General features: G+C 36.7%; 6 protein-coding genes and 1 long non-coding RNA gene across 18 annotated transcripts; 5 read left to right on the top strand and 2 right to left on the bottom strand.

Annotated features, from left to right (window-relative positions):
* The first annotated feature begins 2569 nt into the window (after nucleotides 1–2569).
* Nucleotides 2570–16412, top strand: LOC126918204 (ataxin-7-like protein 1). Of its 3 annotated transcripts, XM_050725886.1 has the most exons (8): nucleotides 2570–2675; nucleotides 2919–5547; nucleotides 5687–5745; nucleotides 10850–10906; nucleotides 10982–11086; nucleotides 11401–12125; nucleotides 13589–13639; nucleotides 13733–16412. In XM_050725886.1, the coding sequence occupies exons 5-8, from the start codon at nucleotides 11083–11085 to the stop codon at nucleotides 14453–14455; spliced, it is 1503 nt and encodes a 500-aa protein (XP_050581843.1). In that variant the 5' UTR covers nucleotides 2570–2675; nucleotides 2919–5547; nucleotides 5687–5745; nucleotides 10850–10906; nucleotides 10982–11082; the 3' UTR covers nucleotides 14456–16412. The 3 variants fall into 3 exon arrangements, with proteins under 3 accessions (XP_050581843.1, XP_050581841.1, XP_050581842.1); XM_050725884.1 differs by lacking the exons at nucleotides 2570–2675; nucleotides 2919–5547; nucleotides 5687–5745 and adding an exon at nucleotides 9828–9957; XM_050725885.1 differs by lacking the exons at nucleotides 2570–2675; nucleotides 2919–5547; nucleotides 5687–5745; nucleotides 13589–13639 and adding an exon at nucleotides 9828–9957.
* Nucleotides 8330–10489, top strand: LOC126918221 (uncharacterized). 2 transcript variants are annotated; one of them, XM_050725915.1, is made up of 2 exons: nucleotides 8330–8489; nucleotides 8607–10489. In XM_050725915.1, the coding sequence occupies exons 1-2, from the start codon at nucleotides 8487–8489 to the stop codon at nucleotides 9033–9035; spliced, it is 432 nt and encodes a 143-aa protein (XP_050581872.1). In that variant the 5' UTR covers nucleotides 8330–8486; the 3' UTR covers nucleotides 9036–10489. The 2 variants fall into 2 exon arrangements, with proteins under 2 accessions (XP_050581872.1, XP_050581873.1); XM_050725916.1 differs by having other exon boundaries at nucleotides 8370–8489; nucleotides 8658–10489.
* Nucleotides 16413–28839: 12427 nt separating the features above from the next.
* Nucleotides 28840–88952, top strand: LOC126918193 (KN motif and ankyrin repeat domain-containing protein 2). 7 transcript variants are annotated; one of them, XM_050725839.1, is made up of 10 exons: nucleotides 28840–29038; nucleotides 64057–64164; nucleotides 66449–66648; nucleotides 67302–67530; nucleotides 81612–81730; nucleotides 81828–81908; nucleotides 82894–83121; nucleotides 84278–85521; nucleotides 86329–86926; nucleotides 87010–88952. In XM_050725839.1, exons 2-10 carry the CDS (start codon nucleotides 64119–64121, stop codon nucleotides 87454–87456), a joined length of 3192 nt encoding a protein of 1063 aa, XP_050581796.1. In that variant the 5' UTR covers nucleotides 28840–29038; nucleotides 64057–64118; the 3' UTR covers nucleotides 87457–88952. The 7 variants fall into 7 exon arrangements, with proteins under 7 accessions (XP_050581796.1, XP_050581795.1, XP_050581800.1 ...); XM_050725838.1 differs by having other exon boundaries at nucleotides 28840–29034; XM_050725843.1 differs by lacking the exon at nucleotides 28840–29038 and adding an exon at nucleotides 48513–48535.
* Nucleotides 88953–89336: 384 nt separating this feature from the next.
* Nucleotides 89337–91224, top strand: LOC126918226 (BET1 homolog). 3 transcript variants are annotated; one of them, XM_050725920.1, is made up of 4 exons: nucleotides 89337–89503; nucleotides 89861–89939; nucleotides 90016–90179; nucleotides 90263–91224. In XM_050725920.1, exons 2-4 carry the CDS (start codon nucleotides 89921–89923, stop codon nucleotides 90416–90418), a joined length of 339 nt encoding a protein of 112 aa, XP_050581877.1. In that variant the 5' UTR covers nucleotides 89337–89503; nucleotides 89861–89920; the 3' UTR covers nucleotides 90419–91224. The 3 variants fall into 3 exon arrangements, with proteins under 3 accessions (XP_050581877.1, XP_050581879.1, XP_050581878.1); XM_050725922.1 differs by having other exon boundaries at nucleotides 89362–89513; nucleotides 89870–89939; XM_050725921.1 differs by lacking the exon at nucleotides 89337–89503 and adding an exon at nucleotides 89754–89777.
* Nucleotides 91214–92507, top strand: LOC126918211 (probable ribosome production factor 1). Its single transcript, XM_050725897.1, has 3 exons — nucleotides 91214–91790; nucleotides 91879–92143; nucleotides 92213–92507. Exons 1-3 carry the CDS (start codon nucleotides 91214–91216, stop codon nucleotides 92388–92390), a joined length of 1020 nt encoding a protein of 339 aa, XP_050581854.1. The 3' UTR covers nucleotides 92391–92507.
* LOC126918208 (tRNA (guanine(6)-N2)-methyltransferase THUMP3-like) lies at nucleotides 92423–94452 on the bottom strand. The gene is made up of 7 exons (XM_050725894.1): nucleotides 94277–94452; nucleotides 94087–94199; nucleotides 93499–93961; nucleotides 93251–93429; nucleotides 92979–93158; nucleotides 92763–92900; nucleotides 92423–92694 (listed from the first exon to the last, which is right to left on the bottom strand). The coding sequence occupies exons 1-7, from the start codon at nucleotides 94368–94370 to the stop codon at nucleotides 92536–92538; spliced, it is 1326 nt and encodes a 441-aa protein (XP_050581851.1). The 5' UTR covers nucleotides 94371–94452; the 3' UTR covers nucleotides 92423–92535.
* Nucleotides 94453–100446: 5994 nt separating this feature from the next.
* On the bottom strand, nucleotides 100447–105848 carry LOC126918233 (uncharacterized). The gene is made up of 2 exons (XR_007711278.1): nucleotides 102299–105848; nucleotides 100447–101341 (listed from the first exon to the last, which is right to left on the bottom strand). It is a non-coding gene; the product is annotated as an uncharacterized LOC126918233 (long non-coding RNA).
* Between the last annotated feature and the right edge of the window lie 38331 nt (nucleotides 105849–144179).

A 144179-nucleotide genomic window follows, 5' to 3' on the forward strand; every position in this document is an offset into this window, starting at 1 on the left:
TAGAAATTGATCTTCTATTAAAACGTGATCATAGTCTCATCGTATTTTTCTCGTGTGGTCTTGAAATATATTTGATTTGTCCGCGAATAAAAATATACAAACTTGTTGGTTTAACAATTTGATGTACGTAGAATCAATAGAGAAAGATATAATTAAACAGAATTAGACTAATATTTAGTGAAGCATGTTAATTGATGGACAAACGTATACAGGGACAAATATTTAACAAGCGTATTAATTGCGTGATTGAAGTTTGATAGTCCCTAGGGTTTCAACAGTTTGTCAAAGTTCCATGATTTATACATCGGATGACGATTTGTATGATTTCACAATACGTGGTAGGAAGACGGGAGAAATTCACGCGTAGGGAATTCTTGAAATAACGAATTTAATAAAAATGAAATTAATATAATAATACATAGTAATTAATCGTTAGATATTCTAATATTAAATAACAAATAATATTGTAATAATTAAATACATTTTCTTAATTTAAATGCATTGAACAAGTTTGTTATTTGAATTTTGAATTACACATCATTATATAATCTTTTTAAGTAATCAGGAAGAAGAGCGTGTAGAAAGGAAAAGTTATAGGGTAGTAAGAAAAATGAGAAAAAAGGTAAGTTGAGAAAAATTGTGGGATATCGTTGGCAAAGACCTTGAAAGTGACATTTATCTTGTAGAACAAAGAGAGTAATTTTGTCATTAGCGCGTTGATCAGCAGCAATGATCTCGTTTGCAACACTAAATTAGATGACGTCGACAACTAGCCCAATAATAGACGAAACAATGATGGCTTTCTGTAAATATCAAGAAAACTGGCCCATGCTTAAATGGCTCAATTTTCTAAGCTCGTTTAAGTCATTGCAGCATATTTCAAGTTAATTTGCTTATTAAACAGTTTGAATCGAACGTTTTAAATTCTTTCTATTAAAAATAAAATGCGCCATTGATTTTACTCCTGATGTTACTTGAAGATTATTTTGTCTTAAAATACATATAAAATAAAAAATACAAGAGTGAGTGGAAAAATAAATAAAAAGAAATAGGACTAACTTTTTTTTATAAGACTTGTGAAATGTTACATAAAATATAATAAAACTTCCGTTTCTATCCATTTTCTATTTGGAAGAATAGAATTTTTTAATATAGTTTTTCTATCAGCAAGATCTTTCGAGCAATTATGGAAAATTCTGTAATACTTTATAGAAAATACTACGAGCTGCGAGAGATAGCGACACTATGCAACGAACAGAATTGCAATATGCAAGGCAAAAATTAAAAAGATAATGAACATTTTAAATTTACACTTTTCTACTATTCAATTTAGAAGAAATATTATAATATACAGAAAAGTTGTATATATTCTTTACTTTAATAAATTATTATAGCTTCCAATAGTAAATATAGAAATTATAAATTACAAATGGAAATTATTTTGAGGACTACAATCATTTAGACAAAATATAGTATTTAGTTTTTATTAGCAAAAAGTCTCAAACGTTTTCCCTTGAATTTGATATTCTACAATTTTGAAAATCAATAAGTTCCTAATAATGTTATAAGTTCCCTAATTATGTATATAAAAATATAATCGCGATTGCAGGCAATTAACTCTCATTATTTGCTATATAATTCATAATTGTGTCATGAGTATTTACTATAATCAAAAATGATATAATATGTCATAAAATGATATAATAGTAATAAACCCGTATTTTGTGATATGAACGTGACGGTTTGAATCGCAAAGCTGAGAGTTTAAAATGTTCACGATTTTAATTTTATGCGAGTCCTTCTCTTCTTGACTGCCGGGGTTTATTCATTTTTTCAAATTCATATGTACATTTTCCCATCCAGAAACGGAACGGTGCATGCGCATTGTCCGAAAGCGGTCGATCAGCAGAGTCGTATAAAAATTTTTCAGGCCTGGGGCTATTGATTCAGTGGTGAATCTTTTCATAGATAAATGGAGGAGCGGGTTAAGATGAAATAAATTTATCTAAATATGGAATAAAATATATTTTGTAATAAATTATCCTTAAAATTTCGTATTATGCATTTTTAAAATACAATTGTTTTCTTTTTTATTTTCCTTAAAATAATTTACCCGTTATACTCGTAAAATAAAACGTACTTTTCTCGAATAGCAAAGCCTAGAATATAAATCTTATACATTTACTGAAGTCTGCTTTAGTTTGTAATAATATAGGATTATATTAAATATTACTTTGATTAATTTATTATTTTAATTACTTATACTATTTCATTTAATAAAAGAGGAATGTTATATCCACCGTAATAAATTAATTATAACAATAATGATAAAGAAAGATTAGCGATAAATTAAATTCGATTAATATTATCGGTGTAAATATGAAGGAGATAGCAAATTTTGGAAACTTCTTCTAAGCATCTACGCTGTAACTGCTATACATCGTTCGTCGACTAAATCAAATTTCGCGGTATACGATATTTCAATTTTGTGCGCGGCTTTAAACCAATGAGAAGTCGTTCCGCACTAGCCAATCAGAAGTCAGTTAGGCGATGTTTTGGCGCGAAATGTCATTGTACTATGGAAAAGCGTGATGTTAAGATATATCGTCTTTGCGTGACTTTAACTTCAACGACGTAGTAGTATTTATCTATTGTCTTCTATCGACTATAATCAGGTTTGTTTAACTAATACGTTCTTATTTAATACTTTATTATAGGGTATATTTATAGCGAGATTCAATAGTTCTGCGTACTTTCTCTATTTGTCTGTCGTCGATCGAGCCTATTTCAATGTTAGTATCATTTATAGTTTGTATTATAAGCTTTTAATTAAATTTGAATTTGATTATTTATTCGTTTTAACACAATTGCTTCAGCTTTATACATTAGTCCTAAATCTTTGGTTACATTCTGTGCAGATCATTGGTTAAGTACGAAGATAACTTCGAAAGAATAGACGCGAGAATGTAACGAATGTGACAATTAACGGTGACAATGCAGAACGTTTGGTAATATCTAACTTTTTTTAACGGAGATGGAGGTACGTATACACTTATATTGTCTTTTGATCGATTCACGTGTAACAGGTATCCAATTAGTATGTAACATGATTAAGTTATAGACAATTATGTTTGGAATTATTGGAATTCCATTGTATTTCAGTAGATAAAGTAAGGTAAAGTAGATAAATATTTAGTTTTTATCATAGTGAATGTATATTATTGGCTGTATGTTGTACATAGTTGAGTAATAAAATTTAATTTTAATTCCTATTTCCGCCGTAGCAAATCATAGAGGGCGTAAGAAATATGATTTCTTCCAGGTCGGTATTTCAGAACGTGAAAGATAAAGATCCATATAATAATATCATGTCTATACTTTAGTCAATGATGATGTAGTTAATGATGTTGCATCATTAACATTGACTAAAAACAGAATAAAAATGATCCACGTCAAAATATTGCAATATAATGAATTTCCTTTTCTTTACTAATCGTATTTTCTTTAATTCTCTTTCCTTTTACTAATCATATTTCAAATTAATACTGGTATAGATATTAATTCATAAATAAGTTTATAAAGAATAGAATAGAAAAGTCAAGAATTATTCTTCTATGAAGGAATCATCCTGAACAATAGTTACTATAGCCATCTCGTGATTCAAAAATAAAATTGAGAAGTGTCGGTCAAGATACTCATCGGTCGATGAACAAGTAGCTGCAGGAAGTTGAGGCTAGTTTATATAACAAATTGCAGTTGTGAATTTTAAATTATACTCTGTTTATGACGTAGACATGATAAAATACGTGGTTCAAAAGCTATTACGCGTATGTTACAAAACAATTTATTGTAACCTATATCAAAATGTGGGAATATATTACGTCATGATGATGCTAATTAGAATTGGATACCAATAATATTATCCTAATGAATTATTAATCTTGAATTATAAAATATTATCTTGGAAATTATATATAAAACATTTTTGCAAAAACTTTAAATCGCACGACACTTTTTCCATCGACATATATTGTGTATCTATATATGTATATTTTTAAATGTATTACAATTTCGATAAACCCAAGAGATTTTGCGAATTAATTAAATCGCGTATATTTTCACGAACACGTACTATTTGCTCATTGCAACAAATGTGTGAAAATTCAAACGCTTTTAGAATAAAGCATTATATTATTCCATTTATCGTTGGAGGAAAATTTGTCGTCCTCTAAGACTTCTTTGAAACGTCAAACTGGTATTGATGAATAATAGAATTTTATCATTCTTACATTTCGGTGGTCGTACAAATGATCGATATAAGAACACGTACTCTCCTTATAAATGAAACAAACACTATTTTTCTGAACTCAGAGAGCAGATTTTCAACGACACATACAAAACACCAGTCTAATTATAAGATTGCGAATTTTTATGCATTTATGAAAATTTCTAAAGTACATAAATGTACACGGAACGCGTATAATACGCAAAAATATATAAAATACCGAAGAATCAGTACTTATTCTAATGCATATTTAGTAGATGAAACACATTTGTTTTAGTCGTTTTATAAAAATATAAGTTTGCGTAAATATCCGCAATCTACCAATTATCAATAGATAAAAGCAGCATTTTATTTTGGCTAGTAACAACTCATATTTCTTAACGAATGCAATGCATATAATATCGGACGATTATTCGTAATGAATGCTGTAAATTAGATAGTAATCTGTTTATACGCTCAATAACATTGCTCACTCTTTGCCTTATTTATGGATTGTCGATTGGAATCGGCTTTATTGTAAGCGTAATTGTAAATGTCAAAGTTCATAGGAAAACCCATTTACACCAATAGAACGTGTAATACCCATGATGTTGAGTTTTGCATCAAATTAAGAGAAAATTCTTCATTATTGCGTAGTCCAGCCATTTCGCATGAAATTTGTAACCTTTGTTGTAATTTTATTATCGTTAATTATAGTATCGATCGAAGAAATCTTATTACGTGTACATATGAATCAGAAACATTGTGCTTCGTCATCTTAAGAAACAAACGATCGTAGCGAATTATAGATACATTCTGTAATCAGTGAAGAACCAATTCTCTTAAGCTTTGTTATTCAAGGCTGATGAGTAAACTGCGAGTGATTATTTATGGGGAATTTAAATGTGTGCAAAAATGCAGAGTACAGTAGAACGCCTTATATGAACCTGTTAGGGAACAAGTTGGTTCGTATAATCAGGTCGCTCATATAACAGAAACCCGTCTACTTTTACCCGATCGTGACTTTTTCGTTCAGTTAATAGCAATTTATATTTATACAAGATTCCACGAAATATTTGCGCTTAAATATATAATAATGCTGCAAACTTGTATCGATTGCGAGGCAAGAGATTGTGTCAAATAACACGTGTCTCTACTGTTTATTGCTTACATCTCACAGTAAGACATTCAGATAAGTGGATTGTGCTCGGCAGTAGTTCAGATGAATAGGAGCTCAGCTGAAGTTCAGACGACCAGACACTACTAAAATTTCCTTCGTATATGTAAGCGGAGTTCATATAAACGGAGTTCCACTGTATTCATATAACGCGTACAAATATAAAAAATATGCAAAATATTCTTCTTCCCTTCCGAGTCAAAATATCTTATGTAACGTTTCCTTTTCTTTTTTCATTTTTCCAGATACAGGATGTACCAAGAATTATGCTAAAAATCGAAAGGGAATGATTGCGCATGCGAAAGTAAGTGGAAAACGTAGAATGAAAATTTTTAATATAAGCCTTCGTATTAAAGAAAATCGACTGTGAATTTCCATCAAGTATGTATTCTGTACTCAACTGATTGGCAGAAGAAATTCGTTCAACCGACTCTCGTTATCTCCTTACGCATATTTGACGAAACCACATAGTTGATTTCTTCGAAAAAACCAAGTCTTATATAAAAATTCGTCACTCCACACTGTCGATTTCCTTTACATGGGGAATCACCCCCTTTCTGCGTATACTATCGAACAGTACATAAATGCAAAGAAAACCAGTCCAACCGACTCTCGTTATCTCTCAAACGTATACATACTTGACGAAACATCATAGTTAATTTTGTCGAAGACGGAGTCTTATATCAAAGATTATCACGCTATATATCTCTTGTGAATCCCCACAGTGAATCCCCATCCTTCCATCACGATTTTTGGCACACATTTTTGTATATTGTAATATTTGAAATTCTCTTGAAATTCTTTTAAATAGAGTTATATTATACAAGCTGCTATATATTTTTATAAAGGCTAAATATTTTTTAAATTATATGTTTCCGTAGATCCCATCTTTCACAGACATGCATGAACGTCTTTGGTATAATGATGGGGAAAATCCAAAGCACCTTCACCGTTACAAGATCTTAGTGATCCTTGTTCGTTTCTTCTCCACAAGATGAGTAAGAGGTAGATGTTGACTTTGTAGCCATTCTAGACCTTGACAATAAAAATCATTACCCCTTCCATACGTTTTCACTACACGCGCCAGCAATGTACCATCACAGAAACAAAAAAACAAGAGAAGAAATTCAACGAAATATGTACAGATACATTGTTTTTATAATTCAATGGAAACTTATTGATAGTTTATTTATAGTAGTCATAAATGATTGTTGCAATTAAAAAATTCAATCTTCATTAACTGTATATAATATAAGTAGATTACGGATTTTTGGGTATTATAAATTTTTATCATAAATTCAAAATGCTTAGAATGCGAATAATATGCAAAACTATAACAAGATATTCGAAGTAGAATATTTACTAAATGAAATGATCTAAATTATTTCTTATTTATCCTCAGAGACAAAACAAATTGCATAAAAATATGTAGCCTGATTATAAGGAAAACTAAATTATACTATATTTTGGAAATTTTGTCAAAGATTTTATCGTATTTGATTGAAACCTGTGTTTACATTTACGCAACGGTCCATCGCTATGGATAGCGTGGAATAACTGAATTAAGTATTATAATATTTTGCGTTTTTGGTATTCCCATGGCTATCGTGGACATTTTATTATACCCGGACGATAACTCTGACTTTATTGATTGGAGGAGTTTATACACACGCGAACAAAAATCTTCGGTCCAATGCACTACGAGATTTATATCATAGATTCTTTTTAACCTCTGACGTATTCATGCGCAATTCCATCTTTTCGGATTATCGTCGAACGAAGAACTATTTCTTTCGAGATAATTTCTTTATCAAGGCAGACATTACAAATTAATACAATTTTATCGGCGCACGCTGTGTGGTGGGAATCACTGAAAATATTGTTCGCTTTTACAGAGATATGAATAAAATATGAGTACAAAAATAGAAATATCGTTTTGCACTTAATTTAACGTATTAATCTCTTCATACTTATTATGAACGTTTAAATCTCAGATTTTTTCTGTAGTTTTGCTTTTTTACGTATCAAATATTGAAAGGCGAAAAATTGTGTATATAATTGTGTATGATGTCACCACGAAACCGCAACATTACCACGTTTCATACAGACAAATATTAACATTCCGTCATATATACACATATATATAGATGGATGTGTAGATGGAAGATGGCAATTGTTCGGATACAACAAAAGCCTTGTAATTTTAAGTGTCGTGTGAATCAGAAGTCGATTGTGTTACCGATCCTGTAACATTCCGCAGTTTTAACATCGTCTAACTTTCCATATTGTACAAGAATCCTCGCTGTATCTTCTTATATATTCAAATAATCTTTTTATTTCAAACATTATATAAATAAATTGGAAAATATGCTCGAAACAACAATTAATTTATATCAAATTCTTTTAAGCCTAGCTAAACAATTTTAAAGTTGAGAAATTACTAATAGTCTTAACTCGTTATGAAAATATTTTAGAAGCAATGTTGTTTACGTGGAGAATAACAGAAAACGATTAATTATGTAAAATTATGTTAAACCTAAGTAGAAAATTTTGAAACGTAAAAAAAGCTTCTCATGTTTCCTTCGAAATCTTTACTTATCAAAGGAAGTCGACAATTTCATCTACTCATACTTTGAGGTCAAGATATTTTCGACAAATTCGCTTGTCGGTTCCGTATGCGTGTCGAGGAAGATTTCACGAGAATCCAGTTCATCGTCGAAAGTAGAAATTAGTGCTGGTAGGAAAGGCAGGCATTGACGGTGATATTGTGCGAAATTTCCCGGACGTCGATTTCGTATCTTATAGGATGCGTACACGCATCAGAGGGAATGGGCCCGGGAAGTTACGGCGGTTTCTCATCGATGCGTATGACTCGACCGGTTCCGTGGTGGGGAATCCGGTATCTGCGGATTTATATACAAGAGACTCCATCGCGTTGAATAGATTAGTTTCAACGGAGAAATCGAACGGTTAGTTTGCCGATCTCAGAGAAATATCTATACGTACTTACAAGAGTGACTTATTAAGATATTTACTTAAAACATCATGGTAAGTAAAATATACTTTACAAAATTGGACTAATAAAAATAACAACATTAATAGAAGCATCGACTCAAATATCTTTTTTTTGTTTTTTTAATATCTTTTCGAAAATTATCGTTACAGATAAAATACGCAGTAATCTTGTTCACCACCTTTATTTTGGTCCAATCGCAGAGGCCAACTTATGCTGGAAGTAGCAAGCCATATCCTGGCGTCCTTCCACAGTATCTGGATGAACAAGCAGCAGTAGCTAGTGCCACTACTGAAACCGTCGGAAGTCGAATCGATGTAAACAATATCAATGGGCTACCAGTAGCAGTAGGAGCTGCAGCACCTAATACTCCTATCACAACATCAACGATTCCTCCAGATTTGCCAGTAGACGCTATGGGAGATGTTGCCTTAGTAAATCGAATCAAAACTTGGCCGAGAGAAAAACAACCGTTTTGGTTTATAAATTGGCAACAAATTCAAGAACACCGCGGTGACTCAAAAAATAGAGCTCAACCAGTTGAAACGCAACCGAATCAGAGACCGTTTTTCGCGGGTTAAATATTTCGAATTTCGTTGCTTCGTATTTAATTTCAGACGACGTACATTGCCGTCGTTATTTTGCTAGTCAAATTAAATCTTTTGTACGACTTAATTTCGATACAGTTACTTTACCGACACAGGATTAAATATCCAATGATTTTCAATAGTCGAAGTAAAAATACGCTTCGAATCATTATCAATGTCTTTGTATATCATTATTTTATATAAGGAGAGAAAAGGGAGCGTTTGTAATATCGTTTTTAAACTTTGTGTCTTTTACGAAGGAATAAAAAGATAGTAATTAAACGTGGTAAATTCTACTGTACTTGAAAAACTTTAAATTTGCAATCCACCTGCTGAGCAAGCCAGAATCGCCAATAAGGTATCGCGACGAGACGAGATAGGACAGAAATCTAGAGATCTGATTGGTCCAAACGAGTTGCGCACGAGTAGCTGACTATTCGTCGGTGACGTCACGTTAGTCCGTCCAATGCAAGTGCTCGGATCTCACAGTAATAACCTTACGTGCGTGCGGTACGCTGAAGCGTGTTACTCGTATTCGGGCGTACAAACGCGAGAGAAGTGATAGAATATATCGCTCCGTGAAAGATGTTAGCCGACAGGGTCTTGCCAGACAAAATTTCGAAAGTTCAGTAGGTTATTTTTCTCGTATATGAGAACGCGTATACTCTATGAGCAAATGTATTTAAAGTTTTATCGCGTTAAGAAAGAGACAGACCGTACGCGACCCGCGGCACCTGACAGTCCACGCGGCCCGGCCCCAAAACACTTTCGCCTCGCTATATACACGAGAAATCGCATCGTGTTTCATTCACAACGCGAGCGCCACTGGCAATGTCGGGAAGTGACAGCCCAACATTCTTTCACGGCCAGCCCTGGTCCAGCTGGATCGAAAAAATCGGACGAGACAAGCCGTTGAGTAAGTGCGCTGAATCTCATCGAAAATGTTCGTTCGTTTGCTCTCGTTTGGTTTAAAACCGTGACGACGGCGAGCGTCTAGCTCGTGTACCTAACCTCAACTTCGATGCTCCTTTGTCTGTCGACTTGACGCAGGGCATCGTTAGGGCCCGCATTGACACGCATTTATTTAAAACGGTTGTCAACAATTGTCCAGCGCTAATCACGGTTGACATTTTCGTAGATGATCGCGCGTATTTTATTGGCTCTTTCCACTGACAATTATGTAATTCGTGGTAAAACCCGTTTGTGAAAATGATGGAGCGTCGAAACGTTAGATTAGAGCATATAGAAATAATACATTAGCATGGATCACTGAATTTCGTGAAACGATCTCGACCGAACTCGCGCTGTTTGATGGACTTTTCTCGAACGAATATATGTACACTTGTATTTTTATTATATTTGTGCTCTGTTCTCTCTTATAAGACTTTTTTGTTACAAGAATTATGCATGTAAGAAATATAAACATAATAAAAGTTGTTTACCCAGAAGTTTGTGTTTTTATTTCACATTACTGCTTGGAAACTGATGGGAATGAATGAAAAATGATCTTTTAAGGATAAAATTCAGTAGATATGAAGCTAACAATATCTTATGATTTTTTAAATCTTTTTTAACAGGGTAAATACAATTATAATATAATGAACGTGAACTTTATGTTTAAGCATAATATTAATCATGGTATATAATCCTTTTAATAGTTTCTTCGTCAAATATTTAATTTGAAGATATACGTTTATAATACATTTTGTGTGTTGCATATAAGTTAACGATGTTGTTATTGAAATGTCTTTATATTATGCATTGTTTACTTTGTCATATTATCCATAAGAAAATTTGACTTGTTTCAGGCGATGAAGAACCAGATGCTCAACTTACTAGTTCAGTTACGAGGCTTTCAGCTGAGGGTAAGTTTAACATAGTAGAGATTATTTAGAGACTGAAATTGTAACTGTTTTCTAACAAGACAATTGTTGTTTCAGACATTGATTTATATGGATTTTGTCCTGAAAGAGATGCTTTTTACACGGTAGTATGTGAAACCTGTCATGCAATAGTCAAACCACAGGCTCTCATTCAACATATGGGTATGTCGTTTTATACTTTTCTTCTTTCTGCTCAAATATTAGTATTACGTTTAATTCTATATCAAGTAAAATCCATTCTACTTATTTTGAGGGAGCAATTGTAATTTTAAACATACAAGAAACATAAGTATTTCATAGATAACTTACTCTTTTCATACATAATATCTTGCTCATAAGTCATTTAAGCGAAACAGAAAAAAATACAAGTAACTAGACTCATTAAAACGTTCTTTTAAAAAATATCGCTTATCTAAGAACTTTTTATCTACCTTGCATAAACTATACTACATAATACTGTTGATATTCTGTCACAGAAAGTCGCCATCCTTCTGGTACGGTCAATTTTCCACCTCCCTCCACTCCAGTCGTAAAAACTCCACTGAAGACGCCCTATTGCAAGGTGTCGAAACTGAAAAAGACGCAGTCATCGCCTCAGATCTCAAATAGCGGGAGCAATAAGATCAATCACACGAACGTGAAACGGAACACGGAACAGCCGAGCATCTCAACGAATTTGTCATCTTCATCAATACCGATCTCATCGTCACCTCGATCGCCTCTTGAGTCGTTACCATCGTCTGTTCAAACATCGAACTCTGGATCAGGAACTGTAATTAGCTCGAGTCCTGTGAAAAGCCCTGGCACAGCGACCAGTCAACCTCGTCGAAAGAGACTCAAAACCGATCGATCGTTGCTCAAAGATCGAGAGTACGATCCAGATCGACATTGTGGAGTGTGGAACGAGGAAACAGGCAAGCCTTGCACCAGGTCGCTTACGTGCAAAGCGCATACGGTCTCGTTGCGGCGGACAGTCATCGGTCGGAGTAAAACCTTTGACAAACTCCTCGCGGAGCATCGTGCCTCGAAGGAAGTCCCGAACAGGCCGGCAAAAGTGACTGTGACCGGTACAGTGACCGTGTCCTCTGGAACCTCGAACTTGAACCCCTTAACGCCCACCAACCCCGCCCTGACCATCGAAGCGGAAACCCCCAGCTCACCACCCGTTTTATCGCTGCCAGACACATATCCACTGCCAAAGGTAAGGGCCAACGTATCGCTATATTGTTTCTCTTTGTATTTTTTTTTTTTTTTATTCTCCGATTTCCCTTCTGTGGTATGTCCTTAGTAAGAGTGTACAGTGTGATGATCCTTCGCGAGGCGAAATCCTATTGTTTTATTTTATCATTATATTATTTTTTTTTTTTCTTTATATATATTATATGAGTTAGTAATGCTGTATTGTCAATTCCATACTGTAGATGTTTCTGGTGTTTCTGGGAATAGGTTGTAATAGTTATTAGAAACATTTGAAGTAATTTTTGTTCTCCTAGTTTGGTTGACTGGAAATGAAAGTTGTGTCTCGTTGGATTGAAAGAAAATTCGCTCTTTGTTGTATGTTGAAAGATTGTTATTTTTGGATATACGTATTTTAGACGTCTGTACTTTGTCGCGCAATCGTGCAATGTAATTTTGTTAGGTATATTGTGTATCATGTATTGTTTCGAGGGGAAATTCGCTTCGACGAGTATTCTAATTAGTTTTCTTTCTTTTTTTTTCTTTTTGAAAATATATGTTGGTAATATATTGGTAGCTTACTGTTTTTATATCTTGTTTTTGTGAAGCAATAGTTATGCATGATCTGGTAATATCGATATGTAACGTGTAGTCTGTACATCGAAACTTTCATTTCTCGATATTTTATGATGAAAATATTGGAAAGTTATGCAAACAGTGAAGTAATTTACCTCTTTTTTATTCTATTCAGATTCATTTCTGAATCCCTTTTATTCCAAATACTTCTTTCATTTACGGAGTAAAATTAATCACGAAATAAAGTTCATTCACCTTAACTTTGGGGTAATTATCGGTGTGAGCATTAGCTGACGTTCAGAATTTTTAGAATAGTCGCAAATTTTTGATTTTCAATGCTTCAAGTAAAAGAAAAATCTGTAAGTCGCAGTCTATGAACTTCAAACTTTCTTCGTTAAAAAGTCCGTAGCGTCTTTAAGAAATGTACGAATCTTCCTAGGGCCGTAACTATCGATCAATTATGGCCATCTGTTACGTTAGTTCAATTAAAAAACATCGTCGTGAGATATATCGAATCAATCGCTTAGAAGTAGAGAACGAATAGAATTAATAGAAATTAGATTGGAATAAATAACAGGTGAAACGATACTACAGATTCATATTTGTAGATTCCCGTCGAAATTTAATCTTTCGAGCTTTAGAAGGCGTTAGGTGTCAGGTATCAGTCGATACCCAAAGATCGTTCGCTTTCGTAGATCTCTTAAGACGCATTAGACGGAACATAGCGAGCCTAGAAAAGATAAAAAAGAAAAAAGAAAAGAAGGATTTAGAAAAAGAAAAGAACTGAAGAAAGAGAAGTAATAATATGGCTGACAAACATGGATCGATCGACGAGCCAGACGAGTCAGCTGCGAACAGTTGCCCGCCAGTAGGGTGTCGGTTGATACCTGTTTTCTGTTTTTGTTATTGCAGGCTGTTGATTTGCTTTATCGGTGTCTGGCCCCGCATGGCTCCACTAAACCTGTAAGGCATGGTTTCTTTTGGGCACTTAAACGCCAACACCTCGTATGGGCCCTACGATTCTTATTGCGAGTCGCCAACGCTTCTCTTTTTTAGACCAAGCTCGAAGAGGACTTCGTCAACGAGGAGCTGAGGAGTCTGGAATCGTCGCTAGTGAACTCGACCGGTTCGACACAATCGAGCTCGATGATGGCGCCGATATCCGTGGTGTTGCCATCGCTGTCACCGTTACCGGCTAATAACGAGGAATCGACGTCGTCGGTCGCCACGCTGATACCGAGCACAGCATCCCCAGCTATACCGGTGCCAGCATCACTGCCAGCCACGTGTACGCAACCGCCGTTGGTCACGACGGTTCTCGAGGCTGAAACACCCATGGACATCGATCCAGAAGCGGCGATGACCATCTATTCCCCTGTATACCAGGATAAATCCAAATTGCTGGTCGAAATACCACGTTCAAACAATATCGCCCACTCTCCTATATCATCCATGCCCAGTCTGCTATTCGAATCTATGGATCAACTCGAACAGCTGGAACAGCTGGAACAGCAACACGCGACTCAGATAAATGGAAAGAGACTGAATCACGCGACTCATTCGAGTCCTGTTACGCAACTACAGTCGAAGAGGACCAAACACGAGTACCATCAACAGGACCTGTCCACGGCGATACAGGTTGAGGCTACGACCACGTCCTCGCCTTATCCTCATTTCGGGGATATATCTTGGTCGAACTGTCACCCGGAGCCACTGGCTGTAAGTCGGTGGCTTCGTATTTCGTCCAGCCGTAAGCAGTACAACTTTAATATTCACTGACATAAGACCCCACCCACTCCAGGCTGAGGACCGTACGCCATGGGCGTTTGTCTACCTCCTCTTTTTTTCGAGATCCTTTTTTTCATGGTCGTCCTCGTCGCCGTCGTCGTTGATGGTCTAGGTCTGAAGCCTGTCGAGAAGGGGACAAGTCTTGATGCGCGGTGAACTTCGATGTGATGAGCATGCGCACGACGGAAAAAAAGACACGTGAGCAATTAATTGGTTATACGTGGAATTGACATGATAACGATATATGTGTTTTTGCATGCTTCGTTCTCCCTGCCGAAATGAAATATCTCGAGCAGGAACATACGATAGTTACAAATCTACGGTCCTCTCATTTTGTACAACAATGTCGGTCTCTATTCTGCCAGGCGACGATCGTTTCCTTCGAAACAACAAATTACCATCATCGCAGGTTCATAGACAGGTTAATCGCATTATCACTTTAGGGGATATACGCGTACAACTGGAACAAACGGGGTTCCGCAAATGAAAACAGAAGCACGTACCAAATTTTCTTGTTTGTCTCTCGATACTTACTTTGCAACCATTTCTACCATACTATAGAGACTGATTAAGGAAGAACCATATTACGGACGTGATTCGTCGGATTTACGAAATCGCTGTCTAACGTTCCTGGAACATTATCATTATCTTCTTTGAACTGTTGCTTCAAGAGGGCAGATGGAAAACGAAATAACATCTCGTATCTCGCAACGATGCTTCTGTTTGTACTTTTCACAGAAGAACGTACGAATCACCGAGTGATGCGACAATAGCAACGCCAGCCTCATCGTCAAGTATTAAATTGGCAATAGGTCGATATTAGAGAACTTTGACTGAAATACATATATGAGTATGATGGTTTTTTTTCACAAAATTAATTTTTTTGCGCCGAAGATCGTTGCAACATCTCTCGCGGAGCAGGCCGATATATAAATTCGATTCTGATCGCTGTGCCTCGTCCCGACGGCGCGGCAGTCCGTTCGAAACAAAAAAGAAAGGAGGAAGAAATAATAGAAAAAGGAAACAGTGTGAAAACGCGTTTGACGCGTTCGAAATAAGTCACACTGTCCGTGTTTGTCTGTTAAAAATAGAGGTTTTCAGTGAAGAAAGAAGCGACGATGATAATAAGTGAAATGAAACTACATCGAATTTTAGGCGATTATCCCGTGTGTATGTGTGCTTGTAAAAAGGGTAAAGGATTACGTGACCAAGCAACAAATACAGAAAGAAAGAAACTTTCTTTTCTTTGTACAGGAAGTTTGACAAACGATTTTTAGTAGGAAGAGTAGCTAAAAAGGTTCAATAAGCAGTGTTTGTTCTTTTTTTCTTTTTCTTCTTCTTTTTTCTTCTTTTAGGAGACGCCGCTGAGTGACATTTGAGATGTCAGCCCTGATTTTTTTTGTAAATAATCAATTTGACGGATTAATCATTTACGGCCAGCTATCCTCTTGTAAATACGTTTAATAAAAAAAAAAAAAAAATGTAAATCGTAGTTAGTCGTGACACGGAGCGGCCGATCATCGAACTATCTTGCGCGTAGAATTTCGACTTATTTTCCAATTAAATTGCGGTTCGCGTACAGAGGGTCTCATCTTGTACATACATAGATCATAGTATACATTTATACATATATATATATTTTTTTTATCGATCACGATCTCTTCAACGTTTTTACGTATATACATATATACATATATACATATACGACCTCACTACCTACCATCATCAATACTTCCTTTATATCTTTTCTTATTTGTATCTCCTTTATTATTTTCTTTTCTTCTTTTTTGTTCTTCTCTTTATTCTATATTTTCTTAGTCTTCTCTGCTTCCCTCTGTTCTCGTACATACGTATATTCTATTGCACAATTGTGTACATCGTGTAACGCATTTATCCAGCGATTCCGGTTTAATGCCACGATTTCTATTTTTTTTTTTTTTTTTTTTTTTTTTTTTTACAAAAAATAGAAAAATTCGACGGATAAATCGTGTGTGCGGGTTCCGTTTAATCGGTGAAGAAATTTCCACTGGATCGTAGGCAACGACAACAGCACACGTAGCGAAAATTTCGTTCAGGCAATCTTTAGCTTCTTGTAAGCTCGTACGAAATTTTCAAAGGGAGATTCGATGAGTCTTTCAGTCAGTCGAGTTATGGCTGATGAGTTTAGCAAAGCCGTACACATTGTCCCGAATATAGTAGGTAAACCATTCATCACCAACCACCATTCACTATTATCCCACCCGAGACAATTTATTTTTGTAAAACTGTCGGTTCTAATTTGCGTCGTGGCGCTATGTCGGTTTTTCCAGCATAGCGCGTATGGTGGCGTATATCTATGCATATATTTACGGACTTCTTATCATAGATTGTGATATTTAACTAATTAATGATTAGTCAAGATTATTCTAAATCGTGCGCATGCGTTAGTGAATGAAAGAGTAATGACAGATAGGTGGCCAAATTAGGAATGGTATAGAAAGGAATTCGAAGTCCACGGATGAAAATGATGATAAGTCACGTTTCCCGACTTTTGTAGCAGAGGTATTGAATTTTGTATTTTTTTGCTTTTTTGCCTTTTTTGCCTTTGGTAAAGGCACGCGTTTAAGCCGAAAATCAAACGAAAAGATAGCTCGGATGGTATTGAATTTTGAATACAAAATTCAATACCAATTTTGAATACAAAATTCAATACCATCCGAGCTATCTTTTCGTTTGATTTTCGGCTTAAACGCGTGCCTTTACCACCTTTTTGATCATTTAAAAACTATTAATAAGTTTTAGTTATACAATTCTCACAAATATCTTCGACTCTCTCGGGTCATACCAAAATACTTCTGTTTCAACTGCTTCATATTAAATTAGTCCTTTTTAGAAGTTAGAAGATAAACAAATACAAACTTATTATAATTTTCTCTCGTGTACTTCAAATAGGGTGTAATGATTACTGCTGATCTCTGAAGAGGAAACGTTAGGCAAAAACGGAAAAAAAAATGAAACGTTTGCGCTTAGTTCGGCTACGACTTTCGCTATAGATGAATAAATTCGCTCTGTGTATCGTGTTTGTAGCGTTTCGAGGTTTTATCTCGTTGAGTTTCCGCTTTTTCCACGTGTATGAGCTGATTCGTAAATCATTTCGTTTCATCGACGAATGTAGCAAGAAACGGGAAAAAGAAAGAACGGAAGAAAGTAAAGGAGGGAGTATATAAGACGACGAATAGATAGAGCAAATTGGAAGAGATAGGGAGATAGGGAGAAAATTAGTATAGCAAATAGGGGGAAAATGACGTGGATGTACGTCATGTCGAGCCGATGAAGAGACGTTGATTTTTTTCGTTACCGCGCAGTATAAATAATACAAATGCTAACGATGTTATTATTACTGCTATTATTCGAAGAAGAGAACACGTGGAGACATGTCGGTCTGGTATTGTCCTGTTCGTTTTATGTAAATCGAACTTGGACAACGATCGATCGATGAAGCAGCTCGTTGTGTGCAAGGTATACACTTTCTCATCGACCATATAAACGAACATCGCCTTACGATTCTAGCCATAAACTTCGCCTTAAGGATTCATTAGCGATCATAGTAGCGATTAGCGTGGGTTTCTGTGAAAAATATATTCTCGAGCAAGATTCGTCGATCGATCGTACGATGTAAAAAAGAAAAATAGAGAATTTATGAAAGAAAAGAAATACTATTAGCAATAAATTATCGTTCGATATCGGACAAATGGAGGACGAGAGGAAAACTCGTGAACGGACCGACATGACCAAATCGTTTCTAATCGTCGATTTACCGATCTTCTCGGCTACCTGAAACAGTGATAATTTGTACATAAATCGCGTAAGCAATTACCCATGTACCTATGGTATCGATGAAATCTATATAGGTATATATTATATATATACATATATAAATCTATAATATAAAAATAATTCTATTGACAAGTTGAAGAGAAGAATGTTAGTGAAAAATCGCAAACGTCGAAATGCTGTTAGCCCGCTCGTTTCCGAGTGTACCTTAAACGCTGTATAATTCGAGAACAAAAGAAGATAAGTAACTTAACGTAGATCGTATATTTAACGATACACGTGTACGTATAGCGTGTAATTATCTCCTGTACATAACAAGTGCCCTGTGCATGTTTGTGGCGCACGAAATGCTGCGTGCATGCGCGAAATATGTATGATCTTTTTTAGACTATTACTACTACCAACTACGTACCACACGTTAGTGTTCATCGATCGATGTTATTTGGCGCGAGCTTCGAGTCAGTTTCGAGCGGTCCGAGGTTATAAATATTGATCGACTCAAGCAACAGCGCTTTTCTTCAAAAGAAAAGAAAGTCGGTAATCAACGGCAACAACCCTTGTTAAAACAGTGTTACATGTCGAGAAAGAAACGGAAAGAAAAAAAGAAATGCTATTAATCACAGACGATCTCAAAGATTTTCTACGAAATAGAAGAAATTCTGATCACGATCGTTGGAAAGTGTGGTTCGCGATCGTTCGAATGAAAGATTTTTTAAGACGATGAAAAGAAAAAAGAAAACTCGTGAAGCAATAATACACAGTCCACGATTAAGAGAATGCACAGCAATAATATTAATTTCATTATTACCGTAATATAAAGATTAAGAGACGTGTTGTACACGTTCAAGAGGAACACTTTCGTCTCGTACGAACAATTTGCTCGATTCCCGGCCAGTTTGAACACGCGGCTAAAAAGCGTCAGAGGATTTTTCTATCGGTGCTGTTACACTCTGCGCGTCATTTAACAACCGAACTTCTCGTACGTTGTTTACAATCTACGAGAAATATATGTTTCATCTTCTTTTTTCTTTTTTCTCTTTTTTGTAAGTAGTATCGATTTTTAATTGGAACGTTGCATATATCGTATCGCTTTTATTATTGCTTTTCTTCCTCGACGGTATAGAAACACGACTTTACTACGTTCGATCGATCGTTGGACGATTTAATTAAGTTCTTTTTTCTTGCTCTTTCCTCTTTCGTTCCGATGAAATTGAACCTTCCGGACAGTGCGGAACGCGCGTCTAGTATTTTCGTTTCGCTCGTCAGATTTCAGTAGAAATTTAAACGAATCCGCGTGAAACTGCGGTGCACCAGACATTTCGTGGCTCGCATAAGACTGAGTACGCTTAAAACGAAGGAAGAGAAGAATTGTACGTTTGCGGCATGTTTAAAAGATATTGACCGATTTACGAATAGAAAAGAAATAAAAAAAGGAGTTTTTAGTCGGCTTAGGATAATTGTTGCGAATTTTCGTCTCTTTTATTTTAAAGTTTAGGAAAAGAAGAAATGAAAATGGAAGGAAGAGTGCGAGAGAAAGAATGAGAGAGAGAGAGAGAGAGAGAGAGAGAGAGAGAGAAAGAATTATGCAGTAGATTCGAACTGTTTTGCATGACCTGTTCCGAATCACCCTGTATACGTTCAGAAGCGTCAGAACTATGATTCTGCTTTTTTTCTTTGTTCCGTGTACAAAATGACGCGTGCGTTAATATACGTTCGCTCGTCGTCTCAGAGCACTGTAATTTCACGCGGAGAAGAAGAAAAAAAAACGAATAAGGTGAAAATTAGAACAACTCCGACTTCGTGACGCAAGAACATACAACAAAATACTTTGTGGCATTTAATTTAAATATACGTTTTATATTTATTTGTATACTTGATTTTGTTCATTCAGTCCGTCTTCATCCTCCAGCCATTTTCTTCTCGCGTATATTTCCATCGATCTTTTTATCATATAGAGATTAAACGATCACGTGAAAGGCGTAGAAACGATGGTACAAAAATTCGTGCGCGTCGCTTGTATTCGTCACATATCATTTAGAAAAATGAAAATAGAAAAGTAGTAGCGATCGAGAGGAGGAAGATTATCGAGCGCCGTTACGCTTCAATTTCATACGTATCGTGATTAATCGGTTAATTCATTAAGGATCGAAATCGTGTTAATGTGGCAACATTTTTAATTGATTTATTTTAGAAAATTCTGTTATTTATTAACATTGAAAGTTACGAAAGAGGCTTCGAAGGATTTGCTTAATAATTTTTCTTCCATCTAGATCACGCGATCTTCTAAAGTTTAAATCCCCCTTAGTTAAAGTATTCTATCATTTCGAAACTAAACAGAATTAAAGTTTTGCCATTTTCTTTAAGCCGTCTTTCTTTTTCTTCGTTGAATTCAAAATACTTTGTCGTTATTTCTATTTATTACTCTAATGCGTCTTTCGTGCTTTGAAAAATCAATATATTCATCACTTTATCCAAACATCCTTAGTAACGTTGCGTTTACGTAACTTTAAATCGTTATGTCGCTACTTGATCCTTAATGCGTTAATATATCACACATATATTTCAGAAGTGACACAGGTCGAACAAATATTTTCGGAGACAGCAAGAAACTGTTTAAAAGCTTGGAAAATATTATTCAACTGATGGCATAACGTTGCATAAAGTACAAACTCTCCCATTTTTAGCTGTCAAAATCCCCCTTTGACAATTTTCTTTTTTCTAACACAGGATCGAATTTTTTTGGACTGTGACACCTTTGAAACACATGTACGATATATCGTTATTCATAGTAGATCTTACGCTTTTTGTACTGTAATTTACAAGTCTAATACGCTATCGAAATTGATCGACACGATCTCTCTGTGAATCGCGTGGCATTTTCCTAGAAAAACATGCCCTCATGGAGCTGCGAACCGCACTGGGTTTCCCAGTATGCATGAAAATCGAATTCCAAGCGTGGAGTTAAATCGGTTGATTGGAAAGCCTGCCCGTGACAAGAGTTCTCTAAATGTTATCGCGATTCCGAAACCATGTTCAATTTGCTTTGATTCGCGCGTTCATTAAACGTAATTCGCCATTCTATTCAAAGTTAGGCAAGAAACGTGAATGCCACGTTCCTTTATCATACGTGGTCGACGCAGTTAATCGTATTTAGGGTAGGAAATAAAGACAACTGACGCAGTGGGGATCGAAACGCGATCGTTGTTCCCGCCGATGAAACATTCTACGAGCATGGATCTCGTTAAACAAAGCGTTCGTCGTCCGAATATAGAACAATTGAAGGATTTACTGGAAAAGTGATACGAGTGCTTTTGTATTTTTTCGACACAAGGATATATAAAACTTTATCTAAACTTTCTTAAGTCAAACTTTAACCATAGACGTTTGCGTGCTTACTATATTATTTGGTAGTAGTTTGTATTTGGTAGTCTTACGTCTTAATGTTAAATCACTGTGTTATACAAAAATTACTTTACTACGATAGTTTCATCCAATAATATACACTTCCTTGTTAAGAATTTTCAGAATTGACAAAAATGTTGACGCTTAGAAAATTCTCGGTTCGCTTGGGTTAAGAGGTAAAGTAAAGGTCGTGATTTATGAAAATTAGAGATTTCGTCACTCGTACTACTTTCCATGGCCTATGATTAAGACTTCAGAATTGTGTCGCTTGTAACACTTTTCCTCCAAAACTTTCAATTATCTAGGACGACGCCTCTTCGCACATGATAATAGAGGTTTTCTTTCCCCACGTGGTAACGTTGTACGCGTTATTTTAAAAGCAATTATCTTCTGGTATGCAGGTTTTCCTACGAGACGAAGAAAGAAAGAGGAGATCCGCTAGAACGTAAAATTAGAAAGTATACTTAAAATAGTGTGTCGGCTACCTTTTGAAATTGGACAGTACACGCGTTCCTCCGACACTTCCTCCTCTTAAGCGCGATAGGGATATAAGAGGAGAATGTGGAAAGAAAGATACGTTTACGTTTTGAAGGCTAGCTTCGTAAGTGTATACGTGTATAACGTTGTAACGTGGCATAAATCATCGATGACATTGTCGTTTAGTATTCACGAGCAGCGACTGACTTTGTACAATACGATCTGCATTCGATAGTAGAAGATAGACGCCGCGTTCGCAGTTAGGTGCGTCGTCGATGACGCGAATCATTGTGCATTCTCGATATTTAATAATAATATTTTTTTATTCATCAATTAGGTACACACTTGGATACTTAAAAAGGAAAAAAACACGATATAACGCTTCGATGTAAATACTCCTACATACTCGGTAGCTTACACCGAATGAAAAATATGAAACATAAATACAGTAGAATTTCATTTATAACGTTGCATTATGAAAGAAATAATACAAAAAGAATTCATTATTTCTTGTAACTACCTACAGTAGCTACAAGTTTTTACACACCATTGCGTCTATTATGGTATTCATATATTAATGAATTAATTAGGTCAGGTATATTAAATTTCGTATCATTTAGTGGTACGACTACAAATTCTGATAATATGAAAATGAAACGTATCTTTTGAAATAATAATATATCCGAGTTAATTGAGCTAACTAAAATTTCATTCGAGCGAATGAAGTTCTACTGTATCATTATATTACCATCGTCTTCGATTCAATATTAATTAATCATAGATGCATCAGGTACAGAGTAATAAAGCATTGTCGCGTTTACTCGTCTAATATATTATTACCACGTTCGTAACACGATGATAGTTGTACGATTTATCGATGATAAACGAGAAAAAGAAAAAAAAAAAACACGACAACTGACAAGAGACTAATTTAATGTTGAAAGAGAAGAATATAAGTACATACATGTAGATCGATACTAATTGTACGATTTCCATAGTCTCGTTCGACGAGAAACAAATTCCGTACTCGATGTTCTCTTCGACCGTTTACTTTTGTACGATTACACCGCTCCTATCCCATAAGAATATCATCGAAGTTTTCGATATAATATTTTTATCGTGAGAACGTAGCGATGTATCGTCGACTAGCAACGAAGACGTTGGCACTCTTTACGATGTACACAGAGATTTGTATAATAAAATGGAGGGAAGTGTAATGTTAAACGATAATCGATCGACACACGTTCGTGATCACGTTTTTCTCAGGTATCTAGCATGTTTGTAATCTATAAACGACACTTCTGTGTAATAATAAATAATTCAGGCTAGAGTTTCTTCCATTCTTCGATGAAAGATGGGGAAATTTTTACGATTGTAAAATGATAAAAAAAAAAGAAAGAAAAATTAAGGACCGTTCTCAACGTTCTTTTAGTGGCTTCCTTCGTAATCGTCATCGAACTGGTGCTTTAAACGCATGCTCGGGAAACACATAGATTTTTATAGGTCACACTGTATCGAGTGATTGCACATATTCCATCGCTCGTTTCCGAGAGTTTGGAAAGCGGACTAGACTACTTGTAATAGAGTCTTTGCATGAGAACTACGTGTAGACTGACGAGTAAAGGCTCATAGTTGGAACTTGTAATATAATCCATACGTATTCTTCTCACTGTAACTCGTAACATAGGCGATGTTTAATCCGAAGTTTTTTACTTTTGGAGAGTATCTGTCGAAACATCTGCAGGGAATATTAATTAAAATAGTATATAAATAATTACGGTATTAACTGCTGCTCGTCAGTATATACGGAAAACGAAGAAACGTTAACAACAATAATTCTTAGATTAACATTTTTCAAACCTTCGCTCCTAGGCAACGATTTTTACCTTCTAAAGGAACTTCGCTATTCTCCTGTACGGTTTCATCTTTAACTCTATACGAAGAAACAGAGCTACAAAAATTCAGACTAAATAAAAAGATGTAAAACAGATGATTTCCTTACACGTTCTGTCTAAAGAAGAAAGAAACTGAAATAGGGGAGGAAACTACGATCAAAGGAGAAACTAAGAAATAACGAATGAATAAAATTTCACGTTTCCTTGTTTAACGTCAACAAATTTTTCAAGGAATTTTCTCCTCCAATGACTTCGTAGGAATATCCAATAATATGTGTGTCGTTCGTGAAGAAAGAAACGTGACATGCGTGATTCGGTGTTTTTTATTCGAAGGCGAAACCAAAACAGTATTATGAGCGTTCTTCTTCAGCCATTGGTCGAGCAACTGGTATCTGCGACGATTTTCATAACGAGACTCGTTGGTCGATTACAAAATCAAGTGTGTAACGAGTGGCCGGTGTATCTTTACAGCGGGGAAGACGGCTAAATGGATTGTTCACTTTGAAATCACGCGAGAATTTATTAAATATAAAACGAAGAAGTTGAGGGATTGGGTGATTGGATTTTATTTAAAAAACGAGAGAGGGAGAGAATGTGGACGCGTGTACGCTTAAGAGAGAGAGAGAGAGAGAGAGAGAGAGAGAGAGAGAGAGAGAGAGAGAGAGAGAGAGAGAGAGAGAGAGGTAGAGAGAAAGTTTGGAGAAGAAGAGAGAGTCTTTTTGATTGCGATCAGCAGAGACGGTATTGTTACATCGTTGATCGTTATATGTGCATACAAAGCTTCGGAAATAAAAGAATTTTAAATGATAGAACGACGTGTTTCTCTGTCAGTGGATCTGAAGCGAGGAAATAATTTGCAACAAAATGTTTTATTTGATTTGCAGGGGAACGAGTGAAATAACGTACAATTCAGAATTTAAAATATTTAAAAGCTTTCTATAATTAATAATTAAAATAATTGGGTCGATTGAAATCATTTTATATTTGGATTATTTGTTTTTCTTTTCTACGAAGTAATTTACGTGTTACGTTCTACATAATTCAAAGCAAAAGGTAATTTATTACGAAGAAATAATGGAACAATTGGAATACTATAAAATACTGGAAAATTCAATAATTATTACATCTTATCATACGTGTATAATGATTTATAGAATATCTTTATTTAGAGCAATAGATTGATCGATAAAAGTACGATAGGATTCTGTGCAGACTATAGACGTTCACAGAACGAACGAGTTTCACGTGTACAACGTGAAAGGACGCCACGCTCGGATATCTTCGGGAACGAAGAACTGGTCCACCCACTGGGAATTCCAGATTTTTTCCATTGGTTATCGAGCAAGCAGCAGCATGGGAAGCGTGCGCGGAACGTGATCGATTCGCATCGATCTCGATCGAGAACGATCCTTATCAAGTCTGCGCGATTCCGCTAACGATGACTACAAAGTTTGGACGGTCTTGAACTTAATAGCTGCGTCTAAGAATTGTTTAACGACGACATTTTTACGATATAACAGGTGAAAATTGTTTTTAGTTACAAATCTTTTTTATTTAATTATTTCTTTTCATATTACATATACGTATTATTACATAGAATCGCGGAAGAATATTTAAACAGTTGTTTTCTTCATCTTCCAAACTTCGTATAACTCTATCGGGATACTTTTTGTATTCATCGTTTTACGTGCATGTTTATTTTTGAAATTTATATTTTTATTTCGAGCGTACGTTGTTAAACAAGTTGTTTTTTTCCTTTGGCATTGTCGGAACAAAAATACTATTCCTCTGCAAACAACGCACGTACGACGATAAATTCAAGTTAGCACGCATATACAACAAGGATGTTTATGTTAAGGATAATATGTTTCGCAGGCAAAGTCAAGGTACCAAGAGTCGAGAGAAATGGAAAAAGTGATTCGATATTGTTCGATGTTTATTCCGCTACAATTTAATTCCGGCATTTAAAGCCCTATTACTCGACAACCGATTTCTATCTCATCGCAGCGTTCCTCGCCATTAGTCATCCCGGAGATCTTAAAACGTAATTGCTATCTTCAACCGTTTATTTTTGTTAGAGCATCCAGGCAACGGATCCTTCGAGATTATATTTTTCCAAAGTATTATTCGCACCGTGTTGTAACATTCGTCTCTAAGTTACAGACAGTTCGTACGATTTCCACATACGACACGCACTTCATCAGCGACCTATACATATAAAGGTAAGTCCTATATTTCTGCTAATTAACTCCAAAATTATTTCTCAGAGATCTGCCAACGAATCTCGCCTTTCTCATTTCTTTTTCTCTTTTATTTTAAACTAGGCTTCGCGCATCAAGGAACACCTCTTTACATATACTTACAACATCAGACAGTCCGCAGAAGCCAGATTCCATTTATTTAGAAGCGGCTGATGAAGTTAGGTAAGGAGAAGCAGACCGTTTAATTCGCCGTGGCTCGATTTGGAGCTGGTGGAACGCGCAACAGAATGTGTCAGACGGATGAAATCGCACGACATGGTTAATTCAGCCCGCTCCACTGTTCTGCGTGTTTTCAGCTGGAGCTCCGCTCGATCGTAACAAAAGCGCTCGCGTTAACGAAGCGCGAAGAGGGCGGCTCGCGCTCGTAGCTTCGCTGCACCGTCTCGCTACCAGACCTCTTGTCGAGGTAAAATTAGAGGTGGACCGCCGCGGCAATTATTAAAATAGAAGAGTGACCGGTAGAACTTCGAGTGGAAGACTGACTCATCCCGCTCGAAAATGCATAGAGCACACGCGAGGTGGAAAAGCACGAGATCTATTTGTCGACTAAACTAGCGGCAGAAGCAGCAGCTGGACCCTATCGAGAGATTCGCGCGATTCTCGGGGTCATTGCCACTGCTCGCGCCGACATCGAGTCTCCATTGGTTATTGTTGACTTTGGCCCTGGAATCCGGGGAAACAAATCACCGCAAAGTCACCGCGGTGTACCGGTTATCAGTTTCATCTGATTCCGAACGCAACTGTGTACGACGTGACTAGAATTTACGGATGTCGGTGTATGCGTATGACCATTGCGAGCGGAGCATCGCGTCACTCTCAAGGCAAACACGCCTTGCTCTTGGTAAGACGTTACGTTATTACGGAGCTTGGCTCGTTAACCCCTCGACTGGTAGGGTGACGCAAATAGGGTTCCCAGGGAAGGAAGAGAGAGAGAGAGAGAGAGAGAGAGAGAGACAAACAGCAGAGACAGAGAGCGAAAATGGATCGATTTTATTCCAAATTCCGAAAGATACGTTATCGCGCGTATATACTTACAGGTAGCTTTATCTCTATGATCGATAGAGCAACTTCTTGCCAGTGTTTGAAATCGATTTTGCTATTCTTGTAATATTCTTCGTTTTACATATAAAGATCTACCAACAAGAATAACTTTAAGCCCTCTGTAGCTCAACCACACGAGCACCGCAAGTAACGAGACACCGTGTTTCGAAAGAACAATGCGCGTCGTTTTAACCCCGGCCGACCGGTCGAGGCTAGTTACTCGGTGCATACTGTTACGAGACGTACCTGTTCGGTCCTTCGTCGAGTAAGACGATTCCTGATGTAATCAAAAAAATAAGACGTTTCCTGTATTCGTGCTCGTTTTTGGGTCATAGCGTCGAGTTTATCGGTCAGATCTGCTCTACCTGGGACGAAGTTACAAACGTCCGCAGACTAATCTGCGCCCAAACCGGGCTAACTCGGTGAGGTTTAGGTCCTGAACGGTTCTATTCAGGGCCGAAGATTCGCGAACTGAATAGCCGGTTTCTTCGAGATAGTACCCCGTGACGTCATTTGTTTCTTCCCTGTCACGTTCTTCCTGCTTTCGGCTAGCGTTCAAAGGAAAACGAGCGAACTCCCTGCTCGAATTTGTGGTGAAACCGGGCGCAGGTAAAAATACATTCTCCGTGGCTTCGCCAGAAGATTATCCCTCGTTTTCTTCGAATCGCTCTTACGAACGTATATAAGATCGTATCACTCTCTCGAGACGCTTCCTTTCCCGGTCTGTATTTACCTTCATCAGCGCAAATCGAGAAGTAGCTAGTAATAATCGTAAAACGATCGGCGTGAAAGCACCGCCGATTATTACTCGGCTGTGTGATCTCATATCGCTCTTACCAGCGATTACGTAAACCGAGATGAAAACTCGTTGATGCGCTATTTGTACGGTGATCGTGCAATCTTCGCTTTGACTCCCTCTTTTGAAAAAGTAATTCCTCTCCTCTAATAACGCGTTCCTCGCCTCTTATCAACATACGATCGAAATACTCACACAGCTGTCTACTAAACTATCCATATATTCTCGTAATTATTAAGATATTAACAAGCATCGTTAAATCAACGTCCGTATATCTTCTTCTTCCTATCGCGCAGTGCGTATGGCAAAAAAGCTGCTTGATTCCAACGACACAGAATGATCGAGCATCTGGCGACCGAGGCAGAAATCGCGAATGCGTCCCTGACCCTTACCTGATCGACTTCTTTTCGCCCGGTGGGGCCTACCAACCAGGGCTTCACCCCGTCCCTCCGAAGGTTCTCTTCGAAAGGAGCAACCTGCCGTTGCTGGCGTCTCTGCTGGATCTCTCTAGCATCCGTGGTCTCTTTTTCTCTCCCTCTCTTCTCTCTCTCTTTTTTTTTCTATTTCGAACACGCGTTTTATCCGACCTCGTCTAACGTTCACAATACGACTATACGCGTGTCTCTCTTTGCTTGGTGCTATAGCGAGTAATGGAAGGGGCCAGAGGCCGAAGGAGAAGGAGAAGAACCAGTCGTGAACCAGAACCGTCGGTCCTCAGAATCTCCCAGTCACCTCTTCGAGTCTGTACGGGGACCAGCGCGTGGATTTGTCTCGATCGTGTACACCTCGACATTTTCCCGCTCCCGGTGCGCAACCACGATCGCGTGGATCGATCGATCCAGGATGACGACGGGGATACACGTCGAGGACGCGGACGATTGACAGGTCGGTGAGTCGATTTTCGAGCCGCGCAAAAAGCGATCGACAAGCGCTGTCCCACTGCAAGCCTTCGTGACATTGTGCCGAAAAACCGGTATCGAACCGGCAACGAAATTCTTCCATGCAATTGCATTTATTGATAGATTACTCGATCTATAGACAGTGATAGACGATATTTGTAACTGATTTTCTTTCATCATTCTCTTTGGGATATTCGTGATTTTTAGCGATGTAGGATACACGGCTTTTACCGTGGGATAGCATTCCTTGAACGATTTGCAAGCGCCTCATACTTGTTTTTATATTTATGCACGTACATGGATAAACGAGAATCGAAGAAATTATCTACGAAAGGATATTACGTATTGTTCCTATATCTATCGATAGGATTTCGGCGCAAAGTTGATTTCGTCAAGTATAGAAAGTATAGAAACGTTATCATATTACAAAGAGGATTTTTTAAATTCTACCTTAGAGTTTACTATTATTTACACGATCTTTTTAAAGCTTAGCGCTTATGGAAATAACTGGTTGGTTTCTCAAAAATTGAATTAATCCTGTACCTATGTAACGAAATCCTGAAATTTACAGAAAGCGGAGTCGATTACTTTGGATAATACCGGATGGTTCAATTAATTTTATCATTTGTCGTATATACACGTACGTACGTTACTCTTTATCGTTACAACAAAAGTCATAAATGAAAATTCGATCTGCGTCCCACGGTTTATCGTTTTATCGCAAGATCGTGGTATAGAGGTGCCAATTGCGATCGGTCAGGCGCCGCGAATCAGAAGCTGAATCTCGAAATCGCGTAGCTGACTTTCTGTCTGTCGTTGATAATTGGTAAAGCAAACGATATTCGAAGGACAATGACGCGAATCAGCGTGGGACATATTAAAATTCATCGTATCGCATCTCGTAACTGCCATGTAGACGACATAAATTTAGTACAGAGTGAAACTGGCAATTAGTAGGTAATTAGTCGATGCAAAAACAGAGCAACGGAAGATAAACACGTACTAAGAGGATGTTCGATGTACGATTAATTGATTTGCCTGGTGATTGAACGTCCACTCGTTATCCATTGATCGTATTCACCAGCGATTCGAAGCGCACAGGGTTCGACGATGCATTCATTAAAGCGTCTTCTCCGTATAGGTTGCGTCGATATATTAGTTTATTAAGAATAATTATTTCATGCGTGTCGTATACACGTTTTACGTGCCACAACAGCGAAGTCAATAACCTGGGCTACGATCTCAGAAGTCGTAAATCCGCGATAAAATTCTGATAGCTGCGAGCTATGACGTGTCTACATTAAATCGGTAGAAAACGCAATGTTTCGTATTATACACTAATCGTCTCATAATCATGAAGCTAATCTAAAATTTTCAGTCGCACGCAGGTACAAGGTATAAGATGAGATACGAGAAAATTTGATTAGAAGTATGTCAAGTAAAATAGACAAAATTTAGACGGCTTTATACTTATGAGACGCAGTGTACGATTAAATTGACGTCGATGGAATTAATAGGACATAAAAGAAGATCGATTCTTCAATTTCAGACATCTAATGTTTAGAGAAATAATAATTAATACTATTAATTTCAGAATGACAGTTTAACGTTATGTATAATATTTAACTAATTTTTCAATTTAATTTTTGTTTCGTTCAATTTGAAAAATTATTATATAAAGTTCTTTCTAATATAATTGTAGATCGACGCGTTTGTATACACTATATAGGAAGCAAGTTTTCGTATACTTTTAGCTCGACCAGAGAATACCGATTTGTAGGAAATGACAATTTCTTTCGAATTTAAATGGTGATCCAACTCGACGCTTTTTATCGGTTGCTCAAACTACACCTACACCGCCGTCTACAATTTACATATCGCGTTCCGCTATTTCTTCGTGTTTACGAGCGATCCGATCGCTGCTTACATTCCGCACGCGCATAATCTCGTGCTCGTGGAAACAAGTGGACTTCGGTTACGTGGAAATACGTACGACGATAACACATGTTGGCTTTTGTCGCTACTGCCTGGATCAAACGTTACCGATTGCGACCTCCAGATTCTTTTCAATTCAATCTCGAGGTAATATAAAGCAACACATTCGTGAAATTATTTGAAAATGACTAAACGAGTTAGTGGACAGGTTTATCCAGTTTGTTAAAGTATATGCCGATAGTTTGTTTATTTCTTTATTTGTTTCTCCGGACAAGGTTTTATTTAATATAAAATCTTTTCGAAACAATTCACGTGAACAAGCTTATTTCGTTTGTTAGGGTACGAGCTATCGGACTATCTAGTTTTTTTATTTATTTTTTCAAACGTAGATTCATTTACTAATAAGCATAAAAGCGGAAAAGATTAGTTCTATAACGATAAATATTAAACAATGGAAATAGACAATCTTGCAAGTGACGCCCAAGAGAACGCCTCCTGTGACATTTTCATCGCCTAAATGCAAAATGCAAATCATTCTAATGCGCGAATCGAATATTATGCACACAGTGTTTGTTTCGTCTTTCAAATATGGTACATCCTGTCGAATAGATTAATTGCTTGAAAATAAGAAATACGAAGTGTGATGATTAATTTAGAAAAGATAGGCGCAAAATACACTGTGCTAAATAGATAGGAGATTATCTGCTTGAACGACAGTCACTCGGTGAACTATCGAGGATATAAGGCCAATTAAATATTTGATGACAATCGTATTACGTTGCATACGGACAATTTTATTTATATATCTAAACAGAAGAATTTATACAATTTAATATCCTATATGACACGATACACTGTCATAAAATAAATACTCTAACCAAGGAATCGAGAAGAGTGTTCGCACCCACGCGATCGATAGATTAATCACGTCTCCGTTCAAACGTGTCAATTCCTTAAACACACAGCGACAAATGTTGAGGAATATTTTTAGAGAGATTTTACGTCAAAAAAAGCGCCCAACTGTGTGTAACGTTATGAATTAAAATTATAAAACGAAGTTCGTTATTTTAGCCATTCGTCTTTACGAATGCAATCTACAAATCGACGTGTAGCTTGTATCAAAGTACACCACATCTTAGTTTATTACGACAAATATTAATATTGACTATGAGTTTCGTTTTTGTTGGTTTTCTCAAGGTACTGAAAAGTGGAGCTGCCTCTTCGATTCTCTATAATTCTAAGAAAACTTTTGCTTACTAGTAAATTTCCTAGCGAAGCAAAGAGAAACTTGCGCGTTAAGTCGAATCTTCCTTTTTAAACTGATTTTCTATCGATTCAAAAGTTGGCCGATATTGCCACGTTTCGAAGATCACCAACAGTTGCTCGAAGCATCGATTATTTACGATTTCCTCGCGCTCTTGCCAATTGACACGTCGCAAAGTTTCTTTAAATCCAACGACAGATGCGATATTTATAATCCAGCCGGCAAAGAGTCGGTCCTCGTCTCGTAACTTATCAAGATCCGCGGCTTTTCTGTCGATACATATAAGGATACCTGTTGGCATCGCAACAAACCCTCTCAAGTATGTATTGCCTCTTCTGTTCTTTTCTCTTTGCTGGCCAGTTATATCCCGAAGCGTGCACGATCCCTAAGTGCGTGCAATTAACGCTGCAAATACCAAGTTATCTCTGATAATCCTGCAACGATCACCCGAGCATTAGGCTGCCATTAACGTATATATCATATTGTATACGCGTCGTTTGAGCGTCCCTCTAGCAAAGAGAGTTATTAACCCTTGTGTAGAGTCGCGTATTTATTCTCTTCCTCTTGATCGAGCGTGTCGCTTTTGACATGTGCCATGGTAACGAATAGAAAACGATTCGATCTGTTACGCGACTCGTTGAAACGGGTGAAAGTTCATCGACGCCTTCCACGCTCTTCTCGATCGTCTTTGCCATAAAACGAGCTTCGTTTTCTTAAAGAAGGTTTTACGAATATGTCTAGAGTGAGATTTTTTATGTATTTACGAATTTTAGGTAACGACGGTATTGTTTCTTTCGGCAAGTAATTACGTTTGAAAAGTTTGGTAATTAGAGGGAAGAAATTAATAGACGTTTTTTAATTCCTTCGTACACTTTTTATTTTATTCGCACGTACAGTTTGTGTCGTGCAAATTATGTTTCTAGTAGAACCGCCTATAACTGGAATTGAAGTATTCGTAATTAGAATTGGAGCTATGAATAGTTTAATGATAAGAGCTGGAGGCTATACGGTCTTATATTATACATACGTGTGTATACGTACATGTAGTTCATTAGAGTGTAGCCAAGTATTTTTTAAACTTTCTGTACCTTTTTTACATTCATTTATGCATAGAATTTGCATCGTGCAAGTCATATTCGTATTCGGCTAATGTATATTCAAGCTTGGAATTAGGACATTTGTAAACAGAATTGAAATTGCTTGATTCAGTATTAAAAATCAGAGTCAATTTACCTTCACGAAGATACATATTTAAACACTCGGGTACAGATAGACTCTCTATTAATAGACACGTTATTTGATGAAGGATTTTATGTTTATTCTACGTATATGGTGTATATGCACAAGTGAACTTTTATATTAATTCGTGGACTTAGAGCATCGGCAGAAGAATCCTTATTCCGGTTCTTTGACGTTGTTCGAACATGTGCGTCTAAAAGCATCGTTGCACATGTGCAGCCTTACGTAACTATTTGTAATACTCGTTTTGTTTGACTTGGACAAAGGAGGGTATTTAGCACATGCACGTTCTAGTCACTTCTATGCTAATCCGTGTGCATTTTATCTGGGACGTGAATTGGCATGACGCTAACACTTTTGCTGTCGAACAGTAGCTAATATATTATGCCACCAACAGTTAATTCCAACGAGGATATATCATATTTAATCAAAGCACGAGCCACACGCAAGTCAAACTGATCGATTTATTAATCATTCGAATTAATCGGTTTAGCTATCGAGCGACCCATGATATATTAAAAACACAATTACTAACGAGTTAATAAGCCCACGACTGAAACTGATTAACCCTTTCTTCAGACAAATTAGAAACTAGTTATACGTATTGTAATTTCCAAAATATTATTGGGTTAATCGATCTAACTTCTGAGTAGTCGATAATGCGGTATAATACAGTGAAATATACTAAAAAACACTATCGGTAACAAGTCAATGAACTCAAATCTCAAAAGATAGATTAAAACGACTAGCTAAAAAGTAACAACTTACTTGCGATCCAAGAATTTTTATTCTCGAATCTCATCCTTGTTTTAAGAAACAAGATTTTTAACGTTTCAAAAAGATCTGTGACGTACGTCTAAAGCGAGGAATCGAGCGGCGATTCTTTCGTACTTTCTTCAAATTTATTTAAGAAATTTATTGACGATAAAAGACCACATTCGAGTCTAAAATAATTCGAAAGAACCATTTCGTACGAAAGCCGTAGGAAGAAGGAAAAGCTTCAGATGTATGACCAGGAACGGATATAATTTTACGATATAATAACAAGGGAAGATGTAGTAAGTATGAATTACATGCAAGAACAATTAAACCGAAATGGTAAAACCGTTTATGCGATCAAAACTCGGCGCAAAATTAATTGTATAGCGAAGTAAGAAACAAACGAAAGGGCGTTTCTCTGTTGTAATTCAAGCGAACGTATTTCGAATACAGCAAATTCTCTGTTAATTACACCGTCTGCGAGATTAAACAAATAAATTACCAGTCGAGACAGCGGGCTGCTGGCTTTGCAACCGCTTTCAAGTGTATCTCAACTTATTCATTACCTTTCATCGACCGTCCGTTCAGGCAAACGGAATCCTTATTTGGCGGAGACTTCGTTCCGAAGCTCGTTAAAGCGACCGTAGAAAGTTCATCGAAAGCAACGACGAACCGAGGCAAACCAACGCGAACGGATTGGCCACGTTATCGATAACTCGCCGGCAATTTTCCAGGCTGGCCCAGTGATATTTTAACTTCTTGCTGCGATCATTTTCCAGAATTCCACGTTTGCTTGTTCCCACGAATCTCACGTGCGTGCACATAGCTATTTCGAGATTTAACCTGTAATTGGTGTAATAACGAATTCGATGGAAATTGGTATTTCTCTGTGAATAGAAAGATATGTCAACCGTTCCACTACCATAAAGTGCAATGGTACTCTAGCGAGATCTTAGATATTTTTATTTGCGTGACATGTGCGTAACGCGGAAGATACTCTTTGCCTTTTGTGTATTAGTATTTATTAACGATCGCAGATTTTGTAGCTTTGGGATACGATATGATTGAAATTTAAATAATAGGAATTCAATGATTTTTCTCGCTATAATTTTTCATTCGTATAATCGGAGCTCACAGTCAAATAAGTAGATTCACAATGGACGCGAGTTTATCTAGTCGAACGTTAACTAAAATTTCGTTCCAGTAAATGAATTTACAGCGTAAAGTAATCGATAGACTGTGAATATCTATACAAATACGAACGCTGTATATTTCGGATATTTTTGCATATTATGCGTCTTCTATATAAAAAAGAGTAAAATAAAATGGCATAAAAATTTGTAGCTTAGTTATTGCTAGAGTAATAAAGTAACAATATCTATAAACTTCTGAAAGTTTTCTGTGAAATCTCGCGAAAACTTGTCCGCTTGACCAAATGGCTACCATACTATATCGATAGGAACTAACATAAGTAGGAGATTTCTCATAGAACCGTAAGCATAAGTACGCACAAGAACGCTTCATGACATTTCGCGGAAACGAAATCGACTTTCCTGGCTGAAATCGTAAAACGATCCGATCTCCTGACTGTAGCAGTTTCATTCGATGAAAAGCGAGTTTCACGTGGCATTGTTCGTTCGTATTTGCTCGAGCCCTGCTTAACGAGGTAGTTCACTGTTTGCTGAAATGAATACATAATTCCGCGGAATTTTCCCAAGATTCAGCAACTTGTTTTATTCCTCATAGACTTATTTGGATAACAGTTTCCCCTATCTATTATTATTATTATCATTATCATATTACGATCGAGGTAATTAATTAGCTACATCTTTATTTTCAGTTATCTGTAAACAGTTTTATTTTACAAGTTCTTTATATTAGTACTCTCTCCACTGTCACAATTATTAGTTACTTTTCTATCTGACACGTTGATACCTGTGTTATAGTCATTTATTAATTAAATACATTTATATTTATTCATTCACTCGTGCATTGTAATTGTCGGATGCAATCAATCTATGTTGTCATCAAATCATAAACGTAAAATCTAGTGTAATCGTTTTATGTGTATATAAATATATTATTATTTATATTATTAAATATATTAATTATATTATTATATTATTAAATATTTAATATATTAAATATGTTATAATATTATTATTATTTATATGTATATTACATATATTAATTATTATATATAATAATCGATATATTTGAGCGAATATGAATATATAATGTTATGTGTTTTATCAAGTTTATTCCACTATGTTCTTACAAGTTTATTCAATTGGTATAGTTTTGCAGACACGCCTAACGACCTTGACATTATTTCCTCAGTCAGCAGTAGGAATAAGTACGATGTTAATAATCGTCAGGCAGGCTGGCGCGGCAGAGTTGCGCTTTTGATAGCTATGGGAATAACTCGTGGTATACGGTGCGTATAACGTCGTCATCGAGCAAACGTAATCGCCTTGAAATACGCTCCGCGAATATATAATCCGCTTGCGGCTACATCGTTATTCGCGAGATGCGCGTTCGTTCTTAATTAATCGAACGTTACGTTTGCCGCTCGATCGCAGCCAGCTGCCAACAGTGACGCTATTCGATCGAAACAAACGAGGAATTTTTCTATCTTCCACGCGAGTTACGTGACATTCTTTGAATAAAATTATAGGAAGCCTTAAGATAAAATTTCAGACTATGGGTACTTGTTGTTAGCTTCTTCGAAGTAGGACGTTTATATGTTTGATGGGGTAGAGTTTAGTATGCAAACTGATTTAAAAAATGTGACACAACAATGTGTTTGTGGAAAAATGACAAAAAGAGGCACACATTTTGGAATATGTTACGATAAATCGTCGTTTCTTCTTTTTGTGTGATAAATTTTAATAAACCAAATGATTAAAAAAATTTGTCGCAACGTGTTTTTCAGAAGGTTAAAAAATGAACCTTTATTTTTTAAATGTCTGGAATTAAAGAGAACCGTACAGAGTATAAAAACGGAAATTAGGCAAAAATTAACAGGGAAAGAATTAAAAATTTAATATTTTGCGAATTTGATTGAATATTAAATTTCATTCCACCTCTTTCGCATTGCCTCTGGGTTCGTTAAAAGAGAAACACGAATCACGTTTCATGTACAATTTGTAGCTCGCGATGGTTTATTAGTATGCTGAGGTAAAATTAAGCAAACATATTCTCATATAATTTGAACGATAAGTGAAAAGGATATCTATACAAACATTGCTTATTTCACTGGATAAAGAATTTTCTATATGGAAATTTTTAATCGTTTCTTTTCTTATTTAACTCGTTCAGCGGTATTTCTAATTAATTTCACTGTAGCGAATTTGAAATCATGAATAAATATTCTAGATATTCTTTATTTCGCCACAAAGAGTCTAACAAACGATAATGAATTTTACAACACGCATATTTACATATTTACTAAAATTGTCACTTCGTAGAATGTGCAAGGTAATGTCTTCGAATAACGTCGGTTCAGAGTGAAATTCCTTACGGCTACGGAAATGAATCTTTTGAAATGATCCGGAAAAAGAACAAATTTCTCCTGTCGTATTACCTCGTGCCACAGCATCGTCGGAGAAAATGTAAACTTTTATTTCGCAAAGTAGTCGCAAGACACGCGACTGCTTTTACTCGTATCATCGGAAAACTGTCGGATGCGTTTCTCGTGTTCGTTTTGCTTAACAAACAAAAAAAAAAGCGGATTGATGTGTGTACTCTACGTTGCAAAACCTAAAACCGTAAAGTTATCTCGTCGATGTAGCATCGATAGAAGTGCAACGTTAAATCAATAATCCATTTATCAAAACTTCGTTCTCTCCGATCTTCGAAAACTTATTCGCCGAAAATTTTTAGTACAAAAAGCTTGAAAACCTTCGAATCGAATTAAACATTGCCTTGCCATACTTTCCGGAGATTAAACCAGCAATAATACATATTTCGATGATTTTTCTCTGATATTTTATCCCAGACTCGATATTTTCACGTATCTCGTTAGAATCATTTTTTCCCGTGGAATATTCAACGAACTTTCTGTTGTTTTAATGTTGCCAGGTTGGCACACGTTGTGCGAAAACAAGAACAGCGTGGAAAGTAGGAAAATCATTGAATCGAGAATTAACTATAGAGTCGTGGTAGATAATAAATCAGATGAAATAAATTATAGTTCGCTTAGTTGGCTCTTTCGGCCGAGTTTTTGTCCTCGTCGGGCTCGTGCTTGGTAATTATTCGAATGACCGATAATCGTGCCCGGTCAGCATGTTGATGCACTCCCGGTATGCGATCTTTTCATTAAATTAGCAACACTCGTGAGCGCGTGCCGCATTACCAACCAGCCTGTGGCTTTTCCGCCGTGAAGATCAAACCGGATATAATGAAAAAAAAAAAAGGGAATAATGGTAATTATGTATCGGAAAATTATATATATATATATGAAAAAGAGAAGATACGGAGCCAAAGCTGTTCAATATTTGGCTATGTAAAGCGCGTTTGTGAAAAATTCACGAGTTTCTTTAAATTTGTACTTTCTTTCTAGCGCAATATCGAGTTTCAGTTTCATAATACATCGTGACAAAATTTATTTTTGTTTTCAAATCTTTATTTTAATAATACGGTATTCTGTGTCTTACCTTTGTCTCAGAGTTTAACGCGCTGCTTTGGTTCATACGACGAACGAAAGCAATGTAAAAATATGAACAGCGTTCATTGCGTAAAATATAGAATATAAAATACAATTGAATATTAAACGATCTATCCTCTTACATCTACCTATGTCTCGACGATACATAGTTGAAACGAAAGAACTGGTTTCTCGATATTTACCTAGCACAGATATTCGATTACGTAACTCCGGATTCTGAATGAAATTCTTTCACCGAGCTAATTAGCAACCCACCAAATAATACAGAAGAATGTCATTCTGTCGACGACGGAGAAGTAATCCATACAAATATTTCGTAATTCTAAGAAAATAATTCCATAGGAAAGATGTGATATCGCAGCGTAAATACAATTAAATTTAGTAATATCCTGTGCGATCGTTTCAAAAGTGAAATCCGAAAACGTGGAAATTATTCTGACCTACGCGACGACGAAATGGCGTGAAAAAAAAAGAAACGTGACTTACGACACGAAGGTATGTCATTATTAGTCATTATGTAAGACGACAATGACAGTGACGCAAGAAGCGTCAATATAAATTCGATTATCTTATCTTAGGAAACATAGGAAGAGTATACAACCAACGATGATGAGTTCAGTGTGAAGTGTGAATAAGTCGAGTTTACCTGGGTTAAGATAGCTTTTATCGCCAGATGGCTATAACTATTTATACGCAGAGGCGAGACTCGTTTATTACCATAAACATTCGCGAACCATGACTAGCTAAGTTAAAACGCGAAACAGCGAAGCTCGCGAGAGAAACTTGCATAAATCATCGATCGTCTGTGCATTGTGTATAACGTGGACGACAGTAATTTATTTTGCGTGTTGGATCAGCGATCGATGGATCCAGTATGGTGCAGTAGCCGACGAGTCACCTAGTCATCGTTGATATTGGTGAAATCGAAAGATTCACGTCGAGCAAGTAGGCGAACTTTAGATCGATCTTCCTTGGTAATCAAATATAACAAATTAAAATCAAATGTAATTAAAGTTTGAAAAGCTTCAAGATCGATGTTATCGTATCGATTTAATCGTTTCTGCGTGATTTGCTAAATGGCATAAAGGTATTTTTAATACAATTTCATAGAAACGAATAGAAACAAACGTCGACAAAATCGCTCCACCCGGAAAGCTTAAACTCATCGACACGATAACGGATCTGAAATTGCAGCGTTTGTTGTAAATTGCAACAATGACGATAGCACGGATGGTTAAACAAAAAAAAAATAATACGATTCAGACACAATAGATATTGGAAATTGGAAAATGATTATCGACGGACGAGAGATTCACGAAATTTCTCTTGGAATTAAAAATTAACTTCAATCGCGATTCAATGATTTTACTCGTTCATTTTTTGACGCGCACTCAGCCATACCAGTGTTTTATATCGCGGTTCTGAAAAGTAATCGAGTAACTCGAACTTGGCTGATATTTAGCTTCGTTAGAATAAAATTGATATATCTTTTGATCGAAATAATTGAAACAGTATGTCACAGCGTGCTCGAGAAATAGGAAAGAAATACTAAAGAAAACTTGATGTCTAGAAGCTTCATTTCGATTACTTTCCGTTCAGTTGGAGCCATGTTTTCATCTTTCGAAAATTTACGTATATATTTTTCGAATATATTACATCATCTTCAGAATTAAATAGCACGAGGCTAAACCGCGAAGAAAAATTTATGGGATTTCCTTCCTCATTTTCGTGTGTCTCGATCATCGATGAAATTGCCGTAAAAATGTCGGCAAAATTAGATTCGACGGAATATGCGATGCGTTCAGATGAATTTCGGAATGTAATTATAACGGAACATATCAATCTCGTTCTCTTATTATTTCAAAATCACCTGATTTTATATTCGGTCGATTTAAAATTCAGATTCGTACAGTTGATCAAATACACGGAGAACATTTCGAAAAACCGGGTGAATTTTAAATGGATTCATAAAACTCGCCGACTTGAAATTCCCACGCAACGTATGAAACGCATTAATTCAAAAAGTATACTACGATGCTCGATATGCGCGCTCAAAAACTGACCGTTTCTTTTAGCTGAATCCGAATCTGACCTCGGCTGAATCTCGGTTTCCTCGTTCAACGACAGAAATATAAATCACCGTTTTAATTGGGCAGCCGTTTCTTCCCGACACAATGCAACTCCGGGCGCATTCAACAAGCTGAATGCACCTTTTAACACCAGCTTTGTTATTGTAATTCAGGAACCCGATCCCTGATAAACGAAACATAAAAGAGAATATGTCAAGGAAAAAGAAAATATCTATTATCCTATAACGATGCCAGGCGAGGTAATCTTACTAGGGTCTTTGAATTTTTATATCGCAGTCTCTTTTTTCGTTCCAACAGTCGGAAAGACTCGGAATATTTTATGAGAAACTGTAGCATGAAATTGGAGCAAAAATTTATCCGTAACAAGAACAATTTTCTCGTATTTTTGTTCACGCTCGAACAACTTTTTAACGATAAAAGTATTCCAGGAACCAAAGAACAAAAGAGGATCGAATTAATACAGAGCGTAATATTTGAAAGAATATTCCTCGAACTGTCTTATTCGTGGAAGCTTGTGATTTTCTGCTTTTAAAGTCTCTATAAAACTACTATTATTTTGATAAACGTGTTATTACAAAGACACGCGAAATACCCGGTGCATAACGTTGCATGCACGGCGTTACATCGTGAAATATTTCGTTCATAGATACGAACGATAGAACGAGCTGCATTTCCTCCCCGATCACTGTCAAAGATAACATAAATCACCTAGATAAATCAATTAGAAGAACTTTGAATGCCTGCTCGTTTAAAACGACTACGATCCACGCTGGACTCGTGCATGTCAAACGCAAGACGCATGGAGCATTCTGGCTGCGCTTTTTAATGCCTCGTTCGGTATAACAACCAGGAAACAATCGCATATTCCGGTCTTGGGACGTGTTCATGATCGCCCGTGGCAATGAAAAACGCACAAAAACTCAAGCGGGAATAACCGCGATGCTTGGGTGAAGCGAATAGAAAAGGGCATAAGAGATAACGACGCGTAACAAGAACGTTAAAGTTGGGAGGAGAGGCGGGGAACGAGCAAAGGTAAAAAGAATGGGAAAAACATTGGATCGTTAAAGTCGAAGATAAAGAAATTCGTGGAAAAGGCAAAGTGCGGGAAAAAAGCGAGACTTTTTTCTAGACAAGGGAGAAAAAAGCATAAACGTTATAACATAGAAATGTTTTTAAGCACGTATTTCAAGCGAGGAGAATGTAAATCGAAAGCCATCCTAAGTCGCAATGCGTGCACTACGAACAAATGACAACAGTAATAACAATGTAGAAAGAAGAATAAACGCGGACGGAAGAATGCCATTCAGATTTTTTCGATATTTCGGTATTTTGTGATAATTGGGAATTGACAAAAGGTTTGTACGTTCGTATAGGTAAAGAGGATAGAGAAGGAAAATCGTGTAGATAGTAGGAAAGTGTAGAGAAGAGAGGACGAAGGGGAAAAGAGAACAGAATAGTACGAAAGGGAAACAAATAGAATTAATACTACGTTGTATGTTTGTAAAATCGAAGTTAGAGATGAAAGGACCGGATAACGGGGGAAAATACGGATGGGCAGAAGAAAGAATGAGAGAACGCGAATGGGAGAGGCAAATTAAATGAGCTACATGTTATACGTTTGTAAAATTGAAGATAAAGAAAGGAAAATAAATGGTAGAAAGGGAAGAGGACGAGGGAAAAGAATCGAGAACAGAGAACACGAGAGAAAATAAAGTTAATCGTATGCGTTTGCCACATACAGAGATCCGCGGGGGAGATCTGGCTTCGAAGAAGCTCGAACACGTTTCGTGCTCGGAACACGAATGCCAATATAGTTCCAAGCGAAGGTTTACCGCCGTGGTCGTTGGTACTCCTCACCTTGAGCCGGCGATTTAGGCACGTTCACAGAAAATACGCGTGTCATTCGGAATTCCTTGGTTCGCGACCGAGAAAATCGTCTTCAAGGATCAGCATTACGCGTGCTCCTCGTGTCAGCGTTATTTATACCGTCGTTACGCCTCGCGTTTCATTCCGTGCCTCCTTCGATCTTTCCTTTACTTCTGCACGTGCGTATCGTATACACGCGCTGAAGCTGCATCCTCGCCGAAGCAAAAACCAGGAACCTTTTGTGGATGTTCTATCGTTTGTTGAAAAAGTTGTTAGTTATTGTTCGATGCTTGTTCGTGTTTCTTCGCTATATGTTGTTGTTCGTGGTTCTTAGCGCTATATACGTAGTAACAAAAGGTAATGCTTGTTGCCTGTTTCCGTTCAAAGCGGTAAAGATCAAAGGAACGTATGGAAGCATAGCGATAGAAACAAGTAAGCCTCTCGGTAGTCAAACCGATCAGCTACGTAAGAGCTGCTACGTATCAGCTGTATGGAGGAATGACAATTACGTGCATTATTTTGAGAAATTTTCTTTGGAATCGACGATTACTTACGCGGTATCATTATGAGAAATGTATTTATGAAAATAAGATTTCTTTTTTTCAGACGTTGAATACGAATTACCTAGCTGGATAACGTGAAATTCATAACTTTATAAAAAGTGAATTTAATCAAACTGCTCTGTAACATATAATTTACAGCTGTTCTCTTTTTCTCTGATCCTCGTTCATTCAATAAGAAACGAAAAATACCTCGTTGTTGCTTCAGCAAGGACGTAGCTTAACCATCATCGTCTCGATATAGTATACTTCGGTATTTCATGGTGTTTCGATTCTCCCATTCGAGAAAACAGGCCGACAATTTCCCATGAACGACCTCGAAATAAAAACAGTAAAGATACGCAGCTGGCCCGACGATGAAATTATATTTGAACGACGATACGCTCCTCTTACTTTCGAGATTGTCACGAACGATCTAATGGAATCTGCAAACGACCAAAATGGCGTATATGGAGAACGTTGTTCGCGCGTAATGTTCCCGATTGCCGGTCTTTAAAGCTCTTTTAAAGGAATATGCCTGTACGATCGCGAACCGGGTCGTGCGTTATTCATGTCACACACGCGTGTGCGTAATGTGCATGGGCGAACGAGAAAGGCTGATAGGTGAGCCCACGTGGGTTCTCTTATGTTCCTTTTCATGTACCGGGTGGAACCAAGTGTCCCAACCTCTAGCGATCGTAAAATCGGCGCCTTCGAGATGTTTAGATTGGAAACCATAACCTTGAACTGATGTTTTCTCGTAAAGAAAAGGAAAGAACGAGACCGTGTTCGTCCTTCGAGGCTTTATAATGCGAACATAGTTAACACGGTGAAACGGGCAAAGAATATTTCAACCTTTTAACCTCGTTAGATTAGTCAGTATCGTAAATCATTCGACTCTCTCGATACTTCGAACTCGAACTTGTTAATTTTCATCGTTCGATTCTATATGTGTTGGTATATTATATAGGATGAAATTAAATTTCATTGGTTGTATAGATCTCAATCGTCTGTCGTGGATTATTCAATTTCAGAAATTAATAGGTTAAAAACGCGAGATTATAATCACGTGATTTCTCAACTTCCACTTTCTAATTTTGATTAATTACTTTCGTGAATTTCATCGACGTGATACGTCGCGAAAGGAAGGAATGAAACTTCCTGAGTCCATTAAAGTTCGATCTTTTTTAACCTCGACTATCCAGTTTTACAATTCAATAGGTTGCAAAATAACGATTAAACTTTCTTGCTCCTTAAACGTCAACTTTCTACCATCTATTATCCAATTCGACGAACGAACGTACCAGCACGAGACATTAAAGACAAGAAATTAAAACAGCGCTTATATCAAACTTAAGAAATTAAATTGTCTTGGTACTAGAAAGTTTAATTCTCTAACATCCAGTTCCGCGAATGATCGTGTGTACCGATATAATACACCGAAGATAAAGCTTTAAACCTGCTTGATTCCCCAAAACTAGGCTTTTAACTACTCTATTTTTCCAAATGAACGCATTCGTATGTCAAAAGCAAGAAACTGATCTTCCACGGCGGCCGAAACTTGTCATCGCCTCCACCCTACATTCACAGCCTCTGAATAAATTCTCGATCTTTGGACTCAACAAAAAAGCAAACTTGGTCAAAAGGATTTTTCCGAACCGCTTTTCAGCTCCTTTCCTACTATCCAACTTCCGGTCCAGATTACCAGCGAGTCGTTTCTCCGACTGCTGCGATTCTATCGATCGGTGGAGGACGCAGCTGAGAATGGCTTCTGATATTGACAGCGCGGAAATTTACGTGACTCGAGGACGATAGTGATTAAGCGAGCGCGGATCCCTTTGGTTCCCGCTTTCCAGCCAGGGACAGAGACGCGTGTCCTCGCCGTATCCTGGTCCGTGTTCGTTACGTCAGGTGTACGAATGTTTCCAGGCACCCCTTACATTCGATCACCCACACTGTGCACGCGATCGCGTACGAGAAGACAACACAACGTCGTGCGTACGCCTACGCGGCTTACGCCTTCGCGGCTCGTTGCATCAGGCCCCAGTGTTACAGGCCCAATAAAGGAGCACTCACACACGCGCAGAGCGGGTAAAACGAGCCGCGATAAAGGAGAAAATAAAGGAACGACAAGAGGAGAGAAACTCGCGGGATAATTAATTCACGCGAGCTGAAACGAGCTCTGGAAGACGCCGAGAAGAGAAATTCCCTCTTGGATTGCGCAAAACTGACCCTTTGTTCCTAAATCTACGATCGTCCTTTTGATGCCTGTTAATTAATTGTTACTCGAACGAATTACGATCGAATAGGTTTATGCTGTTTCTGGACATTTGGACGTAGATTCGTGTAAAATACTATTCGGTCTGTTCTTGTCCTGTAACTGCCGGAACCAACGTAGAATATTTAATTATACAAAAATTCAACTTCGCATGGATTTTATAAATCCAATTGGATATAATTGCGTAATATGATTACATTTGTCGCGTTACATCCGCTACGTTGGGCCTATGTAAGAATTGGGAGCTTTAAGGTTGTTTTACAGCTAAGATCCAGCGTAGATTGGATAGATCTATATAGTCGGTATAGTTTAGATGTATACTAATTAAATATATATATATCTGTTTCTGACTGTAATTAGAAAAAATGTTGGAAGATGATGAATGGTTCGCAAGTGCAATCATGCACGTGCATTTTAGTGCGATCATGCAAGTTGCACGATTTTTCTCAGTGGAAGTGTGTAATTTGTTGCATAGGTAAAATCCTCTCGTCATTCTGTGTAAAAATGATGTTAGGTAATGTGCAACGTAAAAATGATTAATTCGGGTGATATGTATTTTGAATAAATTTCTTCGTTTAATAGAGAAGCTCGAAAACTCCGTTACGTACTTTTACGTAGATTATATAGAATTTGTAAGAAAGTTTCCGAAGAGATCGATAAAAAAGATTCACGTACGTGAGAATTAATAGCGGCAGCGTTAGAAATCGATTTTATTAATTTACGTAACAATGTTGTGAAAGTGAAATGTTACTTATTATGAATGATGCGATAGAAAGTAATATAATGGTCTAAGAGAATAGTCTGCCGATCGACCGTAAGACGCCGGACTTTACGCTGCGAGGCAAGGAACAAGAGAATGACTAGTCGATAGACGAGATTAATGCGCGTTTCTAATTTCTCGAACTAGTAGTTAATCATACCGGCTACTCACCGCTTGCTATATCACTCGGAATGAAATATAACGTATCTTAAGAATCACTTCTCCGCGTTGATGTATTATCGATAATCGTTGCAAAAGAATCGTACGTACCTCGTGACTAAATTAACGCAGACCTAGCTGTTATGAGGTTAATTAAATCTACTCGTTGCGGCAACGCTAAAGCGTCGATTGTAAATTGATGTTTGCGCACTGGTGTAAGGTCGAGCAGCTTCGACGACAGCCAGGTTCGAGCGCCGTTCGATACACAAAGTTTCGTATCAGAGTCGAACAAGCGTAACCAATTTGCTTGGAACATGTGCTCGTTACCAATTGCTTCTTAAGTTTCGTAGTTATAGTCGATAACAGCTCGACTAACGATACCTTTGCGAATATTAGAGAAAGTGAAATATAACAAATTTTTATATTATATTTTATATATTAATATGACAGAAGAATGAAAGACACGAGTAAATAAAATTTAATTAAACTTATAGAATTTAAGCTAAAAATTATAGACAGAGTCTAGCTAATTGTTGTCGTTGCAGTCGATCAAAGAACACCAATGCCACTCTTTACGTTGTACGATCTCTGCTTAACAAATTATAAAGCACAGGTCTGTTGTTTAGTTCGCTCCTTCCTGTAATCATTACAACTTCATAACTGTCTTTTTCTTTTTCTCCGTTATTTAACGACCAGTTCCATAGTGGATGTACTGCGTGATTAAGTGATCGCTCAAATTAGAAGCTGTTCGCTGCATCTGTTAATTTCTCGAAACTGATTTCACGTATTCGATAATACGCATGGTTTAATTAAGTTCTGTGTAATCGCATATTATTACCTGTACAGCGTTAACTATGGTCGATGTCGGAAAAATCATTGAAAATTACTCTGCTTGATATAATACTGAAATCTGATTACATAACTCTCTCAATATCGAAAATGATCCACGATGGCTGAATAAATTATTTCCCGCTTCTGTTTACCTTATTAATTCCCGGATAAAGTTACTTCATTAATTAATTGCTACGTACGTATGTTACAGCAACAATTGAAATCGTATCTCATTAACAATTTTAAATTACACGTCAGTTGCTACGTTCGAATTATCAATTCAGTTCGAATTATCAATTATCAAACAGAGGATACTCTTCCGTTTCGAACACACAGACACCGATTGATATCGCTTTTACTGAATTTTTCTAATCGATTAAAATAAGATAAACTTCAACGATTAGAAAATGTTCAACAACGCGAATGACGCAGATAATATTAGCATATAATCGATTCGTTCGTTCGATTAATCTCTTACAATTTTGCGATCTTATGGTGTAGAATATTTCCATTCATCGTGACTCTGAAGGCAAAATTAACGGCGGTCAACGTGTTAACAGCGTTTCTTATCGAGATGAACAAAGATCACGAGTCGTAGGCGCGATCGAGGATCCCGTATTCCAAGTCCAACCGGCCGGAAGTCGTTCATTTGCCCGACCATATCTATGCAAAACAAAGTCAAGCCCGAGGAGCTCTCGCGGTTCTCCGGCTCGTGCTATTCGATTTCTTCGTTGGATAGTAAATGGTAGCTAGGAAACGATATTTGATGCCGACGCGATTGTACTCGCGACGTTGTTTTGCTCATCGATCCGCGGCACAGCACTTCGATAATTGCATTTCGTCATTTTTCACAAGTTACACCTGTACGCGTCGCCCTCTTCCATAGTGCATAATGCATAATTTCATACGAAACGCTCTTCTAACCTTCGTATAATATTTCCTCGTTAAAACTTCGATCTTCGATCATCAAGCAGACGTTGGTAAATCGTCGGAGAGCAAGTGGTGGTAATTTTGAACTTTGTATCGTTTCCAAGTTATTGCGTGGAACGTGTGTTCGATGCTTGTAATCTGGTAAATACCAACGGATTTTTAACAAAGGTATGTGTCATACGCAATTGCGCAATTATTATATTTTTAAACGTTTGGTCACTCAGAACCTTTGACTCATCCAACATTTTTTGTATACTATCTCCTCTCCTATTACAACTTCGTTCGTTTCGTTATCATACTTGTCGCTGTTATGCGAGGGAATTTGTTGCCAACTTGTAACTAGCAGCATGCAAAATTTCGCTGTTCGTAGAATTTCATAATATCGGTTCAATTGTTTGTAACAGGATTCTGACGTGTAATTTGTAAAAGCTATTCGTAAAACCTGGGTTGTTTAATCATCGAACTTGTCACTGTCGTAACGTATGTGTTTATATAAGATTTTATTAACGTTCGTAACTTGTAACTAGTGACGTGTAAAATTTCATTAATAATATCGGCCTGATTATGCAAAAGAATGCCAGGTAACTAACGCGTGAAGGGAACAAGAAAATATTCGTTCTTGGAATACTTGTGTCTTTTATCTCACATTTGAATGATAAAAGTAAGATAGAAACGAGGACAAATTGCTGCGCTAGAAACAGGATTGACATTGCGCCGCTTACTCGATAGCAGTCTGATGACGGGAATGTTTTCGGTTAAAAATATGACCGGCTCTGTTACCTATAATTAAACGCGGTCGATAGGCTGAGAAGTCAATCTAATTTCTTCCAACGCGAAAATAAATCCGTGCGTGCTTGACAGCTTGGTTAAATTTACACGCTGCTTTATTTACCGGATTTACTGCTATTATTTCACGGCAAATAGCAAAACCAGATTTATGGTAATTAAACAGAAATAAAAGCGTTCTTAATATAATTTTGATCGAGGACAAAATATATCACAATCATAAATAAACGTAGACACGCGAATAAATGTACGTTAAATTAGAATCGATGCACGTTCAAGAAAAATTCCTAATCGATGCATAATCATTGAGGAAAAGCGTCGAAGAGGTGTAAAAAAAGGCGCATAGCGGGAATAAAGGGGAAAGTTAGAGAGATATTTGAAGGGGAAGAAAGTGCAGTTTCGCGAAATGCAACAGCGAAACTATGTACATAGCCGTGCGATGTAATATACATTAACAAATTTTTCAAGCATCTGTTTATTCTAATTTCTATGAAACGTTAAAATATTCTGTACGTAAATGCCGGAGACGTAATTTTATGATTTTTTTTATTCAGAAAACCGTCATTTTCTATCGAAAGCGAGACCGCAAATATTTATGTATGCATGGAAAGTATAAAGTTACATAACTATGCAAAATATCCAAAGTATAGTCGCAAGATACTCGTTCTAATATTTAGTGGACGAAACAACTCTCTTAGATATTATTTCTTTGTCCGTTTCCACGAAAATACAAATTTGCATAAATATCTTATCATCCGTTGGGATCAAAGGATGTTGTGAAACGATCCATGGAACGACCGTTTATCGCGATGATCTTTTAGATCACGATCAATGGCAGCTTAATTTTATCTCCATCGATGTGATTCGCCAGGCGGATATAATTTCTATCAATATCCTATTACCGAGCTATGCAAGAAATAGAGAGATCAATTTCATGCTCAACTAAATCGCGATTATCAGCGTGTCGTGTATCGAGAAATCCTTGAATCTGTGTGCAGTTCATTGTGTCAGAGTGATGAATGGATTGTTCGTGTGTGTGTGTGTATTTTAATTAAACGTTGTCAGAGCGATGAAAGGGTAAATTTCGCAGGATCCACATACGTTCCAATCCACCTGACGAAGCTTGATATTTTACATGTGCTATTTTATACTTTATAAGAGAATACAGTCGATGAAAATAAATGTGGAACTCTCGATAGACAGATCAGCTCATCCTACGCCAGAGATAACATTTACAGAGGCGATGAATTAACTTAACTCATTTACTGTGAGAAACGGTTCAAATATAATTAAAGGAAATTCTTAAACTCGATGAAATACGATAAAATCTTTATTAATATCATAATCTGCTATTTTCACATCCCGTTAATTTCATTTGCAATTCTTTCAATCAATTTACCTAACCGAATTCTACTTTTGAAATATCGTGCTCGTGGTAGAGAATTCCGCGGATTTGTATAATATCTTTCTTTATCCCTATTATTTTATCTTCCACGATACAAACTACCTTTTGCCAAATTATGGAAATTTGATTTATATTCCCAAGCTTCCATAAAATATTTATTATTCAAATAGATTTTTTTATGCTTTAAAAAGCTCGCGAAGTTTGGTACTTTCACTATGTAGATTACTTTATTTGCATACGTTCTCCAAGAATATACGTTTACATAATTTCTGCACATCACTGCCTCAACCTTAATAGCTTAACAGATAACGTTTCTGGTAGAACAATTCTTCCGAAAGAAAACTATTGTCCTTTTATTTGAACGAATTGTTCTCCGTTTGCATTGTACGCTACCGTAAGACCAGTTGTAGCCATAAATAGCAGGTAATTAGAAAATTTAACAAGGAGAACATTCTTCCCCAGAAATGATTAACTAACCATAACATCGCGTAGAAAAATAACTGCACTTCGTCAGTCTAGTAAGTACAGAGTTCATTCCTCCTCGGCTTATTCGTTCGTGTTTGCTGTCAACGGGCAAAAAGTATTTCCTGTTTTTATACAAGCACCGAAAGAACGAAGACGCAGAACCGGCCTAAGAAAATGACAAAAATACGCGATGGTCTCGTCATCCGGTTGCCCATGATATTTTCGTCGTACGTTCATTGAGAAAAATTTTAATGGGCCTAGAGTACATGCTAACGTAGACGCTTCTCGTATTTACTATATAGACATATCCAAGATTCCTTCAAACTCATAAATCGCATCCTGTTAAACAGCATGTAAAGAAAGCCAGTATCACAGAGGCGAAAGAAGAGACGAAAAGTTTGCAGCGATAAGGAGGCAGTTCCAGTGTTGGAATTGTATTTGTCGATGGAGAACAAATATCGTAGATTTCGTATATTATACGAAAGCTCGAAAATTTGTATTACTAAATTGAGAACAGAGATAAAAATGATAGAAGAGAAAGGCTGTACGAGAAAATTAAAGCTGATGAAATATGTGAAAGGATAAAACGAGGATGAAAGATATAAAGGAATAAAGAAGACAGGAAAAAGTCGAATTAAAAATTGCAGGGTGCCAACTGCGATATTTGAATTACGTTTATTGGAGAAGAAATGAATAGCTTTCATATTCAAAGGAGTGCATTTAAAAGGAGATATTCAAAAAACGTTTATCACTATGAACATTAATTGACTATGAATTTATAATACGTTGCAGAAGGTGATTCGATTTTAATTAACTTCGAGTCGGTTTCTGTCGATTCAGCCAAATTACTAAAAATTGGAGCTGCCTCCTTATTGCAGCAGCTACTTTAAATCTTGACCTTCGTGGGCTTGCCTTTGCACCGATTTTCGCGGGTTGGTTATTTAAAGAGGCGACCAGAGGCAGCCAGGCGACCAGGCGGCCAGGCGACCGTCTGAATGAAGTGGCGCTTACGGAGCGTGTAAATAAAATTTACGATTCGCAAGATCTCATGGCGAACTTTGAACCGTCTCTCCTTTACGATCTCCCTTCTCCATTTTGTCGACTGTTAAAGATTCTACGGTGTCGTTCTTCTGTTTGCTTAACAAACAAGGGGTGTGTACGCGAGACAACGTCATTCCGGGAATTCTAGATATTTTTAAATCGTACACTGTTCGATAAAAGACAAAAGAAAGAAAAAAGCAAAGGAAGTAAAGATGAGAAACAATCGAATAGTTCATGATAGAGACGATCCTTATCCATATTTGTCTCTGAAGAGAAAGTATACCGTAACGTCTTTGACTTTTGTTCGATATATTTCAATTTTATTGACAAAATATTCGTTATACTATATAATTGGTACATAAGCAAGTAAAAGACAGTAAAATAAATAAACACTGCTATATCTGGTTATACACAGTACTTTGATATCGCCTTCAAAATATAAATCTACCAGCTCTGTACTTTTGCACACCACCGTAATTCGCTTTTTATAATATTAATCCCACCGTGTTACGGAATTTATCTAGCTTCTGACCATTAGAACGTGTTATTGTTATTTGTCATTCCTAAAGTCGAATTTGACGAAGAGTTATCTCGTCGTTACGAGCTCCTCGACTTCTCATAAGCACTATTATGTGAAATTCGAAGACGCAAAAATATATAAAACACAACATAAATATACAAAGTAGCCGTAACTTGTAGTAGGTGAAGTAGATACCCATTGTGGTTGCGTCTTTTTTCATAAACATCCACGGTTTAGATACAAGTTCCTCTCGACAGATGGATAGACTCGTGCGTATACTTTTACCAAAACAAGAGTCTCGAGAGGAAACACAGGAGATCAACGACGCGGTTAAGCGTATGATTTACACCGGTGCACGGAAGTTTAAGTGCTTCCTTGAAGACGTTGAAGATGGTCGCCGGTGGGGACCCGGTGTTTAATCTCCATCAGGATGCGTCCTCCTCGTCATCTGTGGCGGCTGCTTTGACCGTGGCACGTATGACTTTTTATCTTGCGCGTTTCTCTCGCCGGTTGCACGGCTCTCTTCTCCTATTTATACACTCGCGAGCCTCGTGGCTGGCGTGTGCTCGTTACTATCTGACCGCACAACGCGGGGTTAATGTTACCCTTTGAAGAGAAGGGAAAAAAAGACGGAGAGAAAAAGCGGCAAGTCGGAGCGAGGTGGAATTAAACGGCAGGAAAACAGGAAATTAATTGCTCTCGTGTTCCGTTAATTCCTTCCACAGACTCCTGCACGATACTTTGACGCACCCGCGCATTACATTTTAATTATACACGCTTTGTAATTACCGATGCGATTTTTAACCGACCGATACAACGCCTCGAGGTATATCTGTTGCGCCTTTAGCGCTGCGGCGTAGGAAAAGAGAAAATCGGAAGATATACTTCGTAGGAACGATAGGAATTTCGATGGGATATGTGCCGGTGATATGGAGATGATCTCTAAGTCGAGAAAAAGGAAAAGAAAATGAGTTTATCGCTTATTTCGCGTTGCATCTATGTACGTTACAACGATCCGATAACATTTGTGCAAAGCGATGGAAATTGAACTATTGGACCGAGTTAATAGATAAGTCGAAGATGTAGAATACAATTTTTCCTTTCGGGGCTTCGTTTTCAAGAAAATAAAATTCCATCGTGTTTAGTCAAGAATCGACCTAATACGCGCGTATGATAAATTTTCAAATTTATTTGTTTCCGAAACAAATTGCCTTGAGACAAAAATTATACTCTTCGCGTTCGACTTATTTTCACGCGTAGAACCACCTCCTGTCGATTATTTAGTCCCGTCTAGTCCGGAATTAGCCATGTTTAAACTAAGCCTCCAACGAACAAATTTTATTTCATATTTTGTTCTTATCTTTTCATAAGGAATCGCCTCGTACCAACTTGTATTATTCGTTGTACGTTGTTTAGCCGCACCCTGTATATGCAGGGTATTTCATAACACGTAAAATAGTCCGCAACAGGTTATCTCTATAGATGGTGCTCGAAATGACCATCCTCGGTTTGTATGCAGTCGTAGGAACGAATTTCGCCGACGTGCGGAGCATTCTTTCATAAACTGTCGTGGATTATTGAAACACAAAAATGGCTATAACTTTGAAGGAATGTCGAATAGGAGTACAGAATTACTTTCGTTTTTATCGTATCCCCTATCCACTGAAATGGATTCCACGTGTTATGAAACATTCTGTACATACTGAACTAATTTCTCTTCAAATTATCTGCTTTCTAAGCTTGAAGTACTGTAGCCATGGAAAAACTGTTGAATTCTTTTTGCCATGTTTTTCAAAGTTATATTTTTATTCGAAGTTCGAACGGACTAAATGTTTGTATCAGGTAATTTAGATTTCATATTTTAAAAAGTTAATTTAAAAAGAACAAAATGGATATCTTTCTAAGACGCTCTTTAAGCAATGTAAACAGTTCTATCGAAAATCATAAAATGAAATTACTTTGCGATCGCTCTTCTGTAAATGCGACAAGTATATCCGTGTTCCTAGTCGAAACATAGTAATTTACGAGAACTAGGCGAGTCGCAGATTTTACAACCAGCGAAGAAACAAAAATTCACAATATCAAGTTTCCTGAGTTTCTCCTTCGCTTCCTCGGCAATTGTTCCAAATTGAATTATTCGAACAGCGGTCATTCCTCTCTCTTGCCTTGCATTCGAAGAACGACCGCCACCCACGCGTTCGGAACGACGGTTTACCCGCGTCGAAGTCACGAAGTCGTAAATAAAATAGCGAACAAATTGGCTGGACAATGGCCGCTCGAAAGAAACGCACCGACGCCTCTCTTTTCAAGAGAAACTTCATAATCACGCAAACGTTTGTCGTGTGATTTCTTCGCTATTGTTTACAGGCCATTGTACAGCCTAGCATGCGAGTATCTCGCAGACAGACAAAGAGGACGAGCTACAATGCAGAAGGTTGTTCGCGATATAGCGACAGAATCTCTTATCTGATGCGAGAAGAACCGTTGGACGCGCTGGCAAACAACTCTTTCCCTAGTGTCGACACGATAAAACCAATTTTCCTCGGTTTCCTTTTTGTTTATCGTTGTACAAACAACGGAACGTTAATCATAGCACGTAATGCTGGACTCTGTATGGAAGAGTACTGGTTCCAATACAGTTTCATTCAATGGAACTGTGTGTCGTGCTCGACACTCTGCTAACGAGGTAATTTTCCAACGATAACGAGGGCTGGGGGATGAAAGTGGCCGCGCAAGGTTAATCTGGCAAGGACGCCAGCGAGATACTCTAAATGATTTACCCCTATGCACTCTGATAATATTTTTACATTTGTGTTAACTTGTAGTCGAAACGTGTTACATACTGTTTTATAGCTTCGTAATTACGCATAAAGTACGATCAAAATGCTATAAATATCGATAAATACACAGTTGCATTAATTGAGATTTTAGCTTCTAATTGGCACAGGGTCGTGGGTAATTGGGTATATTTGAGTCAAATTACCATCATCCTAACTTTTTGCACCGAAAAAATTTCTATTTCAACATGTGACACAATGCATAGAAATATTATATTTGCACGCATAATTGCATCGATTGCATCGTCGATTAGTTGGATTTGATATCGTTGGATCGTGTTTTGTGCCCAGTTATTTAATCTTACAATTAAAGTATTTCACTTTCGCAGGTTGCATAGGTATTGCGAAAATCTATACAATATACGAGTGAATATGGGTATTGATACTTTTTTCGAATGTTAGAGACAGACTTTGATTACAAAACGAACGTATATTTCAACGAATCGCAATAGATGCACTATGGAAACATGGATGGTTTTGTTTCCTTCTTTTTTTGTTCTTTTTGAGATACCGGTTTTGATGCTCGTATATACCGGGGGTATTTCAAGGCAACAGAAAGGTAGAACTTTTTTACGCTGGCTGTATCGAGTTTTTATGAAAGCTTGGCGTAATTAATTGGTTGGCAAAAGAGAAGTTCTTTAGTTTGCGATAAATTACTTGTCTACCGAAGGAACATGGGAAAGCAATAACATTTATATATGTTTATTAATTAGCAGAAGTACAACTTTTAAACTCCAACATGAAGTTTAATATTTAATAAAAGTGGAACTTTATTAAGTTAAGGTATTGCAAACGTAGTAAACATTTTCAGGAAAAATCTTCTTGATCCGGTCGTTCTTTACAGCCATAAGACCCGAGTTAAAATAAAAACGCAGAGGACTCCTTTGATGATAAAGACGAAGACATCTTCATCGCACGGTTCTCAAATATGTCCATAAACGAAATGAATATACGTACAGCTTATACGACATGCCATAATTGTATAATTATGCTTTACGACGAAAACGTTCATTTATTTCATCTTACGAATAAAATAAAATGTCGATGAAAACAAAAAAAGACTTTTTAAAAAAGCGGAATACTCGAACTTGACAATTGCGGAGATAAAACTTCCGTTGTGAAGAGAGAATTTATAAAAATTGTCAAAAACTGTCTACCTTGAAGATCTCGAAGATCTCGAAGATCTTTGAAGATTTCGAACATCTTTGAAGACCTTTTAGCCAACTTCAAAATCGCCAAAATAATGACTTTAATTCTTCTAAAACTTTTCAAGAATTCAGTAAAATCGCAGAACTCGAGTACAGAACGAAGTGATCGATTAAGTATCGAATGACTCGTGACCAAAGCATCGGAAAGCAGTCGGCTCGCGTCCAAACCTTCAAACCTCGCAAATTATCAATTTAGGGCAACGAGGAATGTCATATGACAGAAGCAGCAAACGTTTGATAGATCCTCGCGAACAGGCTTCGTAAGCGAACTGTGCTATCAGTTGGTCAGTTTATCAACTAAACTGCGTATCGATCCATTCGGCGGTAGGCAGTGTCGTGTTGTAGCTATTTCACGTTCGCAACCTTCCGTCGGTGTCGAATCTAAATCCAACGTGAAATTTCGGCCATCGCGTATCGTTCGATGCTGGTTTCGACTAAATTTCTGAAATTAGGCCACGGTTCGCGTGTAATCAACTACTTTGCTTTTCGTTCGACGAAATCTTCCTCTATGGCTTTAGTTACGTTTACAGTGATCCATAAAAGTGTTTGAACACTTATCGCACGACATATTTATATTTATATAGTACGTGTTACATTATCACACAAGACATTGTGAAATCTCATTAGCAGCGTTTTTCAACCAGTGAATTTGAAAACAATCTGAAAATGTATATTAAAGCTACGAGATGTTTATCGCAAATACGTTTACTGTTAGTGAAAAATTATTATGCAGTTACACACATTAATGATAAACATGCCCACTGAATGTCGAAGCTTATTCGTCTAATGGATAATTGATCGTGTAAATATTTTTGTGATCTGTGCGAAACGTATATTTGCGCGAAATTTCTTCTATATTTGTATTTTCAGATTGGTTTCAATATTTATCGATATAATCATGATGAGCGGGTCTTACTGCACTGCTAGTTCAAGATGGTTTACATAATACGCATAATATATTCATGGAAGGTTTCTATAACCGTTCGAATACTTTTCTGAGCCACTGTACGTGAGTTGCTTGTCAGTTATTCCTTCGTAATATCGTCGTTGATTCGATCGTATCGATGAACAGAGTCGTATACCTTGTGTCTTCTCGTAGTTTGTCGTGTATAGTCGAAAGTTAAATCATTAAGAAGTTTCGTGTGATGCTGAAGACGAGTACACTGTTTGTTGGCCTTGGAATATTTACCAGAAGATAGTTCAAAGATGTTCGATAACGAGGATTAAACGTCGTGTCTTGTAACGTCTTTGAACCGAGTGTATAGAATATTGAAACACATGTTGGCTTTGATGGTTTAGCACTAACGAGCGGTAAGTTAATGTTATATGGGTCAATGTCGTATTTACGTGCTTGCGGCTAATAGAATTTGCCTATTAATCCTTTGCGTGACGAATAACATTTTAAGAAACATCCAAAACTTGCTTATTCTTTCTTTTCCCATCGATTGATCGAATAGACGATTCTAAGGCAAAAGAAGGAAGAATATAGCGAGAAATAAATAATAATTTTCTATTGAAAATAATGAAAAAAAAATCGATATTCCCAATTATAAATTTCCATACGTTTTAAAGCAGAGAATTCATAATGCGACGTCATGCCACATTTTTCTCCTCTTTTAAAATTTTCAAATTTGAGATTAATCACACGCGGGATTAACGAAAGAATAATCCATTAAAAGAGCTAAATGTTGAATTTAATTAAGATACTTTATTTTAAAAAATGCCTTCGCGTAATAAATCCTACATAATAAATCTTTTCTCGAGTCGCTAATACGAATCTGCAAAGTTATCGATTTTATCATTGTGTAGACCTTTGCGTACTTACATACATCGTTTCTACACAATTCTGTTCGATCATCGATGATGACTAATAAATACGACATATCGATCACAATAACGACTGCGTACGATCATATACCGTGTACGGATCTTTATTGACGAAATTATCAACGCTACAAAGATAAACGTGGCAAAGCGTGAGCTAGTCAGAGCAAAAGCAATCAGTCGTCGATGAATCGACGTTGCACACGCACGCTGTCGCTGTCGTTGCTTGAATTTCAATGCTTACTACTTTCAAAGGATTCGAGTGAAAGAGTTTGTCTTTCTATCCACGCCGCCGAAATTCAACACGAGCCATCCTAACACCATGGTAAATATTTACACACTATTTCCATTTATCAGCTACCGCTTATAAACAACGTTTTACATGGTGTACCTTCTTAGATAACGATTGCCGTCGTGTCGCTTTATAATAACGTCACAGAAACAAATGACAGCGTATGAATATTTAAACGAACGAATGAATACTTAAAAATAAATGTATTAGCATACCGTCGGTCCATCTCATAACCGTAGACATTTTATAGCTTCGTAACTCAACAGATTATTATTTATCTTTTGCTAATCGTTTGTGCAATACGTATCTCTTTACATTCAGATTAATTTATCAATTTTTTAACGGGAAACGCTGGACAATAAAAATTGCAAAATGTTGTTACCGCCCGTTGTAATTCATTCGAATCTCGCGAATCTTTCGTCAACGAGAAAAACGGAAATTTCGCTAGTACGTATCGGCAGAGTCTTAAATTTAATATTCTTATCTTGGTAAAGATCAACGTATCCGTTCGAAGATTCCAAGGTAACGTCTCGTTGCATCAACCTCCATACGTAATGAGCCGCAAGTTTCCATTTTGCGTGGACTTCGATTCGAAGAAGTAACCCTCATTCGTGAGAGGAATACCGGTCTCATCTAAGAAAATCGACAGACTTTCCCTTCGAGAAAACTCGATTGTCCCCTTACCTCGTTCGAAAAAATTGATCGGAAGGGTCGGAAGATTTATGATAAATGTAAACGAGGACTTGGGAAGAATACGATAAGCCACGTTGCCTGCTTTTTTACAGCCAAACGGTTTTAAGATTCTGTATGGCGTTCGTCAATTTTTCCGAAATTCTATTCTTTTATTTTCTTCAAAGTAAAAAAGAAATTGTCTTAAAACTCGAATGTATAAAACATCGAAGAAATTAAAATATTCTTTGCCTTGATAACTATACATATCTTTGGCTTGCCAAATTTCGTCAATATATCAGGTATTTTTAAAAAAAATCTGCATCTCCGAATTTAACAGATCGTTTCGATTTTCGATTGTGCCGTATAAAAATACAAATTTAATCGCAGAGTAACACTAAAACCAGAAAATCAATAAAAACATACTCGTCGTATTTTCCTTCTGCGATATTCGAACATTTACTCCTTTAACTCACGATTATTCGATTAATACCGATTAGTTTGAAGCGAAGAGGACGTTAGGCGGCTCATTAAAGATTAACGAACTGTCGTGACTTCGTCGGTCGAGGAAAGGAGGAAATGCGTTGTTACGTGTTCGCCGTAAGGTCCCTTATTCCGTCCGGCCCTACGACCTCAAGCAGATCGCGACGTGAATCCTAATTACTTGGGGGAATGATTCCTTGGTAAATGTATCACGTAGTACGGAGCGAAGTTTCCAGGCCAAGGATTAAAAAGGGCCTAGAGAATTTCGTAGCAGCCCTCTGGCTATGCGAAATCACTTTCCAACATAATTTCCAAACTAATTTCCGAATTACCCTCTTAGGTGAAATTGATTATTCTCACTGTAATAGGGAAATCATTCCTATCTTCGAGACGTATCTAGACAAAGGTACAACGAATTACTCCGTAAGGTGAATTTTCACGTGATACAACGAAGAAAATTACCGCAGTGGTCCCGTATCGACACGACTCGTTTAGTTTGCATCTAACGAAAACACGGTTTCTCTATTTGCTACAGCGCGAAACGTATTTATCCGCGGCATATCTAAATATATTCGCAGCGAAATCACACGCTGTATTATGTAGTCATCGGGTGAATTCTTGGAGACGCGAAAGCCAGGCAAATCATCCGCTAAGAATCTTCACCGGAAACGATAGTAAAAATATCCGCACGAAACTGGACGAAGCTGAGCGTGGAACAATTAAAGTTCGCGAAGTCGAAGAGAAGCCAAGAGGACGTGTTGCCGTCAGACCAGAAATCCGGCATACGGAATTAGCCGCGCGGTACGGGACATCGTAGGTATCGCGTTTAAAGCTCTTGCATTGCTATGGCATTATGAGCCTTCGTGTTAACGTTTCTATCCCTTTAAGACTGGCACGGATGAGCAATCGGACGTCGTTGTGATTTCGTATCGGTGATAGACATTTGATAGGATTATGTTTTTAACAATTCAATGCGTATCAAAGCGCGTAATTAACCGCGATTACCTTGCGATTTTGTTGCAGCCTCGTAACGATGGCATTGTGCAATTTGGCTGGGTTGTATTTTTAATAATCCGATACGCACGACTTTATGATATCGCTATTGACAATGTAGAGACCCGATGCAGACCGATAACGCGATTTTCTCTTTACTTTGCGTTGCAGTTTTACAGCGATGACATTGCGCGATTCGGCAATATTATACTCTTAATAATCCAGCGCACATAAATTTGTAATACCGTTATTGACAATGTAAGACTCGATGTCGACGAGCAATACAATTTCGTAGATCGCTTCGTGAAAAATATAAACTTACCAAAATGTACAGCGTCACCGTTGCGAAATCACAGCGACGTTTCAGTCGCCTGCATTGATCCTAAGATCCGGTTTGGATTACCAATTCAATCGCTGCGATTTCGCACTAATAACGCGGACCAATTCAACGGAGTCGTAGTTTTAATGATACAATATGTCACACCATTACGAAAAATCTGATAAAATTATTGGTTAATAAACGTCCGTTTACGACTCGGACATCGCGTCTACCTTTTTTAGGAAAACCTGATTTTCCCATCTCCCAAGTTGTAAACTTTACGACGCAGACCTCATTAAGAGGCTAATTAACGCTCTAAGTACTCGGTGGGTCCGCTCTAAAGTAAACAGCTGGTATCAATCAGCAACATCAGAGAATATGCGCCCACCAAGATACACAATTACAAGATTGGAAGAAATAGATTCCCATCCCATAGAAACCATGGTAAGAAGGAAAACCCCCGGACGGAGAGTTAGTATATTAGGATCAGGCGAAGCTTCTTCAAACAGTTTTAAAACAGTCTTCGTCAGAGCGTCATACTCCTCGTGTTATATTATTCGTGTTACGTTATATTTTACTCGACATCTTTAATCTACCTTTACCTTGAGCGTTAATAGCGTTCACGGTTCGCGATATCAACCGATCAGTTGCTGACTGATCGTCACCTAGTTGAGAATTCGCAACAATTTCTTCCGTAGAAATATAAATGTAGTCATTTAATAAGTTTGATAGGAAAAATTGGCATTTTAAAAGTTTCTTAATTTTTTAAAATTAGGCTCTTTAGTCAAAAAATTTGACAAAATTCCCAGATGTGTAATACCGTGGTTACAGATGTTTTAAATAATTTTTCTTTGGATACGACAAATAAGTCAAGCATAAACTGTAAATCACACGTTTAGGTCAATAACTATCCTAATAATAGGTTTGTCGAAATGATTTTTCTGGGAAGCTCTTTCGATCGACGTATCACAAATTTAATTTGGTTGCAGGACGCTTTTATCGTGGTTATTCGGTTACGACCTTCCACAGTTTCATTGTTGTTAAATTGCACCGTGCTATGCGTTTCGACAGATTTATGTTTCTACGTCCCCAGCGCAGACGAACGATGCGATATCGTTGGAATTTTACAGCGGTGACTCTGCAATTTGGCAAATTCGTACTCCGATTGACACAGTGTATATTAACATGGAATTTCATTGTTAGACATGAAGCTGTTATATCGCACAGTGCCTCCACTGCGAAATCACAACAACGTTGTAATACACTGCACTAATCCTTATCTTTCCAATTGCATATTTTATATTCTTCTAATATGAACTAAAAACTTCTACTTTTTATATATCACGTTGGAAATTGTATTGAAAATCTTTTCTTCTCCATTTATTCTTCCCATTCCCAAAGATGATAGATCAATTTATTGACAAAAAAAGGAAAACAGTAGAAAACAGAATATTTCCTTTTACAAAAATTAATATCAAGATGCAATGGAACGATTTATAACAGTAACTTCTATAAGCCCAATTATTTGATTCTGCATACTCGTAATTAAATTTTGTCGCGTTGAAGCATCGAAAAACTGAAAATTTTAAAAACAAATTTCTTTGACTCTCTGGCTTTGAACCTTGTACTTCCAATCATAACTCGTACATTTTCCATAATAACAAATTCATATACATATACCGAAGGTATAAGTTTGCTTGCGTTGGTTTGATCGCATAATCAGATCATTGAAACACGGCAACCGTATCGCTGTCGCTCATCCGTATCGAACCTTATCGCGATTCATCCCGCGATTTTTCTTTGTATCGTCAATTATATCCGACAGCCTGAAATTCCACGAAACTAATTTATTTGCCGCGCACGCTGCATGGAATTCCATAGCGCATTTTATTAAAAACGAAGATTTCGCTGGTGAAGAATCGGCGAAAGAAAGGTCGCAGATCTTCAGGGTTGAACGTCAACGTTTAACGCGATTCTGACGATAGATATGTAGTATCGTGAGGAAAAAGTCTGATTAGAAATCGATCAAAACAATGTCGTCTGTCCTTCGGTCGTTAGTTTACATAGGGAAAAAAGCCTATGTGACTAAAGTCACCTAGTTCTTGGGGAGCGTTAACAGGACGGGATTAGAGAGGGAAAAAATAACGCCAACGAAGGAGGACGATTTGAATCTAAAAAAGTTGTTGTTGATCGAGAAGCGTTGAACGATTGATCGAAAAGTGAGAGTGAGTCGAGAGGTCGGAGTTAATCGAGGAATCGAAGAGTAGAGTCGTTAGCGTTGTCGAGTTGCGAGAGGTGTTAACGTTGTTGAGAATGGAGTTGTTAGCGTTGTCGAGTTGCGTGAGTTACTAGCATAGCTGAGAGATTGAGTTGTTGGCGTTGTTCAGTTGCGAGAGTGGTCGAATTAGAGTAAGACTGTTACATTTAGTTCCAAATTAAACAATCATCGTTTTCTGTCTAATTAATATCTGTATAACTAATTTATTGTAAATAAATTGCAAATTACAAATAGTATCAGGAAAAAGTGTATACCTAAATTTCCACGATACTACGGATAATAGAGAATGTACAACGAACGCCTAATGAAATTACGCGTTTCTGAGAATCTTTGTTCGTAGAATAATACTAGCGCCGCTCTCTAATAAATCTAGTCAGATACATGTAATAAACGTATTTCTCCGAAATATTTCTCTCTTTAAATTACAACATATTTTCTGAATGAATTTCCTTCCGTTTGTTACGCGCGTTGTTCTCATGCGTGTTACTACACGATATGAATTTATAATATATAATAAATTTATAATACGAGAAAGAGAGACTAACGAAGGCTTTTTTTTCTATTTTCAGGGTGGTGAGGATGTTTTCCTGTGATTGGTGGTGAAACACAGTGACACTGATCGTGTAGAAAAATGGCTTTGACCGTTGTAACCTCGGCCCGCGTTTTCAACGGAAACGGTAAGTCGCATTAACATACAACGACATTGCAATAATTTTATCGATAATTAGGCTGCGGATATCTATATAAATTTATACTTTTATGAACACGATTAAATATTGTAAGCAGTGCTATACTTTGAATATTTTATATATCTTTTCAAATTATATGAATTACATGTAATTATTTCTGCATCTTTATGTTTCCTATAAATAAATGAATATTAATCCGCGGACTATTGATAATGATATGCATTAGCAATGTCGAGTATAATTCATACGATTTAAAGTGCGTATTGAAAAACCCTTTATTTCGATTGCAAAAGATTATACAATTTATTATTAATTTATTATATAATATTCGATATGTATCTTCGATCTGCATTTTCAACGAAAACGTGTAAGTAATATTACGTAAGTGACATTAACAGATAATAACATTGTGATAATTTTAGCGATAACGATATACTCTGCTGATAATCCAAATTTTCTGTCTAGTTGAAAATACTCGAGTTCTAAAAAATAGCAGAATGAAAAAGTTATAATGTTTTTCGTCTTATCAGATAAAACTACTCGTTGTTTTCGTTGCATCGCATCGTTATAAATAAATACAATAAAACTTTGGAAACCCGGTAGCGCGCCTCTAACCGAGGAAACTTTCTCAACAAAGTACAAACGATCCGACTAATGAAGCAGCCGGATTCTCCCTAAACTCTAAATTGAAATTTCATGCGAATCTCCGGCACCATTTCCTTTATACGCTTTACTGCAGTTCATGATCAGCTTGATCCCTTAATTATCTGAAGAAGTATCGCGTACATAAATAAAATGAACAAGTAAAAGACGACAATGCGTGAAAGTCGCAAATGAAAAATACGATAAATCACAATTTCTCGTCTCGTGCAAAAGAATAATTTTTGATACTGTGTCGATCAACTCCACGCTAGAATTATCTTTTCGTTTGTTTTTGAGAATGAATATGTCTTGTACATTTAAAGTTAATTGATAAATTAATTAATCGATTTATAGGAATACCATTATTAGATCGTGCATTTCCTATCTATTTTTAATTGACCTTAAATCTGTTCCTTTCTTCGACTACTTCGTATTAAAATTCTTCCTTCAAATCGCCAAAAGACGTCCACTAAAATCAGAAAATCAAGAAAAATATGTTTACCGCGGTTATCTTTTCTACGATCTTTAAATACAGCGGCAGGACTTCATTGAGTCATTGCCACGTATACGTTGCGATAGCATGAACGGACCAATATGACACGTAAATGGGATCCCCACGTTGTCGCGGCTAACGAACTTTGCCAGATTATTATTACCGTGGCTTTGGATGATCGCCAATGGTTACAACATATTTCGGTTTACGCTTCGCATCGGTCATTACCCTCGAACAATCAGCCTCTCGAGATAAAACACAATCGAATCTAATTTCCAAAGATAGATCCTTTCTATCGAATCCACCAAACAAAGACGAGATCATTTTCTTTTCGAATATCATTAGGAGGGTTGAACGTTTGCTATATCCGCCTCTTGAAATAAAATACGACCGAACCTAACTTCGAAAGATATTTTTCCTTCGATTTTCTGTTCGATCTATTCGAAGAAGGATAAGGTCATTTTATTTTCGAGTATCTTGAAGAAGATCGATGTTGCTCTAAATTACTAGTATAACGCATTCGAGGATTCGGTCGGTGAATCCTCTGCGAAAGATGCTTCGATAAAAAATGTGTACGTGATACAGTGCGTAATTGGGACATCGGTTATGGGTTTAATCGGAATCATCGATGAAAGAACTGTTACCATTGTCCATGCTCTGCTTGATTCGGAATATACAAAAGTAACGTACAAACGAAAATACATTTTCTAATATTTGGTAACACGGGTAATGAAATATTTTAATATACAAAAAATACATAAAATGCACGAAACATGCAGAAATATCTAAACTGTACCGTGTATGATATATTCCAGAATATTTGGCGAGTGAATCAGATTTCTGCCTGGAAATCCTTCCATTTCTTTCAGTTAATTTTGTTCATAAAAATATGAATTTGCATCAACATACACAATACGTATCCACGTACACATATGATATATCGTATTAAATTCATAAAGCCAAAGTAACTAGCTAAAGTAAATGTGATTTATACCTGTATATGTCACCAACCACGCGTAATATGTGCGCTAAGTGGTTAACATAAATATTTTATGTGTCATTTGATTCAAGCGTTAGATAAAAATTTTTATGAAATAGATAACGATATTTTTAATACTTGTTGCCGGTATACTTCAGTGGGGACGCAGGCCTACGTTTCCGGCTCGACAGGCTCCAAGTGTCTTTGCTGCCCTTACGGCTACCACATCGACCTGGACTTCGTGCGATATTGCGAGGCGGTTGCAGCAGGAAGTGCCGGCGACAGGTCTAGCATCGAAAGACGAAAGAAAAGAGAACGTCGAAGGCAATGCCAGTCGATGGAGGTTCTCCTGGGTCTGGTAATTGATCGCTTCATTCCATAATTAAACTGCTCCTAGATCCAAATTGTGAATCTAGGACGCTCCATTTCGAACGTCAATCGTTGAACGGTTTAACGTTACCTAGATCAGATGGACTTTCGTTCCGTGATAATAGAATCCTCTTTAATCTTCCTTTTCTTCGTTTTATATCTCGTGTAATATCGCGAGAATCACCTTCTATCGATCCATTAAAAACCAGGATTCTGTTAACGTAAAATTTCTGAACATGTAAATTCGCATTACACTTACAATCAATGGAAATTGGCTCAATACTTTTTCGTTATTATTTCCTCGGTACAGTTTCATGAAATTTAAAGAGATCGAGGTATCTTATATCTTTAAGATAAAACATATCTTTTTAATTATAGGAATTCTTTCCATATCTTTGATTTGCGTAATAATATAACGTATCGACTATACTACCTACATTTTCTGTAACTCGACAACGATTTATTTCCGTATTTTAAATGTTGCATTTACGCAACATCGACACATTACTTCACTGGTTGGTCCTCGAAGAATTAGGTTGAACGAAAGTCCAACGATGTTCACCTCGAGGAAAAGAATGAAAGACAAGCGTAATAAACAGAAGGAAGGTCGTTTCGTAAATTGTTTGATATTTTTAATCTTAGGTGAGTCCAGCCCTCGTCGGAATAGAGGCGGAATTACCGAAAATACCACAGGAACCTGCTACAACGAATGGCGTGACGACTCTGCCGAGGTCGACCCACGATAAGCAAGAGTGCACGCAAGTATCAACGGCTCTCGACCTCAGCGACGTGGTGGGCGATTTCGAGGCGACCTTGAAACGTTCATCCAAATCCACCAAGACTCTCGATAAAGAGGATCGCACAGAGAACGGTCAGACATATTTATTTTTCATTTCTACTCAATCGTTTCGTCCCATTTATCGAGTCGTAATTGTGGTTTCGATAAAAGCAGGCTGTATTTCTAATAAAATACAGTTTGAATCGTAACTTTGGTTGGAAATTCCTCGAATTGTATGTCATCGATCACGGATTACGTGTAATATACGATAGAACTTGATTGCCCGAAACGATCATGATATTTGCCATACCGATAATCATCTAATTTTATTACATTACGTATGAACGAAAATCGCTTATATTGAATCGCTCAATGAACGTTAATATTAAGTAGAAACTTTGAGATAGAAATGCAGCAAAAAATGTGTCATCGATGTCATAAATACTTCAAATTCTTTAGGTTTCATAAAATTGTAGAATCTGCGTAGGGAAAAATATCGAGCCGATCCTTGGAATTCTCTTTCGTAGCCGCGACGTTAAAAAGATAGAATTCGATAATATAAGTTGATCGAAAAAGATGACAGATAAAATGTAGCGCTGACGCAACGTTGCTTCTTAATGGGTTAATTAATGTTTCGATATAGTCGAGATTCCGCAGTTCTATTTCGATATCACACGATCACGTAGATATCTCGTAAAAAAATCACAAGACAAGAATTGTTTATTTAATTTTTGTTCATTCCATTCGCTCGCAATTGGCGTCTCGTGAAGTGCAGCCTGATTACGTAGACTTTCTTTGCGATTATTTTCCATGTCGTAACAGAGGCGTCTTTCTGTTGAACGATACAAAAAGGAGGAACCGTACGATGCAACCGATCACTGCCGATATTAATTCCAGCGGTGAAGAAACGAAGGGGGAAGAAAAAAGAGAAAAAGAAGGGAATAGATCCGATAATTTCACGCACATTTGATTTCCTCGCGCTGAATCCTTTCGGCCATCTTTGGATTCTCCATGGCCCAATGACCTGATACACGATAATGCCGTGCAAAGAGAAATGCTTCCTTCGCTTTAGAGTCACTGTTTCGCTGAAATGCTTCGTACACCGGTTAAATAAATGCACGGGTCTCGCTAATGAGTTGCTTTCCGTCGTAATCGCCTCGAGGTGGTTTCTCGCCGCGAAATGCATACGCTTGTAACGTGGGGGCTCGAGCATAGAGACAAGTAGAAACCAGCGAGGAAACGAAAGAGAGGAACGAAATAAAAAGCAGAAGTGAATCGCGCGTAGGAAGAAAATGAATCTTGGAACTGGCTGACGTTTCCTACGAAACGAAACGTATTCGCGATCGAACGAGTGGCAGGTCGAAACTATAACGCAACAACTCATCGTGTAATTACAGTTGACGAGGAATGCATACGAACTATATGAAAATTTCTCTTCGTAATTTCTCGTGTGCGCTTTCCTACGTACGTACACTGTTGCTTCGAAGGTATTCGGACGCTTGTTCATCTTTTACGAGATGTAATTTGATCTTCGAATCGCCGGTCAAAATTTTGTATTGATCGCATTCTGTATCAATGTGCTGTTTTTATGGCATGGAGAAATTGACTTGAAGAACATCGATAGATAATTAGCAGTACTCTGCAGAAGTGAGATAAATCAAAAAAGTGATTCAAAATTACAAAAAAAAAAGAAAATATATAACAATTTCCTAGGAAAGAGTATCCGATCTCTAAGATAAAGTTCACGTACGAAAGATACTTCTAGACTCGTAGCAACGTATAATTTAAGCGTATAAATAGAACGTAATATTTCGTGATTTTGTAAAATGATAAGAATCCCATTTGATCGCGAGTTACTCGTTCATTTACACGTTTTACAAATTGTTACAAATCAACTAAAGTACGTACATATATGATATGTGGAGACCAATCAGCGGTAATGTATTTCGTCGTATCAAAAATTTGTTATTGCAGAATGTTTCAATGGTTTTCATGCGATTTAACGAGTGGTCTATTTTACTATCCGTTTAACGGGCCCGTCATAGGAGGCAATCGGTTAAACAGGTGAATACAATTTTCTCCTTTCAATTAAGTGCGGGCGATTCACGATCGAAAATCGAATAATTGCCCCGTCAATTGGATTCCCCTCGGAGAACGGTTCACCTGCTAATGCTTGTATGATTTGAACTACTTTTTCTGTATACGTGGTGGCTTGAAGAAAAGAACCAATCTATAGCAGTCTATATTTCCTATAGTTTAAAAAGTTTGAATTTAATTTTGATAGAAATAAAAGATACAATTCTATTGCACAGTTGCTTCTCAATTTTTCGTCCTAAATATACCTAGAATTAAAACACTGAAATCTGAGACATTGAGTTGTATCCGTCAGAGCACATCCTTCACAAATCTATCATCCATCTACGTGGATATTGTACATTTTTTAAAAAAAATCTTCAGATTTATCTTCGGGTTTATTATATCTAAAAGAGACTTCTTCTTCTCTACGACCTAAGAATTATTTAATCTTTTCTTTCTAAATTGTTTTGTAATCTTTTGAAAGGATACAAATCCGTTGCCACCAAAGTCATCGTACTTGGAAAAAGCTTTCTCTATACCTAACATAAAAATACATATCTTATTCTTATCTTTCGTGAGTTTTAGTAACGCGTTTACATCGACTTACGTAGTTAATATTATAGTTTTATTCTATCAACATCTGTAGCTTACCTGTACGAACAAAAAGTGAAGGAGAATTTATGCAGCAACCTAAGACGAATACTCCTAGAGTGGCGCCTACAATACACTCAATAGGAGACACACGAACGACCGCACAACTTCTTTCGTTCGCGTACACCTTGTACGTTAAAACTCATTAAAGACGAAAGATCGCCATCAAGGATAACTTCTTCGGTCCTCGGTTCGTCGTCCTCGTGAACGCTTCGCTTCGACTTGGTACGGTTTTCACTTTCGCTGAAACAAAGCGGCTCAGCTTTTTACTGATGACACGGTTGACGGTTCGGTTGACGAAATACGACGATCGTGTCATTTTCTCACGAGACCGCAAACTCAATCCCAAGACGTGGCTGCACGCTCGTCTGCAGGAAGATTCTCACGTTTCGCAACCTGGGTCGCACTTGCTCCCGTTTCCTGTCTTATCGGTCGTCAGACAATAGAAGCTTCTTGAACCGGGAACGCGCGTCCTACCGACGAGAACGACGCTGTTTCCTCTCTTTGATTCCACTTTCCGATAAATTGGACTTCTTCGGCGCCGAGTATGAAATTTAACAATGGGAACTGAATAAATAGAAAATTATATAGCGTAGAAGGTAATGCGTTTGAGGGAATAGGAACACGAGATCGGTTGCGAACAGGATACATGTTTTACGTAAGACGAATTAACAGATAAAGATTTTAGGAAAATCGGTACTCGTTCGTGTGCATTCTTCTCGGTGTTCTTCGAGGAAGTTTCTACGCTGCGTACAACGAGGCAATTTTAAAATTCGAATTACGATATTCTGTGCTTCTCCTTCGATCTTCTCAAACGTATCTTTAATCGTTCAGAAAATTTGATAATTTTGTTCGAAGTAAATTATGTATACCTTTTGCAATTATCTTAGCCGTCGAGTGACATAAAAATCGAAAAACCAAGAAACATAGACTCGTACGTTTCTCCCACACGCTTTCCTTATTTATATATTCGCATTTCTAACTCGTACATTTTATTCGCTCGTTATCGTACCATTATGTATACTTCTTCTTACTATACCATTCTACCAATAATCATTAATCTATACGGTAATCTAAGATCGTACGATCTAATCGCTTTCTAATTTTCAAATCAAAGTGGCAAGACATAATCAACTACCGCTTCTATCCCTCGAAGCAAGTAAAATTCCGGTTACAGAGGCCTAAGCTAATAATTCGATCGAGAGGCGAATAAAACGCGGCACCGGTCCGGCCGCACCGTTAAGTAATCGCGAGAAACGGTTGTTCGATACAATTCCCGTGTTTCCGTGACGAGTAAATCGCGAATGGTTCACGCGGCCGTTGATCGCTGGGCTGACTGGTAAATCGCGGTTTAAAGATAGTCCCGGTGGCTTCTTCGGCAGAGTCCGCGCTCGAACGCCGCCGGAACGCGTCAGCGAAGTCGTCGGTGCGTGGCTGGAACCACCTGCTTCCGGTGCTCGTGGCATCGCGTCGGTTGCACCGTCGCTTCAACGGCACCTGTGTTACAACCCCATGGCAATAACGTTCGAAGTTCTGTCCTCTTTCAACCAAACTAATTCCAAGTTCCTCGTCCGGGCCGATTTCCCTGACAAAAGTAGGATCTGCACGCCAGCGGATAGGAATGCGAAAAGATTATGCATCGAACTGTCGTTCTCTTAGCTTGGCTCTCTTTCCGTTTTCTACGCTTCCTTTTGCATTTCGTATCTCGTTTCATGATTTTCTTTTCTCCTCTTGGTTAAGAGGGAGTTATTCTTAGCTTCTTTTTCTCTCTTTCTGTCTAGTTTTTTTTTTCTCCCCTCGTTTTCCATGCTTCCTTTTGCGTTTCGTATCCTGTTTCATGACTCTCCTTTTTCCTCTTGGTTAGGATGCAGCTATTCTTAAAAGAGTCGATTCTATTAAGAGAGATATTATGCGAGAGGTTCCTTTCATGCTGTTTTATCGATCAGCATCAGAGGTTTCTGCGATTGAATATCGAGATTGCTTTCCATCAATTCTTCCTACATTGGAAATTGAATTATCTGGTATCATCTTACTACATTTTTTCAAACAAGCCCGGCAACTTTTTATTCGCCAGTTTTACGAACATAGGGAACGAATACGCGATTTACTCTCGTTATGCTCTTTAAGGCTGTTTCAAATCAATTATACATTTCTCTTGTTTCTAAAAAGTTTCCCGAGCCCAAAACAAATACGAAAGAATCGTCGTTAATGTCGCTGGTTTTTCATTTCGATCTTACGACAACGATTCTTTTAAAACGACAGAAATTTCTGTATTTTCCTACGTGAGAGCACATGAACATTCGGAAATTACTGGGATAAATTCATGAATCATTATTTACCCTCTCTTAGAACATTAAATATCTATTTATTTGCTTATTAAAACGAGAGTAAGATCAGGCTATAGAAATTGCAAATGTTTGTCGGAACTAAATTAATAAATTCCTAAAAATGTACATGGGAACACGTTCAAAAATTGTTTCGCGTAAAGAGATTAGGATTTTCTGGAGAAACAGAACAAGCCCATTACTCTAATGGAGCGTAACTTTCTCTCGACGTTGGTAACAGGATTCTCAAAGCACCCGAACTTTTCGCGAAAGTGCATCAAATCGGACTGACACGGTTCATTAGGAACTTGAACGTAGCCGTAAAACTCGTAAAATAATGTAATTTGTTTCAGAAACGACTCGTTGATCGCTGAAAAAAAAACTCGTTCCGAAAATTACGTTCGACTCGTACGTTGTATCGCCGAGTGTTCCGCGATCAAACATCAGCGTGTAGACGCGTACAATTTAACGAAAGCGTCGGCATACCGGTCGACATTATTCCAGACGTTATTAAAGCGTTAACAATAGCAACCGCTTCGCGAGGATGCTTAGAAAGTAGAAAAAAAAAAACAGGCGAAGATTCCGTGATTCTCGTAATTTCGCTTTTGCGTGACGCGTTGAAATCGCGCGTGTATCTTATAGATGTTAGATAGCGGCTAATCGAATCTCACAAGGAACAGAGAGCAGCATCCTGATTAACTTGTTGCTCTACAATTTCCTTTTATGACTATTACTTTTCCATATGATAAAATCAGCCACTTAATCATTTCAAATTCCTTCTTTTCTATTGAGAATAGAAACACTTTATGTCGTTTAGAAGATAGACCTATCATGATACGATAATCGCGTACGTACAAAGTCGTAATTTATAACTTTCATAAGCTGGAAATTAAAAGCTTCGTGTTTTAAGTATAACTCGTATTCCTCGCCATCGTACCAGAATTTTCACATTAAGCGCTATTGAAAGTTCCAAGGGAAGAAAGTTCCAGGAAGATATATATGTGACGAGTACTTTGACACCGTATCAACGATAGCTTTCGTCAAATTTTCCACTCGAAAGCAAACAATCGAAACGTATCGGTGGTTTTCAAAAAAGGGACACGATATTGCGAAAGACGTTTTAGCGGTACAAAAATACCACGTTGGTAAATGTGTGACACGAATTCGCTAGAGGCCGCGATTCCACGTCCGAAAATACACGTGGTTTAATATCGAAAAAGCGTTTCTGGCAACGCAACGAACGAAGAAACGTCTGTGGTAGAAGATGGGAACACGATGGACTTCTCCATTCGAAACATCACTGTGCGAAACGTCGGTGCGCGAATGCGGTGGCACTCCATTTAACTCGATTTGGAAGGTATGACGCGACTTCATCGAGAACGCTAAACCATTTTGGTGCAACCTTGTCGGAGCAAGGTGGTCGCATATGGCGGCGTGCACCTGTCAGCGACCTAAACGCATGTACGAGCAACTGTCGCAACTGCTCTTCGTGACGACGAGCTGTAAAACCGGTGGCATTTAAAAAAAAGTGGCAACACACGATCGATGGGCCCACGACGATTGGGACTACGGTGACAACGATCAGGCAACCAGGAAACGCGCGGCGCGTGAAAGCGATGGTCAAGCGAAAATGCCGATCGATGGTCGGCCGACTAAACGTTTCAACGCGCTCGAGGACGTTTAAAATGTTGTTCACGCGCGTAAACGCGATGCTTTTGATTCGACGATTGCACCAGCCGGATCGTTTATACGGTACCATACACGATTTAGTGCATCGCGGTTAAACTAGATTATTCGACCACCTCGAGCCTGTTATTTTTGTACTTCAAAGAGATAGACTTGCGAGAAGCTTTGCGCTTTGATAAACATTATGACGATGGAGTATTACGAAATTGCAAAACCAGAGTATTACGGAGAATTGCAACAATAATACGACGCTTTGGACTTATAAAACGTATGAAGCATCGATTTCATTTAGGTCGATCGTAGCTCTTGCAGATGCAAATATGATATAATTTATTTGTACAAGAAAAATGAAACAAAATATACGAAAGAAGATAAGGGAACTCTAAATGAAGAAATTATTATTCGAGTTGGTCGTTGTTAATAATTTAAGAAGAAGGAAAAAAAGAAGAAACTTAATTGTCAAGTTAAATTTTACAATCACGAAACAATCGCGAAAATATACCAAAATATCTAGCAATGTATTCTCGACGTCTGCGAATCGTCGTTGCCAAAACGAAGCTTCGTAAGCAGACAGTTTAGACGAATTAGAGAGGGCGAAACATTATTTCCACGGCGATTAAGAAATCGCCGAGCATGCATGCACCACGCACACACGCTCGTCAGTCAGTGTACCGTCGCTACGGGCAAAGAACAGGAGAAGAGGCACATTTCCCCTCTCCATTCACCTCATCGTGAGTAGTCAGAGTCCTGGTTGGCTATAGCCCAGAGTTCGGCGTCACAGTCAAACGCAAACAGTGGCCGCGGCAAAACAGTGGCACGAATGCTGGAAAAACCAACGACAGAAACCCCGGACACGGCATGCAATCCATGGGGATCCAAGTCCAAGAGAATCGACTGCTCTGATTATCAGGGCAACTCGATTATCGCGCGATTCTCAGCCGGATTCGTTGCGTCACTCCACGATCGATCGATCGATGCGACAACGAACGAACGAAACAACGACTAAGCACCGGACAACGAACCATGCAACCGCTTTAAATCACCATGTTCGGTTTTCCACTGACTGATAATTCAGAGAAAGTTTTCGAGTTTCCATGAAGTCAGCAGCGATTCGTGCGATCCAGAGTGCGTATGGAAATATCGAATCTTAGAGGAACATCTTGTTACCGGGATTTGGATGAATAATTAATCGGTTTTTACACCTGTGGACAAGTGTTTCGTTTTGATAGTTTGGTTCTCGCGGGTCGAATAGCGGGCGAGACATTGGCAAAATGGGGGTGAAGAATTTTATTATGAAGAGGATACCCTTCTGCAAGATGAAGGCGAAGAGGAAGTACCGTGAGCCTATTTTCCTTACTTTCCTACTTTTTCACATTTTGCCGAGCAGTACGCGAGTAGGTCGCGATCGACGATGCTACGGAATTACGACGAAACGTTTATTTAGTTAAATATGTGTATATTTCTTTTAATATTTATTTATTTTATACGATCATCAAATGGAAAAATTTCGTATTACATATATTTCGAATTTCAACGATAGATAGTGGCGAACAATACACAAGTCCGCGCGTCTGTTTTTCTTCGCGATATCTACGAAACGTTACGATAACAAATCCTTACGTCATATCGATTTTTCTCATCATATTTTTGCGTGAATTATCGTCTGCTGTTTGCATATCGTTTCGCATACTCGAAACTAACCGCTGCTTAGACTACGCTTTTCCTACCAGAGACGCGCGTGTTTCAACGTCAACAGCAATTAAAAGATACTTTATCTGAAGGCTAAAACAAACGAAGAATTCATTATCATCGCGATAGGAGAATCGTGCTACCGCGTGTTTGGCCACTTTGACCCTAGAAATTCGTATCTGTACGTTTTCTCGCTCCCCTCCAGAAAGAAAGAGGAAGAAACGAAACGTCCGGCAGTAATCGAATGGAAAGTGGAAGAAATTTTAATGGATACGATCTTTCGTTGCCTAGCAGTTCGTTTAATTAGAGTGTTTGACATGGAATCAAATTATATAGGAATGGACGAGGAGCGAGGATATATCGGAAATTATTCACAGGCAACCGTTCCTTTGTTTCGTCCTTTTTCACCCAATCATTTCGAAGATCTTTTTGATTCCTTCGAATTTAAGATCGTCGCCAATTTATCGTCGATAAATATCGTTCATTTGGAGTTTGAATTCGACGAGCTAATACCATCGGTTAAAATTTATCGTCTGTCACTTATAGATTAACAATCATATTAAGAAAGAGGAGATTCGATATAAACCACGTGAATTAAATGTTGCCAGAATGTCGCAATAAGAATCTTAGATATTATTGGCCATCGATAAATGGCCAGAATATTCGTTTAATTTTCTCATATGAGGAAAAGCTATCACGAAAACTGCCAAAGACATAGGTTTATCGTTACAGACATCTTCTGTTCCATCCAAGCAATTTTTCGATAAACGAATTCTTTCAAAATATTCCTGTAACAGTCTCGTCCCAAGTATATTTAGATTCTAAATTCCAATAAAGAGTCTCATAAATAACGAAACTGGTTAGTCGTTAGGAAAATGCATCGAATAATGTGGAAATTGAATGTTTTGATGAAATACGCGACATTACGAAGAAACTACTTAAATTCTCTGAAAAATTCGTATGGAAAAGAAAGATGTTTTGCTCGTTTATTGCTACAAATCCTTCAATTTGTGGAAGGAAGAAGAAAAGGAAAACGAAGGGAAGAAATGTCGAGGACCAATCGAGTGCTCCTTTTTAATTTGACTTTCACGACCGATGACGGTTGTTTCGTTTTTCTTTTTTTGTTTTCTTATTTTTTTTTTAAGGAATCTGTACTTGTTTCTAATCCACGTGTACAACGTACGCGAGAAACCAGCACAGTTTCGTCCATATAAAACGCAACGTAACGATTGCGCGCCATTATTTACATGGCTGGATCGTTCGTGTATCCTTCGCGTTGTCACGGCTCGCGTGAGGACCGTGTCGAGTCCTTTTAAGGATATTCAATAGTGCTAAAAGGCTGCGTAAGGCTCTTGACTTCCTCAACAAATTTTTCGTCAACGTAGATGTTACATGTCCTGTCAGTTTCTAAAGTTCCTGCGATATCAAATTATAATTGGGAAATTCTTTGATGGAAATGCAAAAACTTAACTTCTTGACAAAGATTGATTTTCATGGTGATCGCTAGTGTATTTTTCATTAACTTAGATTGCTATAGTTTTTAGTATAATTTCTAGGATGTTCCAATTGATCTCAGTGATGTTAGTAATGTTATGTATATATATCGTATAATAGCAAAAATAATATATAATTATGTTATATATATTATATAATAATCCAGCAATCGTTTTAAAAATTACCTCTTAAATATTCGGGTTATATCGTTGCATCGGTCTAGGAAGAGATAAATAAAATGGTCATATTTGTGAAATTTTGGATATTTCGAAATGCTACCGTAACAATGTTTTTTTAAAGAAAATAAACGTTTTATATGTATATAACCGATTCTGGGAAAAAAATAACAGTACACGGGATAAAGTGAAAAAGAGCAAAATGAAAAGCAGCTTTCAGTTGGAAGAATTGAAAGATTTAAAAAATCTGTATGCTCTTTTTCCAAATAATATTCGTTCAGCCAACGCCTTAAAGTAAACTCGGTAAAAATAATGGAAAGAAGTTTCAAAGGTAAAAATTGATTCTAGAATCTCCTGTGATTTAAAGAGTAAGCTGTTAGAAAGCCGATTTAAATCTATGAATTTTATAGCGAGCAACAGGATCGATCGATAACGGCGAAGTTTCTTCGTTCCGCGTGCTGCAGGTGCACCTTTGGGCGCAGAATTTATTTCTAACTGTTCTGATACAAACGACTGTATGGGTAATAAACTCGTATTGATCTTATAACAGTCGAATTTACGAGCTATTTTATCTCGTTATAAGGGAAATTGAAAAATGTCATTTCACAAAGGAAAACGCAAAGGAACATGATGAATAAACATCTTCGATACTTTCATTTTGCTGATAAATGGCAGATCGATCCGATCTTAAAGCGTACCCTTTGTATATCGTGTTGGTTATCTCAATGAGCCTGCGAGCTCTTTGATACTCGTTAATTCTGTATCCTCAAAAAGGTCAACGAGGTAGTCCTAGATTCCTCGAGAGTCTCAATAGCGAAGCTTTGAAAGCAGACATCGAACGTCCATTGCTTAAACAACCGATTAATTCGAAGGAAGAAGTAATCTGTCACAAAATTTATGCTTTCATCCAGTTAGCTAAAACAACTTTACACCCCCTTCTTCGGGTTCAAATTAAATTCGACTAACTTGACTTCGAGTCCTTTTACTTAAATTTAAATAACTTGACTAATCCGTTTAAGGATTAACGAGATCCAACGGAAGCCGGATTATTACGATCACGAGTCTCGAATATTTTACTTTACCCCTGCTTTACTCCTTTCTGGTATTTATGCAATTTTATATTTCCATGAGCGTAGCTAAGAAACTAGAATTTAAAAACAGAGAGAGAGAGAGAGTCGCTTTACCCTGTAATCCTTAAATTTTCCATAAATGCATAAAAATCCACGACTAGGATATAACTAAATTTGCTTGACAAATAAAACCGTTCGCGCGGTTTAACAAAATAATTACACGAAATAAGAATAAATATAACTTGGAAAGTAGTCATGCGGTATGCGTGTGACTCGAAATTGACCGATCGTTCGCCGTCCAAGAATCAAAGTTTTATGGCCTTTTCTCTTCTATTCTGTCAATCCGCTTACTTGGCGCTTATTCTTAAATAAAACATGCATACTTTGATGCCTGACCGATTTCATGACTCGGTTATATAGCTTGCGTCGACTGTAACGAAGGGAAAAAGTGGCACACGATGGACGAACGTTGTTCTGCGAGAGCGCGTGACGCGATTCGCGTGCGGCAAACCCCTTGGCATTAGGCCGAGCCTGAGACACGTGTGTCACGATATCGTCAAACGCATTCGAAATGCCGCGTCTGGCGCGTTTCTTTATTGTCCAAGCTCGTTTCCATGCAGCCACGCGGTCCGTTACGCAACAATCAATTAAAAGAAAAATTGAACGACAGCGCAGGTGAACACCGCTGCCGCAGTGCTTGCGTAACGTACGCTGTTCCTCCGGCTGTTTCCAGTGGAGAACCGTATTGTTACGAACGAGGGGTGTACGCAGAAAATTAGATTGCCGTTCCCTCGGACTTCACATGCAGATAACGCGTAATTCCAGTTTTTAGAAATAGAGACATTAATTGAACATTTATAACGTGTTAGAATTGATCGTTCGTTTCCTTTTAATTAAATACTGTTATCAGCGATATATTTTTACGATTGAGATAAAAGACCAGATATCCTATAATTTAAATAGCAAAGCTACGGATCTCCTTTTGATCAATTCGTGTTAATCTACGAATGAGTCAGGACCAAACAATTTAATCGACATTTAATTATTCAATAGCATTCTGCATAAAATATTTTGCAATTTTTAAATGATCATAACTGCGAATGACAACTGCACGCAGTGACTGGCTCGGACATTTAAACGACCGTGGACGTGAATAACATAAGGTCGATGACCTTTTGTAGTCGTTAGATGATCTTGAATATCGATTGCATGACCTCAGTGAACCCATTTGACCTCCAAATGCGTTTCGATGATATAATCTCAATGACCCCACTTAGCTCCCAAATAACCTAGAACTCCAACAACATCATCTCAATCATCTTTTACGATCGTCTAATGACCTCAAGCGCTAATGATTTCGACAAAAGCGTTCATCTATGAAAGTATCTTCTATTCGTTACCCTAATGTTTCCATGGTCGAACGACATGTTTATACAATTATGCAAAGGATACGCGTTATTTTATATCTAAAATAAAAATCTTGTACACATGGAAAAGGTAATTTCCACGGCTGTGCAATTTTTCCATCGCGATATTTCTACGCCTTCGACGAAACAGGTGTCCCATTAACCTATTCGTGTGCGTATTACGTGACGCATTCTGCGTAACTACAGTAATTGAACATCGCGCTAAAAGGTATCACTATGTTGCACAGTGTCCAATATTTTTCGCTGCGCTATAACAACTTTCTTATACTTTTCGCGAGCAACATGTACATTCGTATACATTTTCTATTTAATCGATACAATTTCATCAGCGCGCTAAGATATTTACTTTTCTCTTAGTTTCTGATGAATCGGTTACACAACTTTGCTATCTGGATTGAAAGGTACACCAGGGGAATTTGGATATTCAAGGAAAACATTATCGCAACGAGATGTTCCCACATTGCGCAACTGTCCATTTTATTATTTGTATCGTCCTATACGTCGATTTATACGTTACTATTATACATCGTATTGCACATATTACACGTGCCACTCGTATCATATATTTGAGTAATATCGATAATAATATCAATCAAATATTCATTCGCTTGTTAATTTAATTACACGAACAATTTGTTTGTATTCAGGGCGGCATACTTCCGTTCGTTATCAATAACGAAATGTTTTACTTCATAAAATTTCGTAGAATTATTTCGATAATTAAATTAAGGAGAGAACGATCAAACTGATTTCAACAGATATGTCGAGGAAACCCTTGGCTAAAATAACGTACACTTTCATCGAAACAAAGATCAAACAATTCTGTTTTCATTAAGCAGCAATTTTTCCGAATGTCGCGTGTAATACGTGTTTCCTTTTCGTAATAACGTAGAAAAATTCAGCTCGCTTTAATAAAGAACAAAGCACGATACGAAGGTTTGACTTCATTACATAGAATTGTGTTTTAATACGAATTTCTGTGGCATTCACGAGTAGACATTCTTATAATTAGAATCATTCCGTCGGCTGCCAGTTGAAATTAAATTCGGGATTGAATCCACCAAGTTTAATTACATATCGTTCACGTGCGATTAATTGAAATATGTACCTCACCGCACGTGAGTTTTTTTTAATATTTGCTGGTTTCGTGCAAAATGTCAAAAGCAAGATCCTTAGTCGTTAAAAAGTACAATATGCGCGCAATAGTAGCGGCACGTATATTACATGTTCTCCATACACTCCACGATTATAAGATAAATTGAAGAGCTCGCAACAAAAATAACCCTTATCCGTGTTTGTCTTTTCTCAAAGAAACAAAATACTTGACATACTTTCGACAAAATACTTGGCATGTTATACACGTAATCCTTGTACACTGTAGCTATATCATAGACGAAATGTATTTAATTAAATCAGTAATTAAAATCAGAAGTTATGGAACCTTGATAAAGATAATTTTAGATCCTTCTAATTTTCATCCGATGATAAACGACGACATAGACTAGTTTCCGCGATATCGATTCCAAAGTATCAGGAATAAAAAATAAATATTGCGAATAAATGATAAAAATATTTCTCTAGATGGAACGAACACGGCCACACCAGCGCAGAACAACGCGCAAACGGAACACGCCGGCGGTGATTTTGACAACGCGAGCGTCGGAAGCGGAAATTCGAATCTCAGCACCGGCGCGCTACAGGTAGGAGCAACAAGTAAACAAAATCGAACTCGTACGCTTGACAATGTCTACGACAATAAGATCGTATTACTCTGAACGCAAACCTGTGTATTTGTAGAACATCAGAGAACAGATGGCAGCGTCGTTGGAACGGATGCGGGAGTTGGAGGAACAGGTCAAGGCAATTCCCATGTTGCAGGTGAACAGAATAATTTTGATTTCAATCTGAAGCGTTTTTCTTACCGTAAATCTCATGAATCATGTTTGTCCTTCTTTCGATAACGTAATCGTGTTCAAATTTCTACGGGAGGGGGGCAGGGTCGTCCTTTTAAATATCGCAAACTTGTGACTCAACAACATAATGAACTTTGAAGAAGGAAAGACAATAACTTCGCACAGAGACTTTCGTTGCTCGTTGAACCGACACGCGAGAAATTCACATTTCGTTTAGCATACTTTTCTCGGCGTTCGTACCTCGTTATAACACGAGTTAATTTCTTTCTTTTCATTGCGATACTCTCGTCAAGCAAACGTAATTACGTGTCGTAAAGTAAATGCTGACGGTCGCAGTGGCACGTTCCGTGCTTCGCGTTTATCGGTGACACAAAACGATTATTCGGAAGCAAAGTTTCCATACAGTAAACATTGAAAAAGAATGTATCGTAAGCTGTAACGTCAAAACTAAATTTTTTGATCTAATTTCAATTCCAAGGACAAACGTGTGGAACTAACAATATTCCAGTATTGGACGACATCTGGACCTTTAAATTCACAAATTTCGAGATCTTGAAAAGTTCCTTAAATCTTAAACGCCTAAAGCCTGAAATTTCCAACTTCCAAAGAGTCTAATTTACTAAACCCTAAACGCGTTGATCTTTATATCTTCGAAAATTCACCGAACCTTAGACACCTAAACGCCTCTGAATCCTTAAAGCTTTGCGTTTCCAAAATTCACTAAACGCCTGTTAGATATATGCAAATCTCTAAGAGTTTACCAAACTCAAAACACCAAAACCTCGAAAATCCCAAGTGCCTAAATTTTCAAGTATCCAAAATTTATCAAACCCTTGACTCTATACCATCCAAGTAGTTCCCCGTGTCACCGAAACGCTAAACGGCAAAACCAACATTAGACGGTACCCAAATGCCATAACATTCCCCTTTTGACGACGTCTGGAACGCAGGTGCAAGTGTCGGTGCTGAAAGAGGAGAAGCGGAATCTGCTGCGACAAGTGGACGAGCTGAGCAAAACGAAGCAGTACGACGATAGCGTATTGCACAGGCATCGCAGCCAGTCTTTCTCGGAACAACGCGACTCCCAGCGAAATCTGAGGAACACGGCCACTCCAACGAGAGACATGGGAACGATGTGCGGCGTAATGACACGGGACGTCGGTGTTTCGCACCAACAGGTACGCCGTCGACTTCCGTTTCACGCCGTTTTATCGGCCCCCTCGATCTCCTTTTGTTCTCGCTCTCTTATGTTCCATCGCTTGAGAAACCGTAACACGTTGAGAACGCGGCGTTGAACCAACTTCAACGGACCGAGGTGGAAAATTTGCATATACCCGATGCTCGGTTACCTTTTAATTGCACTCACAGCGGCGAAATAGTTAGGCGAATGTTGCTTTATCGGATCTGGTGAGAAAGTATGGGGCTTAAATTCGCCGTTGAAACGCGAGCCCGTCTCTTTTCGGCAGGATGATTCTATGCAATTAATTTCATGCAGTTTCTACTTCTTGGATTTCTTATGAATATGCGCGAGCCACCTTTCTATTAGCTTGTTACCATTTGCATGAAAGAAAAGTTTTTCGAACGCAACCGTCCGTTTTACTTGATTTTATTTGAGGCGGAATAAATTAATCGGTGAACATAAAGGAGTAATAATAGACGGTATGCAATGGTTTTTATTGGACGGTTTATTTTATTAAGTCTCCTTTACGAGTTAGCTCTCTCTCTTGGTTGCCTGGCATCTGCTGATTCTAATTACGAGCCCGATATTCCGCTTCCTAATACGCGTTTGTATTTATAGCCGAACGAAAATGGGTCACCGTGCACATTTCGTTTGCATCACACTTTTACGCTGTAATTGAATTAAAGGTTAAGCCGATAGAATCTCCGCGAATTTTCTCATCGTGTCAGGTACGTCGCTTACGTAAATCAAAATAAAGTTTGCATCGAAAACTTTGTTACAAAACTAGCTGCGAACTGGGTAATTAACTTGCGCCGATTAGCTTCCGCGAAGTAGTAGTTCTCTAAGCTCTTCGTTCTAAAAGCCAACGGTAGTGTTCTAACTAATCGAATAAATGAAAGATACGTATTCGCGCATAAGTATCAGGACATCTACCTTGTTATATTTATTGATTGACTTGTACAAATTTTATTTCATCTATATATGTGTGAAGATGACAGTGGAAGAACATAATAAGTGACATTTTATAATAAAATAATTAGAAAATGAAAGCAGTAGATAGCATTAGATTTGTACCGGGTATCGGGTATCCTGATACTTATGGCAGCGTACGTAGTACGTCTACGTAGTAACACGTTGGATTGTCACGCGATCAGGTTCGAACCCGAGACGTCGGCATGATAACGAGCACGCCGATAAAACGATCCTTGCAAAAGAGTCGATTGCAAATCGAAGAAATCGTACCTGAAATTAAAGACCAGAGCACATTGTTCGACGATCGAACGTCGTCGAGCCTTGATAAGCTGTACTCGAGCGATTCCCACGACAGTTGGAGATCGACTTTAACCCGTAACCAACGACTGTATGAAGACATAACGTCGGAGGCAAAAATGAGGAATCGTTTGAAAAGGAGCCCACTTCAAATGGAAACGATACCACCTACCAGCCCGAAATTGGCCAGAGATGTAAAGAAATTTCGTGATGTTGCGGTTAACACGAGGAACAAGTTAAAGGATCTTGTATACAGTCGTTTTGTGATCGAGGATATAGCACCTGAAATAAAGAAAGAAGCGAAGAAAAGATCGTGTGGAACATCGACAGGGTTAAACATGAAAGACGTTTTAACGAAAGAAGATGTCGCGGTTATCGTGGATGATGCTCTCAGGATTTATAAGAGTACTTTAATTAAAGATACAGTGTCTAGGGGTTGTCAGTGTACCCCAGATCCGGTTAAAATAGTCGAGAAGAAGGATCAGTACATACAGGTGGCGGAACCGTTTAAGATGAGAACGAACGTAGGAGTCATGGCAAAACCGAAGATGTGTGAAATTGGAATCGAGGTTAGAACTGATCCTGCAACGAGAACCGTCGCTGTTGGTCCCGATCCAGTTGCTACTCAGTCGTTATCTTTACATTCGATGAACTCGAGAAGTCATTCGTTTAATTACGGCGATACTCAGCTAAAAAGAAAGACTACAAAATCTGTTAGCGTTATGGTAGATGATTTAGTGAGAACCACGGTAAAGAGTACCGACACTTCCGGTCTAGCGCCTAGAAAACGAGAGTTTGGTACTTCGCCGATAAAAAAGAAATTCACGGACGTCTCGGTCGGAGAGTCGATCAAACCACACATATCTATCTCATGCGCTGCTAATTATTGTGATAATTGTAAGGAGACTATAAAGAATTTGGCGAAACAAATTGTCAACAACGCGGAAAATAATATGAATCATCAGAACACGAATCTCGTCTCGAGGATACCGAGGCCGTCTCAAATACCGTTGAACAATACGATAGATTACAGAAGACAATTTAAACGACAGGATACGTATACGAAGATACCAGCAGGTGTGATTCGATATGATTCCGATAACAAGGAACAATATGACAACAATAATCGGTTAGTAATTCATTTAAGGATAACATTCCCGTTATTTTTCTCTCGTCTCTATTATGTTAATTACTCTTCTCAATGAAACACGATGGTAAATCTTATTATTTAGATACTTAAAACCTTATGTAGATTAGAAATTAGTAATGTGTAATCATTATTAATTCATTTGAATTACATATTAAGATTTATTTTTTCAAAAAATTATCTTATAAGATCGTTCGATATCTGTCGATATAAGCGTTAGAAAATGTTACGTACGCCATCTATAGGGTGGAAAGTCCAGATTAAGGGTAGTTCGGTAAAAAAGGTAGTAAAGAAGTTGGCACCATGATGAATCAATCTATCGCATAGTCAGTGACAATCGAGTGCATATCAAGGATTTGTTGGTTTTTTCGAACTCCATGGTTGCGCGTCCTATGCGTCATAAGTATTTTCACGGAGCAGAGCGCAGAGGTCAAATCGTAAATAACGTCGTAGAGGTCAGTGACAGAAAAAAGTGCACTTAAAATCATTGCGATTTCGCTATGGTGAATAAGTAAATCGTGTATCCGATCTCAACAAATCGATGCTGCAACAGCAGCAACAACAACACACTACCCGTTTAGTTAACGATACCGAACTCACCGAAATAAATTCTGCTTGTTTCGTTGAGAAAGGGTAATTGATTTCTTTTTAATCACTTTATTTTATTTAATCCTCTCCAATAACAAAACGTATATCATATATTTTATATACTTTACATATTATATGTTTATTATATGTTTGTTATATATTATATATTTTTATATTTACATTTCTCTATGCTTTTTATAGTATCCAACAATTGCAAGGAGAGAAAAGAAAAGATGATAAATCAGAAGAAATATATAATACAGAAAAACAAGCAGATAGTGAAGAAAAACACGAACTTCCAGAATCTGCATTGTTCCAACCTATACAAGAAAAACCCAGGAAGAAAGTTGAACCATCGAAAGAGATGCAGGCCGCCATGAAGGTTCTTAACGACAGCTTTAAAAAATCTCCTAGTAAAAATATCTCTCATCAAATGAAAAATGCTATTAATATCATCCAACAAGAATGGTTCAAAGTTTCAAGTACAGTAAATGCCAATCCCTTAGAAGTTGAAGATTATCTAGACTGTTTTGAAGAATGTTCAAGTACTTTGCTGGAATATATTGTTAATATGACTGACTCAAGTGGGAACACCGCAATGCATTATGCAGTATCTCATGGAAATTTTGATGTTGTATCTATACTTCTTGATTCAAAAGTTTGCGATATTAACAAAGCAAATGTGGCCGGATACACGGCTGTGATGTTGGCAGCTCTTGCTGAAGTCAGAAATTCCACTCATGCTTCAGTGGCTAATAGGTTATTCCAGCTTGCAGATGTTAATATTCGAGCAAAATTAGTGAGTACTTTAAGTAGTGACTTTAGTATGATTTTACTTTTTGCCTTTTTTGTTGTATACTTAAAATTTGTAATCTTTTTCAGCATGGTCAAACTGCCTTGATGTTGGCAGTATCTCATGGTCGCAAAGACATGACACAATTACTTCTGGATGCTGGAGCTGCGGTTAACATTCAAGATGAAGATGGCAGTACAGCTTTAATGTGTGCCGCGGAACATGGGCACACGGACATCGTACGATTGTTACTTGCGCATCCAGACTGTGATCCATCGATCGTTGATATAGATGGTAGTTCCGCTCTAAAAATCGCGTTAGAAGCAGGTAATCGAGATATCGGTGTATTGCTCTATGCACACGAGCGCGTGAATAGAGGAACAAGTCCATATTCATCGATGAGACGTAGTAGAAGAAGTTCCAAACCAACAACACCTACCGGCCCTTCCCCTTCAGCTCCTGTAAGCCCAGCTCCATCCCGGCGAATTCATTCTTCAACAGTTTCCTTAAACACCTCAAAATATTCTGCTAAATAATTTACAATATTCGAAGACTTTTTTTTATTGATATTTAACGTACTAGTAAATAATTTGAATTATAATCGCATCATACAAATAAGCAATAATACAATCGGCGTTCCGTGTTTCCTATATTTATTGCTAACGTGTTTTAGTATTTATCGTCGATTTATAATATTTTAGGATTTTAATTTTTTAAGATGAAACAATCATGTTCTTGCCTAATCATTCATCAGTCTCAGCGCAAACATTTAATTTAAGATGTGTATTTAACTGCTCAACTTTGTATACAATTATTCAAAAAAAGTTTGAGGATGTTTTGTAAAGTTAGTCCATAGGAAAGGTATCTGTGAAACGTGTTGTTTCATATCGTTAGTAGATAGGAGGGATTTGTATAAAATTTGAAACTTCTTTCTAGGTGCTATCAAAGTAAAAGATGAATCCATTTTCATTGTTAATAAATTTTATACGATGTCACGATGACTAAATGGTTAACTTCAAAATTCAATTTTTACATTTTTAGAAACCATGTGTGAAAGTACAAAAAAATTTCTTATATATAAATACGAGCCCACACAGGGAAAGAATTAAGTATGTAATGTCTTCCAACATCCTGTGACATTGAACATTCCAAAAAAAAAAAAAAAAGAACGAATCAACAAACAATCCGAATTTCTTGTCGCAGAAAGTTTTTCTTATATCTACTCTATAACATATTCTGTAACTGTCAGGCCTAATTTCCGTTAAATCCTGGGGATCAAACTATCCGTAGAATAATTGTGTACTGATACACATAGAGGAAAACGATACAATATGTGTAATGATTATATGGTGCACAAATACGAGATTTCTAATTCCCGTGACTATAATGTTGAATTTATATACGGAGAAATTTGTAGAACCTATTGGTGATCGTTCGATGTTGAAGTAGAAATGTTATAGATGTGAAAGTATAAATATAGCATCCGTACATAACAAAATATCGGAGGGCATACGAGGAAAATTTACTAAGTTTAATAGTTGTTGAAATTATTTCAGGATACAGTATATATATATATTATATATTATATATTATATTATATAGAACAAAATACAAAAGATGTAATTTCATTTCATTCCTCGTTTATCTGTGTTACCCTCGTGTTAGGAATTGGATGTATAAGAATAATCTTAACGTTGAACGTATTCTTACATAGGGTTGTGAATATCTAGAAATAACAAACGTATTTAAGTTCAACATCAAAGATTTAGGTTTAACGGTATAATGAGTATTCCTATCGCTAAGGATTTATATTAACGTTAAGTGACAACTATGTATCAAAGATTGTACTGAAACAAGTAATAGACTCGTAGGAATCTAGAAATTAGATAACTACTTTTCATTGTTTGTGCCTTTATATTTAACATAATATTGTAATTGATAATAAAATCGAGAAGAAACAACATAAAATAATTGTATGATACTACAATTTACCAAAAATTAATGTAAACAATACATTATGAATTAATCGAAATCCTCACTTTATGTTATAAACTTATATGAAACCCTTAACCGTCATAAATGTACTAATGATAATAAAAAGCAAATTTTGGTAAAGTTTAATGTCCTATGATCAGCAGAGAATACTTTGTCGATAAAATATAAATTGGATCAATTTAATATACATATACGTTATTAGAATTTCAGCATTTTGATAGTAATAGTCCTCTTTCAAATAGAAATATATTCTCATAAAAACTATACATTGATCCCAATATTATTTATTTCAAAACCGTAATTTTAAATAGTACGATCATATTTATTTGATTGTTAATAGTTTGAACACTTTATATCATATTTGAAATCCAAGTTAAAGTAGGTTAAAGTTTCGAATTTCGAAGTTGGCAACCCTGATTGATAATGATGATCAGTGCTGATTACATATCATGATCATGACCGTAACGTGACGTTGGCGTTGACATATATACGTCATATGTACATGTATCACTTCTCACCACGTTTAACGTATACATATGTGTATAACGTATATTATTTGCTCGCTTCCTTGACAGTTCCTTTCGCATGGTTTGTAATTGTGTTTTAACATAATCAATATGTATGAAAACAGATTAAATATTTTTATTAATTTCGTGAATATATAATATGAAATAAAACAAACAATTTGTTGTAATATTGCATATGACATGTTAATTTCTAATTCAAACTTTTTATGCGAATTAAAAATACAAATTTCAACTTGTAAAACCCATGTTTATATGTGTTCCAATATTTTATCAAATTATTTAAAAATAGTAAAAAGTTATATTAAAAGAAACGATAGATATTTTACAAATATTAAGTAATATTTATAATTAAAATATCAGTTGTTTGTTTAATTTATGTCTTATTGTATTAATATTTTGTGACACGTTTATTGTTTAGATTCGCTAGAATTTTTTTCCTGCAAAAGTACATTAATTAACCGCCAAAATTGAGAATAAAATGCGAAGGATTCATACAAGTAGGTTAACCTATATTCAAAGTTCAATATAATGTTTAATTGTTATAACTTAATATGATTTGATATTTTATGATAGATTATGGCTATGAACCAGTACCAACTACATCGAGCCATGGAGATTTGGAAGATGAGAATGAAAGAATGACAGATCATTTGAAAGACAAAATTCATGCGCTAAAGTCACTGTCGATTGACATTGGAAATGAAGTGGAATATCAGGATAAAATGCTTCGTGGAATGGTGAATAACACATTAGTGTAGATAAAAATCTACTGAGTATATATAGAAGATAGAAGTATATAGAAGAAACTTTTTGTTGTCAGGATGAGGATGTTGAAAGGACAAGTGGTTCATTAACAAACGCAGTTACACGTGTATTACGTTTATCTAAAGGAAGTCATACTTACTACATCTTATATTTAATGTTGTTTTCCATATTTGTCTTTTTCATATTATGGGTAACAGTGAAATTCTTTTAACTAGAACATTCTAATGTCAAAGGGGTATTCAAAAACAGGATTCATTCCCATGAAGTGTTTTATTATACACGTGTTCATAATAATTTCCAAGCATAACATTTAATATTTGTGTATAAGAAATAACATTTTAAACCTATTTCAATAAGCTGTACAGTTAAACTTTAGCCGAATTCTATGTATAAAAAATTTTATCCTAATATTACACTTACATGTACAGGATGTCAAAAAATTATTTGTCATAGTTTTTGGAAGTAATTTTTTCACCTTTGGAAAAGTGAATATCTATTGCTTGTTAAAAACTAATGGAATTTTCATATTCTTTTTGCAGACAAATGGTTAAGTTGTGATCCGTGATTCCTACCTGACTTTCGTTCATCGTGATACAATAAAAAAAGAATTTAACCTTGAAAATGAGGTCAATTTTGCGGTTCACTTTTTTTAACAAATCTCCACCGATCCGAAAATGTAGTCATCTTCCAAAACCATGACAAATAATTTTTTGATATCTTGTACATAAATTAAATAATCTGTAAGAATGATCAAAAATATTTTTTATGTTAAGATAAAACGCATAAATAGGTATATATATTTAAATTTTTTAATGCAAAATAAAGATAATTGTATATCTTAGAAATTTTCGTCGAGTGATGTTTGAAAATTGGCGGCAATGAACTGCAACTAGATAGTAAATGATAACCTATTATAACCTGACTATCGAGTAGTATTCACGTGTAAGACATTTGGTTATACACGGTACTAAGTAATAACTTTATATCAAAATAAAACAAATAATTTATGAAAATGAAGCTCAAAAATTTACGAATAAATCCTTTGAGTCGAATTCAACAAGGGGAAAAGGAAGAAGAACCAAGTACTTCAGAACACAAAACATCAGAGGTTATTTTGCCATCTGACAGCAACTTTAATCACATAAAATGCAAGGCAGTCCGACATCAAAAATGTCTAAAGTTAATGAAAGAGAAAGCAAAGGCCAAAAAAGAAGCCAAGAAGAAAAGAATTCAAGAAGGTGGTCCAAAACAAGTACCACATACTCTTGAGAGCTTAAGGGAGAAAGATGAAACTATTGTTTCTGGTGATCTTGATGATGAAGAGAATGCAGAGCTTAAAGTTGATTTTGAACATGATGAATTTGCTCCTTTTTATAAGCATGCTTACGAACCTAAAGTTTTGATTAGCTTTTGTGACAATCCGACAAGAAAAACCAGAATTTTTGGCAGAGAATTAACAAGGATAATACCGAATTCTATCTCTTTATATAGAAATCGTTCTGGAGTAAAAAAAATGGTAAAAAGTGCTATAGCAAAGAATTTCACTGATATTGTAATTGTTAATGAAGATCAGTGCAAACCAAGTATCCTTTGTATACATTTATAACTGAATTATTTAGAACAATTTTGTATTATTTGTATATTTAATGTTTTCCTTATAAGTTTTCTTAGATGGTTTGTTAGTTATTCATTTACCTGATGGACCAACAGCACATTTTAAACTTAGCAATGTTAAATTAACAGTAGATTTAAAACGTAGTCACAAAGAAATTTCTGAACATAGACCAGAAGTTATTTTAAATAATTTTACTACTCGCTTAGGATGCACAATTGGTAGAATGTTAGGGGCACTGTTTCATTATGAACCTGAATTTAAAGGCAGGAGAGTGGTAACATTCCATAATCAAAGAGACTATATATTCTTCAGGCATCATAGGTATAATAATTTAGTCTTTATCGTGGTAGAATGCTTAATGAACATACAATTACACAAATGATATTACAGATATCAGTTTGACATGGAAAGGAATAAACCCAGATTGAGAGAGTTAGGACCTCGATTTACCCTAAAATTACAGTCACTACAACATGGAACATTTGACAGCAAATATGGAGAATACGAATGGATTATACAAGGAAAAAGACACGATATGGAAACGAGTAGAAGAAAATTTTTCTTATAAAGTTTATTATTTAATAAACTAAATAAAAACTCTTTTATAAGAAATATAAAAATTTTCTTTTATTAAACTTTTACAAAATGTGAACTTGTAGATATAAAATAAAGATATTTAAATTTATTTTTTAACATGAGTTAATAAGAATACTTTATTTCTTTTTGCACATCATGCGTTTAATAACTTTCGGTTTAAATTGTTCATAGGGTATATCTGTTCGTTTTAAGACATAAACTGCAGCTTGGAGACCACCTATATTCACACTCAAAGTTTTTGTTACATAGAACAAATCTCCAGCTGCTTGTAAAGCCTGTAACAAAGAAAACAACCTTAATCGTAATTCTACAAAAATCTGATTTCAAAATTTTAATAGCGTACCATACTAAGGCTGCGCCTGTCGTAAGTGAGTAAAACACTCCGACCTCTTAAGGGTTTCATAATTCGTCCTAACTCTATCAAGAATTGCTTATAAAGTATTCTATTGTCTATCATTCGTCCACTCCTTTTCCCAAATGGCTATAAGGATTATTTGATAAAGTAAATAAATAGGGTAACGTATAATAAAAATGTTATAATATTTAAATACTTCAATACCATATCTGTAACAATAATATCAACAAAGGAATCTTTAAAAGGTAATTGTGAAACATTCCAATGTAGTAAGTCAATTTTACATTTAGAGGAAGATGCCTCTATGTTAGATTTTGTGTTATGTACAGCTTTTGGATGATTGTCCCCTCCAATAATATAAGATTGGGAATATACTAAAGCTGCCTGTAATTTTCAATAATAATAATTTTTATCTTTAACATAATATAGATATGATTTATGTTATATTGAAATACAAATGTATGTGTCTGTATTACCTCAATTGGGATGGAACCACTACCACACATTGGATCAATTATTATGTCTCCTAGATTAGGATGAGCTAATCTTAACAAATTATAACATACAGTTGCTCTAAGAGTAGTTGGTCCAAAACATATGATATTCCTATGATGCTTAGATTCATGTGTAATACGTAACTGTGTTATCAATTCATCTATTCATGATATAATACATATTATCCTCTACAATAAAAAACAACCACATATTAATTTATTTCACTTACTGTCAATTACTTTACAAACTACTTCTAAATAATATGTTGATAGATCCACAAGCCACAGATATTTATCTTGCAATTCTCCTCCAATAGCTCTGGCAACCTCTGCCGATCCAAATGTATGTTTTCCAGTTCTTTCACATGTTACTCTATATCTTAATATTTCATCTTCCTTAGTGTCAGATGGATCTTGCCCTCTTTTTCTTCCTTTAACCATGATTGGTGTAACAGTTGTGTTACAAAGCTTACGATCTTTTTCTGCTACATTATATTCATCGGTAGTTGGATATATTTTCCCTCGAAAACCAGTAATACTTTTCCAAGCATTCAAAGCTTTTTCTAATTTCATATCATTATGTACAGCATCTTTAAATAATCGTAAATCAGCTTCTTTACTATTTCCTGAGAATTCAAATTTTCTAACATCTGCGACAATATAAACATTGTCTATTGATCTCATTTCTTGTACCTAAAATTACAACTCAAATAAAATAATATTATTAACTCGTTTTCTGTACAATAATAATCTTATTCCACAGAAATAAATTTACATATTAAAAACATCAGTTTTAAAATAAACAAAAATAATATTACTTGTGCGAGTTGACTCCAATATACATTAAAATAAATCTTGCCGCGTTCCTTAACAATCTTAACATTTTTATCTAATTTCTCTTTGCATTCATCCACTGCTTGCCATTCAAAACCTAAAATTAGACAATTTATAGGTTACTCTAAGTAGCCACGTGTCTTTAATCTTATTAATTAGGGAACATTTAGCTACCTGTATCTATTGTCGTTGCTATTATAAAAACATTATCGCTCGCTAATGATTCTATGAAAAGCTTTCGTAAATTCGATTCGTTGTCCTCATTCATGTCAAATTTTGTACTTTACATGTAAATTATATTATACTCCATGAACACGTGATTATACACGTGACTAATATCAAACTAGCACCACGTGTCCCACTAATCAGATAAACTGGACTTAATTATAAATCTATAACATTAACTATAGATCAAACTAAATGATTATTATATTCTATCTATTTCTCACGTAATCTTTTACTGCTTATATTTTTATTTTATATAAAAATTAATTTAAATATAAAATAAAGCGTTTTAATGTTCTTTATAATTATTTGAAATTATTAGAATATTAAAACATTCCAAGAACGCGAAAATCTATGTGCCTCGCGATTTTAACACGCGAGTGAAAGGTAGCTAAAATCGCGCGGTTACGAAGTCCGTTTTTGTGCAAAATAAAGAATACCTCTTCGAAGCTCATGCATTCCTGATACAAGATGTCAATTTTGTTCAACAGTTTACAAAATTTCTAACTTTTACGAAATGTAACAACAAATGGTTATCAAACGCATTACATAGAACGAAAACCGATATATATCGCGAAACGAATATTTTCAATAATTTCAACGGTATTGTAAATTTATATATAAATTGCATTTGTGTGCGCGGATATGTGCATTATATCGAGCTGCCGTCAGACGAAAGAACAGCCACCGATAGTGTTTTGTTATGTTCTAATTTATTTCGTTATTTACTTTTAATCGCGGTTAAAACACGATAAAACTTCGTTAATTAAAATAAATTGAACTTTCTATATATATTCAATCACTATATCCACTTTTGCAATAATTGCAATATATTTTTCCTAATAGCTATTCCGAAGGAGTTTACATTTATATCACGATGGGTTAATTAAGTTTTGATAATACAAAATAATCGTACAAGCTTCGCATATCTTATTCGTCTATTCACATCGAGCAAAAGGTAGATTGAAGAATTATTAAAAAAATTACTAAAAAATTCCTAAGATTTAAATGACAACGATTCAATAACGAAAAGTCTTCTTATCAACAAGATAAGAGAAATTTAAGTACTCCGTGCAAAGGCAATCATAAATTCGAGTATTCTATTTTTATATCCCGGTCTAACGATCAGAGAGGACCAAACGCAAAAGAAAATTACAAAAACATAAATTAAATCGAAATGTTCGACCATTGTATAAACGATCGATTATAATATAACGATAGATTTTCCTTGGAAACGTGAAGGGTATCTATACGATTCCATTTTATAAATCCAATTGTGAAGTTCAACGATCCTTTCACGATGCAAATGAATATTCACGAAAAGCAGTCGACGTCAGTTGACAGTTGCACTTATCCTCAATTTAATTCATCGTATAGATACGCCGCGAAATCAGTTTCTGTACTTCACGCGACGTTGAATCTCACAAAAGTTGATTTAGCTTCAAATATGAATAACGATGCAAAATTGTAACGATGAAATTTCTAAATAGGAAAAATGGCGTAATGAATAATTCAATTTATTTAGTACACCGTGGAATTTGTTCTAATTTGTAATTAGAGTTTAAGTCAGACACTTTTAACGATATCGTATATATCGGGTTCATTCTCACCTAATTCTTTATTAAATTTAATTACATTAACACGTACATCTTATTCTTGCAAATGACGACGGCCAGCAATTTCGTGCCGCAATTAATTACTCAATTACGCCGAAAGAGATTATCGCTCAAAGTAACATGGTAATATGCATATGTATGTACATATGTCGTTGTATTATAATACATAATATCGGTTCTGGTAACATATTATTAAACTCCTTTGCTAATGTACGTACGAATTTTTTAATATATGCCAATATTATTAATGTAAAATTCACCGTGGCATATCTTCTTGCACGATAATTTGTCAATTATTAATATTAATGAACGTACGAATTACAAATCGTAGCTGGTAAAAAGTAAAATTCCATTACGCAGACGTTCTTTTTAATTAATTTTTTATTTTAATTTTATATGTTACAAGCTAGATTACTAGATATTTAACAAGTATTTAGATTAAAAATAGAACAAAGAGTAATCTTTACGTATTACGACTTAGCTTTGACCAAAGTTTATTCGTAAACTCATACAATAACATTTTTCTAATTAAATCTCTGTCCTTAACAAAATAAAAATTATAATATGTACATTAACTATATGAAACCGTATAAACGAAATAAATTTTAGAAAAATCACGCAACAAGATATAGGACAAAATCTTCCACATATCTCTCCCTCTTTTTCTTTCTTTCAGGAGAGAATTTCTCAAGAAACTCGAATTATAGCGTGTGAAGATGATAACAGTACAAGTTCCATCGTACAAGAGGAGCCTGGTTACATTTATTCCGGCATACTAACACCGCTAATAACTCGAACATCGCTCGCCATCGCTAAGTAGCCATGGTTTTAGTAATTCGTGTACGTTTCGAACGGTCTCTAGCCTGATGATAAAATTTCAGCTGGAGAAAAAGAAAAGAGGGGATCGAAACGATGATCGTTCGATGGAGGTTCCAGTTATTAAATTCATCCTACGAAAGATCATCGTTCGTCCGGAGCGTACGTGGAAGCCGCTCGTTGATCTAGGACGCACGCAGGTAAATATGTAATTTCCTGTTATTCATAGACAATCGTTTGAGTATCCTGGATTAAAATCGATCATTAAATGGTTGCAGGCTAAAGAGGGAGGTTACCACCGTGGAAGGTAGAAACTCGCGGAGGTGACTGCATCCCGGGTCATTTCAGGTCGAAAGTTCGTCGGGCCATACGTCTCTATACATAGAAGCGACTGAACATCCTCCTCCTCCTCTCTTGATCTTTCCACCCTTTCCTCTCTTTCTCGCGCATCCTGTCCCGTGGACTGACAGCTGAAGCCAGGAGTGACTGAAATATTCATCGGCACAAGGCGAACGAGGCGCGACTGAACGTCGATCTGTCAACCTCTTTGACTATATAAATATGGACTGCCATCGAGATTCCGCGCGTTATATAGATTTACAGTAGAAAGATAGAAAATGTTTTAAACATTTTTCGATCCGCCGATGGGCGTTTAACGGATTAATTTAATGCCAGTAGTACGACACTGAAATTAGGATCGAATCACGTTTGTCAGGAAAATAGAGACGATAAGATTTATTAGATGACTTTTGCTCTATTATTTTCGGAAACTATTTCTAGAGCTTTTAATAATTTTCTTAACGCTTGAACGTACCTGCGTGTAAATATGGAATGAGAATTACGTTTAGTTAATGTAGTGCCATACGATGTAACGTGGAATCTGTTTCTTTTATTTTTTAATTATCGTAAGTACCGCGTTAAACATTACGACGATGATCCGTGTAAATTCGACTGAAATGTATATACGTTACAAAGATTTAAGATTCGATAGTATGCTCCGTGATACGAAACTTTGTGCTTCGGGATATCTCTGTCAGAGTATTATCAGGGGATTACACTTCCACGGGTTTCGAGGAACGACAGATCATCAGGACTGTCGAGAAATTTAAAGAGACGGATTTTGCTGGTGGACAGTCGTAAAAATACGACTGTTTAATGGTCACATACACACGTTCCCGTTAAACATATACTGCTTATCCCTTATAAAATGAATTAGTTATTTTTCTAATATATTTATTTCCTAAAACGATCAGTATATAAATAAAATATAAGAATTATCCTAAATGCTGTTCGTATCGTTAAATCTTCTACTGTCTGATCACACGTGCCCATACTCTACTTGTTTAACTGCAATTTCTAAACTCGTTTCCTCCACCGAGCGACATCGGAAGATACTTCGTAATTAAATTCTCCGTTTATAACTGGGATTTGTATTTTAAATGGTATGTCGCCAAGACAGATTGCATTTGCATAACAAAGTCTATTTCCTTCTCAAACTTTACTTTCGATTCTTTCGATCGAGAATCGATCAGATAGAAAGTACGTATAAAATAGAATATTTTGTATCTGACGTGGAATCGCAACAAGAATGCTTGAAATTGGCTTGAACAAGTGTTAAAAGCTCGCAAGCCGAACGAGGCTTTCTTCCACACTCGAACAATCAACATTTACCTAGACAGCTTCTGCTAAAAAAATTGCAAATGTAAATCTTATTTTCACGACATATTAAAATTGCCATATTATAATTCCTAACGGAATCTACGTTTAATACTTAAAAGTTCTATTAATTCAATAGCGCAAGACTTGTTTAAAATCTCCGTTCTTGCCGCGTTTATCGGCGATCGAAACGGCAAACGTAAATAGCTTTTCACGCGAGCTATCTCTCTGCCATAATGCAGGCGCAACGATGCAACAGAGGGTGGAGAGTGAAAGGTTCTCGTATGCGATTTCGATGCTTGTTTGTCGTCCACGCACGACAACCGAGGGATGAGCCAACTAGACGTCGAATTAAGCCGGCACTCCGAAACGCTTTTAAAATTTAAATAATGCATCGTTGGCCGACCCGTCTGCCCCTTTTCGCGGCACCGGAATTTCTCATTGTCCGTGTTCCTTCACCTGTCGACCCTCGTTGCCTCGACTTTTTGGCAGTTTTTGAGGAACGCCCGGACGTCGCAACCTGTTACCATCGACGCGCCGAAACCGGATGTATCTCGCTCGTCTCGGCGTTGCTCTCTTCTGGAAACGAAGGTGGCTGACAAGGATGTAGCGTGGAAGAAAGTTCTCGCTGAGCTTCGAAAATATCGCGTGCTCTCCGAGGATATAAAAAAACCGGATTTCCAGGCGGGGCCATCTTCGGTAATTAACGTTGAATTCTTTATGAATTTTATCGGGCTCCTTCCCTCGCGTGTACATCGTATATCCGTTTCGCCGTTGGAAAATCAGATAAACGATATGGATGGACGTTATATTTGAATAACGACGGAGAATTGCTGGGAATCGACGGAATTGTGCAGCATGGAAATTGGAAGAAACCGAGTTATCGGCGAGCGAACGTGTTCGATGGATTTGTAGGGGAAATAGGATTGCCGAAGGATACGGTGGATCCTGGAGATGGTAAAATTCGGATTAAAACAAACGGTATCGGGGCGCGTCGCAGCTGAATAACGATACTCGACGGAATTGTTAGGCATTGATGGAGTTGTGTTTGACGTATGGAAAATGAAAATTGACAGAAGTAGAATTGTTGCGTGGGAAATGTTGGATTTGAGCAAGCGTGGATGAACATTATATTTGAACAACGACGCTGCATTTGCTGTTGCTAGAGGTAGAAATTGGAAGAAATAGAATTTTTAGAGGAGAAACGCCGTGTTCGAGGAAATATGGTAATCGTTAATAGAGTTACGATAGATGCGGAGAATCGTTGCAGTGGATCCGCAAGATGATGAAATTAGGATTAGAGTAAAATAGATCCTTCTTCCCGTTGATATCGAAATAAATTGATAAAAGTGGTCGAAGGAAATTGAATTGTAAGTATTTTAAAGATCGTAAATAAATGTAACAGCACTCTGGAAACGTACTAGAAAAGTATTTCTGCGAGGATATAACAAATAGAGATATTTTCGGACGTAGCGACGATGAATGTATCGAAATATTATTTCACCGATCGAATTCACGGTTACGAGCGCGTTGAACGTTTCTTCTGTTGGATAATAAACGTTGAAATGAAAATTTCTGTTTTCTAATAGCACCGGTTACTTACGATTATCATCGGTTTATAACGAAAAAAGATATCGTAATTCGTAGTGAAGACAGCAACGAAAATAGTAAATTAATTTCTTACGTGGTCGAAGAACAGTTATCGAATGCCACTTGTATAAAGTACGTGAAAAACAAGCGAAACAGATGAGGTAGGCAGATATACGAGATAAACGATCGTTTATTATCGAGTATACGATACATATCGGTGGCGGTACAATTAGCTACGAGTATCGGTCAATCGATCGTTCAAGTAACAATTAGTCGATGGTTCCACGAGTCAAGTGTGCAATTATAATTTCAAAGGAATAATTTAATTCGTTTCCGTGAGAGCGAGAAAGAGAGAGAGAGAGAGGGCGAGGAGGAAGGAGGGGATTGGTCGAGGGTATCGCGGATGAAATTGAATAAAGTGCAGCATCATGAAAGAGGATCTTTTCTTTTAGTTATTTTTATTCGAACGCGGATCTACAGCAGCAAGCGGCATCAATTTGTTTTCAACTTAAATGCCTGCAGGCTTTAAAACCAATTCCTTTCGCCTTTCCACTTTCTTTTGTGCTTTAATCAACCTGGTATTCATTGGATTTCTAAAACGATGGATTTATAACAAAAACTATGAAAGCAGAGTAATATCGGTTTCTCTATTATATAATATTTGTAGGAGAAATTAAGAACGTTTTTATACGCCCATACACGCCCACACACACGCATACACATACATGTATATATACGTTGTAACTAGAGCCTGAGTTTGTAACGATAGAAGAGCTTATACGAATAATATTAACATACTATTAAATACATGCAACATATTGATGGACATATATTGATAACGCACTATAGAATGTATACAAGTAATACTAATACTACTGGTACAATAATAATAATAATGTAACTATCGTTACAATTCTAATTACGTTCAGTGGCGTGCAGAAGATTTTTCGCTTCATTTTCCAAAAGCTTATTATTATAACGTTTTGTTGTACCGTTTCCTTTGACTTGTCATGTTCTAATATTAGTTGGAATTATTTCGGATAATAATCTTCGCGCGTCACTAATAAATATTCTTGATATATACGCTTCAGTGGAAGAACAGTTTCTTCCTTAATCGTAGAATTCGCGATCGTGGAGAAGAAACGAAATCTGAAATTGCGCTGTGTCTTGAAGTAACAGGTGCCATCGGCAACAGGCAGAGTCGAGGTTTTGCCCTTTCGTGATTATGATTATTGCCCGAAAGCCAATATCGTAATCAAGGCTTTCTGAGCAACAATCAAAAGCATAAAGAGCGTTTACAGGACGAATATCCGGAGAACGATCGCTTCTTCGTAATCTGCAACACAGAATAAAGAGATTATTGGAAATTGTGTGAATCTACGGAAATGTAAAAAATGGTTAAAATTACATTGGAATCGTGGTATTAACAACGACATGCAGGTAATTTCGTTTTGATGAAGGTTCCTTATGAGGCTTGAAAAGAATCGCGAAAGCTTGGAAAACATCGAAACTACCTTGCACGCTCGTCAATCTTCTCGGAAACATGATTGAGACGAATGGCCCAGCGGGGCTATCGAATCATAATTTCATTACACGTAAGGTATCGAACACATGTTGGTACAGCGATGGCAGCCGACGGATCTTCCTTCTTTCGTTCGTTTACGCGGAAGGTACGTACAATGATTCGACAAGATCCTTATCGGCGATACTTTTTTAATTATATTCTTCGATAAATTTCGATTAAAGGCTCGTTCGGTTAAGCGAAATCGTCGTGAGAGAGATCAACGTAAATTCTTCGGATTAAAATCGAAGTATTTTAGCGGATTTCTTCTTTACCGACCGTGTTGCTTTTTTAAATCCCGTGGCGCGTATTTGAATTTAAGACACTGCGAAAGCAATTCGATTCACAATTTAATATACACGATCGATTACAACCACGATCGAAACCTAAATCTACAATTGCACCTAGCACAGTTCTACGCCAAAAGCCTTGTTAATTATATTACACATAAAGCTACCAATAGCGGCGAAACAAAAATCAATTCTACGTCCGATATCTACAACGATCTACGACACAATACCGAATCAAATAGCAACCAAACGAAGAGACAAGTCACTACGAGATAAAAGTAAATCTACAAAATGAAAAGAAACGAAAGAAGAACGAAAAGATCAAACGGTGAAGCAATACCGATCGAACAATCTTCTACGATCTACAAAATATACGTATAAATGTTACTCGGTGTATACCACGTATCACAAAGTCCATAGAGTAGAAGTCAAAAGTCTTTACCAAGGTCCAGCTGTTGGTGAAGCAAGGAGCGTGCCTCGTGACTGGGAGAACCGGAAGCGGAAGCGTTGGACCACGACCGCCGGAGTCCCGGAGTCGAATGACGTAACTTGGAAACCGACGGAAGGGTTGCAGGTGCAAAAGGGGTAGGGGTTGCTAGCCGTGGTCAGTGGTGGGGGCGCGTTTCGCTTCTGCGCAGTGACGATCGGCGCAACGGCGATCGGCGCGACAGCGGAGAGGGGAGGCAGTCGTTCAAAATCGGCGACGAGCCGCGTCGCCCGCGTCCTATGCTCGACGTCCATTAGATATTCTCGATCTTTGTAATTTGACAATTAGCCGACGGCGGAGGTGAAACACTGTCAGTCAAACTGGCTTGATGCAGCGACGGGGTCGATGCACCGGAGGATGATTTATTTTATTAATTAGGCAACAGCGTCGCTTCCGCGGATACCTGCCAGCCGGAGACAGATCCAGGCACGCAGGACAGATCCTTGCAATTCCGGATACGTCAGGAGCATTGATTCCATTATCCTCTGTAACTCCATCGAACTGGCGCATCACGGAGATTGGAAGCGAACTAACCGGTTGTTTCTTTTTCGCTGGCTATTTCTGTTTCTCCTATATTTTGCGAGCTTTTGAAAATTAAAATAGTAATTTTAGAAAAGAGCCGAGTGCTTTTCGCAGACAGTTGCTTTTGTTCCTCTTATTTCTTCTTTTTTGTCTTTCTTTTTTTGAGGATTCTTTTTTTTTCATAGTTTTGTTTCTCCCATATTTCGTACGTTTTTCAAATTGAAATAATAATTTTAGGAAAGACTCGGATGTTTCTTGTTGGCATTTAATTTTCATCCTCCTACTGCTTTTTTGAAAGAGAGCCCTGTGTATTTTGGTTATTGAAATACAAAGTAATTTTAGATGAGAGCCGAGTGTCTCTTTCTTTCGTATCCATTTTTGTTTTTCCTCGTTTTTCGAGCAGGAAAGAGAAACTGCGCGTACATAGATTTTAATTTATTGATACTCTTTTACGTTCATTCGTACGCTAATTTTTTGTATTAAAGCGTACTAAATTTTTCTTTTCGTACCAAAGTCTTCGAAGAAGAAGATCAAATAAGAATTAAAAAAGACAATCTACAGAATGTGACGCGAAGTTCATTCGAATTACGTGTCGATAATTTTACAGCACGTTTGACGGTACAAACCTTGCGAAAGTAGAAAATTCATAAACGAGATTCTTTGTGCAAGATCGCAAAGTTTATCGTGTATCCGCTGATTAAAAACGCAACTGCAGATTTTTATCGACGTGGCTCGCGAAAATACGACAAGCATCCGAGATGCATAACTCATTTTCGTAATTAGATCGGCTGGAAACGAAGATACGATTACATTATGTAGAATCCTGGAGGCGAATGCCGTTAACGAGATTAAGCTCGTTACGAGGGAATTCGCGTTAAAATTTCAAGTTACTGAATCGTGCAGGGAAGTCATTTTCAAAAATAGACGAGGCACGTGTCTCCTTCTTTGTCCTCTTTCATCTTGTGTCACTTAAAATTGACTTTCGACTTGGAAACGAAAATTTCCATCGAAAAAAAGGAAACAACGATACGACGAAGAAGATAAAATCAGCTCGTATAATAAGGCAACAAGTAGCTTTCTATTTAGCGTGTTAGCGTTGATGATATCCAAAAGTAAGTTGTAAGAAAATATAAACTTTGTCTATTTAAATTACGCACTTTCTGTGGCAATAAGAAAGTCGCAAGCGCATTTTTATCGAAGAGAGAAATAATCAAATTCTGGAGCGTAGGATATTATCGACGTTTCGTCTTTTTCAGTAAAAGTTAGTTTACGTTAAAAACAGAGTGCCGTGGAAGTATCGTGCAATTATTCAATTTGGAAGCGTTCACTTTGCGATTATTTAATTCGAAAGCATTCGCTTTGCCATTATTCAATTTGGAAGGATTCACTTTTCAATTATTTAATTCGAAAGCACTCACTTGCCCTGTTGTCACTTTGCAACTGTTCAATTTAAAAGCACTCGGTTTTCGAATATTCCACTTGCCAAGTTTCATTTACGCGCATTCGTTTTCCAAGCTTTCCTATCGCAAATATTTTATTTGCAAGCATTCGCTTTAGAAATCTTTAGTTTACAGCCATTCACTTTCCAAATATTCACATCGCAGGTATTCAATTTAAAAATACCCACTTCGCGAATATTTACTTTCCAAACACTCACGTTGCAATCAGTCACTGCACGAAACTTCGTATTACAAAAACTTCTTCGGAGAATAGTCTCAAGAGGAATTCTTCTAGTCCCGCAAATACAACAATTCCCAACAAATTCCAAAGACCTCCAACGAGTCACAAATTTCAAAGGTCAAACCGTCAACTCTATCGAAAGAATGAAAATCACACGCGATTCTACGATGTATTCGACAAAGAAGAGTCGCAACCAAGAACTCCAAAAATACGTACTACGTGATTTCGCATCGTTGTTTTCCAAATCAACGAGACCGACATCCCCCACTCCTGCTGAATCGAAGCGAATCTTGCAAATCATTAAAACGTAACATCGACCTGTTGACGCGTCGTGTTCGATAATAAAACGACTACGTGTGCATCCATGAAGAAATTTGCCCGACGTTATTATCATGTTAGAGCGAGCAAAACGTGTAAATCCTGACAGACACGCGTGACACACGATCTTTATATAGCATTGTTCTAGGAGAGAAAGAGAAGAGGAGGATACGAAGCCGGCGAGAAGGTGCATTGCCCTCGAATCCAGGGCCACCGGTTGGTCCAGGATCGTCGGCTCGGAGGGAATCGGCCTAGCCTGAACGGGTTAGAGGCTCGATTGTGATACAAGGTCACCCGACGCGGAGCATGAGTAATCCAGCCTGCTTGGTCAACGACATGTTATGCAACACGGCTGTGATAATCCTTTGGTGTCGGTTCTCCGCGTCTCTTCTTCCTTTCTCTTCGCTTCCAGACGTCCTTTTAGTTGCCTCACGACCGTTGAAACACACCACCTTTGGATTAACTTGGATTTTGTGATGCACATAGGACAAAAACGCCGGACGAATGCTGGCAAAGGCAGTTTAAACGGGGTTTAATGATTTTTAGATGGACAAAAGAGAGACACGTGGAGGAATATCGATTTATACGAGCGAGATATTTTTAAACTCCGCTTGGAAAGGGGATATGCTTAATTTATACTGAAATACGAGGATCCGAGTTTCTCCTTCTGGATTTCTGTCCTTATTACTTAAAATACAGAGGCCCTAATTGTCCCAGAGTCATGCAGAGTCAAGGTTATACGCGGCTCTTCGATTTTTATTGCCGTTTTATTTTTGTTGCCTTTCCAGGTTTCGGGAAGCAAAGATCGATTAGTATCAGGAAATAAAACGTCTGTTCGAACGCATTACATTCTTCTACTTATGTCGGTAAATGTATCGTCTATCGGTGGAATTATTTTTATATCCTCTTATATTTATGACATTTATTATCCAGCATATTTCCTGTTTCATGTATCAAATATTTCAAAGTTGTATCAAGTAACGTATCTCACATATTATACCAAAATACATAGTACAATATATATGTACAATTTTCTTAAATTCTCCTTTTATAGATACAACGAACATATACGTAATATGAGTCATTTTCCTGACTCCAGGTTTAGCCATCTTGATAATTATCTGATTATAGAAACTTCTGATTAACCAGTAACCTGATCGATAAGTCGACAGCCGTACTCTACTGGAAAGTAGAATCAAATTTAGCAGAAAGTTAACGAAAGAAACGGATCGTTATTCGCATGTTGCGACCTAATGTTAAAAACTTGAGAAAGTTTCTTATAGCAGACGTATAACGGATTATCGAAGAGATCGCGGTTGGCAAAGGCTTTGAAATAAAGTAGGCTTCAGTTTTTCCCCGTGGATCAGTTTCTTCCTCTTTTTAGACACGTAATCCGATGTGTGTCGTGCTTTTAGCCTTGTCCCCGCGTTGGAACACGAGTTTTTTACCCTCGAAAATCCTGCCCATCGAGTACGTACGCTGAGAAACGAGCACGTGCTAGCTGTACTCGAGGAAGAGAGTCCTCGAGAGGTGAATGAGACAAAAAGAAAAAAGAAAAAACGGCGAGGTAACGGGACGGAGCGAGAAAGAAGGAAGATAATATTCACCAGCCACTCCAGGCAAATCTGTTCAATCGAAAAGCATCGATGACAATTGGGAAGCCTGATAGAATTCCGATCCTTAAACAAATACCTCAAGTTTCGAACGAACTTCGCGTCAAATTTAAACCGTGGCCTAATAGAATCGAAAATATTCCCCTCTTGCGCGCGCGTTACGCTCGCACGTCGTTCCGCTCCGAAAACCTATCGCTACCTTCTATCTCCAGTTTCGATCTATAATTTTCGTTTCTTAAAGGTACGCTCGAACCTTGCAAATTACACGTTTTTAAAGGCAAGGGGGAAAAAATCGTTCGATACATAGCCGGCCGAGGAAAACGTTTAGCGTGTGAAGAGACGTGAGTCAACGATGAAGTGAAATTGGGAAAAAGTGGTTGAAAAATATCAAACTCTGTTAAGTTTCGGAGTAAAAAATTTCAAATTCAAAAGCAAGTCTTGTATTTGACAATAGGAATTTAATTGGAATTTACGAAAGATTGACGAGAAAATTAAGTCTAATTTGAAACGTAAGAATTGGACCGCCGTTACTCGGCGCTGTAATCCTTCAAACGAATTCAAACCTCTCGCCAACGTCTCTACATAATTACGTGAATCGTCATTTCTCCAGAATCTACTGTATCGAGCCACTCCTTCTAACAGAACATCCCCGGCGCGGTTGAATAAAACACGATTTAAAATCACCGTGAAGCCCATCCGCGGCTCGGCTGCCGCGATTTCACTGCTTTACGTCCTCTGCTTTTTCATCGAGTTAGCGCGCACGGTACGATCGTGAATAGACGTCTGACAGTGACAGATTTGTTCTCCTCTCTAAGCAGCTTAGAAGACGTCCAAAGCGAGTAAGAGAGATACACGCGGTTCCTGGTTCCCCACAGTTCCATCATTATCGAATGCCCTTAATTGCTGGCAGCCACGTTGGCTACGTCACTGGTTCGCAAGCTATAGCGACGAATGCGACGTGGAGAAAGGTCTGCTACGAAGTGCAGATCGAGGCGAAGACAAAGAGGATCCGTGAAACCGAGAAGGAAACGAGACACGTACACGCTCGCACACACAGTGGCTTTGAACTTGGAATTGCACCGAGTTGAGAAGCAAATCATGTTCGCTGGAGAATCCTCGAACGTGTACCGCGTACTTGCCGTCTATAGGGTGGTCCAATTTGCGCGGTTCTACCGCTCACGTTAACGTTAATGGATCCGATCGCGACTGGCCTCTAATCGGCTCTAATTAACGTTTCGATATCGGGACGTCCGACGTGGCAAACCGGTTAACAAACGCGAGACTAATCACGGCCTAGGAAATTCAACGTCCCTAGATTGCCAATTTAATCGAGTATCTTGCGTTTACGGGGAAAAACGTGTAATAGAAGGACGTGTAATATCAATAGGGTGGTCGGCAAAGTTCAATCTTCGTTACGATATTGATAATCGCAATGGCGCACGATATAGATACATACAGCGAGTCACGGAAATATTTGGACATTTATCGTGGACGATTCTTGCGAATATATTGTATGTACGTTTTTGAAATTTTATTAATTTCATAACGAAACACGGCTGTCATAGTTGTATCGGTATTTTTTTAATGTATATAGAAGTTGCAAGATATATTTATTCCAAGTATACAGGGTGTTTCGTAATATGTGGCAAGATCGGACAGGAATGAACAATGAACGAAGTTCGTATAAACGCGCGTCCTACTTCGCCTTGTTTCAAAGTTATAGCCACCTTTTGCGCTACAGTAAGCCACGACAAATTATCTTCGTAAAAGAAATGAAACTACCAACCTCGGTTCGCACGCTAGTCGCCGTGTCAGAGAATTTCGCAATCTTTTAAAAATTCCCGGCGTATGTTGAATAATATAGACGCAGGATAACCATTCCGAGTACATTTTATGAAAATAATCTGGCGCGTATTATTGTAAGACAAAAGTGGCTGTAACTTTGAAACGAGATCAAATATGACACACGTTTGTAGGAATCTTTTTCGCTCTTTCTGTGTCACCTGCCTAGTCCTGAAATGGGTCTCACATATTATGAAACACTCTGTATATCTAGCGTAAGAAATAATTTACGTTACATAGCACGAGCAGTGGTCTTGAACAGAATTAGCACTAAAAATGATTCCGCCAAATACCGTAGTTTCTTAACGTAACGAACTATCGACCATTCGATATGCGAATAAAAATCTTATAAACTCTACGTACGTAAAATTTCAAATTCGTTTTACGGCTTATCGACACGATCGTGATGGTCGTGTTTCGTTACAGCCTTCGTAACATTTCAAAAGGTTTCGTATAACAAACATAATATATTCGTAAAATATTTTCACAAACGTTCTACCGCACGTAAAACGTTCGTTTTATGATATATTCGACATGGATAATCTTTGAACGCGATTCTATTTGATCTCCGTTAAATGCATTCGAATGCAGGATCGCGTGTAAATTGTTTCTTTATAGAGGAAAAACGGGGCAGGAAATCGTGTGCACTGTGAACGATTTCACCTGATGATGCGTGTTTGCGCAGCTGTAACGTTTTCAATAGCTTCGAAACTCGTCGAACAATCGCGTGATTTATTAATATAGCCACGGTCGGTGATGGGTGAATTAAATAGTTCAAACGTGAGTTTCTAAATTCCTCGGTGAAGTACGCTAAGGTCAATATTGATTTTTTATTACGTAAATTGGATATCTTGTAGGAAAAATTGCGCCAGGCTTTTTGCGTATTAGATTTCAATCTCTCGGGATATCCTATCGTTCTTTCGATAATTAAAAAGCGTAACAGTGAACTTTCCCGCGAAATATTTTCACGGTCTGAAATTCCGCGCGATAAATCACCTTCACGGCGTATCAAGGCAAGGCAAACATCGCTGGAATAAAAGTGGATACGACTCTGTTCAGGTATCTAATACTTTCTGACTGTTTAACCTTCCCCTCTGGCTAACATACAGCACTGTGCAAAAGTATCGGACCATTTACGTCACCGTATGTATACTTTTAGAAAACATCTTTGCGTCTCATGTAGAGGCGAACTTTAATATACTTTCTTCCTGATATTACCTTTTTTTTTTATAGCTGATGGTTTCTATTAATTAGGAAAACTTTCGAAAGTATCGAAACACGTAGAGGTGCAATTATTGTAACATGTGTGTCAGATCATTTAGAACAAGTCAGAGGAGAAAAAGAATTTATAAAGGAGAGTCAGTTTTATGAAAAAAGATTGAACCAACGGAATTATCAGAGTTATTGAACGAAAATAGACGTATCAAAAAATGATTCTTGTCCTGAAGAAACTCATCATAGTTGAGATAGCAAAAAGATTAATTCGTCTGATCAAGAAATATTCCCAGAGTCTGCTATCGTTATATAAATTAAATTCCTCCTAATAGAGAACGATGTAATTAAAATAACATCGAGAGTATCGATTCTTAAAAGTAAAATATTTCCACTGGATAGAGATATTTTGGGATTTCTGTATCGGCCTGTCTATCTTCGTAAGTCATTTATCGCGTCGTTTCTCGTTCGTCCTCACAATGCCGCAAGCCTACACGCAACAGATCCCGAAAAATCGAGCGTGAACACGACCCAGCCACCGTATGCTTCGATTTTCGAACTTAATTAAACTTTCTCCGAACAATCCTATTTTCCACGGGTCGGAAAAGTCGCGTCACCGTTCAACAAGAGTAGCAAACTTACGAAATAACGCGTTAACGTCTGTTTGCGAAAAAAAAAGGGGAGAAAAACAGGGAATGAGAGAAAAAAAAAGGAGGAAAGAATAAAAAGGGCCCGGAATCGGGGACTACGGGGAACATTAGAACGCTATTACCGAAGGGCAGCACGGTTACGCACGGTGATGCGGCAGAAAACGACAGGACGGGTTCTATTATCCACAGCGGAGAAGAATTCCTCGCCACGGTTATCCGGATACCTCGAGGAAACGGCTGAATTGGATTCGTGGAGAGATCCGCGAGGAGTCAAGAGCAAGAAATCGAACGGTTCGATCGTGAGAGTGAAGCGCCGGAAACGCTGGCCCGCGAACAATCGCTCGATCTTTCCGCCGAGGAAAAATCTCGGTCCAATGTCACGGTCTCCTCTTTCAAATCGGTTCTTATACTATTTTATACCGTGGCGAATCGTAGAATTACCGAAGACTTACATTGAACGTCCTTTCGAGCACAGCGATTTTTCTACTCGTGATTGTAACGATATCGTTAAGGAAATGAGAAATGTAGGATAATTTAGATAGAGACGTCTTACGAACGATGGATAATTTAAAAAGAAACGCATAAAACAATTTACGAATGACGACTAATTTAGAGGAAGACATCTTGTAGGTAGAACAAAGGTTTTCGCGTTGTTGGTTAATACGAAATTCGAAATAAAAGGACTCGAATAATTTTATTTCTTATCGAAGCGTTTAATATCGAGGGAGCTTCTCGTTTTCAGCAAACTGGTCTTCGAAATTTGCTCACGAACGATTAACAAAATTTTAAGATCCGAATTTGTGAAATTTTCTAAATACGCGCAATTTGATTCGAGTAATCTACGCGGCTGGAAAATGTCGCGAGCTACAAAGGTACGTCATTAAGAATCTTATTATAACAATTACATAATATTCCAGGAAACGTAGTTCACCGCACGAACGTATCATCGCTGGCACAGCTGACCGCTATCCATCCGTATAATCCATCTCACGTCCATTTTGCCTGTAGCTCTTTGGCCTGTTCGATGTTTCCCTTTGTTTCGTAACAAATCAAAAATAATTGGAGAGGAAAATACGTGAACACAGTGACGCAAACGTGACAGGGAACAGAACGATTTGGCGCTATGAAATACGACGTGTAATAAAATAACCCGTCCTTTGGCTTTCGTGAAATAAATCCACGTTACGCTCGTGGCCACTGAACGAACCGAAATGACGACGAAGAAGAAGAAGGAGGAGGAGAAGAAGAAGAAGAAGAATCGCGTAAGAAAGGTTTAAAGACTGTTCCAAGGCAACTAGGTTAGATTTCTCGAGAGGCGGACGGATATCGGTGGCCTCCTCTGGCTGCTCATTAATCGGAAGAAAAGTTCATCGGCTCCTTCATTGGCCTCTTCCATCGTTCGCTTCTTGAGAAATTCGCGGCTGGCTGGTCACGCGCTTTTTCAGCCAGCCGTGATGGAACAATTACCGGCTACACCGTTCATTGCCAATAAACGACAAACGAGAGAAAAATAATTGACCCGTCCTTGCCGTTTCCTCCTTTATTTCTGCCCAGCTCATCCGGACGCAATGTCGGATTTTATCCCATAATGATATTTCTCCAAGTTCCTCCGGATATAATATCTGTATTTTTCGTTTCTTCCACGTCGATCAACGGATGATGGCTTGTTTGCGTAGACCGTCGGGGAACAATCGGTGCACCGGCGCTTTTAATTAAAGGGATGATCACACGGTCCACGCGGTAATGAGCTACTATGCGGCTTCCATTGTCAACGGGTTTATTCGTGGATTTACGTTTGAGGATTTTACGTTTGAAGCGGGAATAATTGCACTGGTAATTTGGCTTCCTCGGCTGAAATAATTGGGAAACATTTATCGCGAAACAGCTTTGAAATTTGACGTTTAGTTCGTTTAACGATCAAGCTTTTTGTTTCCTAATAACAAAATTTCTAATTTTTACAGTCGATCCTCTATAGGCAAATTGAATCGTTCGTACGCAGACCTACATTTTCATATTATGCCAAATGTTTGAAATATTTATCAAGAAAAATACAAATTCAGAGGAAAGAAATTTAAGGGTGAAATTTTACTGCTTTGCCTAGAGAAGGTTAATATATCAGTTCTTATTATAAAACATAATTTCTGTTCTATACGTATTCCCTTGTTTAAATGAAGAACAAAGTTAACAGGAGATAGAAAATTCAACGTACCCAAAGAATTATAGAAAGCAGTTGGTTTAGTCGAGGTTCGTGTAGGATGCTAAGGATACGATCGCTTCGAATCTTTTCACAGAAAACTTTAGATCGATCAGGAACGAAAAAATTGACTGGTCAAGAACGAGAAGGAGGAAGAAGATAGAACCTTGTGGTCTCGCAGGTGGAAAGACCCGGGACCAGCAATATACATAATACGGCAAGTCATGATAGCCGATAAACCCTACACTTCTCTGGACGCGTTATAATGGTCACTATAAAAGGGCCCGGGCAAGCAATCGTCTACCTTCAGATGGTTCTGCGCAACGACCTAGAGAAGATCCACGAAAAAATTCCAAACTCTCTTAAATTAGATGTAGCTCTGTCTTAACCCTTTTTCGTAATACGAAAGTGAAGAAAATGCCAAAAATGAAGAAACAATAATAAGGTGTAATCGAAACCGTGCCATTGCATGCAATAAGACGCGATTAATTAAAGACAGCTGCAATTTCACCTGTCTGCAACGCAATTCTTTGTAGAAAAAAAGGTGATTGTTCGATTGGTAAGCGTGTTGATATTTTGCTTACAGGATCTCTAGGTGTATAGCTTTAGAAACCAGCTTCTTCGTCGTCCTCCTAAGGAAACACTTTACTTTCGAGGATAATTTTCTGTCATTTGCCAAGGCACAATGCGATGATTGCTAACGGTGAATAATGGTTTTTCGTGGAAACGAGCACCGCGCCATCGGCGTAGCACGTGTCATCAGTGACTGTAAAGATAATTCCATGTGAGAAGTTGAGAACAATACGAAGTTGAGAGGAAACTTGAATGACGATAGAAAATTGCCTGTTTCGAAGATGAGGCCATTATTTAGAAGGCGCGTAGAAATATTGATGAAAATATTGACCAACGTTGAGAACATGATTCCATCGTAAGTGAGAAGTGAAGGATAATATGGTAGAAAGTCGAGAGGAAAATTCTATGAAGACGGAAAACCAATTACCTCGAACATGCAACTTTTCGCGTATTAGAAATATCGATGAAGATATTGATACATATTACAACGACAATTCTACGTAGAAAGTTGATGCTGAACTGAGGATTGAATGCTATACGATAAGAAACTTGAGAGTAAACTTCGATAAGGATGGAGAAAACTAATTGCGTATTTCAGAAATGAAGCTGTCGTATAAATGTAACGTAGAAATAACGATCGCTATATATATCTATCAGAGAATTTTGTAAATATAATTCCAAGCAGCAAGATCAGAAGAAACATAACGATAGGAAATCGGCTATCCGAAGACGAAGGTATCCCATAAAAATAGTATAAAAATATTGGGGACAAAAAGGAAAAATACAACTTCTTCTTGAACGTTGAAATAAAAGAGCTAATCTAGTCGATAGAGCTATTCGGATGGATTCGAATCGACCTGACAGGTTCTTTTGCATAAATTATTGTCAGATATCATAGGAAATGAATATTTGGTATTGCGCCATCTAAAAGATACGTATGCTAAGTTCGTGGAAATTCGATGTAGCAAGAATGACCACCTCTTTCATCCGAATGGCTCTATTTGAATGGATTATCTGCTTTGGCTCATAATCGAGGGTTCCTCGGCTCGAGCCCCAAATGGAGTCGTCCGAGTCGATTTTTCAGCCGACTCCTCTGCAACTTGATTTATTCGTAGTTGCTATTGTGCTTACTTCAGCGTGGCTTTGATGGTTCAGAACACACATAAAACTTGTAGGTCGAACCGAAGACCAAGGAAAAGGGGTCAATGCACAAACCCACATGGGCGAAAATAACATATTATCGATATCGATTGTTAAAATGTTCATAAGTGTGTATATTTTTTGGCTTCTTTCTTCTTCTCTGACTTCTTCTCCTCTGTCACTTTTGCGTACGTTTAATTGCTACAAGAATGAATTAGCTTTATTATTGATTTTTTGTATTCTTTTTATACATTAGAATTTTATCAACAAGATACTTTTAGTATGCGATAAATGAGGCAGGAAATAGTTTCAAAACATTGTACGTATGTAAGCTAAATAGGTGAGATTAGGGGTTTTAGGAGTTGACAGATATTTCGTCTAAATATTTTTATGCGAACTTTCGCCAATTTTGTAGCTGGCTATTTCGTTTACCAGCGGAATGTTAATTCGTTTAAAGCTTTACGTGTAAAGTAATGAGATAAGCTATTTTTGTATCCTCGTGTAATTTCCATGTACTGTAGTGTCTACAGCGACTCTCAAAAATTGGTTTCGAATTTTTCCTGCACACTTTTAATATACGCTTTTGCTACCGTCTCTAAGAAGATATTATCCTTTCGAATGAACTACGTAGGTAATGCGTGTTTTAAGTCTCTCAGCTAAATGTTTATAGCTTGATAACACGATTTTAAATTTCACGTTTTGCCTACAACTACACGCGATACGATTTAAATTGTACACGATTTTGATTTGGCGGATGGTTTGAATGATCCCATCGAGGCTAATCGTTTTTTGGAACTTGGCCGCTAAGCTCTGGTTGTACAGTGACATCCTGCGCGTAGGATTTTAATGGTCGATGTGTTTTGTTGGCGAGTGTTAAAGCGAATTGAGCGATTAAAGGAAGTTGAACGAACGACTCGTGACGAGTCGAGCGATTGTGTATGCGTGGGTTGAAAGTCGGTGTTTTGTTGACTAGATGTGCCAAAAGTGATGTTCATTCGCTATAGTTGGCTAGTCCACTTTAAAGTTGTAGCAAGTGGACTATCGGCTTTTTATCCTGCGCGTTTTATGTAGTTCGAGTTTTGTTACGGTCGAAGAAGGACATTCGTCCGTGCGTTTCATATTGAAAGCTTCTGCGATGAAGTAAGACTCCTGTCTTTCTCATTTGCTGGATGTTTATTCCCAAGGAGAAGGTGATTTTATATACGCGGTACTTGGATTGTTAGTCGTTTTGGATTTCGTGGCACATCAGCCAGTCGAGGTTCTATAGTTTCAATCGCCTTAGGATATCTTCGTGTCCGATTTTTGAGAAACTTTTCCAGGCTCGTGTTATCGCTTTCTCGGTTTATAGTGAGAACGTGTGAAATGTCATTCGAGATGCAAAACTCCTTCAACTTTTTATGGTGTTGCACGTTCTGGAACATGATCTCGATCTGGTTTCCAAGAAATTTCACTTGAAAACCGTCCCCGTAGTACTTTACATGCTTTTTTACTTAGATTCGTGTCATCCTTGACTCACAGCTATACGTAGATCAGAGGAACGAAGGAGATAAGTTACCTTGTTCGAATTAGTGTCGGAGTTTTTCTTCGTCGGTTTAGTCGGGCAGCAGAAAAAGCGATTCCTGTCGTCCTTATACGTATATTTCTCGTTTAAGTATAGACGTAATCTACGATGTTAGGTATTACGTTAAAAAGCGCTACGTTAAAAAGCGCAAGGTATTACCTTGCGTAATAATTGTTTCTATATCGGTAAACATATTGGAAGATAAATCCGACTGTCGGAACTCTCGTATCGCGAAACTAGTATAGAAACATCGTCCGAAATGCGGAGAACGATATAAGGATAATTCGATGGAGGAAGTTGAAAGAGAATTTTGACGATGGTAAAAAATTCTTTGTTCCAAGAACGGAAACTATCGCATAAAAGTAACTACAACGTAGCTATAAAAACAACGACGAATACGAATAAAAAGGAAAAATACGGTTTCTTCTCATCCGTTTGACGTTGAAATAAAAGAATGGAAAATTCGAAAGGTAGGAGATAGATCCGTTTGTCGTACAGCCTTGAGCATCTGCGAGCGTAGCCCGAAGGAAGGAAGGCGGCGGTTGCAAATGCGCTTAGAAACGATGTAATACCGAGAACTCGGCCTCCGAGAGAGCGGCAATAAACGTAATGCAAGCATCGCTTGGCAAAGATTCCGTGCGGCAAGGAACGCTTAACCCGCCACTTCCTGGGCTTCTTGCGAGAATTCCACACCGAAAGTAACAAAGGAAATCGAGCGATTGTTCTTCCACCGCTATCGTAAAATATTTCTATTCTTTCATTTTTCCCTCTTTTTCCTTTCCTCGTCGTGATACAGATGTAACTACCTTTCGATAAGGCACGGAACGAGGCTCAAGTTCGATCATGCAATAATTGGAATAATCGAAGTATAAATTGTCGGGTGATATATTGGAAAGAATGAAAATAGAGTGTAGTTTGAATAGTGGCCCGATTTATATAAATTCAGAATTAACTTTGCTATCATTTTTAGAACCTTTTTGCAACATAATCCAATCATGATTTCCTATCGTTAAAAAATTCCATTAAGTTTGAGGGAAATATATTTTCGGTCTTTCCCAGGATATTGAGAATCCTCTTCTTTGTTGGAATTTATGATATTTCTTTTGTATGAACTTCGAAGCATAGAGTCTCGAACAATTTTACTTCTTATCGAAGCATTTAATATTTTAGAAACTTGTCATTGTCAAAATAAATCAATATGAGAAATTTGCTGATAATTATATAATATGTATATAAATATATATATATATAAATACATAAAATATATAGATTAAAAAATGTAAGACTCGAGTTGGAGAAATTTTTTAAATACACGTCCAATTTAACCCAGATAATTTACATGCGCGTATGAAATATCTCTATCTTTTTTGAGGAGAATGTAGAGTATTGTTCTTCGTTGCCAAGCTTGAAATACAGTGAATGAAATTGCATCGAATTAGATGCAGTGAGTAATAGAATCAGCTACATAGGAGCGCCAACTGGTCTATAGCGATACCACAAAGTTCATCGCTCTAGGAGAACAAGTTTCAAGAGCGAAGCGCGGTAAGGTGCGAATTCCGCGAGCGTCCCAAGTGTTTCCAAGTCAAGACGGTCTGTTACCTAATTCCAAGGATCAAGACAGTGGGTTAAACACATTATGTACCAGGTTATATGCTACTTATAACTTACGAAACTCTCGAAATTCTCATGTCTATTGTGAATTAATCTACCGATTAGTCAAACATAACTCCCGAACTTGGGACAGACTGTACTATACAGTTACGTACTTGTACAATTTGAATTTCCTAAAAGAATTGTTGTAAGCAATATTTTCTACATTAGCTCCTTTTGCTATTATGCTTCAAGAAATAAGATATCGACAAAAGCTTGAAGCAAAGTGAAGAATATATAGAATAATATATAAACTGTAGAAAAATTTGGAAAGTCTATCTAGTCTGCTTACATAGTTTGTTAGGAAAATGATTCGAAGAATATTTTCCTCTAATTGGATAGAAATTTTATCTTCTATTCGTATCGTCGATAATTAATTTACGAATATGTTTATTTTCTACGCTGTATGAAATTTCTTTTACATCTCAAAAAAAAAAAAAAAGAAAAAAACGAAAGAAATCGAATAAAAGTAGAACGATATAAAATCAAAAAATTCACATGATCGAGGCAATGAACGTCGGTGAAATGTTGTTTTATTTCAGGTGATTAGTCCGCGATGCAATTAATTCGGAAACGCGTTCCGCCTGCAATATGGCAACCGATCACGCTCTGTTGAGTACAAGCGCATCAATTATTCAGGCGCGCGTTCCTTAATTAGAATTTGATTCCCAATTAATTGGATTCACCTGGGCGATAAGACGGCGCGTTATGTTCCTACCTGGATACCGGTAATACGTCGAACCGCATTGCTGGAAATCCGAAACATTGTCCGTGATCCGGCCCGACGATGGGTCGCCGGGACGAGTTAAGAATCTGCGGCGGTGGCAGAGGAACCGCGTCTGGTAAATACGAGTCATGCTGGAGGAGCGCATTCCCCGCAGAGGCTCTCCACGATCCACCTGGAAACAAAGTCCTGGAGATTGTTTCATTCCTTTGGATCAAGCGATTCTTCCGAAAGAAAGTCGGATAAAGAATGAAGATTCGATCGTGATAATTCCATAAATTTCTTTTTGCGGTCCTTATTGAAGAAGAATCAAGAGATCCACAGAAATTTTATGTTAAACGTTAGTGCATTTTCTAAAGAATTTTGTTAATAAAATTTGAAGAGTCGGAAGATTCGCAGAAATTTTATTTTACATCTCAAAGCTCTATTATATTATGAAAGAATTTTGTAAAGAAAGTCGACGTTAAAATTCAAAGATTCGGGAAGATTACACACACGACACCAAGATAAAGTATAAATAACAGAGTGTGTAAATTTGTCATAGTCAGCGTCAAAGCCTTTCAGTTAATTGATGACAATCGAGGTCATAAGTCTGATATCGAGCATAAGCCATCGACTAAATGATCGATGATATTAATACGAAATTTCGCAACTTTTAATCTTTACGTCAACGTAAAAAAGAAATTCGTACCTCGGAATTTTCGCGAAATGTTGTTTTTCACAAAATAGTTGTTCGTCCTAGAGCGTCGCGCATTGAAAAGAAAATCACCGTGTTGAGAACCACTATTGTCCCCGGTGCATTAGCCTATTTAGCTCAAACATTAGCTACGAAAGTCACACTCCCGCGATCCTATCATCCTCGAGAACAAAACGAGCGTGCATTTCGCCGATTAAACATTTTCCACGAATCAAACACTTGTATCTCGTATTTTCCACGCGATCGAGGAGCCCTGCGACCAACCAAGTCCCACAGGCTCACCCCGTATAACGTTCAGCTTTGTTTGCCTCTCCGCGCACCATCTCACGTACGGACACTCGATCTGCAGTAGGGAACGTTCAAGATCGCGTATACGTGGGGCAGAAGACAGATTTTCAAAGGCTTTTATCCCGGCACTGGAAACAAAATGATGTCTCGCGGGTGTTCGACGGATAATTTCCCAACGTTTCAGGTAGACGAATTAATAGAGAGCCTACGAATTTACGTAATTTAGTCGGGTAACCTGAAATTTCTTCTATTCCCGGTATATTCGTCATTTTTTAGGATGACGTTGGTTAACCTTCCATCTGCATATTGACCTATTTTCGTAACCGTTAATTTTAGGTAATTTATCATTTCTTTTTTCGTGCTTTTGTTTAAATTTAGCTTTGCCTAACAGTTAGCTGTTTTCGACGAGGATACTCGTCATGAAGAAATGGCAACATTTTCTGCTACCACGAGTCCTGTCAGTGATAAAATTAAAAAATGAAAGAGCTATTTCATTACGATTTAATTCTATTAGGTTGTTCCAAAAGTTCCTTTCGTTCTATAATAATTCCTTCCTTCTTAGAAAGATGAATTTTTAAAAAGATAAAAGGAAGAATTATTTCTTTCTAAAACGAACGAAACTTTTGGGACAACCTAATATATTATAAAAACCATACTCTATGTTTGACGAATATACTCGTCGTGGCTTAGTTGAGAAATTTTGACTCTATTTTGGAAGAAACCATGGAAAAGTAGAAAAGTTCCAGCGTTTAGAAGAAAAATGTAATTTTCCAGTGAATAGGTAGAGCTCGTATTATTTAGAAGAATATCATAAATAAAGAAGCAAATAAAAATTTCAGGCTCCAGTCCTGGAAGAATTTGTAAGAAATTGAACGATCTTTGTTCGAAATTGATTCGTCAATTAATTTCTCAGCTCTCGCGCACACCAGTTTAAACGACACAGCTTCGTGAAAATATATCGCGTTTAAAGTACATCGTCGATGATTCTTGAACTGTGACGCATCTCACAAATCAGCCTGTAACTTCTTTATCTTTTAGAGTCCACTTTTTCGAAGTATTCTTTTGAAATGTTTTATTATATCGATTTACGTAAAAAATGTTTTTGATTTTCTGAACTTGTTACACGAGAAATCCTCCTTCAGAAAATTAAGGCAACATGTAGCAATAAAAATCATTGGCTGATATTTTAAAAACTTGGAAGGATATCCAAGAATTCTTGGCGATTTATTAAACCATAAAAATCTGAAAGAACTCGATAGATCTAAACAAAGTACATAGACGACGTCAATAAAAATAAGATTGCGCAGGATGGGTAAAGCAATTATTGTAGGATATTCTAGAAAATATGTTTGCTATTATTCGCGTGTATGAACGATAGAATTTATGATAGTATATAAAAAGAAGGAAGGAAGATATAACGCATGGTAGAATTGGCAGAATAGTAGCTAATTAATAGACTGCGGATGTTTATGCAAAATTACGTTTTCACGAAGGTAATTGAAAAAATAAAAACTAAACAGTGATCTTTTACGCTATGAAATATTACCATGTTTAATTTGCTTTATATATTTCCTGTAATAGCATAACATTACGTGCGTTCTGTACATTTTTGCGTTATAAAATTTTTCACAAGTGGATAAACATCCGCCGTCTACTGATCAAATATGTATATATTGCAATTATACTATAAAATACGTGTGTAGAATAATCGCTACAAGAAAAAAATTATGCGAGCATGTTCTAATTCCACGTCAAAAGTATACTCTTATAATTGCATACGCTAATGATAAATTTAACTAACAAAATAATATTACTACATTCAAAGTGTTATTCTATTACCATATTTAATACTGTATTCTATATATATTACCATAATCGATACTACATAATATATATAATTGCTATATATACGAAAATATCTTTGCATTTTCTTAAAAGGTAATGCTTCCAACGAGATGTGATTCTGAAGCGAAGATACGAGACGTATAGGCATTCAGAGAACGCGTAAAGATGTTAAATATTAAACCAATTCAGATGATCAATGTCTGCAAAGACCGTTGGTGTAGTCGCTCCATAAATTCAATGCTAATATCTTCTCATAGTCGCTTTGCGGACGTTGGTCATAATCGTTGTTACGAATAAAAGGGTTAACAAGTGGACCGCGTACTTGCCATTTCAAGAATCGTACAACTTTTCCACGGAAGCTGCGCTAAAACGCACTAAAACCACTCGATATGCATTTCTCGTTTACAACACGGTCTTCTCTCCTTTTGTCTCCTCGCTGCTGAGCAAGAGGAATGCGAAATACCGTCCGATAAGGTGATGCTATTATACACATTGTACGATCACAATGGAAACTGCAACGCTGGACTTTTATTTTTCTTTTTTCTTTCACGGCTTACGACGAACCATGCACATTTTTTCCGTGTAAATAGCGGAACACGTGGTACAGTGTAGGTACGGTGGTTGACGGATATCGGCAGGGACAAAACACTTCCTGCGCGGAAACGTTCAATTGATTCTCTCACGTATGAAATCCGCGACTTCTACGAAGCGGCTGAACTACGTAGCCGTGAATGGGCGCATATGCACGCGGGCTTGGGGAGTTTAAAATTCAATTACACCCGTTGGGTAGAGAATAATCCGCTAACCCTCGCGTCGTCGTCTTCCCCGCTCTCGGTCTCTCTCTCTTCCTCTCTGTCGCTCTGTCTGCCTCTCTCTTTGGCATTATAAACCCAGCGTTCGATATACGGGACCAAACATCTGTATAGTACACGTATACAGTGACGTATTAACAGCAACAGCTTCGGTAACTTTGACATCGATGGAAAGACAAAGTACGAAATTGAAGATAAAATATTCTCGATTCTATCAAGAGATTAAGTGGAATTGTCGGTATTCCAATTAGAGAACAATGGGGTAAATTAGGAGAGAATTTAATTGAGAACGGAGACTGACAGATTCCTGATAAGAGAGAAATATTTCGATCGTCAATCGAATATAAAACAGACAACTGAGAGATAAAGATGACAAGTGATATTTGTTGAAGAGCGGGACAAATATAGGAAACGTTATACAGAATTCGTATTTATCCTATCCTTTTCCTTCTATGAATTTCCAGACCTTTTTACTTCGATCCAAATATTTCTATTGGAATTTATTTTCCCAAACCGACTTGTTTCACTTATACCATTTCTCCTTCTTCCGTTGTAAAACAGTAAACAAGATTTCATTAATAATAGTATTTATTATGTGTTTATACATATTTATTTATTTATTTATTTATTGTACGAGGGTTATACCCAGTACAATATTATTTATATATAGAAATAAACTGTGGATTTTTATGCAGATATTTTTGAAGATATAATTCAGAAAGTAAAATCTTGGAAGAAAATTGTCTTACCTATCAAATGTTGTAAAAAGCACTGTAATCTGGATATATGTTCTTTATTTTATATTTCTATATATTTTCTCATATCGCGTGTATTCTGTACAATTTTGCACTTTCAAATTTTCCATAAATGTATAAAAACCCATAATTTACGTACAAGTGTACACACGTGCAATAAATCGTGTGTTAAGTTTATACAATGAATTAATTGCTTTGTGAAATTCGTGGTTCCGATAACTAAATTTATTCTAAAAATTCTTCAAATTCGACCGAGATACTCGCCAGAAAATAGCCGTAGAAAAACGTCCAACAAACGAACAAAGAACAAGTTACTAAACGAATTTACTGTAAAATTCCTGAAAGATCAAAGTACTTGCAATTCATGAAACGTCCAACTAGCCGTACAGAATCGACTTCTGAACCATCGAACAAAGAGCTACGAAACGATATTATCCTGAAAACTCTTCGATTCCAAAGTACTTTATAAAAGACCCATCTAACCCATCTATGAATTTACGATTTCCTTGAAACTTCGCTTCGACGAAACATCGAGCCCATCGGTTACGTACAATACAAAGAGGATCGATGAAAAAGTGATCGAAGGCCGAAAGCTTCTCGAGTGGCATCTCGATGAAAGACAATCGCGGTTTCGTCAGAACGGCTGGTCGTCAGTGACGTGTGAAGGCCAGTTCTCTTCGAGGCTCCGATAATAACCGATATCGCGATTTACAAACACGAACATGCATACATACATAGCCGAACAGGTAAAAAGCGTCAAGTCGAACCGGTCTACGATCGAGCATAAGTAGTACAAACTACGAAGCCTGAAACCAGGATCGTAAGAGGTCCGTGCCTCGAACGCTGCTAAAAGGGCTGCGGATGAGCTTCGAGAAATTCGCGGAACGGGGACTCAACGTTTGCCGGGTTAATTAGAAAGTTTCATCGACGATCGTGGCGTCGAGAAGGCTCGACGAAGGAGTAGGAAAAGGAAGACGAGGAAGGAGAAGAGGAGAGACTTGGAAGTCGCTACATAGGATGGAAACGTACAGTGGCACTTTTGAGATTTTTGATACGAAGTTGAACAAACTGTACAATATCGCGAGTATCTGCTTTCGCAGCTGTGCACACCGATGACGCGAGATATACTCGACGCTCTTGTTGCGTCCGTATAGAAATATCGAAAAATTTCCGGTTAGCGAACTGGCTAACGATAAAAAAAGAAAAAAAAGGAGAAAGAAAGGGAGAGGGGGGGAGGGAAGAATATGAAGCCTTTGAAACTGGTAAAACCGGTACGTTTTCGGGTTTTTCGTTGGAGAAAACCTTTCATCCCCGTGGTATCCACGGGGTGGATTTTAAACCGACAAAAGAATCAGGGCCGAACGAACGTACAGAAAATTACCCGGATACCGGTGACAGTGGAAGAGAGAAGAGAGAAGAGAGAAAAAAATACGCAGTTAGCTATATATTTTTTTTGTCCGTTGATCAGAGAGAAATGAAATTTCCCGTGGTCCTTGGAGGACTCCCCTAACGTAAAAGGGTGGGATTGGCCGTGGTGTGCGTCACCATGGTAACGATGGGTCAGGATAGGGATAAGCAACGGTAATGCTCCCTTTTTTTTTTCCAGCCGAAGGAACCATCTTGCGAGTGGCTGCCGGCGAACACACGTACGCAACACCGATGACGCGAAGCTTTTCACCCCTATAGTCGGGCCACGAATTCACCCTTCGACCGAAAAAGAGAGAAGAAAAAAAAAACGTGACGCTTTTTCACCTTCGAAACTGTTACACCAAAATTTCCACCGTTGCTGTTTCTAATCGTTTACCAGGAACGCGTTCACCCCTCTCTCGTCCCCTTTTCTTTCCTTTTTAGTATATATATGTGTATATATATATACACTATATCTCTATAACACATATCGTCATCCTGAAACCAGAACAAAGTAACAAACGCGCGAATCGAGAGGCTAACCCGACACTCGGCTCGATGAAAGCAATTTATTTGATGAATGCATCCGGGAGAACAATGCGATCCAGGTGGTGTGATAGCATGCAGCCCGTGCAAAGCCTTTTTTCCTTTTTTTTTACCTCTCCCTCTCCCAGCTTGCGCCACCCTTCACCCTTCTCTCTTTTGTTGCGCGTCGATCGGCGATGCTTCGCGTTTCGAAGGTCGAAGATCGTTCGATCCAGACGACGACAAAAAGCTGCGCGTTTTTAAAGTCTAAATCGAATCGAGCCGTTCGATGGAAGGAAGGGGGAAGTCCCTGTTTCGAAACGCGCGAGCCTCGCGCGCGATTAAAATCGGATTCGTCCCGGAATGAATGATCGAACGGAGAACGGTACGTGGCTCAGGTGCGACGAGCTCGCCAGAGTGTCGTTTATTAGTTTCTATCCGAGGGAGAGCCGAAACGCCACTGGAATATCTCTCATCGTATCGCAAATATTTTAATCTCCGCCGGTCCGTGAAGAAGTTACCGATTGTCCGAGACAACGGTATATACCTCGAGGTGATCGATAAATAAAAAGGAGAAAGAGGAAAGCTGAGGAGGAAGAAGAGGTTTTTAACCTCCTTTAATCGCATCGAGAACGAACGGACCTCGGAAGAAATCATATCGACTTGTTTTATTAGGCCAGGAAACTTTGTACCGACTGAATCATCGTGGCAATAGCAACGTTGATTATTTATTTGGTTCTGATGATAGTAATTGATATCTGCTGTTTACAGGAATAAAGAAAGTTTGTGTCACCTTTAGATACGTAGTATCTTTATCGAGAAACTTTTGCAGGTTTGGCCGACTTAGTTCGTGTAATCGTTCGATTTTCGGAGAATATACAACGTACGTGTTATTTGAATATGCGATTATTTGATAACGCGGATTGATTCGAGAGATACGGCCAAATGTAATAAGACGGAACTTTTGTCGAATAGTTAGGTAACACGTAGATACACGTGGGATATTTGTAGATTATTATTGTCATAACGACTAATCCTCTGATTCTCCAAAGAATGATAAGGAACAGAATACAGTGAAGCGTACTTGGCATCGTGAAGTCTTGGCTAAATATTTGCACAATTTTTTGAAACATTGACCTAATTTATCTATCTATCTGTTTATCTATCAAGAAAGATACACGAGTAGTAGTACTTATCGCACTATCCATTTATACATTACATATATCGCTTATAAAACCTATAATGGTATAGTTTAATAATATTGCAACTATCAAATAAGATATAGGTGTTTATTATACTATGTAAACCCTATTCGTAAGAAATATCTTCCTATTTACTTATTCTCTTCACTTCTGTTATTAACCGCTTGCTTATGATTTGTTTAGCAATTACTTATACAATCATTAGTTATTGATTGTCGTGATATGAATAGCTAATTACTCCATTCACGTTACGTCTAATGCAGAATATTGAAATCTGTATTTATATTATAGTCGTTTAAAGAAGTCTCTAATTATCTCAAAATCTGAGGAATCAAAGTTAGATTTGGAGCTAAATAGAAACTGTTACAATCCCATTTCAGTATCATACTGGTATCATACATAGTAGTACCATAATAGTACTCACGATAGTATAAAATAATGTTAAAAAAGCTTTAAAAAAAAGCGAAACTCTCTGAAAGACACGTTTGACCAATTCTTTCGGGCATTAAATAAATCCAACTCAGAAGGATCTGCTCCAAAAATGATCGATATTCGTCTCATTCGATTATCACGATCACATTTCTAACGTCCGTAACATCGGTTTTTATTAAACGCAACCAATCGATAGGAATTGCTAGGATGGAATGTCGAGCATTCGATGACTTCATGGAATCGCGCAGTCCATTCGCGAGATTCCAACAATGTCGTTGGACGTCTCGTCGGCTCTCTGCGGTTTGACTATGAAAAACGAGGTCACCGGAGAGGCTGTAAAATATCGCGTAAAATTAGCGAGCCCGTGGTAGCGTCGTAAAAACGATTACTACCGATGAGTCATAGTCGAAACGCCATAGCCACGCTCCGCCATTTTCCCCTGCACCATTTTCTTCCCTTTTCCATCGGCGGATCGTGGAAGAATAAACGCAAACGCGACGGCAATTACGGTACTTTCTTTCGGACCGAATCTCTCGACACACTTGACGGAACGCTAATGCCCGGAATCGATAAAACTCGAGGATCGTTGGCCGATTCTTTGTACACCTTAATAGCCTCAACAAGAAACTCTCGGTTTGGTTGTAAAAATTTCAAACGGCAAGATTTATGAAGCAATTCGATGGAATCGGGGGAAAAAGAACGTAGAAACTAGACTGGATGAAGTTGATGAGCGTATGTAATCGAAGATGGTATTTGGTATCCTTCGTGCGGATTTCTTTATTTTTATTGTTTCTATCCTAGTCGATATAATAATTCGTTTTCTTCGCTGGAAAAACGAACAACGTCTAATGAGTGAATTACGACAAGCGTCTAGCAAGTACATTTATCTTTGTACGGGCAAAGTAACACGCTACACCTAATGATTTATTACGAATCTACCACGAGCCTCGTATTACTCTAGCTTCGAACTTGCGTTCGTGCGAGTTACTCGAATCGAGATCAAATAATCTTCGTTTAATTTGAAGTAATTTGACTTCGAATGGATTCCTCGTGGAAAATGGATACCCAGAATGGCGTGTGTCTGAAGATCATGCGGATCGTGTTAATCGGATACCGATAAACGAATCATCGTCAAATTGGAAAATCAATAGGGATCAGCAAGCACGAAATTGGGAATGATATTACGTTACGTAATAATTACGTTCCGAGTCTAGGAATAGTTGGAAGAATCTCAATTTTACTGGGAAAGTGGAAAGATATTTCAAATTGTTCGAATTCGCGTTGATCCTCGTCGAATTAGCCGAGATACTTTGGCTCGAAGAATAGTTAAAAAAGAATATCAACAGCATTTGACGAGTGAGAAGACACCTCAAGCTCTGCGAGTTCATCGTGATCCTCGTCGAATCGGACAGGTTACTCGAACTCGAGGAATAGTTAGAAGAAAGTCAAGCGAGCTTGAGACATGAAAAACTGTTTCAAGTTGTGCAAGCTCGCGTTCGGTGTAAGTTCACATCGGTGAAATTGCTTGAATTCAAGCGACACGAAGTGAAGCGAGTCGACTGTTGGGAACAAACGCAGAAACTGGAAAGAACGTTTCGAATGAAATAAATAACAGGTTCTCGCTGATAAAGTCGTTCAAGTGGCTTGAAATCAGATAGCGTGACTAATCCGAGCAACTCTTCGAGAAACTAATTTCGAATTGATCGAATTCAGGTAACATAACTTAAATTAAGGCTACGGATGTGGAGAAATTTTTGCGAAATCGGATAATTCGCTTGAACTTTAAATTCCTCGAGGTATATCTCCATGTAAATAACATTCGATTTGCGTTATGCAACGTTTCCTTGGACGAAAATCGATGTGTTACGATTATTTTTGCTTTGGCAGAGCGATCATTTTAATACGGGATCGTGAAAGCGATCGATCGAACGATTTTGCGGCGTTGAGCGACGACAACGGAGCGGAACGAAGAAAAAGCGCGCGAGAAAAAGGCCACTGAAGAAGAGAAAAAAGAAAGAAGGGGAAGCGTATCGAATTATTCTGGCACGACCGATCATTCCGTTGAAAAAAAGCTCGATGCCCGTTCTCTGACTGTCTGTCTGTCTGTCTCCGTGAAAAAACTGATTTTGTTTTTACGAGTAAACGACCAGACCGCTTTCGATATTTCACCGCCATGTAAAACGCGGCTCCGGTATTTTTCTCGAATTCGAAAGCGAGAACATTGACCGAGCAGCAAGGTCGCTTGTACGCCAGCCTACCAAGAGGAAAAGATAATTTGCTCGATTTCGAGATATACCAGCATTTATATAAGAGTAATTTATGACGGTAATTTGTGTTTATAAATATGGTGCAGTTTTATATCTTGATCGAGTTTCCCTTCTTTTCTCCCGCACCGGCTTCTTCAATTTGCAACTTTGTTAAGCTGCATATGATACAGGGTGACCAAATAAAAGTTTTCTACGTGAGTTTCTTGAAACTACTGGTTATTCGAAATTATTATACCCGAATATTTAATCCGAATAATTATTAATCCAAATATTGTTATATCGATATTACTATTATTAATACTGATACTACGTATGCAATATTATAGTTCTGTTTAGAGAAAATAAAAATTAGCTTGAAAATATCTTCACTTAGAGAAGAATTATTTTATTAAAAGGAATCATTACAAACTACGTATGTACGTATGTTATTTATTGTAATGAGGCTTAAAGCATGGTACAGGCTTCGTTTACACAATCGCAGATCATAATAAAATATTTCTAAAGTAAAATGAATTTCGTTAGAAACATTTTCGTCCAATAGAAAAAGTTTGGAAGATATTTTCATAGGAAGACGAAAATAAGACACCCTATATATTCTTGAAGAGTGCTTATTATAGAATATTATAAAAAAAAATCTAATCTAATAAAAGCTACGTTATATAAAACACGATAAGACACGACGAAAGTACAAGTACCTGTCATAAATGATTCTTCGAGAGCTCGCTGCAATTATCGACTGGTTAGATCAACGCTTTACGGTGATGCATTTTGAAATGCAATTATATTTACGGGCGGATGGCCGACCGGTTAATTCCCAGCAGGCGATATTTTAACGCGGTACGATTTTTTTAGCAAATAGTCGAACGCGAACAATCCGAAACGGTATTCGAAACGGCGGCTAGCCCGTTCCTAATTAATTATGCTCACTCTCTCAATTAGTGCGCCGAAAGCACGGTTCAATTATAATAACATGATAATACATGAGCCATGCAAGAGGTCGTTATACCCGCCAACGTGACGTCACGTTCACGTGAAAAACATCGTTTATCGCGTAAGATAGATCTGCGGATTAAGAAAGATAGAAAGAGAGAGAGAGGTAAAGAAAGAGGTAAAAAAAAGAAAAAGGACGGTATTCGTACAGGAAGGAAACCTGTTAGCGTCAATTAAGAAGTATGCTGACAGTGCGCGCACGGCGAAAAGATAATCACGAAGCTTGCATCGTGCGAAATTCAATTTATGCAATCCGCTTCTACATAATTTTCTACTTTCTTTTTCCTTTTCTTATATTTTTTTCTTCAACCGTCTATTCTCACTTCACGCTTCTTAAATAAACGTTGCTGCAACTTCTGTCGCACTTTCTCAGCCATTATTGCCAAGAATAAGAAATATATTCGAGCCGAGAGATTGGTAATTAACGTTAATACTTTTAAAAAAAGTCTTGATCTTTAAGAAGTAATCCTAGGATCGTGCGATGAAAGAAATTTATACCTTCTCATTCTTCTAATTTTTAGGTTATGCGTAATTACGTTGGTTGGAATATACTATGGAAAAATTTACATTTAAAAAGCTAGGTTAACAGATTTAGTTCGTTCAAATTATTCATATAAAACGTGCAATTCTTTTCGTATAGAATAACGTGGTATTCGTTAGCAGAATTGGAAAATAGTATAGTTTAGAAATAAACTTTCATCGATTCTCATACGAACAACTCTGCTGTTATTCAATAATCACAATATTAACATTTATTCTGACATTATGGTACCGGACTACTATGGTACCACGCGTATGATAAAAAGTGGAAATATATAAACAGAGGCATTCTAGAACATGCTCTAATAGTATTTGCATTATGTATTTTTTATTAATTATAGGAAAAAGTATTATAAATTATTAATTTCAAGATACCTGGTAGAATCTTCCGACGTCAGTGTGTCTTCTGTCATGTTCAAAAAGCATCGTGTGAGGTTAGGATACCGCGTGATTGTCCTCATATGGTCCCGATGATAAATTCTCGATAACGATAAACATCGTTAACCTCTACCGCGAAATGAGGTCATTCTATCTCGAACGAGATCGTCTTGATCGATTTTTTTCAATGTTTCTGAATGAAAGCTCTTTCACGCCGGCACAACACTTCCGTCGATCACGAGCGCCCGTTACGGAATGCTGGAACACTCGTGCCCGATCTTTCTCCTGTAGCTCGTTACCCCCACTACGACAAAGTCCCTTATACTTTTTTAAAACCCACGATACTTCTCGATAATCTATTGTCAATTCATTTAACGATCACTCGATGATGCACGTCGAATGTATTGTTTCAAAGTCAGTAAGATAAGAATGTTCGATTCAAATACAATCAGTCGAGGCAATAATAGCTACGTTCTGTTAAATACGATCTTTGATATCTTATATATAATGCGTTGATACGTCAGCGATCTTTTATACGAAATTTCTGCTGAATATTATTTTATGCTATATTCTTATACATATAGAAGTCACAAGTAAAACTTTCATCATCTTTTAAGTAATTTTAACGTTTTATAGCATAATGTGAAAAGATAATATCAATGTCGGAAGTTTTAGAAATACGAATCATAAATGAATCATTTACTATGTTTGTACCTTACCTTCAGAGAGAAGGATTATCAATCCAATGTTTCGTGTAATCTAATCGAAAATTCGACAAATTTAGAAAATGGAGAACAGACAATTTTAAGTACTTCGATTACATAAACATCTCACAGATTGTAACAAGGAAGGCAAACAAGATTAATTCCAAAATTGAAACGATAGATCAAGCCTTCGAGACGCTATTTATTAAAGAAGATTATCTTCAGTGTGAAATGAACGGACAACTAGTTCTCAGAATTAGAATGGAGAGCCAACATAAGGAAAAACGATTATGAAGTATAAATAATACAAGTGTTTAAACACATAGGAGTGGGTGGATACGTTCGTCAGTCTGTCATCGTTCGGGTCGGGTCATCCTGTGGCTAGACTCGGTTCGCGCGTCGTGTAACTTATTACGTCATCAGACATCAACCAACCAATCCGAAAGCGTCTCCGTCAAAATCACGTGACTCACCACCCTCTAACCATCCCTTGACTACGCAGCACATATGCGCATCGGTATCACGGGTTCGCATTCTCACAGGCGTACCAACGCAATTACGATAGACAAAATGGCGTTTTTTCATGATGACCATTTTATTGATAATTTTTTTACTTGTGTAAATGCACCTTCTTCGCATATCACGTAGAGATAAGAAAGTAAAAATGATTGCTTATAAATAGTGATTAAAGAAAATTTCTATGACCGTTCTAAGGAATTCCTTAATTTGCAGAAATTTTGGTTTAACTTTATTTTACGTAGTTTCCTAATATATATTTTTATCTGCAATTTATTTTAGGATAATAATTTTCCTATATTAAACTTTCATTTTTATTACGTTTCAGATTACTTTAAATGCTTCAATGTTCTTTAATTTGGATTTACGTATCGTACACGTATGTTGGAAATAACATGTTCGAACAGATAACCTTTCATTTGTAAAATATACTATCAGAAAGAATTTAATTTTTAAGAAATATTCTATACTAGTCGTAAACATGCTGAATAACAATATTGAGCTTTTTTATGAATCTTTTATCACTGTTTTTGGTAGAATTCTCTTAAACATTATCCTTATGCTAGCTGCAAAGTAATTTAATTTAAAAGATATTGTTAGAATAAACAGAGAATTATTTGACAATGGATCCCATACTTATTAAATTATTGAAATTAGCCACTGTAGATAAGTTTGAAAAACCGTAACAAATAATCGATAGTCCTGACCGGGGATAGCAATTGATCTGACCAATGGGGCATCAAAATAGGAGGGTGAAAGGCGATTCTTATGTGCACCTCCTCGAATCCGTTTCCAGAAACCAGTATATTGTCCAAACAACCCCTGGCTAGTTTTGATGTTCTGACGGCACTCTTAATGACCGATCGGATACAAAATGGCGTACAAATCTATGTATATATAATCACCATATTACATCCGTATTATAAAAAATAAAAGTTCCAGGAATAGATAATTATAATAGAATTACAGTAGAATTTATTGTATATATTCGTTACCTTGTTTGTAGGTTAAATGTGTACTTTCATGTAAATTAACGATTAATTGTAATTTTAATTGATAGTAATAATTTAATAAAATATTTATATAATTTTGTTGTTAATTCAAAAAAACATATTTCGAACCTTTGCAATTTTATATAAATTTAAAATTATCGAGTCCTAGTATAAGAAATCCGAAACATTTAACGATTAAATGTTTTATTTATGAGGTTACTCTCTTCGCGAAATGTAACTTTCTACTATAAACTTTATTAATGCGATATACTGGTATACATTTTAATGTATTATTTGTGTGTAAATAGCTTATTTACTGTTATTAATTGAAAGATGTTATTACCAAGTTATACACAATTTCTGCTATGTATAAAGTATTTAAATTGTAATTGCATTTGGGAAGCAGATTTTATCAAGACACTTTACACTAATGTTAATAAAAATACAGTAAATAAGAAGGTATGTGGAACACGAGCAAGCGAAGGCTACGCACTACGTCGAGAGACTGAAGGATAAGCTGCGAATATATTTGGTACTCTATTCTTATATAAAACAACCCTTCGGGCGATCTGAGAGGGGTGAAATTTTAAATCTGATGTATAGATAGGAGAAAGGGAGCTAAAAAAATTGGAAGGGTGAACAGTTTTTGGTCCAGGTGTTACCAGCCACAGGGAGCTAAAGAGGGTTCTTTCTTTTTTATATTTATATTTTTTAAGCAATGATGTAAGTTACGGTGTAAAATAAATCGAAGTAAAATTTCTTATTTCGGTATTAAAAAGTATTGCTATGTAATAATCGTTTTTATATCAGTAAACATGTTGAAAAAATAAATGAATGCTATAAATTGATGCTATTCTATCTTATAATACACGTATCTTTATGGTATACTGTATATCGTATTTAAGAACTTTTATATTATCTATTCTTTATCATTTAAAAGCCGTAGTGATCAAGCCATAAATTGAAAATTAGAGGAAAGTATTATATATATTTTGAAATTTATCGTTAGTAATATATAAGCTCATAGAAGTGAAACTAGCTGATTTTAGTGAAATAAGTTCACATTAGTTTACATTACGAAATATTTTCCATGTGCCTACTTTATGCATATGTAGTATATATTGTTTTGTGTTATTTGTTATATAATTTGATTTGTTCTTTACTTATCGTATGTTTCGTACAAATAATGTACTTTTGGTTATAATTTCCGGAATTAATTTCTTTATTAACATAGCTATGTAACCTGGGAAATATTAAAGTAATATTATTATTAATAATTATTATAATTGTAATAAGTATCATTATGTATAATTATTTCTTATTGTTTTTTTAGATAATTTTGTAGGTGATTGAGCTGTTCAATACCTTGTTTGAAAAGTGCTATAACGCAAATTAACTAAAACATTAAAACATCTTATCATAATATAATGTAGAGTAATCCATACGAATTTATGTAACGAATCCAATTTGTAAAAAGATTATAGATCTATTACTACTATGAGGAAGAAAATAATTACCTAAGCCATCTAACGAAGATAGCGTCAACTATTTAATAGGTACGAAATTGCCGAGATGGCGCGATCACCGCATTACACGTTGCGTCTCAGCTGGCAAGTAAGTGATAGATAGAAAACACGAATGTTTCCAGTTACAAGTTACAAGCTATCTTTTATGAAGCACGTACACCTTATTAGTGCATCTGTCCTTTAAACAGTGTACCATCGAACTATAACAAAGAATTTTTTGTGGTAGGGGATTGGTAAATATAAGGAAAATATATCCATGTACATGTCATCGGCCTATTACTATTTCAATAGTCCATAGATATATCGGTAGTAAAACATATAGATCTTAATGATATTAATACTGTTTAAAAAGAGAGGTGGTAGGTAATAAATTTCATCTAAATTTTCATCTTCTAATTTCGAGTTATTCAATATTTCTTTTTATAATTCCAATGTATATCTGGTAAACCATTTAAAAATATTAGTATCGTTTCCGACAAGCAGGTCTTTTTGCTGACATTAATGTAACCACGAGTGAAAGAAATGTTTATGTCAATATATGTAAACTGAGATACAGATTCTAAAATATTTTTGTTAGAGATATTTTTACCGCAAAATGTATAAGAATTAAGTATCTTTGGACCTCCATATTAGTATTAATTAATTAAATCTGTATCGAAGTAACATTTCTTACTAAATATTAACTTTGCCTAGGCACGTTAGGTTTAATAATAAGTTGTATTCGAAAGGATATTATCCATACAAAGCACAAAGTCGGACAGGAACAGATTAATATTTTTATGTTTGTCATATGTCAAACATATAAGTGTTAAAAATATGTATAAACATGATTTCAAAATTTAAAACAATAGAAAATTGTAAAGAATTAATTTCTTAAAGTCCTGAATTAGTTTTCCTCAATAATTAATTTAGCAACCAATAGATGAGATGACTGGCGTTATTGATTTACTAACAAGTAACAATACTAGCAATACTAACAGTACACACGATGTCAGACCTTGACAAAAACAGACATGATGAACCCCCCCATGCTATAAAATTATCGAGAACCGGTGAACAAGAGTCTTCTTAAATTAAAAATATGATGAAGGTCAGCCTCCAACATTTATGACAAAAAATTGATATGGATATGAAAGGGATATTTTAATAAAAGTATTGCGTTAATTTCTTTACTTCCTCCAGTTATATACACTATAGATAGTATTTACTATTGCGAGCAAAATAATAATGCCGGAGCCATCTATTGGTTACTATGTTAATTATTGAGAAGCAGATTTGGGGCTTTAAAGAAAATTAATGTTTTACAACTTTTGTTGTGTTTTAAAAGCAGATTTTCATTGATCTAAAATTGGAAAGTAAAGATTTATATGTATTTAATATAAATACGTGTATATGTATGAAGAACCAAAAATATTTTATTCTTATACATTTTATGGTAAAACATATCTCTAACAAAAATATCCTAGAATATAAATATGTCTTTAAAATACATATCTTATAAGATCTTTACTTGTTCATACAAATTTAAAATAATCTTGAAGTTAGGGGACGATAGTTTGAAATTTAACAATAAATTATTCGAATATCACAATATACGTATAAAACAGCTAGTATAAGTGTTCTAATTTTATACATAGAACACTTTTCCTATTCTTAAATATATAATATGAACATTATTTATAAATTATTACTACACATATTTGTGCAATAGACATGAACCAAACACGATTATATGATAAGTTAATTTATTAATAACTTATGTGCATAGAATTTTAATTGTAATCGGGTATAGATAGTTTGATATTTTACTAGCGAATGTGATGCGTGTTAAAGCGATTCGAATGGTTAAGGAAATTTAAATGAATGATTCGTGACGAATCAAGTAGCTGCAAGTAAAGCAGACAAAAATATCAGATTCTAATAATCTTCGTGTAGAAATATCAAATTAATTAACATCAGACGTGACAGATACGTATTTCGCGATTTTCCTTTTGTTACAAAATATATGATATTTTGTTGTCTTTTATGCGGATCTTAAGTTAGATTCGTTTGAGTTGTAAAAGGAAATCAAACTTCTGCATTCTAATTTACACGTATTGGCACAAAAAATTTCTTTCGCTTGCAATTACATCGGTACCAACAGAAAGAAGATTTAATTTTTGGAAGTTAGTTTGACGATAACGCAATGATGTAATAGCTCATCGAACACGATATGAGGTAAAAATTAGTACTTTTAAATAATTTACCAGGTAAATAACCGGAGCAATGAGAAGAAATATATATATCGATTAGCTTGAAGTTTTAAAAAATGAAAATTTAGACTTAATTTATTGCCACTTCGAGGATAGCAGTTATGATATCGCTTTTTTTCGATATTAATAACATGTAGTCCTTTATAACACATAATTATTTTACATAATATAAAAAGAACTCGTTTAGATTCTTCTAAAAATTATTATAAATATGGATATATTTACAGAGTATTGCAATCGTGCTATGTTTAAGGGATGACATTAAATGACTATGGGAGTGTTACTCCTGCGGGTAAGAAACTAACTACGCCATCTGTTTAATATGATGTCAACTATCTCCTGCTACGTTATTAAAAAAGGTTTCACTTGGATCGACACAGGCACAAAGAATGCCTTTCTTCGCATCCAATCGCATCCAATTAGTGTGTGTGACCGCTTAACAAATAGTACATTAGAGTTGAAAAGTACATGTCAGAAGGGAAATGCCCTTTTCAGTGATGAGTTCCTTTTTCATTATGAAACATTTTCCATGAGCATGTCTTGTATATAAGTATGTAATATATTATTGTATTTTATTTCTTATGTAATGTGATTTGTACTTTATTGATCTTGTTCTTTGTGTAAACAATATTTACTATTGGTTATAATTTATAATTTATAAATTAACTTAACTGTAATAAAATGTAATATTTAGTAAAAAATATTGTCTTGGTACCGAGTTACGTATGTATAAGTACCTTTTTTACAAAAATGAAATGATTTAATAACTTCCATAATTAATATTCATATAACGTACTATAAATATTTTATTCTTATATTAGAATTTTAATTAAATTTATGTAATCCTTGATTTGGTTGTGGAATGGGCAAGGGGAGGCTGCAGGCAAATTACTTGATTCCAATAAGTTCCAGTAGGATTGTTCTCAAATATAATTCTTTACTACACTTTAAATAATATAAATGCAATACAAGATTGTGGTCCCCAAAAATTAAATTATAATAATAAATTATAATAATTTATATTGTTGATTCTAGTTGAATCTAATGATTCAATCTAAAGGGTATTTTCTTTTTAGTCTGCGGATCTGGTCCGTCGTATCAAGTAGTTGGGTGACTAATGGGTTGTGGTGGTTATTGACTCTTGCGTTATATCTGCTTCTGAACTTGTATATTTCTTCTTTGACTGTGGGTATCTTGAAGTCGCGGTGGATTGTTTCGTTGGTAACATATCAGGGTGCATTTATTAGGGATCTTAGCGTTTTCGATTGAAAGCGTTGGAGTATTTCAATGTTGGAATTACTTGCTGTTCCCCATAGTTGGATTCCGTAGGTCCAGACAGGTTTTATTACGGTCTTATATAGTGTTATTTTGTTCTGCGTGCTTAGGTTGGAGCGTCGACCAGTGAGCTAATAAAATTTTTTAAGTTTATCCTTGAGTTGCTTCGATTTGTCTGTGATATGCTGTTTCCATGTTAATCTCCTGTCCAGAGTCATGCCCAGGTATCTGACTGTGTCCTTGTTAGGAATTGTTATATTGTTAATAGTGACCTGAGGGCAGGTTTGTTTTCGCAGCGTGAAGATTACATGTGTGGATTTTTTTTCATTAATTTTGAAGTCCCATTTATGGAACCACTTTTCCATAGAGTCGAGACTTCGCTGGAGAATGGATGAAGCAATTATCGGGTCAGCGTGAGAAGCTAATAGCGCTGTGTCGTCAGCAAATGTTGCTATAGTTATTTCTGTTGATATTGGTAAATCGGCAGTGTAGATGGAGAACAGCAGGGGTCCGAAGACATTACCTTGGGGTATGCCAGCTTCTATTGGGAATATTGTGGTAGCGGCATCTAAGTATTTAGCCATGAATTGTCTTTTGGTTAGGTAGGACTTTAGGATGGAGTAATAAGTGTGTGGTAGGATGATATAAATATGAATATACATAAAGAGTATTGCAATCGTAATTTCTTTAAAGAATGATATTTAAATTGCATGAGTAGTCTATTACTACTATGAGTAAGAGAGACGTTCTATTTAAATAGAATACGCTTTTAAATCAAAATAACCTCCGTTTTACTTTATAATACATTCTCCATTAACATATTTGATGTATCCACCTAATAAGTGTTTTTATAATTTCTTGTTTCTTACATCATCAATTTATTTTTATTTTACCATTAGACACTTCGAATAATAAAAATACTCCTGTGACGTCCTAAGCAAAACATGTGATTTCGGCGTGACAATCACAATCTGTTATTATATCATATGTTATCATCTATGGTGTTTTACTACAGATATATCTACGGACTATTGAAATAGTAATATGCCGATAGCATTTAACATCGACAAATTTCCCTTGTATATTACCCTCCTCCAGCCACGAAAAAATTTTTACATACAATTTTATGAAAAGTTTAGTTTTCAAACTAAACTTTCTAAACTAAATCTGCCAAAAAATTATTAGAAATATAGATATATATACAGAGTATTACAGTCTTATCTACTTTAAGGAACGATATTTAAAGCCTATGGGTTTACTATTACTGCAAGTGAGGAAAAAAGTTACGTAGCCATCTATCGAATATAATGTTAACTATCTATAACACGGAGATGGAAAACAGTCACCAGAAACAGTACAAGAGCAGGGAAGATACTGTTTTCTATTGTATCACGCGATGCAACATTGTTTTGCATCACTTGCAACCAATACGCGTGAGTAGCTTTAAGATTGTGTTGAATCTGTCAAAAACAACCAATCAGGCTCGCATTTCTTTCTTTCTTCCAGGGGGCTTCTTTCCATCACCATGTTATACACATATGCACACATATACTCTTTTTATAAAATTAGGAGGACTTATTATTGACATTTGTAATTAATACTAATACGAAGGAACAAAAATATTTTATTCCTATACGTTTCACGGTAAAAGATATTTCTAACAAAGATATTTTGGAACAAAAATACGTCTTTAAAACTCATACTTCAACAATTCACATTTGTTAAACAAATGTTCAACAATTGAACATTTTATCAGTTTGATGTTAATGCAGAGGTTGTGATACCACAGAAAAAATTTATTATGGATATAATATTTAAAAGTATTGCATCAATCAAAGCTTTAAACACGTTGAATGCCACGGGAGTCACCGGTGACCGGCACTAAAATTTGGCAGTAGGGTTCACCGGTGACCGGCGCACCAAGATTAGTAGAAATACATAATTCGAACAAATGTCAATAGTTATCAATTTTTTCTTATTACCATCGTTAATACTATGGTGTGACGAAGTTAATGCAGTATAAAACGTATAAAAATAGTTTTGTTTATACGTGGAATATAGACCTATTATATGCGCATATTGCTATTATCATATCAAATAAACTGCTCGAGAAACTTTCCTCTCTATCTGACAACATTTGACATCGTTTGGAGGGACTTGGTAAAAATGTACCGTTAGTGGAATCACTTGACACATAATCTTCATTTGAAATCATATTAACTTTAAGGACTAACTAAAAAATAGAAGACATGAAGTGCAAAAATTTTTGTAACGTATAAAAGTATAATATACGCTCTTACCTGATTGGTAACTTATCTCTTGTAAGTAATATTTCAACATTATATTATAGATATGTATATTGCATAATAAAATATTCATTATGGCGCCATAGGCAATCCCTATAAAACCTAGCGTAGCATTCAACGTGTTAAGGAATATTCAAAGTGTATATTTTTGTCAGTAATATTTTTATTCAAAAATATTCCGCCTAGAAATTCTCTAAAACAACGGATCACATAAGAAAAAATCTATTATATTAAATTTTTAATTGAATTTATATAATTCTTGATTTAGATGTGAACGTGGAATGGGAGAGGGGAGTAACATCAATTCTTGGGAGTAATATCAATTCTTCTACAACCAAAAGACTATGATATATTTTGACAGCAGGAAAACATTCCCGTTTCTTTCCAAAAAAAATAATATAAATATGGATATATTTACAGAGTATTGCAATTGTACCTATTTTAAGGAATGATATTTAAAGTCTATCGGTTTACCTACTACTGCGAGTGAGAAAAAAGCTACGTAGCCATCTATCAAACATAATGTCAACTATCTACAATATATCATGGAGATGGAAGGAGTCTCGTGGAACGGTACAGGAACAAGAAAGGTACTTACTGCTCTCTACCGCATCAAGCGATGCAACAGTTTTGTTTACACATATATGTGATACTTTCGACCAATAAGCGTGTTTAGCTTCAGGATTATGCCGAGTCAGTTAAAAACAACCAATCAGGCTCGCATTTCTTCAAGAGGATTTCTTTCCATCTCCGTATTATACACGTGTACATACATATACCCTTTTTATAAAATTGGGAGTACTTAACACTAGGTTTTCGGGCGTTTCTTATATACCTATCTCTACGAGGACCCGTCAAATTGACGGGTAAATAAAAATATGCATTTTCTTTAAAAAAATCGATTTATTCCAATTAAGTCTGAATTGAACAATATTAGGCTTCACGTTTAAATGAATTATTAATAAATAAAAAGTCTTTTTTTTTAGTTATCACGGAAATGATAATTAATTATTAATTATTATAGGGTAATCATAATTACTGAGCACATTTTTTACAAATATACTGAATTTTGTTTGTGTATTTTCCGCATACGATCTTTTTGCAATATATACAACAATTATTGCTTCCATCTTTTTTGCAGTAACCCACTTGGCAACTTTTCCGCACTTCTGACGTTAAAGGTGACAGAAATGAAGCGTCTGATCTTTGGCAAATATTCTCCTTGTCTTCTCCAGCCAATTCCTCGGCTACAACAACAAAATATAAACTCCTTTCTGGATATTTTCGATCCGGTGCACTCTTTATATAATATCCACGCGTTTATCGCTGCCAAATCTAAATTATTAAAAATAACTTGAAGGGGCCATCGGAAACTCCCCACTGTCACACTATATTTGCATGGCATCTGGTCTACGACGTCCACACCAAACTTTGTTTTATTATAAAAAGTAATGGTTTTTGGAACACGTGTATAATTGTCTTCTACTTATACACCTGTATATTTGGTGCTTAAAAGGAGGACTTTTACGTTAGGTTTACTTTTACAGTAAACGTGCAATTTTCTGATTTATATAAATGTGAGAAAGACAAAGTCATCTTGTTCTTTTCTTCCTTCGCTGGTTTCGGCAGTTCTCTTTTGTTCGACCGGATGGTCCCAACCAAGATTGTTTTTTTTGCAAGCAAATTTTTAGCTAGCGGGATGCTAGTAAAGAAATTGTCTGTCGTAAAAGTACGTAATTCAGCAACTGTGATTGTCCAGTCCTTTCTCAAAACTCGATGCGCGTCGGTTTCAGTGCAATCTTTTACGTATTCCGTTTTGTGTCTGTCAATTATCAATTCGAAAGCACTAGTTACACAACCCGACATAATATTTCTCTTAGCATAGCCAGTAGGCCCTGCGATATCCTTGAATATCATACGATTCGTACGTTCTACCCCTAGATCCGCCTGCTTTCAGTTTTATGCACTGTATCCTGTCAATTGCAATTTTAATTTCACTTATTACATTTTGGGACGTGCTTGGAATGCTCGTCCTCTCATCCTCGGAGTCAGGACTAGAAAGAATACGCATCCTTTTCTTGTTACGACACGCTTTCAAGAAGTTTCTCTCTTCGCTATCCGAAGATCCTTTTATCTCTCCACTTTCAATGTATTCAGAACTTTCACTGTCAACTTCGCTTTGGCCTAATTCGTACTGATCTTCTTCGGAGGTTTCCTCAGAACAATCTTCATTGATGTTGACAATTTTGTTCAATATCTTATTACATCTCCTGGATTTACTCATGATTGCTAGAAAAGGAGGATTGGTCAAAGTAAAAAAATATTGTGCCCAAATTCAATCACCTTATCGTAAATACTTACTCACCTAATAAGTATTTTTGTAATTTTTTATTTTATTTGTTATGTAATTTGATTTGTTCTGAATTAAATACACAACGTTTCGGAAGACCAAGTTACAAGTTACCATTTTTACAATTAAGATTTTGAATTGCCTTGTCCTATTCAATAAATTTTGTATTTTAAATACTGGAGGACCAATTTATTTTATAACCATGAATTCCAATTCTAAGCATATCACAAAAAAATGATAAGTACAATTAGCTAGTATTGAGTCTTTCCTAAGCGAATCGAATAACTAAAGAAAATCTCAATAAGATGAGTAGTATTATTTGCTTTTTCGCTAGAATTTTCGCGGATAGTACTAATAGTTGTCCGTACAAAAAATTAATATGGATATGATTTATAAAAGTATTGCATTGCCAGCTTTATTTTCTCAACTTATATATGGTTTACAGAGTTAACTACCATTGCGAGAAAGATGATAATACCAAAGCCACCTATTGGTTGCTATGTTAATTATATATCGAGGAAAGTTGAATTTAGGCTTCAAAAATAGCTTAAATCCTTACAATCTTTTATTGTATTTCAAATTTTGTAAACTATTTGTACATTTTCTAAACACACATATGTTTGATACGTGATAAATATAAAAATAATAAAATAGAGTAAAATTTGTCCGTAAGATGCTTTATTTCCGAAAAAAAAGAATTTGAAAGTATATCATGCTTACCCTATCAGTTCTTATCTGAACATATTCAAATTTTATGTTCTTTATTTTTATTATTTTTTATTTTATTTTCCTTTATTATTTTTCATTTTATTCTTTCTATTTTTTAATGGTATACCAGGTATACATTGGAATAATAAAAAGAAATATTGAATAACTCGAAATTAGAAGATGAAAAAATACCACCTATTGACAAAATCCGCAATCATTTAGTTGCCAATCCAATAGTTAACATGATTTTACTACTCGCAGTAGTAGTAAACCCATGCACTTTAAATACCATTCCTTAAGGTTGATACGATTCAAAAAGTTTCAGATTACAGAAGTATATGTTATAATTTTTCGTCGCAATATCTCTCGCGTTAAAGTATAACAAAGAAAATTCTTATGGTTGGAAGATGCGTGGTAGGAAGAAAATCGTTTGTCAATACCACTTATCGACAAAAACCGCAACCACTTAATTGCCAAACTTAATACGTATAACACGGAGATGGAAAGAAGAGTCTCGAGGAACAGTAGTTTAGAATCAAGGTGGTTAACTACTTACTGTTGTTCTCTATCGCTCACCATCACGCGATGCAACATTGCTTATGTTTACACATAAATGTGACACTTTCGACCAATACGCGTGCTTAACTTTAGGATCGCGTTGAATCTATCACAAACACCCAATCAAGCTCACGTTCTTTCCAGAGGACTTCTTTCCATCTCCGTGTTATACACATGTGCATACAACCCTTCTTATAAAATTGGGAAGAATTAATAACATTCGTAATTAATGTTAATACGAAGGACCAAAAATATTTCATTCCTATACGTTTCACGGTAAAAGATATTTCTAACAAAGATATTCAGGAACAAAAATACGTCTTTAAAGCTCATACCTCGCAAAATGTTTACCTATTCACTCGTGATAATTACAAAGTTACGAGAAGATATTTTCAGACTTAACAACAATTTATTAAAATACCACTATATATAATGGTTTATGATTCACAGATGGGCCCAGGAAAATTGTCTAAATAGAATATTCCAGAATGAAAGATTTTTCAGCCATTACGCGTATTCATTTCTACGCGTAGATATTCCCTGGTCGTATTTCCATCTAACCTTCAAGAAAAAGCTTCCCTTCTCTCTTAAAAGAATCAATTCGCCCTTGAACGCTAAAACATGCTGCGAATCTTCCCCCTTTTTTCTTTTATACTCCGCGTTATTCGCAATCTACTCTTCGGCGTGCAAGGTAATAAATAAATAAATAAATAAACGTATTACGGAACTTGGCTTTACTTGGCGCTAGTGTTACGATTATTATATAGGCATAACGCGTGGACCGCGACGTCTAAAACTAACCTCAATGCTTCGCTTTAACATTGAAGAGCAA

Source organism: Bombus affinis, chromosome 7 (genome assembly GCF_024516045.1).
Source record: "Bombus affinis isolate iyBomAffi1 chromosome 7, iyBomAffi1.2, whole genome shotgun sequence".
NCBI classification, from domain to species: domain Eukaryota; kingdom Metazoa; phylum Arthropoda; class Insecta; order Hymenoptera; family Apidae; genus Bombus; species Bombus affinis.

What these genes read in the sequence shown, in the direction of transcription:
- LOC126918204 (XM_050725884.1), top strand. Translation starts at nt 9,873, where the DNA reads ATGTCGGGAAGTGACAGCCCAACATTCTTTCACGGCCAGCCCTGGTCC. An exon ending in GGCTCTCATTCAACATATGG is followed by an intron (nt 11,087 to 11,400) that starts GTATGTCGTTTT and finishes ATTCTGTCACAG; the next exon opens with AAAGTCGCCATCCTTCTGGT. An exon ending in ACACATATCCACTGCCAAAG is followed by an intron (nt 12,126 to 13,588) that starts GTAAGGGCCAAC and finishes TTGTTATTGCAG; the next exon opens with GCTGTTGATTTGCTTTATCG.
- LOC126918193 (XM_050725839.1), top strand. Translation starts at nt 64,119, where the DNA reads ATGGCTTTGACCGTTGTAACCTCGGCCCGCGTTTTCAACGGAAACG. An exon ending in TGGAGGTTCTCCTGGGTCTG is followed by an intron (nt 66,649 to 67,301) that starts GTAATTGATCGC and finishes TTTTAATCTTAG; the next exon opens with GTGAGTCCAGCCCTCGTCGG. An exon ending in AGAGGATCGCACAGAGAACG is followed by an intron (nt 67,531 to 81,611) that starts GTCAGACATATT and finishes ATATTTCTCTAG; the next exon opens with ATGGAACGAACACGGCCACA.
- LOC126918226 (XM_050725920.1), top strand. An exon ending in ATAAAATGCTTCGTGGAATG is followed by an intron (nt 90,180 to 90,262) that starts GTGAATAACACA and finishes TTTTGTTGTCAG; the next exon opens with GATGAGGATGTTGAAAGGAC.
- LOC126918211 (XM_050725897.1), top strand. Translation starts at nt 91,214, where the DNA reads ATGAAAATGAAGCTCAAAAATTTACGAATAAATCCTTTGAGTCGAATT. An exon ending in TGAAGATCAGTGCAAACCAA is followed by an intron (nt 91,791 to 91,878) that starts GTATCCTTTGTA and finishes AAGTTTTCTTAG; the next exon opens with ATGGTTTGTTAGTTATTCAT. An exon ending in ATATTCTTCAGGCATCATAG is followed by an intron (nt 92,144 to 92,212) that starts GTATAATAATTT and finishes ATGATATTACAG; the next exon opens with ATATCAGTTTGACATGGAAA.
- LOC126918208 (XM_050725894.1), bottom strand. Translation starts at nt 94,370, where the DNA reads ATGAATGAGGACAACGAATCGAATTTACGAAAGCTTTTCATAGAATCA. An exon ending in AGCAACGACAATAGATACAG is followed by an intron (nt 94,200 to 94,276) that starts GTAGCTAAATGT and finishes GTCTAATTTTAG; the next exon opens with GTTTTGAATGGCAAGCAGTG. An exon ending in GTGGTTCCATCCCAATTGAG is followed by an intron (nt 93,159 to 93,250) that starts GTAATACAGACA and finishes TGAAAATTACAG; the next exon opens with GCAGCTTTAGTATATTCCCA.